Source organism: Haliotis rubra, unplaced genomic scaffold, assembly GCF_003918875.1.
Source record: "Haliotis rubra isolate DU_JTF1 unplaced genomic scaffold, ASM391887v1 Scf17, whole genome shotgun sequence".
Lineage (NCBI taxonomy): Eukaryota > Metazoa > Mollusca > Gastropoda > Lepetellida > Haliotidae > Haliotis > Haliotis rubra.
The window spans coordinates 2,227,905-2,372,083 of NW_025765669.1; the positions used below are offsets into that span (position 1 = coordinate 2,227,905).

The 144,179-nt window shown below is 40.0% G+C and overlaps 5 protein-coding genes across 5 annotated transcripts in view; 4 read left to right on the forward strand and 1 right to left on the reverse strand.

The window, feature by feature from the left end:
- The first annotated feature begins 1,922 nt into the window (after nucleotides 1-1,922).
- Nucleotides 1,923-16,680, forward strand: LOC124272407. The gene is made up of 8 exons (XM_046707575.1): nucleotides 1,923-1,977; nucleotides 2,836-3,004; nucleotides 3,711-3,903; nucleotides 9,181-9,267; nucleotides 11,146-11,217; nucleotides 12,780-12,910; nucleotides 15,051-15,117; nucleotides 15,373-16,680. The coding sequence occupies exons 1-8, from the start codon at nucleotides 1,923-1,925 to the stop codon at nucleotides 16,678-16,680; spliced, it is 2,082 nt and encodes a 693-aa protein (XP_046563531.1).
- Nucleotides 16,681-16,714: 34 nt separating this feature from the next.
- LOC124272470 lies at nucleotides 16,715-25,743 on the forward strand. The gene is made up of 6 exons (XM_046707648.1): nucleotides 16,715-16,883; nucleotides 17,642-17,699; nucleotides 19,099-19,296; nucleotides 20,588-20,755; nucleotides 23,748-23,873; nucleotides 25,438-25,743. Exons 1-6 carry the CDS (start codon nucleotides 16,860-16,862, stop codon nucleotides 25,623-25,625), a joined length of 762 nt encoding a protein of 253 aa, XP_046563604.1. The 5' UTR covers nucleotides 16,715-16,859; the 3' UTR covers nucleotides 25,626-25,743.
- Nucleotides 25,744-36,652: 10,909 nt separating this feature from the next.
- LOC124272408 (cyclic AMP-dependent transcription factor ATF-7-like) lies at nucleotides 36,653-62,402 on the forward strand. The gene is made up of 11 exons (XM_046707576.1): nucleotides 36,653-36,764; nucleotides 53,728-53,818; nucleotides 54,669-54,780; nucleotides 55,185-55,300; nucleotides 55,514-55,863; nucleotides 56,957-57,260; nucleotides 57,940-58,142; nucleotides 59,937-60,008; nucleotides 60,337-60,433; nucleotides 60,699-60,816; nucleotides 61,557-62,402. The coding sequence occupies exons 2-11, from the start codon at nucleotides 53,768-53,770 to the stop codon at nucleotides 61,727-61,729; spliced, it is 1,596 nt and encodes a 531-aa protein (XP_046563532.1). The 5' UTR covers nucleotides 36,653-36,764; nucleotides 53,728-53,767; the 3' UTR covers nucleotides 61,730-62,402.
- A 13,396-nt stretch (nucleotides 62,403-75,798) lies between these two features.
- Nucleotides 75,799-129,279, reverse strand: LOC124272409 (lymphocyte-specific helicase-like). Its single transcript, XM_046707577.1, has 22 exons — nucleotides 129,129-129,279; nucleotides 126,121-126,263; nucleotides 122,807-122,880; nucleotides 121,165-121,395; nucleotides 119,828-120,025; nucleotides 118,386-118,425; nucleotides 117,436-117,512; nucleotides 116,605-116,847; nucleotides 115,618-115,667; nucleotides 109,454-109,667; nucleotides 99,454-99,677; nucleotides 96,266-96,391; nucleotides 90,338-90,440; nucleotides 90,010-90,171; nucleotides 88,968-89,158; nucleotides 87,907-88,132; nucleotides 85,267-85,386; nucleotides 84,358-84,474; nucleotides 82,655-82,814; nucleotides 81,387-81,581; nucleotides 79,100-79,275; nucleotides 75,799-77,941 (listed from the first exon to the last, which is right to left on the reverse strand). Coding segments are annotated over exons 1-21 (3,060 nt in total). The 5' UTR covers nucleotides 129,131-129,279; the 3' UTR covers nucleotides 75,799-77,941; nucleotides 79,100-79,111.
- Nucleotides 129,280-143,078: 13,799 nt separating this feature from the next.
- Nucleotides 143,079-144,179, forward strand: part of LOC124272411 (bromodomain adjacent to zinc finger domain protein 2B-like) — a 113,325-nt gene continuing 112,224 nt past the window's right edge. Inside the window, 1 exon segment of the mRNA XM_046707579.1 lies at nucleotides 143,079-143,391. The gene's annotated coding sequence lies outside the window, so the exon portion shown is untranslated.

Sequence of the window (144,179 nt, forward strand, 5' to 3'; positions counted from 1 at the left end):
TCTACAAGTCGATTGAAACCCGATTTTGACCCTCAACTAAATGATCTTGAAACAAATGGGTGACAGTACGTCCGCACAAAACGTGGGTGTGGTCGAACCCTCTGCCCAAAATCATTATTCCTTCTGCTGTCACAGAAAAGTGAACATGTACACTGACCTGCTCTTGATTCTTTGCAAAGATGTCTGAGACTTTGGATACTGTATGTTATAGTGTTGGGAATTGGTTGAAATCTCACAATTGATGATTGGTTCAATACCAACGACCAATCATCGAAAAAAATTGGTTAGCGTCATTTTTAAGATTTTCCTATTCAGGTTGTAGTTGCAGATAAGTATAAAGAAAAAAACATTTGGTTCTCTGTTGTTGTTTTTTAGAAACTGCACAAATTACATTTGCAGATTTCACATCTAGTGTTAAATGATTCAGTTCTAGTGTAACATTAACTTCCCAGATTCTTCAAGAAATATTCAGTCATGACTTTTCAGAAAGTGAAGTGAGTTTTCTTAGAAATAAACACGTTTTCAGGCCCTGACAATGTCCTAGATATGTTCCATCATCAAGTATTTCAAACTCTATTACAGCAGTTCCCAAATCGTTTGTGTTCGATTATGAGAAAAGGTGATTGATTGCTTGGTCGTTTGGCCACAGCGACCAATCTTCGATTATTTCAATTAATCGGACCACCACTAGTATGTTAGAGCTGTGACGATATGCCGTAGTATCGATAATCGTGAAACTTTATCTGACGATAAATATATCGATACTTTTTTTCATATCGTGATATGTATCGTTGACTTTAACATTATTAATTTTCGATAGAAATTGACAGTTATGTCGAAATTTACACTATTACTTGCTTGCAAAATATACATTTTTAAAGAAAACGACTAAAGATAGCATATCGTGATATGCATCGAATCGAATTGTATCGTTCCAAGATATCGCGATACGTATCGCATCGTGAAATTTCTGTATCGTCACACCTCTACTGTATGTACATTGACCTTTTGGCTCTGATTGCCTGATAAGTTTATTTTCTTCTTTGTTCAATATTTTTATTGAAACATTGTCACAAACTGTCACAGGATATTTTCAGCAGCAGAAAAGGCATATATGAACCACAAGGAAGACTCTCTTCAAAGAATTGAAATCCTCTCAATTTTAAGCTGTAATTTTACTGTAATTTGTTTCATCCGTTGGGCCTTATATCAGTCTAAGTAAACTTAGGCTCAGTATTATTTGTTACACTGCTATACTGAGTCTAACAAACCCCACTAGAACTTTTTGAACTGACCAATCAGAACACAGCTTACCAAATCACGAAAGTTAACACTCGCACATAGCCTTTGAACTTTTACCTCGAAAATGTTTGTACTCGAATGTTTCAATTGCTTTTTTCTGCATGATCGCTTCCGAGTGATACACATGGAGGATGCCATTATTCACTCCAGTGAGTAAACAGTCGCTGAAAATACAGTTTTTGTCAATATTCCAGGATGTCATCATGAGGAAATATAAGCAAATAGTAACCAGAAACCTCTAAGCGTATATACTGCAGATCAAATATCTGCTTTTTATGCAGATTTTTGTTTGTTGAGAGATCTGTCAGTGACCGGGAAGTGAAAATCCTTTTTGTAAGTCCCGCCGAACCATAAATAGTAGCTGTTGTCTGATTAATTAAATCAGTTCGGCCGTCTCGCGTTTGATTGGACGGTCATAGGTCGCTCTAAGGTTAGCTGAAGCGACCTTTCTACTAGGGTTTGTTAGACTCAGTATATCAGAGTAACGAATAATACTGAGCCTAAGTTTACTTAGACTGGGCCTAATATCTGGATAGTTGATAATATGCATATCAACATGTCTGATGTCATTTGATTGTATTCAGCTGGAAGAGGTGGAATCTATAGCTAGGGGCTATATCATGGCAGAAATTGATCCTCCCTTCTGTGAAGTCAAACACGTCAACAGTAAGATTGGTAAGCCTTTCACTTCATACATAGTTTTACACTGCCATTAATCCAGCAAAATGTTATGGCTGGGACAATGGAAAAAGTTTTCACACATTGTACCCAAATGAAGAATCAAACTTGGACATCAGGTGGAACAAGCAAACACTTTCACCACAAGGCTACCCCTTTTCCATCTGACATACACATGAAATGGTACAGCCGGCGGGGTAGACTAGTGGTTAAAGCGTTGCTGCGTCATGACGAATATCTGTGTTCGATTCCTAACATGGATTCCTAACATATGGTGGCGATCTGTGAATAATTGAGTTTGGACCAGACAATCCAGTGATCAACAGTATGAGCATCAATCTACGCAACTGGGATAAGATGACATGTGTCAATCAAGTCAGCGAGCCTGACCACCCGATTCCATTAGAGAGCCCTTTACAAGGAGAACAGGTTTCTGAAGACCAATTCTAACCAGGATCTTCATGGGTGCATTATAGGACAGAGATCAGTTTGGGGTATAAAATCAACATTTAAGGAAGTTCATTATGAACAAGTATGAAGTTTTTCCTTAGACAAGCATGGGTTACTGAAGATCAATTTTAACCCGGATCTTCATGGGTCTTCTTAGTCATAATAAATGTACCGAATTGCATGTGATTCTCACAAACAAATAACTTAGAGTTCTTCTTCAATATATTTGTGCATAAATTAAATTATTTTATCATTCCTTAAAATGATAGGATAGGGGGGTTGAGGGTGCAATTACCTCGTTCCTACTCCTCTATCATCTATGTTGAGCTAAATGCTCAGACTGAAACAACACTGTATTCTTTTTTTACTTTTAAAATTACCTCATTCAAGTATATTTATTTACAGGTGATGGGGTATTTGCAACTCAGGACCTATCGGAGGGTGACTTTGTGCTGGAATACCATGGAGAACTCATTTCCATGAAAGAGGCCAATGTCCGGAATGAGAAGTATGAAAAAGACAAAGAAGGATCATTCCTTGTGTACTTCCAAGACAAGAAAGGAACACGACTTTGGTATGTAAATTCTAATCTTTACACTCTATGCGTGAGTGAGGGAGTTTAGTTTACACTGATTCTAATCTTTAGCACTCTATGGGGAGTGATGGGAGTTTAGAATCGAACCCGGTCTTTACAACGCTGATTTTACCACCCCATATTCCAGCATATAGTGGAATAACTTGACTCAGTAGTTGTGTTTCCATTGTGGGACATCCATGTTGAAATGGGACTTTTTCCAAGACAAGAACTTTTAGCACCTTACAATAAATGTTGAAACTATTGATGACTGACTTCAGATGTACCTTTCTGTTCACTGAAAATTGTATCATTTATTTTTGTGCTAATTTTCATTATTTTCAAACATTAATATAAAATTTTGCATGCAGTATGAATCAAACTATAAAACAAAGTTTGAAGTATAAAATTCTCACTTTTATATATTATTATGGACTTAGAATTGGTCTTCAGCAACCAATGCTTGTAGTAAAAGGCAACTGACGAGATTGTGTGGTCAAGCTTACTGACTTCATTAACACATCCCAATTGTGTCACCATATCCCAATTGCATAGATCAGTGCTCATGATGTCAATCACTGGATTGTCTGGTCCAAACTATATTATTTACAGACTGCTGTCATATAGCTGGGAAATGGCTAAGGGCGGCATTAAACAAACCAGCAAACAAGATTTTCTGTGGTAAACCTGGGCTTTCTGGTTTCAGTGTGGATGCTACACATTCAAAGGCAGTGGGACGATTCGTGAACGATGGCTGGAAGAAGCATGAAAAGAATTGTTTTCTAAGAATTGTGCAGTGTGAAAACAAGTCGTATATCTGCTTGTTTGCCAATAGAGATATCAAAAGGGGAGAAGAGTTTCGATTTGATTACGGTGTTCCAAAGTTACCTTGGAGAAAGGTAGATGCATTAGTCCTTCACTGTATCTACTATGGAGCATTTTGCACCATATGTTAGTCCCAAAATGATCAAATTATATTTATTCTTGCCACATTTTTAATCACGGGATATGTGTTCTTTTATTTATGGCTAGGTTTGTCTAAATTGCTAACAACTGAAGGGATGGTGTAAATCCAGCTAGGGTCCATGCAGGAAGCAAATGTACAGTAAGTCCTCATGGTCCCTAGCATGGTGATATGCCTTCAGGTGTTGGCAATTCATAGCATGCTTTTATATTGTATTGTCTTCTGTAGTGAGTACATTTTAGATTTACATGCTAGTTTTATATCCATAACTGTGATAATCTAGTTGTTTTTACTGTCCTTCGTTGACAGGCTTTTTATCCCCCGCAACGCGTTTTGCTGGGTGTATTAAAATGCGCTCCGTCCCTCCCAGCACTTTCATCTTTTCCGGACCAGAGCTTCTAAACCGTTCACTATTTCTTCACCAAACTTGGCACATAGATAGATCTGGTGGTGTACTGGTGCCTGGACACAAACCTATACCTTTTGTGACAGCCTATAATGTCATGAAAAACTGTTTCCTTTACAAAAGGTTAATATTTTTCAAAAATCAATTTTTAATGACATATTTACATGACTGTAATGACAATGCCAAATGACATATATTTCTCATCAAAAGTTTAGAGTCATTAGTGTAAATATAGCCACTTACTTCAGGCAATTGTTCTAAACTAAATTTTGCAAAATATTCCATACTTTTTATCCCCCCGGCATGTAATGCGGGGAGATATAGTCGACGGCTCATCGGTCTGTCTGTCCGTCTGTCCGTCCGTCTGTAATCATTTTGTTTCCGGAGCATAACTCAAAAACCGTTCAGTATTTTTCAACAAAAATTGGTAGATATATCAAACAAAACCTAAAGTGGTGCCTTTTGCTATTTACAGATTTTTGTCATTTTTATTTTTCTTGGTTTCCATGGAAACGATTTGAACTTAGTCTCAAAATGAGGGTGACCTTTGTTTCCGGAGCACAACTCGAAAACCGTTCAATATCTTTCTTCAAGACTTGGTAGATATATCAAACATAAGCTAAAGTGGTGCCTTTTGCTACTTGCAGATTTTTGGCATTATATTTTTCTTGGTTTCATTTCCGGAGCACAACTCGAAAACCGTTCAATATCTTTCAACAAAACGTGGTAGATCTATCAAACAGAACGTAAAGTGGTGTCTTTTGCTATTTGCAGGTTTTTGTCATTTTTATTTTTCTTGGTTTCCATGGAAACGTTTTGGACTTAGTCTCAAAAGGGAGGGGTGGGTTTCGTTTCCAGAGCACAACTCGAAAACCGTTCAATATCTTTCATCAAAACTTGGCAGATATGTGAGGCAGATCCCAAAGTGGTGCCTTTTGCTATCTACAGATTTTTGCCATTTTTATTTTTCCTGGTTGCCTTGGAAACGATTCAGACTTAAGTCTTGAAAACCATTTAATATCTTTCAACAGAACTTGGCAGATTTATGAGTCAGATCTTGAAGTGGTGCCTTTTGCTATTTACACATTTTTGGCATTTATAGTTTTCATGATTTCCATGGAAACGATTTGGACTTAGTCTAAAAAGACATCAAGCTGGACTTTAAGTAACTGTCAGATGATTTGTTCTTTCAAATATATGGGGGCCGGGGGATATGTCATCTTCTGATGACTCTTGTCTAAGGTACTGTTTACACATGAACTGATGTACCGGTATTGTAAAATAAATTCGGAACATTGAAAAGATTATTATCATGAGTTCTGTAAATGATAAAAATCAGTGAAAATTGGCAAATTCATTAACAAAAGTTTACACCTAAAAAACAGCTGTTCACATGCACAATATTTGCACATACTTTTCAGCAATTTGATGTATGATCCTCGTGCAATTCATCTGCATAAAGTTTGCAGTGGTTCCCCCAAGTTAGTGGAGAAATCAATCTTCTATATATAGACACACACACACACACACACACACACACACACACACACACACACACACATACATAACATATAGTGATTGTTTTAAGTGAGTCAAGTTTTGAAGAGAAGTATATTTCCATGACAATGCCAATATTACATATTTACAATACTATAATGGCAATACGTGTACAGTGTGAATAGTTCATACAATACAAGTGATTCGCTAATATTTATCAGTACCAGTTTGTTGGCCATTTTATAATAGATGGAACATTTGTATCAACAAACCTTTGGTGCATTGTATACTTAAGAGTGATAACTCTGCACTGGTGTTTTGGAAAACTGTTGATGTATACACTGGAACAGATATATTTAGGTCACCTAGACTGACAGGCCATGTGAGCTTTTGGCATCCATCTTGTCCACAAACATTGAACATTTTTAACTTCCTCAAACGGCCTGATGGATTCAGCTGAAATGAGTGTCTCAGTGAGGATGGTGTAACTAAGTTTTGAACAGTATTTGTGATATATCAAGTTAGGCGTTTATTGTCCCCCGCAACGGGGGACTATGTATTTAGCGGCGTCCATACGTCCCATTTCTTGTTAAAACGATATCTCATGAACTGTTGTACCCAATGTCTTCAAATTATTACCCAGACACCAGTTGATTTTCAAGGTCACCACGACACTTTGAGCACTTTTCAAACTCTTGTTAACACGATATATCTCATGAACTGTCGTACCCAATGTCTTCAAATTTGGTGACAGCCTACATTTGGGGATTACACAGACACCAAGTGATTTGGGTGACCTTGACCTTATCTTCAAGGTCACGGTGACACTTTGACCACTTTCTCTTGTTAACGCAATATCTCATGAACTGTTGTACCCAATATCTTCAAATTTGGTGACAGCCTACATTGTGGGATTACACAGACGCCAAGTGATTTTGGTGACCTTGACCTTATTTTCAAGGTCACCACGACACTTTGACCACTTTTCAAACTGTTGTTAATGCGATATCTCATGAACTGTTGTACCTAATGTCTTCAAATTTGGTGACAGCCTACATTGGGGGATTACCCAGACACCTGATTATTTGGGTGACCTTAACCTTATCTTCATGGTCACCGCGACACTTTGAATACTTTTCAAACTGTTGTTAACATAACATCACATGCACTGTTGTATCAACTTTTTAAACTTATGTAAACGCGATATCTCATAAAACATGGCACCCAGTGTCTTCAATTATGTCGACAGCCTACATTGGGTGATTATGCAGACACCTGTGATTTCAGTCATCTTGTATGTGAGCAAAAAATAAAAAGTAGTAAATATGTTATGGATATTCCATTTTTTAGCAAAAAAAGGTTGTTCCTTATGAGGTTTGAGTCAGTTCAAATTGCAGTTTCATCATGGTCATCAGATAGTTATCAGTATTTTGGATTGAAATATACAATTTTAAAAAGAAAAGTCAGAAATCTTAAACCTGGCCAGGAGCCATATTGGTAAATTTATATCTTATGCTTCTCTGAAAAAACTGTAGGAATTACGCTGAAACTTCATATGTTTGTTTAAATTGGTTTGGGAGGCTGAATCAGATTATCAGCAGAGTTACCACTTCAGCCACTTTGAGGGACGTGGAGTAGCCTTTTGTTTAAGTCATCATGCTGTTCAAAGATTCGGTTTCGATTTCCCAATGTGTGAAGCCTATATCTTGTGTCCTCCACCACAATACAGTCGAGCACCGTTGTGTCGAACTCTGATAACTCAGTATCTCAGTTGTCTTGATATAACATCTCAGTCCCGGCAAAATCCTTCATAATTTATCATTATTCAAGGTGTTTTAACTCAATATTTCTGATATCTCGAAATGATTTCATGGTCCCAACAAACAAAATTACCCTTTTAACTTGATATTTGCAAAGAATCTCAATATTCACCTGTTTTTCATGGGCAAGTATTCCTCTGAACAGAGGTTGTTCCCACACGTTTATGCACGGTGCGGCATGAACCAAAGGGATGCAGTAGTGAAAAATAATTACTGACACTTACTAAATACTTTCTGATAATTACTAAACACTTACTGATAACGGATTTTAGTTTCAAATCAAAACATACAGAGAATCCAATGATAGGTCGGATGTCTCAAAGTTCAGATAACTTGATATTTTTTCTTGGTCCCATGAAAATCGCGACAACGGTGCTCGACTGTATTTGTGATATTGTTAAAGGTGGTGTAAAACCATACTCACTGACTCAATCATTCAGCAACAAAAGCCTGTTTATGACATATTTCAGTAACATTTTAATGTTTATTTAGAATTGGAGCTCAACACATGTTTTAGTTTTGCAATATATTACAATTTTTAAAATGCAGAACTCTAAAACCGTTCACTATTTCTTCACCAAACTTGGCACATAGATAGATCTGGTGGTGTACTGGTGCCTTTTGGTAGTTTTGAAATTCTGAATAAAACATTTTTGCCATTTCCATGGCAAGAAGTTCGACTTAGAATGAAATTAGTGGTAGTGCTCTTTTCCGAAGCAGATCCAAAACCGTTCACTATTTCTTCACCAAACTTGGCACATAGATAGATCTTGTGGTGTACTGGTGCCTTTTGGTAATTTTGGAATTCTGAATAAACTATTTTTGGCGTTTCCGTGGCAACAAGTTTTGACTTAGCCTGAAATTGGTGCTAGTACACTTTTCCGGAACTGAACTCTAAAACCGTTAACTATTTCTCCACCAAACTTGGCACATAGATAGATCTGGTGGTGTACTGGTGCCTTTTGGTAGTTTTGGAATTCTGAATAAAATATTTTTGGCATTTCCATGGCAACAAGTTTTGACTTAGCCTGAAATTGGTGGTAGTGCTCTTTTCCGGAGCAGAACTCTAAAACCATTCAATGTTTCTTCACCAAACTTGGCACATACATAGATCTGGTGGTGTACTGGTGCCTTTTGGTGATTTCTGAATAAAATAATTTTGGCATTTCCATGGCAACAAGTTTGACATAGACTGAAACTGGTGAAAGTGCTCCTTTCTGGAGCAGAACTTTAAAACCCTTTTAATACTCTCCTTCCACTTTTCTATATACACACCTAAATATTTGACATAATCATAACTCGTAGACATAAACATGAAGAGTATTTTGCCATTGTGGGGATATTGATGACTTTGTCTTCTTGTTCCTACTGTCATACAATCATTAGGATTAGAGTGTTTAAGTTAAATATTCAAATAACAATGCTTAAAGCGACTTTTGTTAAGTAGCTATCTTTATTGATATTATTATTTAACCCATTTGTCCTCCAGAAGAGAAGAGGAAAACGAAGAGGAAAATGTGGAATCTGTCCAGGTTGTGTGAGAATTGATGATTGCCGAATGTGTAGAACTTGTAAGGTAAGAATGACTGCAGGCATCACTAGTGGTGTTCCAATTAATTGAAATAATCAAAGATTGGTTGCAGTGACCAAACGACCAAACAATCGATCACATTTTTATCATAATCGAACACAAACGATTTTGGAACTGCTGTTTTAGTGTGTGAAACACTTGACGATGGAACATATTTTTCAAAGTTTTCAGGGCCAAAAACGTGTTTACTTACTTCGAAAACTCCCTTCACTTCCTAAAAAGTCATGACTGAATATTTCTTGAAGTTCCAGGAAGTTTATGTTCATGATATATCATTTGTCATCACTTTAAAGTAGCAAGTTGCATCATTTTACATAGGATGTGAAATTTACAAATGCAATTTGAGCAGTTTCTAAATAAAACCAAAAAACAGCAACAGAGAACCACATATACTTATCTGCAATAACAACCTGAACAGGAAAATATTAAAAATAAACCATTTTTTTCGATGATTGCTCGTTGGTAATGAACCAATTATCAATTGTGAGATTTCAACCAATTCCCAACACTAGGCATGACATAACAGAACTAACTGCAGACCTTCACAATGCTTGTGGGAGCGGTGGGGTAGCCTTGTGGTTAAAGCAATCGCTTATCACGCTGAAGATCCGGGTTCAGTTCCCCACAAGGGTACAATGTGTGAAACCCATTTCTGGTATCCCCTGCTGTGATATTGCTGGAATATTGCTAAAAGCAGCGTAAAATTAAACTTACTCACAATGCTTGTGTGAGTCGGGGCCCACAAAGCAATATTCATGCAACCATTGTGCTATGCATGATGATTCTCTCATACTTCAACATAAGGTTTATGGTAGTCTTGACAATTAAATCATTTTGTGCAAATAGATTCAGGTGTTCTGATACTGTGTTCACTACAAGGGATGACGTTAAGGTAATACTTTCATATCACGTTGACAACCCATGATATAACTGAATTATTGTCATATCAGGATGTCAACCCATGATTTAACTGAAATACTCTCATATCAGGTTGACAAACCATGATTTAAATGAAATACTCTCATATCAGGATGACAACCCATGATTTAACTGAAATACTCTCATATCAGGATGTCAACCCATGATTTAACTGAAATACTCTCATATCAGGATGACAACTCATGATATAACTGAAATACTCTCATATCAGGATGTCAACCAATGAAATAATGGAAATACTCTCATATCATGTTGACAACCCATGTTTTAACTGAACTACTCTCATATCATGTTGACAACCCATGATATAACTGAAATACTCTCATATCATGTTGACAACCCATGATATAATGGAAATACTTTCATATCAGGATGTCAACCCTTGATATAATGGGAATGCTCTCATATCAGGATGACAACCCATGATTTAACTGAAACACTTTCATATCAGGATGTCAACCCATGATATTATGGAAATACTCTCATATCAGGAAGACAATCCATGATTTAAATGAAATACTCTAGATCTCATATCATGTTGACAACCCATGATATAATGGAAATACTTTCATATCAGGATGTCAACCCATGATATAATGGAAATACTTTCATTATAGGGTGACAACCCGTGATATAACTGAAATACTCTCATATCATGTTGACAACCCATGATTTAACTGAAATACTCTCATATCAGGTTGACAACCCATGATATAACTGACAAGCTATGCTTCACAAAACTTATATCCTCAATCATTGTTTTGAAAAACATCCTTTTTATGTCCTAATTAGTTGCTTCTAAAATATAACAATTTCTTAACTTCATCCTGTTTGAATCCTGAATTTACTAGTTAGTCATGGATGACTGCAAGTTTGCTTGCATTTTTGTAATGGCTTGATTTTGATAATCAAATTTACTTTCAGAACATGAAGAGGTTTGGTGGACCAGGCACAATGAAAAAGAAGTGCATGTTGAAACTGTGCCACAAAATGATGGTAGATGTATTAAGCTCTGATCTTCACATTGCCTTATTGTCCTTTTTCCATGTTTAAAGATCTTTTTTCATCAAATAAGGGACCGTTCATAATTTATGGCAGGGGTGTGTGATGATGACTTTCAGGGGTTGGGGGTCACCCATTTTGTTCTGGGGAGCTAGGGGGGTCAGCAATTTTGTACACAGGGGGAATTTTGTATGTTTAAAATTATACTTAGAAACTATGGGAAGGGGAGGGTCACTGATTTTGTCATGCAGGGGTCACTTATTTTGTACATAAATTTCAGGTGGGGTCATTTACATTGTACATGCTTCTCCATAAAAATCATCATCAAACACACACACACACACACACATCACACACACCCAGCCATAAATTATGAACGGTCCCTAACATTTATGGATGGAATATTCTCCACAGACTCAAGTCCATTTACTTTGATCCATACGATGATATTTCTGGTGTGATATTGCTGAAAGATTGCTGAATGGGTAAAAAGCAAAACTTCCCTGCTTTGCTGCAAGTTCATTTTCACGCAAGCATTATGATTTGTAGTGCAAATTCTGTCAGATATTCACAGTTCATATGTCCGTTTCCAGTTATCCGACCGACCCTATCCTAAAATCAAAATCATGAGTGGAGTGCATTTCAACTCATCATTTTCATCCAAATCGAGTATGATATTTTCGTGTTTTACAGTGTACGTAGGGCTAAAATGGATTGCATTGAATTGGCATAATGGGCTCTCACTGACAAAACCTGCAAATAAATAACATGAATAATGATTTGATATAGAAATTTGTCAATATTTCATCACATGGCATTGTAACAACATGATGTGGTATCCTTGAAGACATTCTCAGGTACCCACATGGTGCTACTAAAAACTTGTAAAAGATTTTTTTTAAAAGTTTAAATCGACCCGCCTACTCAATTTTTAAATAGCATGTAATAGGAAACGGACATATCTTTTTTTTGCCTAATGTCCTATAGCTACATACTGGGGATATACATTTGTCCAGACCAGGACACTTTTAGTAGAATTCTTTTTCTTAGTAAATCAAATATTGATATTATTTTGTTCAAGAATACTGTCTTCAGCGATGAAAAAAACTAAAGAACTAAAACATGTATGACTATGATTTGCTCTTAGAATGTCTGTGATTGTCCGTCTTTTTCTTTTTCATGACATTTATCATGCAGGGGTGGAAATAACCCATTGCCCGACGTCCGAGTCCAGTGTTTTTTTCTTTCGGGCTAGCAAATTTGTATGTCACGCTGTACTAGTGTCCAGTTGAATTTCCAATGTTAATTATGTTGTTTATTTAAAAAATCAACAAGAAAATCGGCCAGTATAGTGGGAAAATGATCAGGGCAAGTGATTTTACATGTGCCACTGTACCGGAGTACACTAGCAATTTTAAAGTTATTTCCCTCCCTGAGCATGTGAAACAACCAATTATTGGGGGTGGGGATATTAACACTTACACGTTTTCCCCCAAACAAGCCATGGCTACGTGTTTGTTGTTATCACAGCTGCATTGTTTCTGCTACTACCTCAGGATGCAAGTCCAGGCCAAAGCTTCACACCGCAAAACATGGTTACGAGCAGCCAGAAACTACCCACAACTGTAAAGAAGACAGATGAGAAGGCTGTCAACCCTTCCACGCAGCCAGTGACGAAATCTAAGAGGTTTGTACATGGTCATTAGAATGATAAACAGATCAGCGTACAGTTTTATATGTACAGAGTGTGGGTGAGTGGGTGCATGGGGTTTTGCACCACTTTTAGCAATATTCCATCAGGGTTTTACATGATGCCCACATGTGCTTCCAGTAAGCACAAATGTAGGTAATGGAGGCAGAAAAAAACATTCACTGTGTCCTGGCAGATGGACAATTTATTCATTGTACCAACAAAACATCTATGACTTTGTTTGGTTGTTTCTTTCAGAGCAGTTACGTCATCCACCAGTCCACTTGATCAATGATTCATTCCAGGCTCTTAAGAATTATCAAAATGTACAGTTCTCTATACCATTATTTCATAGGACTCTCACATTACCTGCAAGGACCCTTAAAACTAATAATTGGGGGCCCCCAGTACCCCCATGTATGTGAGTCGAAACCCCCTGATATTAAAGGCCAGAGATTAACCAGTCTTGATTTATGAGTGAGGAAGTGGGTATGTTTTTTATGGCGCTTTTCAGCAATATTCTAGTAATATCACAGCAGGGGAACAATGGAATTCGCACATTGGAATTGATTCCTTCATCACGCTGAAGACACAGGTTCGATTCCCCACATGGGCACATTGTGTGAAGACCATTTGTGGTGTACCCCGCCATGATATTGCTGGAATATTGCTTGAAGCGGGGTAAAATCCAACTCACTCACTCACTCACTCACTCACTCACTCACTCACTCACTCACTCACTCACTCACTCACTCACTCACTCACTCACTCACTCACTCACTCACTCACTCACTCACTCACTCACTCACTGAATTGCGGATCACAAATTATTGCAATACTGATTGAGGAATTGTGATTCAAACCACAACATACTGCTTGCAGTCCTTCACCTATGATAAGTTATGAACCTGAAAAAACGTACCCACACATTTTTGACAACATTGTGTTTTGTTTCAAGGTAGCTATGGTCACATCACATCCGATTAAGTATTCACTCATTATGTACAGGAAATTGGTCTCAAAGCATTCTGCTGATTTTTATAGGAAACTGTGGCTAATTTCATAATTTCAATTCTTCTTGAATAGAAATATTTATAAGTTTATCAATGAAGTGCCGGATTGTAAACCTCTTTCAGAGGTACAGATAAGCTGCGTATCTGCGTAAATTACGCAAATATTTATGTGAAAACTCAATTCCTATTAAGTCTGTTGCGTACAAGTACGCTTGAAGTTTTGTAAATACTCAATAACTGTGATCTAACATGCGTACACACACAAAAATGTCAAATCTTCACTTGCGTACTGGGTGGATAGATAAAATAACTGAGGTATATTGAGAGGTTCTATTTCAGGACATGAACTTGACAACTTGCAGTCTTTCTTATCGTTTCTCATATTATGTATCAAGTATGCAGGTATCAAATATAAATAACAAACACTAACATTTAAACTTTATTATATTTTAAAAATTAATGGAACATTTCAAAATGCCCAATTGAGTTTGAGTCAGGTGAGTACAATTTATTTGGTTACTCAAAAGAAACTTAGGTAGGATACCCAATTAAGATGAACACAAGCGAGTACTTAACTCAATGACCCAAAACGTTATCTGTAGCTCTGTTCTTTATTGCAATAGATACTATGTTTGTCAATCCATAAAAAATAGTCCGCCCGGAGAGGAAGGCTGCGGGTTCGATCCCCGACCGCGTCATACCAAAAGACGTTAAAATATGGTACTTGTTGGTCCCTGCCTGGCGTTCGGCATTAATGGTTACAACAAGGACTGGTCGGCTCGGAGTCAGTATAATGTGTCTGAGTGGGGTATTCATGCTTCACTGCAGGCATGGTATCTCAGTGGGCTAGCACTATAAAACCAGCTTAAGTCTGGGCTAGTACAAGCAGCCGCACATACACATACACACGCATGCACGTCGTCATATGACCGAAATATTCTCAAGCACGACGTAAAACCCAATTTCACCTCACCTCACCATAAAAATGTTCCTCTTCATCATACCAGCTTCTAAATGCCACTTAAAGAAGTTTTCCATTATGGTCAGTATATCTGTAAAACTATTTGGTTATAGCGCTTACAAAGGCAAGGTTGATGGTAATGATGTGCATTTTATATTTTCAGGACCGATCACGAATATGATGACTTTGTTTCACAACAGAGAAAGACTGCATCACAAGATAATAGAAAGGTCATTTGATGAGTCAGTATATTGAGTAACGGTACCTAGGATACATATTTCAAGATAGTATTATTGGTTATATGAAATAATATTGACAAGAATTCTGTAAATGTTCTTCATTGTTGGGGGAGGGATGCTCATGCTAATCTTTCTTGTGACCTCTATCTGGTCTGACACATGCTTAATAATGTCACTGGAATAATAAGGTATGCAACATCACTCACTCATTTACACAAATTCAAATTAATACTTGATATTTTTCAGAGAAAAAGTTGCCCAGTATCTCTGCCGCGAATCAAATTAAGTCGTCCAAAAACATCCAAAAAGTGCTTAAAATATTCAGCTGTGCCCTCCAGAAAGACGAGAGGAGTCGGTAATAGGAACCAAAGTACGATCTCGCCAAAAGATTCAGGAACATCAAACTTGATAAGTAAGAACACCAGGAGTAAGGTGTATGACTTTGATAACTTTGATGAAATTCAACCATTAGAGAGTGGAAGTCAAGAAGTGAGGAAGCAAACTCACAGTGAAGAACATACGTCTGCTCCAGGGCAAAGCAGACGCAAGGATAAAGAACATACGTCAACTCCAGGGCAAAGCAGACGCAAGGATATTGAACATACATCAACTCCAGGGCAAAGCAGACGCAAGGATATTGAACATACATCAACTCCAGGGCAAAGCAGACGCAAGGATAAAGAACATACGTCAACTCCAGGGCAAAGCAGCTGCAAGGATATTGAACATGTATCTGCTCCAGGGCAGGGCAGACGCAAGGATATTGAACATACATCAACTCCAGGGCAAAGCAGACGCAAGGATAAAGAACATACGTCTGCTCCAGGGCAAAGCAGACGCAAGGATAAAGACCATATGTCTGCTCCAGGGCAAAGCAGACGCAAGGATAAAGAACATACGTCAACTCCATGGCGAATCCGGTACAAGGATAAAGAACATATGTCTGCTCCAGGGCAAAGCAGCTGCAAGGATAAAGATACAGCCTGGTTTGAGGGCACTGAGTTAGCAGAGGAAGCTGAGCAGAATACAGAAGAGGAGAGTCAGAATGTAAGTAGTCAGAATGATATGACCTACCTCACTCAGAGGAAGTACAGCAGCACTACCAGACGGGCCAAGTTGGATGGCATTATTGCAAAGCTAAGGTCGAAATCTGATAGTTTTATGGCAGAACTGAGCAGTGATGATGTATTCCTAAAGGACAAGAACATATCAAAGAAGAGACGATGTAGGAGTGATATATTTGAAAAGGAGGACAGGCCATCTGGAGGACTTTTATCTAAAAGAGAAAGTTCTGAAGTTCAAGATAACAAACCAATCATGGAAAAGGAGAATGTACCATGTGGGAGACGTTTGTCTAAAAGAAAAAGTTCCGAAGTTAGTGAGAACCAACCAGTCATGGAAAAGGAGAATGTACCACGTGAGAGACGTTTGTCTAAAAGAAAAAGCTCCGAAGTTCAAGATAACCAACCAATCCTGGAAAAGGAGAATGTACAATGTGGGGGACGTTTGTCGAGAAGAGAAAGCTCCGAAGTTCAAGATAACCAACCAAGCTGAAAAGGAGAAATTCAAGAGATTGAGAAACAATTCAAGAGATTCAGAAACAATCTAAGCGGAAAGGAAGTCGTAGTGAAACAATTCCAGCTGAGGCTGATGATGCATCAGCCATAGAAACAGTCACAAGGAGTGCACCCTTTGATCTTAGTGTCATATCTCATGTTCCAGCTGAGACATGTATGTTTCCTTTCTTTGAGGACAGGGTGAGTATAAGTGATTATCAAGCTTTAGTGAGCAAGTTTCTAGCACATAAGGGCCAAATGACTATTTAAACGTTTCACGATGTGTTTTTGTTGGTCAGTATGGAGAAACACTTAAACAGATGAGCTATATTTAAGGAGAGTGCATGTATTAGTTTCATATTGGGCTTTGGGTTTGTCTACTAAATATTTTTATTTACAAATATGAATTGTGAAGTTTTTATTTTGACTCTGTATACATGGGGACAGTGGGGTAGCCTAGTGGTTAAAGTGTTCGCTTGTCACGCTGAAGACACGGGTTCGATTCCCCATATCGGTACAATGTGTGAAGCCCATTTCTGGATTCCCCCGCCGCGATATTGCTTGAATATTGCTAAAAGCAGCGTAAGACCATACTCACTAACTCAAAACATCAAAATTAACTACCTGTGGATGTTTTCACTGATGTTTACCTCAATTTACATTAATAACTTATCTTTGTTAACATTTAGGTAGTTGCATCATGTCTGCATAATGCATCTATTCATTAGGTTGTGTACCAGGTATTCAAAATACAAACTGTTATTATTTTCAAAACTCTTTTGAAACTTTTTTTAGCACTTTTCTCTTTGTTATTGGCCTGATTTCTGATCTATTTTGTAGGCATTTCAAAATGACTTCAGTAATTGTGCAAGAAAATTTGGTCATAAAATTAAAAAGAACTTAGTGCTGAGATCTCTTATTTTGCTTTAGGAATTATTTGCACACATGATTATTTTCAGACTCAAGATGCTTTTGAAGAAACAACTATCATTGAACCAGATGCAGAAAATCCCAAGGGTAATTTAGGTGTTTTTTTAGTAATTTGTGTATATAATAATGAAATGTATTTCAATATCATTGACAATAGTTTTCCTCCTTCATAGAAGGTAAGGGTTACTGATGGCCTATAATCTAAGCTGCCATGAATTGCTATTCAGAGTTGTATCCCTTATATGTGCAGGAAAAACTTTTCATAGGTTTGAACCACAGGCCCTCGTATCTTTGCGAGGATTAGAGATGTTAAAATAGTCTGTAACATTTGAGATGACCCCCCGACTGGAAATCCTTCACAGTACAATACGTAATGACAAGGCCGGACACTTGGGTACACCCTACCCGCCTGCTTTGCCATTTGCATGAGATGGTAGCGTAGCGATCGGCAAAGCAGGTCGGTGGGGTACACCGAAATGTCCTTGTCATAATGTTTTGTACTTTGTAGCATTTCGAGTCAGGGTTATCTCAAAAAAATATTTTTCTTAAAGAAATATATCACAAAGACATGAGGGCCTGTGGTTTGAACTTCTGTCTGACTTGTGGTGTGTGAGTTCCATACATGTGCTCATGGGTTTCACCAAAGTGGTATATGTGTGAGACCTCCATGGTATATGTGTGTATATGTGAGACCTCCATGGTATATGGGTGAGACCTCCATCACTTCAGGCATTTCTCTCACCCTCAAGACTGACTGAGTCCATGGTATTGTGTGAGGCTTTTATGCAATATTACAGAGACATCCATGGTATATGCGGGGGGACACCAGAAATATGTGTGGGCCTCCATGGTATAAGGTGTGTACCCATGTGTGGAGATTGGTATATGTGTGGACCTCCATGGTAGGTGCCCACCTCCATGGTATATGTGTGAGACCTCCATGGTATATGTGTGAGACCTCCTCATTCTCTCTCACATCAAGAGGGGTGGTGGGGTAGGCTAGTGGTTAAAGCGTTCGCTGATTCGTGCCCCAGATTCGTTCACAGATTCGTGCCCCCACGTGGGTACAATGTGTGAAGCCCATTTCTGGTGTCCCCTGCTGTGATATTGCTGGAATAAAGCGACATAAAACCCAACTCACTTATTCACTCTCACATCATGCAAAGGTACCGATATAACTGTAATTCTGTTCAAAGTGGCATTAAACCTAGCTCAGTCTCTCGCATGTATTTTCAGTCGCCATAACAAAACAGTTTTAATGATGCATTGATAGCTTCAGGTTTTTGTTTTTAATAAATTTAGGGGTTTTGAAGCATACATGCATAACAAAGTTTCCATATGAAATATGATTATTACAAAAATGAAGGTCTAAATGTGTCTTTATTTCTTGACTCATATAGTGTCAAAGGAGGAAATGGATTCCTCTTATTGCAAATAGTATTGAAAACCTCAAATCCAACTCACCCGCTCATTCACTTAATCACAGGAGCTGACACCAACTCTTCTGATGAAACACGATATAGTCTAGTCCAGAGCTACCAGGAGTGTCTGTCTGACATGGTGGAGTTCCTTGAGAAGAGAGCAGCTCACCTGGAGGAAGTTGGACCATCCAGTCGAAGAAAACTTGTGAAGAGACTGACTCGGAAAAAGGCTAGAATAGAAGACCTTTTGATTGAAGTATCTGGTAAAATGAAATTCCTGGTAAACGTTCATATATATTAAGATGGCATGCTAAAGTAATGATGCAAATCCAAAGATTGGTTTGGATTGGTAGGTGATAGAAAAATCTTATTTTTTTTATTAAATCCTTGACCTGATTTTAGTCCATAAATAATATCGCTATTTGACTTGTTCTGTTTTATAGCATTCCTTTGGATTATTATTATTATCCCCCGCCGCGCGTTTAGCGTGAAGCGGGGGGATATAGTATAAGGCTCCATCCTTCTATCCGTCCGACGTACGTACGTGCGTACAAATTGGAATATCTTAAGAACCGTTCACTAGATTCTTTTCATATTTGGTACCTAGGTTCATCACAGTATAAGAAAGGTCCAAGTCGGGTATGGTGACCTTGACCTTCATTTCAAGGTCACAAGGGGACTTAAACGTTTTACCTGCATGTTAAGCTATCTCAAGAACCGTTCCCTGGATTTTCTTCATATTCAATACCAAGCTTTATCTAGGGAAGGCACAGAGCCCAGTTGATTTTGGTGACCTTCACGTAATTTTCAAGGTCATGGCAACACTTTGAAGATTTCAGCATGTTAGCTATCTCAAGAACCGTTCCCTGGATTTTCTTCATATTGAACACCAAGCTTTAAGGTCACAGAGACACTTTGAAGATTATCAGCATGTTAAATTGCATGTAAAGATAGTCAGCAAGATATCGCAAAAAATATTCCCTGGATTTTCTTCATATTTGACTCAAACCTTCATCACATCATTTTTCAGGGTCACGACAACACTTTGAAGATTTCAGCATGTTAACCTGAATTGTCAGCAAGATATTTCAAGAACGGTTCACTGGATTTTCTTCATAGACTTTCAAGACTTCCCTTGAATGTTTTTCAAAAAGCAATTTCTTTAGTACTATTTTTGCATATTTCATACACTATGACATTCATGTCAAGGTCATTATGGGAAGCCAACTTCTGGTGTCTCAACATGGCTAAAATATTGCCAAAAGTAACATAAAACCCAGCTCACTCACACACACACTCACTCTGAATTTTCCATTCTTAAGTTGGCAGATCTGTAAACTAAGCAACAAATGTAAGGCCTTAGAAGGGTACAATTTGTGAAGCCCATTTCTGGTGTCCCCTGCCGTGATATTGCTGGAATATTGCTAAAGCAGCTTAAAGTCATACCCAGTCAGTCAGTCAGTCAGTCTGAAACAAAACATAGTCTACTAGTTCATAGTGCACAACTGACATTTGAGTCACTCATGATCCAGATTAATTTTGAATGTATTTTAGAGAAAAATGAGAAAAAAGATACCAGTGGGTCCAGCATGTTTCCAAGACGACGGAAGCTTGAGGGTCACGGAGCTTCCAGAATGTTGCAGAGGCTGTACAAGACTCTAATGATTCAGACTGCCGAGTGTGTCCAAGAGCGACTGGATGAGACAAGTTTTGAACTGCAAGGTAGCTCACTAAATCTTCATTCAGATGATTTGAAAAATGCTATGTATATTAACTGACTTTTTAAAAAAAGAAATAGTCAAAAACTGAAAATAATTATGAAGAGCATGCTTAAATGAAAATTTACATGTTCACTGCAAAACAGTGGTATGATTGGCTTATAGTATGCTTAACACTACAACATTCATATATTTGAGGACTAAAATGTAGACAAAGGATGGTTTTCTCTACTAATATTTGTTATGCCTTGTCTAAACTAAACAGATGACCACTTTCCTTCAGTGTTAAATGCCATAATAAGCAGGTGAGCTACAGAGCCTATGGGTTTGGGTTCCTGGTTGCAATGATCATCATGATTGTTTGGCAGTCTTCACTACTGTTACAGTTAAATCACAATGTAAGTGCAGGTTATTAGTTTTGGAACAGTTTGATGAGTGCTATGACTACTGCATGTTGAATTGCGAAGATTTCATTTTGGCAATATTTTGCGTGCATCTACACGATATCTAATTGGGATGAAAATTGATTTTAGTTCCCGACTATTGAATTATTTTATTTCTGAATTATCGCCCGGGCGGTTATATGGTCCATTTTTCCCCCCAAATTTTCCCCAAATTTCCATTTTACAGCCCTGGGTGGCTTTCCGGAAAATCCCGGTACATTTACCTTTCCACAATGTGTTCGAAAGTATAGGTTATCCATTTGTCTGAGGCACTGCTGTTTGCTGTGCCAAGTGGCATATCTATGATCATGGGTTTCATGTGATGTAAGGACTTCCAGGTTAACTGCAATGGTTGTTGGGGTGGTGGGGTAGCCTAGTGGTTTAGGTATTGGCTCGGCACACAGAAGACCTGGGTTTGATTCCCCAAATGGGCACAGTGTATGAACCCATTTCTGGTGTCCCAAGCTGTGATATTGCTGGAATATTGCTAAAAGCATCATAAAACTAAACTCACTCATTCACTCCAAGCATTGTTAAACCAAAATTACTAACTCACTCTTCTATCCAATTCCACCACACCTGGGGCGGTGGGGTAGCCTAATGGTTAAAGCGTTGGCTCGTCACGACGAAGACCCGGGTTCGAATCCCCACATGGGTACAATGTGTGAAGCCCATTTCTGGTGACCCCGCTGTGATGTTGCTGGAATATTGCTTAAAGCGGCGTTAAACCAAAACTCAGTCAGTCAGTCCACCACACCTTGACGCACCAGTCTGGAGTTGCATATATAACTACACATAATGAAATCATTCCAGAATCTGCAGAGCACTACAAGGGTTTTAGTGTAGTTGAGGTACAACTCTGATTATTGTCTGAGATATGTTTAGTAATGAGCTTTTGTAATGTGTTTTTGTAATAGATACCCATATGTTTCTCTGAAAGAAGATCAATTTTCAGTCAAAATGGCTGATACGGTATTTTTGTATTCTATTATGACTATTGAAACTATCAATGGCATGAATGCTAAATATGTACATTTGCAACAGCCCATGAAACAGGACAATATTTACATTAGTAACAGCCCATGAAACAGGACAGCTGTTGGATTGGATCAGCAATGCCGCTACAGGTGGTAGTAATGACTGCAGCTAAAAGATTTGTTACATATGGAATAATATTATATAGATATGGCATGGGGTGAATGGTTTCAGCACATCATAAACAGGTTGAGGTTATGAAACCTTGTGTTTAGGCCAGACCAATTTTATTTCTCGTTTTACGGATCTGCCGGTTGTATTTTTTCAAGAATAAAAAAAAATGTATAAAAATCTGCCCCGTTCAAAAAATAAAATCCTAATGTTAAGATATATGGGAGTGAGACTTCGACTATGCAAGGCAGTTTGTTGGACACTGAAACACCAGTATCTGTTCTCAGAGACTTTAAACTGAATTATCGAACATTATTTGTGTTAGAAATCAGTGCTTCGAGCATCTCAGCAAGTGTGAACGTGAAAAACAATGCCTTTGAAAAACTCATGTGGGTTTTTGCTTTGACTGGTGAATTTTTATGTATTTTTTTCCCCTCCTGCCTTTAGGTTTTCTGAGGTAAAAAATCTGTAAAACAAGAAATACAATTGGTCTGGCCTTGAGGAAATATAAAAGGATGTAATATTAAGCTTGATATACACCTTCTCTAATAACAGGCAGGGTGGTGGGGTAGTCTAGTGGTTAAAGCGTTCGCTTCTCATACCAAAGACTCGGGTTCAATATTACACATGGGTACACCCTGCATCCCATTTCTTGCTTATTGTCTGGACTAATATTTAAGGAATGGTACATACTTGAAAGAAAGACCTTGAAGAAATGGTGGTGGAGGGGCTGCTCATGTATACATTGATATCAGGCAAAAACATTTGCAATTTGTTGATATTTCTATCCTACCTCCTTAAACTAATATTAGAGATGCCATTATAAATTACAGTCAAATCCCGATGAGTCGAATGCCCGGTGTCTCGAATATTATGCATAACTCGAACTAGCTGTCGGTCCCGACCATTCCCTGTTATAGTTGTCATCATTTGAATACTGGTTACACGAATTCGTCTCATAAATACACACGATGACTCGAAAAGGTAAGTTGGTCCCATGAGATTCAGACAACAGCAATCTTGTATACATAAGCCGAAGTCAGTCAAGGAGAAGTTGATTTGTGTAGCAAACTGATCCAATTAACAAACTAGCGCGGCTCACACCTTTCCGCCATTGACGGGTGAGTTCAAAAGGCAGATTAGTGATTTTATGGAAATCACTGTCTGTGCTAATCAGACTGGAACTGATAAGGTGCCCCTATTAGTGATATGGAAATCTTTAGATAAACAAATGCTTAGGCGGAGGAATTAGGACTGGATCATCTTTTTTTCTACCCTCATAGACATACCTATGTCTCGAATACATGGATAAGTCGAATTTATTCCTTGGTCCCCAGCGATTCGACTCATCGGGATTTGACTGTAGCTGTATTTTCATAAAATGGAGACATGTTTGTTTGAATATAGTGACCTTCAAGCAGGACGAAGACGTCAACCAGGGTGAGGAACAAATGGATGTGCCTGACGAAGAGCTGGAGGGTGGAGAATCCAGTGATGATAAACCTGAGACATGGAAAGACATATCTGTTGTCGGTGAGAACATTTCTTTTAACTCACAACTGTAGAGATCTTAATTAACTGCAAATTTAAATATTTTCTTCATGTGTCCTTGTTAAATTTTACCCGTGAAGGACCAGGTTAGAATGTTGACCTTCAGTAACCCATGTAACCCATGCTTGTCGTAAGAGGCGACTAACAGGATCGGGTGGTCAGGCTCGCTGACTTGGTTGACACATGTCATCGGTTCCCCATTGCACAGATCGATGCTCATGCTGTTGATCACTGGATTGTCTGGTCCAGACTCGATTGTTTACAGACCGACCGCCATATAGCTGGAATATAGCTGGGTGCAGCATAAAACTAAACTCACTCACTCACTCACCTTGTTAAATTCTTCATTTCACAGTTTGTGTCGAGGAGAAACCTCCTAATAAAGAAGTCTGTGCTAGAAACCAGAGTCAATAATACATTTGTACCTATATCATGAGCATGTTAATGAATCACTATCATTTATGGACTCATTATGATAGGCAGAGTGGTGGGGTAGCCCAGTGGTTAAAACGTTCGCTCATCACACCAAAGACCCGGGTTGATTCCCCACATGAGTATAATGTGTGAAGCCCATTTCTTGTGTCCCCACTAGATATTGCTGGAATATTGCTAAAAGTGGAGTAAAACCCAACTCACTCACTTAGATTGGCACCCACTGAGTTTCAGCCATTGTGGTAAGGGCTATTGACCCACAATTATTCAAAGAAGGGTCTGTGTCTTGCAGTTGACTATTTAAAATATAAGAATTAATATACATTTAAAATATATTTTAAATAAGGTTAAAGTATCATCAAATTAGTAGAAATAGAATGGATTAGAATTGTTCATGATGTCAATCACTGGATTATCTGATTCGATAATTACGGACCATACTCATGTAGCTTGAATATTTCTGAGTGAAGCATTAACCAACAAACATCAAATTATTATTTCACATTCAGGTGAGCTACAGAGCCTTGTTGCTATATTTTCAGCTAATTTTAAAGATGCTTCTTTATTATCCTCCACCACAAAGTGTTATGGGATATAGGTTTGATGGGGACAGATTTTCGCAAAAATATTTCCTTATAGATAGGGAAACCGAATTTGATTTGGTATGTGTTTTCAGGACAAGAATGCCTTGATAGAGTTCAAAAACGGAAACTGTGTTGCAATTTGTTACAGAGTTATTGCCCTTGTCATGCATTTCTTGACTTAGTGCACATGATCCCCAATGGGATTTTCTCAGTAACTGTTATAGATAGGGAAACCAAATGTGATATGTGTTTTCAGGACATGAATGTCGTGGTGGAGTTAAAAAACAGGACCCAAATAGGAACAGAACACTGTGGTGGGGATATTGATGACCATGTCTTCTTGTTTTCATTTGAATTATATAATCAAAGTTACAATTATATAATATTTTTGGTTTAACCACAGACCAAAGTTTTGATAAAAGAAGTGTTTAAATAATATTAAATATTCTGCTCCACAAACTAACATCACAGACTGAACAGACGACTGATGTACAAGCTGATTGCTTGATTGTTTTCAATCTTTGTTTTAGTTAAGTACTCAGCAGAGACCCAGAGTGGCAAGGAGGAAGGAGACTTCAAGGTCAAGGAGCAGATATCCAGTATGGTACAGTTCCTGGATTCCAGGATCTCTCAGCTTCAAGGAGAAACCAGTGATGTCCACAGAATCCTTAAAAAGACAATCAAGAAAATCAAAAAGAAAATGCTGATATTATCATAAGTCTAGGGATCCAGTCTAAGTAAACTTAGACTCAGTATTATTCGTTACACTGCTGTACTGAGTCTAACAAAACCTTGTGGAAGGTCGCGTCAGATAACCTTTTCAATTGACCAATCAGAACACAGCTTACCAAATCGCTAAAGTTGACATTCACACATACCTTTTGAACTTTTACCTGCAAATGCTATTTTCCGTACGATCGGTTCCTAGTGAGGCACGCCATAGCAGTGAGTAAACAGTCGCTGAAAATAGCGTTTTGTCAGTATTCAAGCATGTCAGCTTGCTGAAATATTAGCTAATGATAGCCATGTCACCAGAAACCCCAAAGCGTATTCTGCGGTATATACTGCAGGGCAAATATCTGTGTTTTATGCAATTTTCATTTGTTGGGAGATCAGTGTTGGCGAACGGGGAAGAGAAAATCCATTTTGTAAGTCCTGGCGAACCCTAAATAGTAGCTGTTGTCTGATTGGTTAAATCCGTTCGGCCGTCTCGCGTTTGATTGGACAGTCATATGTTGCTTAAAGGTTACCTGACGGGACCTTCCACAAGGTTTTGTTAGACTCAGTATAGCAGTGTAAAGAATAATACTGAGCCTAAGTTTACTTAGACTGTCTAGGGATCCTAAAGATAATAAAGAAAATTCTCATCTTGCATGTTAAAGGATCACTTATAAGAATGATCAAGGTTAAAAGGGTGCTGATATTATTGAAGTCGGAGAATGCATATAAAGACAATCACAATCTATGGAAAATGCGAAAAAGTCTATAGTGAGTGAGTCAGTGATGTAACAGTTCAGTTTACGAGAGGATCCTTGTTTGTCATTCAGGGGGGAGGCAAATGACTAACTAGAGGAAATTGGTCTGAAAACCACCACTGAGAAATGTGTTCAAACCAAGACTTTACATCCTGCTTTTGACATAAGTTATCACATCATGTGGAGGGAAATACAGGGTTTTATCAGTCCCGGGTAATGTTGTATTCCCCGAGCCAGAGGCGAGGGGAATACAACCTTACGAGGGACTGATAAAACCCCGTATTTCCCTTGACACGATGTGATAACCATTTATCTAGCCGCATGTTTTTGCTAAATCAAACGTTTTGCTTCAATTTCATTCTCAGTTGTTGTGGCAAAACGTTTACCTTGCTGCCATGTTGACACCAGCTGATCGATTGACCTCAATGCAGCGCACGTCACTAAAGGCTTGGCGATGCATGCTTTTCTCACTTCGCGTGGTCACCGAGGCGTGGCTGGATAATATGACTTTTGTACTCCCTGCTCGCGGATCGTGATGGGTGTACATGGTATTTCATCAGAGTCACGTGAACCAATCAAAACTCGACATTCTTACATGAGGCTGGATAAAAATAAGTGTTACATTGCTATTTAAGTGTCCAAAGTCACACTCAGCTACATTGTACCGACAGACTTATGTGCTGGTTAGTTTGATGGTGAATAAGGTCACAATATGATACACAAAAAGCTCTACCCTTGATTTGTATTGGAGAGGTATTCAACCATATTCCATCATTAGGAAGAAATAGAGGCGGAACAAAGACATTTAGTAAATCTAAGTCAATTAGAAAAATAGAGGTTTGTGATCTCATATATATTTATTGGAAAGTTATATTTCACAATTACTTGTCTTTCCATTTAAAATGTTTTTATGCATTACTCAATTCATACCGACATATGACCTCGGATCATAGGAAAACATTATCATGGTGAACTGAAAGTTTGGGAAAAGGTTGTACTTCTTGTTACACAATTCTAAGCTATTCACTCACTCACCAACTGGCTCTATCTAACTCACTCATGCCCGACTATCCAATTTTTGTTTTCTCATACTCACATATTTTCAATCTCTCATCAAAGGATATATCTTCCTTCATATTTATTTGTGTCCCTGCCATGATATTGCTTAATATATGGGTGTGTAGGGTAGCCTAATTGTTAAAGTGTTTGCTTGTCATGGTGAAGAGCCAGGTTTGATTCCCTACATGGGTACAGTGTGTGAAGCCCATTTCTGATGTCCCCCACCATGATACTGCTAAAATATTGCTAAAATCAGCATGAACCTAAACTCACTCACTATTGCTGAATATTGCTAACAACAGCTTAAATTTAAACTCACTCACTCATATTCATGGGAGAGTTAATAAAACATTATCTCATACAATTTTATGTCATTCCAGAATCACTGGCACAATGCCTTGTTTGTGTTTGTAGATAGGATCCTGTTGGTATTTATGGTAGTCTCTTGTCAATTTATTGATCTTTAGGCCAGACCTATTTTATTTCTTGTTTCTCCGCCGGTCGTATTTTTTCAAGAATAAGAAAAAAAAATTAAATTAATTTTCCCTGCTCAAAAAATAAAATTTAAATATTTCTATTGGTCAAAAACGTAAATGTGCAAGAAAATGTTTTTAGACCCGGGTTCGATTCCCCACATGGGTACAATGTGTGAATCCCATTTCTGGTGTTCCCCGCCATGATATTGCTGGAATATTGGTCAAAGCAGGGTAAAACGAAACTCACTCACTCACACCGATGATGTCAGGATTTGTTCTAGAAGTTTGAATTCAATTTTCAAAATGGGTGCAATTGCAACATTATTAAAAATGTTATTTACTAGCATTCACTCTTTAGCTCAATCATCAGCTAATGTGGGGGGTGGTGGGGTAGCCTAGTGGTTAAAGCGTTCGCTCATCACGCCAAAGACCCAGGTTCGATTCCCCACATGGGTACAATGTGTGAAGCCCATTTCTGGTGTCCCCTGCTGTGATATTGCTGGAATATTGCTAAAAGCGGCGTAAAAGCATCCTCACTAACTCAGCTAATGTGGTTGTAAGTCTTTTATCAGCAGCATTATGTTGTCCATCTTGTTTTCAATATAAGAATATGTGTTTTACATTTTCAAATCTAAAATTCAGCTTAAAATTTTGTATGGATGTTTCTTGCACTTTAGGGCTTCAAGATTGTTCAAGGTATCAAAATTGGAATTTCAATATTGCTACCAGGTGTCCATCTTTAATAACAAAAACAAAAATTCAGATATTTATAAGGTTTAGTTTTATGATTTATGTGTGCATATTTATGTGTATATTGATAAGTGTACATTGGTATGTACCAGTAACATTGTAGCATTCTTTATTTTGCATATCAATGTGCCAGTCTGGTCTGTATGAGAGGCTAGTTCCTGTATGAAATATCAATCCATATAGATATACTTTCACTCATCATGCCAGGTTACGGCTTTTATTCCCTGGTCCATAGTCTGGAGTGATTTGATTGTTGAATGTGAATGTTTTGTGTTGGTTAAGATTCATCTACTTAACTTCAGTGTGTACTTGCATCTCAGTATAGCATAACTATACAATGTCATCAGTACATCTGAAACGAGGGGCTGTGGGGTAGCCTAGTGGTTAAAGCTTTCGCTCGTCACGCCGAAGACCCCGGTTCGATTCCTGCATGGGTACAATGTGTGAAGCCCATTTCTGGTGTCCCCCGCCATGATATTGCTGGAATATTGCTAAAAGCGGCGTAAAACTAAACTCACTCACATCCAAAACGATTTGAGCAAAAAAATTATTTTATTTTTTTTTTTAATTAATTCCTGTGTTCATGTATGACAAAACTAAGTTCAGTGTCATGTATGACAAAAATAAATCCATACTCATTTTTCCATACCCAAAGGTTATATTTGTAGTTTCATTTGGGGATGGGGATGTTTTTAAGATGTGTTTTGTTTGTTATATTTTGTCGTTGGATAGTAGACTGGACTGGCACTTCTCAAAGTCAACTCTGAATTGCTACGTCTTTTAGAAATCTTATTTGTTTGTGTAAATTCTACCATACTTTATAACAAAGTTTGATGTTAAATATTGTTTTGTCACTGAATCTGCTTGTGCTGCAAGTTGACAGGAAATACTTTGTGATGTCTCCTATTCGAAGACAGATCCAGTACCAGGATATATTACGACAGTTGTGATAATACTGTAATATGAGAGAAACACTTCGTTTACTTAAACATACATCTATTCATGTCATGATTTGTTACTTCATTACTTCAAACATTGTAATTTTATCATACTCTGTTAGACTGGGTCAAGTTGCCTTACTTATTTGCCACTCTGATCTGTAGATTAATTGTTTTATTTTATGAAGTTCTCATCATTTACTTTGATTTTTGTTTTAGCAACTTTGTTTTCATTGATTTTTTTGTTATGATTTTGAACTGTTTCACCAGTTATACTGTTGATGGATGTAGATATTTCGTACAGTTTTTATTTATTAAGGAATTAAATGTCAAGGCATATTGCAGTAATACTAGTCATATTTTTCCCAAACCAACGTGATAAGATATACATTTTAATGTAGACTTGAAAGTTCTGAGAGACTATGTTATCTTATCCATAAAAATGTATTGAGATGTGTTAGACACTGGTTCTTCAGTTCATTTTGAAGATATTGATGATAATGTTTCTAATACCAGTTGCTTTCTTCACTTGTCATTAAAACGTTCTCTTAAAGGGATGTTTTTGTCGTCTGTTGGATCACTGCTGTCCAAATAGCTTTGGGATAGGTGGGCCTCTCATTATATAATGTGCTTTGAATTGAAGATTTGCCCACATATTGTGTGGAACACTGCTGAAGGTAGTGAAAAACATAATATACTCATTCATGAACGTTTGTGGACTGAATTTCCATTGCAGTGTGTGAAGCCTATTTCTGGTCTCCCTCACCATGATATTGTTGGAATATTGCCAAAAGCAGCGTAAAACTAAACTCAGTCAGTCAGTCAGTCAGTCAGTCCATTGCAGTGACCTTCAGCTGGACATGGGCTTTAAACATGACAACAGTTGATAAAGGTCATCATTTACTGTGGATCTGCTGCTGTTGCTGTTGATCACAGGATTGTCTGGTCCAGACTTGATTATTTTCAGACCGCTTCCATATAGCTAGAATATTGCTGAGTGCAGTTTTAAACAACAAACCAACCAACCTTGAATCGGAAGGTGAAAATATGCACAAAAGATAGGTCTTTAAATATGTAAAATTTCATACCCGCTTTAAGGCCAAAATGGTAAAATGTAATTCTACCATGACTTAAGTAAATACTGGATTGTGATTGGTTAATTAAAGTCATTCAGAGGTATTTAACCACTTTATATACCTCTGATTTTCCAACACAGTATGTATCTTTTTAAAATCTTAATACCACGTAGAATGGAGATAAACATACTGTGTTGGTAAATCACGTATGTAACAAAATTATAATAGCTCTAAATTTTTCATGCTACGCGTTCGGTTTTAAATCAAATTTAGAGCTATATTATAATTTCGTTATACAGTACAACCAGAAATTATTGAGAATTAAAGATTGTAATTTTTTTAATTTTTTCACTCATTACTCACGTATTAAATGTGAATATTAGCAGAACATAACTCCAGATTCAAAGACAGGTGAACAGTTAGTATTTTGTCAAGTCACTATGGGCAGCAATGCAGGCTTCAATGTGGCGGGGCATACTACTGATCAAAGAAGTTAGAAAGTCGTGGTCCATTCTGTCCCAATATCGGACCACCACCTCTTTCATTTCAGCAATATTTGTCAGATTTTCTTATTGACACTTTCCTTCATTTGTCCCCAAACATTTTCTATTGGATTTAGGTCAGGGCTATAGCTTGGCCAATTTAATAATGTCATATTTTGGGTCCGAAACCAGGCTTGTGAATGCTTTGAACGATGTTTTGGATCGTTGTCCATCTGGAAAATCCACAAATTTCATAGAACACGTGAGCAGATGGAAGTAAATGTCCCTTGAGAATATCTGTGTACCGCTCACTGTTCATATTCCCTTCAAATACACAGAGGGGTGTTGCCCCTAACAGATATGCCACCCCACACGTTAGATTTCGAACTGTACTTTGGGCGCTGATACAAAGGTTTTTCAGTTTGTTTGGTCCAGAATTTCAGTGTATTAGGAAACAGCCACACAGAACTTTCATCTGAGAAAATCACATTGTCCCAGTTAAAATTTCTATGCTGTAAGCACCAGTTCAACCTTCGCTCCTTTTGTTCAGATTTCATGATCGATGATGGAATTCCTCGACTTTTCTGCCAACCCATTGCATGCAGATCAGTTCTAATTGTCTCTTTACAGACAGCCACAGTTCCTCTATCAACCATATCCGTCCTTAAGTTTTCTAAACTCCTTCGTTTGTTTTTAGAAACAAGAATACCAAGCCGCCTCCTGTCACCGACAGTCAATTTTCTGGGCCTACCTGCGCCTCCCTGGTGCTCAATGCCATATCCATTTGCAATATTTTTCAAAACACGATAAACAGTGGACAAAGGGATGCCTGTTCTACTTGAAATCACTTTAGCTGATCTGATGTCCTTGTTATAATACTCTAAAATCAACTTCCTCTTCTCTAAATCATCCATACTGAGGATCACTGAAAATGTCGTCTGCTAGCAAGTAAACAAAGGGGATAACTCTTCACAAACTAATGAAAACGGATTAACGGAGTTGTCTCTCTTGAATGAAACCAAGCACTTGATAGCTGGTCAAGGTTGTTTATACTAGAAATCCAATTAAACATATTCCTAAAATTCTCAATAATTTCTGGTCATACTATACATACATGTATATACCTCTGATTTTCCAACACAATATGTTTGTCTCCTAAATGATCTGCATTAGCTGTAAATTGGTTTGTTTACTTTGAGTGTGTGTTGTTTTGTCTCCTTGGTTTGGTTTGTTTGTGTGTTTGTGGGTTTTTTTGCTTTATTGGGGGCGGGGCTGACACATGATATAGCTGAAATACTCTAATACATAAGACCTGCTTAATCCAACATGCTCACTGAAGTCCCAAATATTTAAAAAAATTGAAACTTCCAAATGTCAAAAGCAACAGATTATGTAGCTATAATTATAGGGTTTCATGAAGAACCCATGAATAGTTTCTGTGGTTCACACAGAGTGAGTGAGTGAGTGAGTATGGTTTTACGCCGCTTTTAGCAATATTCCAGCAATATCACGGCGGGAGACACCAGAATGGGCTTCACACATTGTGCCCATGTGGGGAATCGAACCCGGGTCTTCGGCGTGACGAGCGAACGTCTTAACCACTAGGCTACCCCGCCGCCCCGGTTCACACAGACAAAAGTGGTGCATATGAGTCTATAAACACCTAAAACTGATCTACCTTTTGGCAGGAATATACCGGCCTGGAAATTTAGAAACACAGACATTATTTTTTTCTGAAAAAATGAAAATAAAATCTATGCCTTTTGTTCTTGAACACATTAAGCTTATTTTCTCCATTGTAATACCGAATATATGGAAAGAGTTTATGTTCATAATGTACTGCTTTTACTGTATTGCATAATTTATGAATATGTTTCATCTTGAAATATACCATAAGGGTTCTTGGTTCGAAATAACCTGTGATAGAATGCCAATGGCAATAAAAAAAACTGCATTATTGAAAAAAAAAACTGCTAGTGTGCCTTCAGAGCAGGTTCAAAGATAATTTTCAAAAACATTATCATTCAGTGATGTTTAATGTATTTAGCCAGTTATGAACATTTGTTTTCACTTGTGACTTTGTTAAAATCCAGTTAGATTCTTGAAATAACTGATGATGATGTGATTATTGATTACTATGCTTTGTTTGTTGTTTAACGCCACACTCAGCAATATCCCAGATATATGGCAGCAGTCTGTAAATATTTGGGGGCGGTGGGGTAGCCTAGTGGTTAAAGCATTGGCTCGTCACGCCGAAGACCCGGGTTCGAATCCCCACATTGGTACAATGTGTGAAGCCCATTTCTGGTGTCCCCCGCCGTGATGTTGCTGGAATATTGCTAAAAGCGGCGTAAAAACCAAAACTCAGTCTGTAAATATTTGAGTCTTTAACAGACAATCCAGTGATTAACATGAGCATCGGGATCTACGCATTTGGGATACGAGGGCGTGCATGAACCAAACCAACGCGTCTGACCACCGATCCCGTTAGTCGTCTTTACAAGCATGGAATGTTGAAGACCGCTCCTAATCCGGATCTTCACGGGAGCAATGCCATTAGAAGAGTATGAATTCCGTCAACTATCAGTCGCTGTGTTGCAAAAATGTTCGCAGACAGAACATTTATTGACTTAACATCTTTGGAAACATTTAGCGAAGACATTCTCTGTCACCTAAAGAGCAAATAAAAGGAGTCGAACTTATGTATAGAATGACTCGGCAAGTCTGCTCGAAATTGGGAATTGTTTTGGCGCCTTCTGGGTTATGTTTTTTTTGGGGGGATACTGCTTAATATCTGGGACTAAATGCAATAGTCTAATCCGAACTGAGTATTTTTCGGCCTGGGTATTTTTCCACAAAGCAGTCTCGGCGATAAGCCAAGTGTAACTCCAATAAGTTTACACAGAATTGCGACAATCGTAGTTCTCTAAGATCGCTTTGTGAAACGGGCCCAGGAACGTATATATGCTTATAATATCGGCTTCCCTGTCAGTCTCATTGTGTTCAGTAACTCATGCTTGTCGTAAGAGGCCACTATTAAGCGGGTGGTCAGGCCCGCTGACTTGGTTGACACATATCGTATCCCAATTGCGTAGATCGATGCTCATGCATGCTGTTGATCACTGGATTATCTGGTCCAGATTCTATTATTAATAGCTTGAATATTGCTGAGTGCGGCGTAAAACTAAACTCACTCACTCATTCGTCGCGTGATCAGTCATCATCTGAAGTTCTCCCTGGGCGACACAAAGCTGAAGACACGAAGACTTCAGTGATGATGTTAGACTATCTCACAGTCCCCGAACAGATTATTTCCCCTTCAGCCCAACACTGTCTGTTTTACAAGCGTCCTAAATCAAGCAATTGTAATGGAGTTAGTAGACTAAGCTTTAGTCCTTTGTGATGTAAACGTTTAATGTTTTGATGATGATCCCCGTCCATAGTTTCGCGAGTCTCTAACTACATTTGGAAAATGAATTATCATTTCATTAACATTATTAATCTTTGTCCATTTCTTCCGTAATGATGATCTCATACATCCAGTATGAACAGGCCGGAGGCGTACATAAAAGTAACATCCTGAGAAAATGGGTTACCCTTGATATCTGTAGTGAGAAGTGAGTTAATAAAAGTGTTACTAACAGCATTCCAAACTACTTTGGGCTAGACTGACAGTTAGTCTCCAAAATGAAGTGTTAAAATCTTAAAATACATATCTGCAAAGAAACATATGAAAACCAAAAAGGAGCTGGAATAATTCATGATATTAGACAAGAGTTTGAGGCAATCTGGACTTGCCCAGTCATTCTATACTTGAGTGGGGCCTTGTTTTATTTATTTATCCTCTGGGTCTGGAGGATAGACGAATGCATGGCAAGCGGGTTTCATTGTGTGTGTGTGTGTGTGTGTGTGTGCGTGTGCGTGTGTGCGTGTGTGTGTGTGTGTACGAATGCCTCTGTCGCTGGAATTCGCTGTACAAGGAGGTACTGTTCCATGCTCGTGCTGTCTCCATGGCTTCGAACACATTCGGGGGTGGGGGTGTAACCTAGTGGTTCGCTCGTCACGCTGAAGACCCGGGTTCGCTTCCCCACATGGCCATTTCTGGTGTCCCCGCCGTGATATTGCTGGACTATTGCTAAAAGCGGGGTAAAACCCAACTCACTCACTCACTCGAACACCACCGACTCTGATAATGATCCATTCTTTGTCAACATCATACCCGTGCTCGTTGATTTCAAGTGGGAAACTTTTAAAGGAGCATTCGAAGCTTGCTGTGCCGTGAGTTAACTGAAATATAGCAGGGTTTACCCACAATGATTACGTCATTATGGCGTCATTTAAATAGATGTTGTACTCGACAGTGCAAGAAAAGGAACTGCAAGGTGAGTGAGTGAGTAAGTTTAGTTTTACACCGCACTCAGCAATATTCTACCTATATGGCAGCACTTGCAAGGAAGGTCAGAGTATAAGGCCACTTCCATAGCGTTCACTTCGCAGCTTAGTGTTCGATTTTCTCTCCATCTGCCATAGTTTTGTCGACATTGTCAGCACATTGTATGTGAATATATCATCAGCTGACTCGTGAGGCGCCCGCTCAGTCACGCTCCAGAGCTGAACATATGGATACAGTAGTGGGCCATCTTTACGTTACTGTGCAAATAAACCGTGACCTCATATATGACCAAAATTGCAACGTGGACGGCTCCATCGTCAGCCAAATAACAGTGGCACGCACTTAGTCTAATAACGTGTGCGAAATCATAACAAATTGAATTTTTTTTTTTATAAATAAATTTAAAAAAACACCCGCTTGAATATACAATATATTTACCGATACGGACATATAGGAAGGATTAGCAGGATTCGTGTGATGTTACATACTAAATCTTGATACATAAGTATCCTACATAAGACTGCATCTTGCTCTCGGGGTGATCATTTGTCTATAGAATATCTTGGTTATTTGTCTAGAACACATTCTCTCTGACGTTATTTGTATATATATTTTGGGGGAGGATGGGCGTTGTTTTGTAGAAAGTAGATAGCAACACAATATCTGCATGAAGGGGTATATGGTGGTTTCATGTGTTTGTGGATGGACATAGTGGAAAACAATTACGAAAGACTTTATTAATTTCCAGATCCGATTTGAAACATTTTTTAACTATTTAGTCAGTGCACTTGTAAACCTAAACAATTTCTCTCGAGGAAAATAGAGATGGAAGAAATGGGTGTGTTTGATCAATGAAACCAGTCAGAAACGTCCTCAGATTTGTCATTTGTTACCTCTGTGATCCCTTCCATGTCCTTACACTGGCACGTACATGAACTAAAAAGCATATATCTTTGCACAAACAAGCTGTAATAACAGCACAAATTAGGTTAAATGCTTTTCCTGTCACGTTCTTGATCATGAAACAATTTGCCAAAACTCGCAGGGAAAAACCCGGAAGTTGACTAGCAGCGCCCCCTAGGAACACATGCGCCATGGAAGCTGTCAAGCTGGCGAAGCGATACTGAAGATAGTCTCAAATTGTAGGTCCCATTGAGGAGCAGAGGAGGAGGATACTACCTTGCTTTGAGCCCTTAACGAAACATCTGGTAAATGTTTGTCGGACTTATTTCATTAGAATGCAATTACTTATCTAGATCTGTTGTATGACGAGTCGTAATATGTAAACAGTGGGCACGAAAAAGTGAAATAAGAAGGAAGTACCCTTTGCAACCAGTGAGAGCGATAGCTTTTGCCGGCAACAGAACTCATCAGTATCTACGGTCTTCTTGTTAACGTGCAATGGTTTTAAGATTATTGGTCTATTCTCCTATATGTGGCGAAAGTGTCAAAATAATCTGCGTTTCATGCCGGTTGTCAGTTTGGGGTTAGGAAGGATAGTGTGGGTGAACGGAAATGCTGGTTATATTGTCTGCTGTTCACTCAGTTGTCCTATCATCAACTGATCTTAAATATCCATTGTGAACAAAAAGTGTTATTTTTTATATTGTGTAAAATCCAGGGGTCAAAACAGATTATTTCATAAGTAGAGCATCCTTTTCTGTAGTTGATGTATGAAGCACAGCATGCTGTAAGAGGCTGCTAATGCTTTTCCCTGATCAGCTGATGTGGGATGTTGTCTTGCATTCTTGTATTGGTTAGATTTAGGGGGATGGACATATTTATGCACTCTGATGTTACTTTAAAAAATCTAGAAAGTAATCATTTTACAGAATTAATCAGTCTTATCCATATATAGGTTATAGGTTAGGCTTGACATTCCATGGAGCTCATATTCATGTGATCAAATATTAAGCAGTATTTTACATTATAGTTCAGATGACTCACATGAGTAAGGATTTTCTTATTTATTTATATAAAGCTAATCTTCACCGCCAACTCTCAAGTCTCAGACAAAATATTTCCCGAATGGATTTGTGCTCAAGTCAATGTTAGCTCAGTTGTCAAATTGTCATCAGTATGAATGATCATGTATTAATTGTGTGAAGTTATGTGTCATGTTTATACCAATAACTTGGATTTACAACCTTTCCATCCAAGTAATAACAACAATAAATGATTTCTTAAGTGCCTAATATCCATCGACATGTGCTCACTGGCGCTGTGACAAAGTTAAAAGCAAGTCAGTGCATATATACACAAACTTTCATGAAACTGAAAGTCTAGTGACATACTGAGTAGAAGAGGGGAGTGTTGAGGAGAGACTTGAATGAGATTTAGTGTGTTTAGTAGTTCAGAAGGTGGAGGTTTCCATAACTGGGGATTGCAAACTGAAAAGGTACAATCAGATCACAGAAGTAGACAGAAGGTTGTCAACTAGGGCTCCACAGAGGATCAAAGTACAAATATAAAGAAAGTATTGACCCATGTATTCTATTCTTTTGTTACAGGTAAACTCAGTTTAGTATGTTTTAATCATGTTAACCATGGCATGTTGAACAATTAAATGATTTTTAGCATATTTAAAAAAAAATAAAACATCCCCGTGTAAATATGTTTAAAGTTGATAAATGATCAACTATATTTTCTTATTTGACTGTTACAGGAATCATATAAAAGTTCCAGATCCTGTGTACGTGATTCTTGCAGTCATTAACACTGTTACCAATCACAACCAATCAGGACAATAAACAATGCTCGTTAGCTTAAATAAGAGCAATTAACTCTTTATGACTAATTAAACATATTAAAAGCAATTTCTGTTGAATGATATAAGAATAAAAAATGATCATCTGCAATCATAATGGCAGTTCTGTAATGGATTGAACACGATTGGTGTTATAAGACCCCACCCTGAAATAATGATGTGTCGGCAGTCTGGCAGACAAACTTTTCCCATGCACACCAAATGTTTGTGGAAACCAATACTGATGTTTCCACACAACGCTATGATTCTCTTCTCTTTAGCCTTACAATTTGGAGATACTTGTCAGGGAACATCCATCCTAAACATTTGTGTTAACAGTTTTAGCTGCTAAAGGAAACATATGACTTTATGGATAACAATTTGTTTATTGTATTTTGTTATGTAGATTTTTACACTGTTATCAAGGGGAAATGGCTACGACAAACAATGAGTATCAAGAGAGGTATATCAGTGTAGGAAAGATAGCTCGTCCCAACGTCCGAGACGGGTGAATTTTGTGGAGGACGGGTTAAAAAAATATCTAGTCCGTCCTCATGTCGGGTCAATTTTAGCAAACCAATGACATATATATAATGATTATAACCTTTTTGAATATTTACAGCCGAAGGTGTTTTATTTATATTTGGAGGACAGGCTAGATTTTGGCAGGACTGGTAAAAATTTGACCTGCCAGTCCTGTGGACAGGCTAGATTTTCTACATCTTTCCTACACTGGGTATATGTATGTTTCCTTATTCACTGACCTAATTCTAGATTGACAAACAAACAATTATTACTTCTTGTTGCCCTGTCTGATGTTTGGTATTAATGTGATAAAATAAGGACTGGTTGGTTCAGAGAGTCAGTATGGCAGAGCTACAGATAACTTTTTGGGTCATTGAGTTATGTACTCGATTGTGTTCATCTCAAGTTCATGTGTTGATTTAGAACCTCTCAATATACCTCAGTTATTTTATCTATCCACTGGTATGCAGGCTAAGATTGACACTTTTGTGTGTACGCATGCAAGATCATTTTCTTGAGTATTTACACAAATTCAAGCGTACTTGTATGCAATAGACCTAATATGAATTGAGTTTTCACATAAATATTTGCGTAATTTACTCAGATACTAAGCTTATGTGTACCTTTGGTATAGTATGTCTCAGCAGGCTGGACTACTATAAGCAGTATATACATATTGGTATATGAGAGGAATTTTGATCATGACATAAAGCCCCATGTTACCTCACCTCTTTGTGGTAGTGTCAGAAGGGAGGGATTATAGATTTTGAAACTCTGTTAATCAAGGGATCATCACTCAGTGCTTGTCCTAAACTCCCAATATGGGACTACCTGTGAAGATCCTGATAAGATTTGGTCTTCAGCAGCCTATGCTTGTCATAATAGGTGACTGACAGGGTCGGGTGGTCAGGCTCTCTGGCTTGGTTGACATATCCCAATTGTGTAGATTGATGCTCATGATGTTGATCACTGGGTTATCTGGTCCAAACTCAATTAATTACAGACTGCCACCATATAGCTGGAATATACCTGAGTGCAGCATTAGAACCATCCAACCCAACCCAATATTGGAATATTCTTGACTCCTTGCTCGTCAAGGGGGTCATGCACATGAAAAAGTCCTTTAAAAACAACAACAGTGTATATGAGGAAATTTATTTTCTGATTCAGAAGCAGTTAATTATCAATCATACCATGTCAGTATGTGATACTGCACTAACTTACAGATTACTAATATACATGCATAATTCTTAAAGTAAGCACATAGTTTTCTCTTAACATAGTCTGATTGGTTTACAGAAAACTGACAGCCAATCAGAATAAACATGACTGACATGTTACTCTACTGCTACTCTATGTTTTAAGGACAGGTTTCCAAACGAAACAAAAAGTGATGACTCAGCAAGATTGGAGGACTGAATGTATTTAACAGGAAATATATTGACACAAATGTATTGGTATTCAAGAGTCAGTACATTATGTTTATGTTACCTATCAATCTGTTCACCTGTCGTTTTTAGCAAAACAACCCAGCAGCAAAATGTACCTGAGTATTTTCAACACAGATTGCATCCAATATACAAGATTTGTCGGGGCAATCCCTGATCACTTAGTTGGTCCCCTTCCAGCCACACATGGCCGGAAGTAGTCTGTCTCACAGTCCCTGAACTGTATTATTTTCCTTTCTGCCCAGCCCTTTCTGCAATACTGAACCCTAAAATGAAGCAAGTCTTGATTTCCTCAGGTTCACGTCACTGGGGCTCCCTTTCAATCTGGGGAGGTGGGGTAGCCTAGTGGTTAGAGTGTTCGCTCGTCACGCTGAACACCTGGTTCGATTCTCCACATGGATACAATGTGTGAAGCCCATTTCTGTTGTCTCCCGCCGTGATATTGCTGGAATATTGCTAACAGCGGCATAAAACTAAACTCAATCACTCACTCACAACCTTTCAATTTAAAAGGAATTATTTGTTTCTCTCAAGCTGTACATATTCAGAGACTAAGCCTTAGTCTAGTCAAGGGACCTATATTGCAGAGATAAGGAGGGTCATTTTTTTCAAGGACACTGACTCATCAGCCCACTGTACACAGAAGCACCGTTACAAACACAAGATAAGATGTCAGGTTAGAGCTGACTGAAAAATTGTTCATCGTAAATACTGTTGATAGGAGAATTATTAACGATTATCAATATGAAATTAGTGGGGCTGTTGGGTAGCCTAGTGGTTAAAGCGTTGGCTCATCACGCCGAAGACCCGGGTTCGATTTCCCACATGGGTACAATGTGTGAAGCCCATTTCTGGTGTCCACTCTCATGATATTGCTGGAATATTGCTAAAAGCAGCGTTATAAATCACTTACTCACTCACTCGATATGATAAGTGTCATGAGTAATATATGATGTACACTCCTGGGAGAAAATAAGGGTAATTTACAAACCCAGTGTTCACGAATAGCGTCTGACCGTCTGACAAATGCGGCAGATTCGCCAACGGTCAGACAGAAGTCTACAACCCGCCGGCCCCAGTGTCTGACTGTATATTTCACAATGACTTTGACTGAAGTTGTTTTATGTGACATGTGACACTTGTTTGCTGTTTATAAATCTTATGTTTGTTAATAATTTCAATGTCAATTATAAGAAATATTAAATCTGAAATGTGTGTTTAATTTTATTCCATGGGTCCTGTGCATTTTCAATTGGTCAGACAGACATCTGAAACTTACAGGACCCAATGTCCTGTGACTTTGAAACACCATTTGTGAACACTGCACACCCAATACATGAAGTTTACTTCATTGGTCATGGGCCGCTTCTAAATTTTGTTCTTAATGTTGCTTTTATTAGTAGGCCATACATAAATGTGTTTCCACTCACCAGTGGCATGGAATATGTTGATATTATTTTCAATTTACCATATTTTGCACAAAGTTTCTTCTCCAATATTTAGTGATAATTGATTTATATTTAGTTCGTGATTATCAATCTCTATTGATAGGCAGCCCTAATCAGGGTATCTTAGTTAGACCTTACACATTTATAAAAAATAGATATATCCTATAAGAATCCACAACAGCTCAAGTTCACGTTTTTTCATAGATTGGTATATCAATATTCAATGTGATTAAGATGATTATAAGGGGTGGTGAGGTAAGTGAGTGCTGAAAGTGTTTGCTCATCACTCTGAAGACCCGGGTTCAATTCCCTTCATGGGTACATCAAGTGAAGCCTATTTCTTATGCCCCCTATCATGATATTGCTGGAGTCTGTACATGCATTATGGATCAGCTGAATCTAATACTTACACTGTGTATACCTTTATTTTGCCCACGACCTAAAAAGATCCATCCATCTGTTTTTCCAAAGATATTTTTTTCAACCAATAACTTGTTAACTATTGGTTGGATTGTCTTCACATTTGGGGACACCCATCTTTGTCTAACTGAAGTTGCAGTGGACATTTTGATTCTGATATTTTAAATTTTTCAAGAATTACAGGAATGTAGAAATTTGAACATAGAATGGTTCAACCACTAACTTGAAAAATATTGGTCAAAATGTTTTGAAATACATGTATATAAAACAGGTTCTTTATCTAAACGAGAGGCACAGTGTAAAGTTTGGTTCAAATTTTCACTTTCACTTGTGACAAAGAAGGCCTGGAGATATAATTGCTGACTTGTATTGGTCGATGAATGCCATCTTGTCCCAGATCTATGCTGAATATGTCAATCATCCATTGGATCATCCGGCCCAGACTTGGTTATTTGCTGAATGCCATTAAATTACTGGAAAATAACTGAGTGTGGCGTTAAACAAATATATCGAAATACAACTTGCTCACAACACACACCAGTTACTTGATTATTTTCAGACCCTACTTATATCGTTGGATTAGGCTGAGTGTGGTGTTAAGCAACAAAAACGTCCCAGAGAAAACATGACTGTTATTAGGCTTAATTAGAAAAAGAATTCGTGATTTCAGTAATCTCAAATGTATTTTTCAAATAGTTTTCTGTGTTGGTAATTATGTTGGAGTTTGGCAATGACATTAAACATTGTTAAAATGTTAACTCTATGAATGTCCGGATGAAGGTAAAAGTCTGTGTTAATGCATGATTAATGTATTGTTGTCTTAATTGCAGGTATATTGGATGCCTTGATATACTAAAATGTTCAGAGTTGAATAATGAAATTTTAAATTTTCCTAACTTTTAGTTACATTGAAGTGATACCCTCGCTCAATTTTTGAATGTGACAGCTTGAATGAAAAATGAGAAAGCTAGTTGAATATGATTCATGTTACGATAACGTACAAAGTTACAATTTTTCCGCAAACTGAAGTTTTAGTATGAAGAAATAGAACTTTTATGGACACTATTGTCTTTATTGTTTGGATCGATATTGCACAGGTAGTCTGCACAGGTAGTCTGTGCCCCTTGATTTGGAGAAAATCATGGTAATCAGTCATTCTGAATTTTTGGAAATGGCTTTCCTGAACACCTGTAACTTAGTGTAAGACCCATTCATAAACCTACAACTTGTCCTCACAGGTATTTTACTGATTCAGGATGTTATGTGACTATGGCAGATTACTCTGTGAATAAAGGGGGAACATATTGTAGGTTTTGTCATTTCTGATTGGTTGCTCAAACAAACAGAGAACTAAATTGGGTATTTGTTCATTCATACCTTGATTTATGCATTTTCTTCCTCTTAGTGTAATGTTTTTACACGGAAATGCGTGTCCAGTCCAGTCTAAAAATGTATTGCCATGATAGAAGGGACGCAAACAGGAACATAGCTTGCATCCACTGGGATTCATGATAATATTCATTATACCCAATTGTTTGCAAGGAATACAAAGGTCCTGTATTTAGGAAAAACATTTAATCATATTATACGTTATAATACACTTTTCCATTACTTTACAACATCTTATGTTTCCTGTAAGAATTGTTATTAAAGTTAATTATCAGCAAGCTCAGTACACCTAGATTTATTTATCATGTAAAGAAGTTTAATTGGTAGAGTTATGTAGTTTTGTTCTCAGCTTCTTTCTTTTTCACAATATTTTGATTTTATCTCAAGGGTTGTCAGCACCATATTCATGCTTGTGGTTTTCACCAAAGCAGTTAACATCCAGGAACAGAGGTACACATAAGCTGCGTATCTGAGTAATTTACGCAAATAATTATGTCAAAACTCTATTCCTATTAAGTCTATGGGGCAGTGGGGTAGTTTGGTGGTTAATGCGTTTGCTCTTCACACCGAAGACCCGGGGTCGATTCCCCACATGGGCTCATTGTGTGAAGCCCATGCGTACACGCAATAATAGATGAAATAACCTGAGGTATATTGAGAGGCTCTATTTCAGCACATGAACTTGGGGTCTTTGCAGTCTTTCTTATCGTTTCTCATATTACAGATCAATCATAAATAACAAACACATAAACCAACATTTAAACGTTATCATATTTTTACAATTAATGGAAAATGGCAAAATACCCAATTAAGTTTTAGTGAGGTTTGTACAATTTGTTTGGTTACTCACAGGAAAATTCGGATACCCACTTAAGATGACCGATGAAAACGTACCGATGAATTTCACTTAAACAAAAAAGTAAATCAAATAAAGTGAAATTAAGATTGCGAATCCTCATAATTTTACCTTGCCAATTGAACATTTGAATCTCAGAATTGTATTCATCTTAGGATAAAAGTTGTTTAACAAACAATCATAGATTCAAGTCGCTATTATTCATTTATTATATTGGTTTGTATTACAAGGGGTTAAGCGCAGTAGTTGGAACACTGAAACAAATGCATGTGCGGTATGTGATGAGCGTTAACTTAGACCAAGCCTACTTGTTCTCGGTGTTTCATTTAATGTGCATACACCCTTGTAATACAAACCAATAATAACGATTTGAAACTGATCGATTGTTAAACAACTTTTATCCTAAGTTAAATAAAATTCTGAGATTTAAATGTTCAGTTGGCAAAGTAAAATTATGAGGATTCGCAATCTTAATTTCACTTTATTCAATTTACTTTCTTGTTTAAAGTGAAATTCATCGGTACGTTTTCACTGCAAACAGACTATAGTTCACCCTGATAATGCTTCACTGCAAACAGACTATAGTTCACCCTAAAATGCTTCACTGCAAACAGACTATAGTTCACCCTGATAATGCTTCTTGGTTCATCAGCACCAAACTAGTCAAGTGAGACTTCCGTCCCTTCAGGCTTTTTCCACATTAAACTGTGACGCGATATAACTGTTATACTGCTCAAAGTGGCATTAAACCAAACTCACTCTCTCGCAATAATGTGTTCTGGTTCAATGGCATGGCTGTTCGTGAAAGCTCCTGACATTGGATAAGCCTGTTGGAGAGTCAAGTGATGCAGAACTGAAATTGTATACCTATGTACAGAGTTACAACCGATTGAGTCGGACATTACAGCATGGACACGCATCTACGTTCATGTAATATTTTCCTAAGGACTCATGCAATCTCCTTATTGTCTGTTGGTTATAAGTTGTTCCATAAGCAAGTGTGAATATTCTCCTATTTCATTGAGCTTGACAGAGTTGTGTTAATGCGCCTCAAATAAACAGTGTGTACTTCAGGCAATACTCTGTAGGCTAGTGGATAGAGGTTTTGCCAGAAGTGTGGTAATTTAGTTGATCTGTCCATAGTTGCATCACACCAAAAGACATGATTTAAAATAAGATGATAAAGCAAGTCTTGCAAGTCAGTATGGATGTCACGTAATCATGTCTGAGACTTAGTGAGAGGGTATCTCAGTATGCATAGTGGTCCAGCCCATGAGTTTGTTTGTTGTTTAGCATTGCACACAACAATATTCCAACTAGTAGTCTTTAAATAATCGAGTTTGGACCAGACAGTCCAGTGATCAACATCATGAGCATTGATCTATGCAACTGCGATACGATGACATGTGTCAACCAAGTCATTGAGCCTGATCACCCGATCCCGTTAGTCACATCTTACGACAAGCTTCGAGTTGCTGAAGACCAATTCTAGCCCAGATCTTTGTATGTCCCAGGTCCATGAGACTGGCATTACTCTCGACTAGTCCAGGAAGCAACACCCACACACATGCAGGAATGTTGCTGTGTATGTTCAATAATCATAAAGTGACATCTCATCACTCGAGACGAAGAACTTTATATAAATGATTTCATCGCAGTCATATCTTGGTCCATGTAGAAATATTTTGATTGTTTACTAAATGTACCTCATGACCTTTGACCCTGGTATGCCTTCAGCATTTTGGTTGAACCCACCTGATATATTTTAGTAACTAATATCATCCTTTTTAAGTTGTATTAAGTATGGTTGTAAGTCGAACAATATCATTATTAAAAAATGTATTCCCAGATTCCAGTGTGATTGTGGTCATGCCTGTAAGTGTAACAGCGTCTATATTAAAAATGTATTTATTTGGCCATTATTCAGCTGTTTGTGCATGTATTAATATACTGCTGTACAATAGAACAAGTTTTATATGTATGTGAAATGAACCATTTCCTGAATATTGACCCAGTTGTGACCTCTGTCAATTAAACCACTTTTAATCTGACGCTTCCATGTTTTCATCCATTTGTAATTGATGTCCACAGTTAATATGATAATAGTGCTTAAATTGATAATTAGATGTTAAACAGATGAAGGAGCTTTTTGCTTTTTCCAATTGTAGAGTGGACCTGCACGGACATGCATGGACAACTCACCGTCAAGGTCACTGCCTCTTGTTTCAAGCAGCAGAATGGCCTGTAGATTTAGCATTTATAAATTATTTACTGTAACCATGGTAACAAGCTCTACTAGAGAAATGCTAATTATGACCTAGACATTTTGTCATGTTTATGTAGGTATGGTCTAAGTGGTTGATGGAATGTTTGCAATAGAGATGGGGGAAAGCTTTGTGGAATTGTTAATAACTGGTGTTAGTGATTTAAGGTGACAAATGCTGGCAATCTGACTGCTTGACATTGTAACAGAAGGGTGCACGGTCATGCACCACACACCACACACCACACACCACACCATGCCTGGAGAGATGCGCATGCATGCACACAGAGAGACCCCCCAACCACCTTTCCCCAATTAACTTTCACCACCACTATACATTCAATAGCTAATAGTGACGTTCAAATTGATTTAAGCCTTTGTGATTCCTATGTGCTTAGATTTTCGAAATGATCTTAGCTAAGATTAATCTTATCAACTTCTGCTAAAAACCCAGGAGGTGAAGTAGTTTATTGTTTATTGTTTACTCTGTAATGAATTGAAAGTGTGAATTTAAGTGATTTTGATTGGTTCTTTAGCGTTTTGTTAATATGTCAGAGGAGGAAAATGTGTATTTTATCCTGTCCTTTGATAAGAATGCATGAGAAGTTTTTGTTTACATTTAGAGCAAGCTGGGGAAATTCTAGCTCTTCCTCTTAGTGACAAAACAATGATTGTGTGAGGATCGAAGTAGTGCCGAACTTGGGCACCATGGCTTGGTAGATGTTGAAATATATGCATGGATGAAATGTGTTGAGTGTGCCTTGGCAGCACAACATGATTCTTTTAATGAAAAATGCGATAAATTTGACCAACTAAAATCATTCAAGAGCTATTTTTGCACCCCATCAAACTGTTTATCGGTGGCACCCTCAATCTCACAGCGTAACATGGGCGTGGCTATTTTTACTGTTGTAATGGACCAGTCACGAGGTCGACATGTGAGTGAAGCTGTGGTACATCCGTGCGTCTAAAGTTTGAGAAAATCATGGTAATCAGTCATTCTGAATTTTTGGAAATGGCTTTCCTGAACACCTGTAACTTAGTGTAAGACCCATTCATAACCTACAACATGTCCTCACAGGTATTTTACTGATTCAGGATGGTATGTGACTATGGCAGATTACTCTGTGAATAAAGGGGGGACATATTTTAGGTTTTGTCATTTCTGATTGGTTGCTCAAACAAACAGAGAACTAAATTGGGTATTTGTTCATTCATACCTTGATTTATGCATTTTCTTCCTCTTAATGTAATGTTTTTACACGGAAATGCGTGTCCAGTCCAGTCTAAAAATGTATTGCCATGATAGAAGGGACGCAAACAGGAACATAGCTTGCATCCACTGGGATTCATGATAATATTCATTATACCCAATTGTTTGCAAGGAATACAAAGGTCCTGTATTTAGGAAAAACATTTAATCATATTATACGTTATAGTACACTTTTCGTTTACTTTACAACATCTTATGTTTCCTGTAAGAATTGTTATTAAAGTTAATTATCAGCAACCTCAGTACACCTAGTTTTATTTATCATGTAATGAAGTTTAATTGGTAGAGTTATGTAGTTTTGTTCTCAGCTTCTCTCTTTTTCACAATATTTTGATTTTATCTCAAGGGTTGCCAGCACCATATTCATGCTTGTGGTTTTCACCAAAGCAGTTAACATGCAGGAACAGAGGTACACATAAGCTGCGTATCTGAGTAATTTACGCTAATAATTATGTCAAAACTCTATTCCTATTAAGTCTATGGGGCAGTGGAGTAGTTTGGTGGTTAATGCGTTTGCTCGTCACGCCAAAGACCTGGGGTCGATTCCCCACATGGGCACATTGTGTGAAGCCCATGCGTACACGCGTACACGCAATAATAGATAAAATAACTGAGGTATATTGAGAGGCTCTATTTCAGCACAAGAACTTGGAGTCTTTGCAGTCTTTCTTATCGTTTCTCATATTACAGATCAATCATAAATAACAAACACATAAACCAACATTTAAACGTCATCATATTTTTACAATTAATGGAAAATGGCAAAATACCCAATTAAGTTTGAGTGAGGTGGGTACAATTTATTTGGTTACTCAAAGGAGAATTCGGATACCCACTTAAGATGACCATAAGTGGGTACCGGTACATAACTCAATGACCCCAAAAGTTATCTGTAGCTCTGCAAGAAGTCTGTCCCTTAGGCGCTTTAAACATTAAGCTGACCTGCTGTGATATAACTAGGATACTGTTCGAAGTGACATTATTAAAACCTAGCTCGCTCAGGATGACTATTTAATACTATTTATTTATAGTCGTTTGCAGTGAAAACGTACCGATGAATTTCACTTTAAACAAAAAAGTAAATCAAATAAAGTGAAATTAAGATTGCGAATCCTCATAATTTTACCTTGCCAATTGAACATTTGAATCTCAGAATTGTATTCATCTTAGGATTAAAGTTGTTTAACAAACAATCATAGATTCAAATCGCTATTATTCATTTATTATATTGGTTTGTATTACAAGGGGGTAAGCGCAGTAGTTGGAATACTGAAACAAATGAATGTGCGGTTTGTGATGAGCGTTAACTTAGACCAAGCCTACTTGTTCTCGGTGTTTCATTTAATGTGCATACCCCCTTGTAATACAAACCAATAATAACGATTTGAAACTGATCGTTTGTTAAACAACTTTTATCCTAAGTTTAATAAAATTTTGATATTTAAATGTTCAGTTGGCAAAGTAAAATTATGAGGATTCGCAATCTTAATTTCACTTTATTTGATTTACTTTCTTGTTTAAAGTGAAATTCAGCGGAACGTTTTCACTGCAAACAGACTATAGTTCACCCTGATAATGCATCTTGGTTCATCAGCACCAAACTAGTGAAGTGAGACTTCCGTCCCTTCAGGCTTTTTCCACATTAAACTGTGATGCGATATAACTTTTATACTGCTCAAAGTGGCATTAAACCAAACTCACTCTCTCGCAATAATGTGTTCTGGTTCAATGGCATGGCTGTTCGTGAAAGGTCCTGACATTGGATAAGCCTGTTGGAGAGTCAAGTGATGCAGAACTGAAATTGTATACCTATGTACAGAGTTACAACCGATTGAGTCGGACATTACAGCATGGACACGCATCTACGTTCATGTAATATTTTCCTTAGGACTCATGCAATCTCCTTATTGTCTGTTGATTATAAGTTGTTCCATACGCAAGTGTGAATATTTTCCTATTTCATTGAGCTTGACAGAGTTGTGTTAATGCGCCTCAAATAAACAGTGTGTACTTCAGGCAATACTCTGTAGGCTAGTGGATAGAGGTTTTGCCAGAAGTGTGGTAGTTTGGTTGATCTGTCCCTAGTTGCATCACACCAAAAGACATGATTTAAAATAAGGTGCTAAAGCAAGTCTTGGTCAGTATAGATGTCACGTAATCATGTCTGAGACTTAGTGAGAGGGTATCTCAGTATGCATAGCGGTCCAGCTCTATGAGTTTGTTTGTTGTTTAGCGTTGCACACAACAATATTCCAACTAGCAGTCTGTAAATAATCGAGTTTGGACCAGACAGTCCAGTGATCAACATCATGAGCATTGATCTATGCAACTCGATACGATGACATGTGTCAACCAAGTCAATGAGCCTGATCACCCGATCCCGTTAGTCACATCTTACGACAAGCTTGAGTTGCTGAAGACCAATTCTAGCCCAGATCTTTGTATGTCCCAGGTCCGTGAGACTGGCATTACTCTCGACTAGTCCAGGAAGCAACACCCACACACATCAGGAATGTTGCTGTGTATGTTCAATAATCTTAAAGTGACATCTCATCACTCGAGACGAAGAACTTTATATCAATAATTTCATCGCAGTCATATCTTGGTCCATGTAGAAATATTTTGATTGATTACTAAATGTACCTCATGACCTTTGACCCTGGTATGCCTTCAGCATTTTGGTTGAACCCACCTGATATATTTTAGTAACTAATATCATCCATTTTAAGTTGTATTGAGCATGGTTATAAGTCGAACAATATCATTATTAAAAAATGTATTCCCAGATTCCAGTGTGATTGTGGTCATGCCTGTAAGTGTAACAGCGTCTATATTAAAAATGTATTTATTTGGCCATTATTCAGCTGTTTGTGCATGTATTAATATACTGCTGTACAATAGAACAAGTTTTATATGTATGTGAAATGAACCATTTCCTGAATATTGACCCAGTTGTGACCTCTGTCAATTAAACCACTTTTAATCTGACGCTTCCATGTTTTCATCCATTTGTAATTGATGTCCACAGTTAATATGATAATAGTGCTTAAATTGATAATTAGATGTTAAACAGATGAAGGAGCTTTTTGCTTTTTCCAATTGTAGAGTGGACCTGCACGGACATGCATGGACAACTCACCGTCAAGGTCACTGCCTCTTGTTTCAAGCAGCAGAATGGCCTGTAGATTTAGCATTTATAAATTATTTACTGTAACCATGGTAACAAGCTCTACTAGAGAAATGCTAATTATGACCTAGACATTTTGTCATGTTTATGTAGGTATGGTCTAAGTGGTTGATGGAATGTTTGCAATAGAGATGGGGGAAAGCTTTGTGGAATTGTTAATAACTGGTGTTAGTGATTTAAGGTGACACATGCTGGCAATCTGACTGCTTGACATTGTAACAGAAGGGTGCACGGTCATGCCCCACACACCACACACCACACACCACACACCTCACCATGCCTGGAGACATGCACATGCATGCACACAGAGAGACCCCCCAACCACCCTTCCCCAATTAACCTTCACCACCACTACATTCAATAGCTAATAGTGACGTTCAAATTGATTTAAGCCTTTGTGATTCCTATGTGCTTAGATTTTCGAAATGATCTTAGCTAAGATTAATCTTATCAACTTCTGCTAAAAACCCAGGAGGTGAAGTAGTTTATTGTTTATTGTTTACTCTGTAATGAATTGAAAGTGTGAATTTAAGTGATTTTGATTGGTTCTTTAGCGTTTTGTTAATATGTCAGAGGAGGAAAATGTGTATTTTATCCTGTCCTTTGATAAGAATGCATGAGAAGTTTTTGTTTACATTTAGAGCAAGCTGGGGAAATTCTAGCTCTTCCTCTTAGTGACAAAACAATGATTGTGTGAGGATCGAAGTAGTGCCGAACTTGGGCACCATGGCTTGGTAGATGTTGAAATATATGCATGGATGAAATGTGTTGAGTGTGCCTTGGCAGCACAACATGATTCTTTTAATGAAAAATGCGATAAATTTGACCAACTAAAATCATTCAAGAGCTATTTTTGCACCCCATCAAACTGTTTATCGGTGGCACCCTCAATCTCACAGCGTAACATGGGCGTGGCTATTTTGAATGCCAGTGCGCACAGGAAGAGGAAATCATGTTTTGAATGATAATATGGTTTGAGAGTTAGTTTATGGGTCCAGGACAAATGAAGCTGAATTATAATTGCAGTCATGATTGTGTTTATGAAATCCAGCTCATATGATGTTAACTGATTTATTGAGCAATAAATTGAAATGACGAGATTGTTGTGATGTTTATTTGGATCAATAATAGGTAAGAGCACAGTTATTTTGACCGAGGCACACCTAAATTATCCGTCTGGTGCCCTATGACGCCTTTAGAAAAAAACTCCATTTCATGGATGATCATGCCAAAGAAAGGAGGATTTAAAACAAAAAGATTAATTTGAACATAAACCTTTAAGTATTGCTAAGCAAAAATTTTTCAAAAGATAATATCAGTTAAACCATGTCAGTGACACAGAAGACAACCATATTGAGCTCTTTTGTCAGCCAGTTGCGGTGAAAAATAAAAATAAATCACCTGATGTTACTCACAACACACAACATAATCAAACGAAATTGAAACTAAAGTCCGATAGGCTTAGCGTAAGTGATCCCAACCCGAATATAGACACATGTGCACATGGTATTTTCAAAGTGGCAGCTCAAACGTGACTGGAGCTAAACAGTATAATACTTCACAGTTTGTAAACATTGTCGGCAGGGACCAAATCACTTTGTTACTGGGTTAAGTGATTCAGGTACTTGTAAACTGGAAATACATGTGGAAAGTGATGAACACTTGGTTGTTCTTGGTACTTAAAATTGTTATGACGGGTCCGTGGGGTAGCCTAATGGTTAAAGCGTTGGCTTGTCACGCCGAAGACCCGGGTTCGAATCCCCACATGGGTACAATGTGTGAAGCCCATTTCTGGTGTCCCCCGCCATGATGTTGCTGGAATATTGCTAAAAGTGGCGTAAAACCAAACTCAGTCAGTCAGTTAAAGTTTAACTGTATCATCAAAAGGTATACTATAAGCACACTTATTACACAAAGGCATGATCTGCCTAGTGCCCTATGGCACCTTCGAAAAACATGCATTTCTATCCCTGCTTTTAGTATTGCTGTATGTCTCGTCACGATATGGCTGAAATATTGCCGATGTGACGTTAAATATTAACTCACTCACTCAGTATTGCTGTACAGAAAGTGTTCATGTTGGTGGGGACAATTGTTAGCCGTCACGTAAGTTTGAAGTTAATATGAGTTCCGTGGTACTGGAATCTTAGGATCCCCTAAATCGTTAACATTTTTTGGGTGGTTATGACAAGAACCTTTTGACTTGCTCAATTTCAGATAATTATAGTTATGAAATATTGAAGCAGTGATATTTATGTTCTAAGTGTCACCAGTTGCATTGTGCATGCCAAGTAAATATTTTTGTACAAGCATGCTCAGGTCACGGTCATTTCCACAGGTGCTATGTGTATGAAAAGGCTCATATTAGGATTGGTCTTCAGCAACCCATTCTTGTCGTAAGACGCCGCTGGAGCCTGAGCGGATGGTGAGGCTTGAAGACTTGTCGACACATGTCATCGTATCCCTGTTGCCCAGATTAGTCTCATGAGTGTGGCAATAAAAATCAAACAAACATGATGAGTTAGTTTCAACAAGTTAGTGATTGGTTCATGAGGACAACAGTGGGTAGTGTTATCTAGATATGTAACCATGGTAACCATCTGTATTTTGTTTCAGAGGCAGGAGAGTTGGTTGTCCACAGTGGAAACCAGCGGGAATGAGTGATGATGATAAACCCTTTGCTTGCTCGGCTCTGGGATGTGGGATGGTGAGTGACCATGCTAACAATTCCATGTGCATGATAGACAGTGACCAGAATTAGTGAAGTGAAATGATATATGAAAACAAATACCTTGTGACTGTGTTAAATGTGCAAATGACAAAACTATGTTCATGCATGTAAATTGCAACATGTGATAAAGAATCAAATTTTAATGAAACTTTTTTTTCCCTCATTCAGGGATGGCAATTTTCCATGGATTTTATTTCAAATTGTTCAATTGTGAATCGTCTAAATTTTCCTGTTGCCATCCCTGTCTCATTGAGAAGTATTCTTGTTTGAGGGTTAGGAGAGGCCTGACATCCATTTGCTGAGCAGAGTTGTCTCCCCTGGGCATGGGATAAACATTTGATTGTGGAGGTTAACAGAGGCCTGACACCCAATTGCTGAGCAGAGTTGTCTCCCCTGGGCATGGGATACACACTTGTGACTGTGGGGGTTAGGAAAGGCCAGGTATCCAATTGCTGAGCAGAGTTGTCTCCCTATTGCATGGGATAAACCTGTGATAATGGGGATTGGGAGAGGCCAGGCATCCAATTGCTGAGCAGAGTTGTCTGTCCTGGACATGGGAAAAACTTATCACTGTGGGAGTTAGAAGAGGCCAGGCATGCAATTGCTAAGCAGAGTTGTCTCCCCTGGGCATGGGATAAACTTGTGATTGTGTAATCAGCAAATTGCTTAGTGTGGTGTTAACCAACAAACAAAAAAACAAACAGAACTCACTCACTCACACACCCTAATTACTCACCATGTTATGAGTATCACACTTTACAAGCAGCAACCATTTTGATGTATTATTGTTGATGTAACACTGCTGATTGATATTTTGCTGTTTCAGCGGTTTTCAACTGAGGACCATCTGAATGTACACATACGGAAACATGAAATGTCACTGGCCTTGAACCTTGGGGGAGGGGGTCTAATCGCCTCCCCCAGCAACCCATTCTTAGGTGAGAAGTGATGGAAGGATGCAGTAGTTTTGGTTATTGCAATTTTCACTGATCCGCAGATTTCTTTAGATTTTGTTTCAAATTGATCAATTCTGTGAATTGTGTAAATCCGCAATGCCCCCGTGAACACCCCATTCGATGACATAATATTAGGTTTTCAGCTAAAAATAGATATTCCTGTTGCCATCCCTGTAGCTTATATCTCATCAGCGACCGCTGACACAAAATACTGTTTATGTCTCTATCTTGGTAATGAAGAAATCGTTGATTCTTTGAAATAAGAGACATTTGACTGAAATGTTTGTCTGAAGATTATGAATATGCTCCGTCAGTAGAGATTAAACAATGATAAATATTACCATGATCTCAGTAATCTCAGTTTGTGATATGTTTGGGATTTTCAGACCAGACGCCAACACCAACCAAGTTCCTGAGAAACTGTGAAGAGATAGGCCTGTTCCAGGAACTGAGTAAAAACCCATTTGAAGAGGCATTCAAGAAGGCTGCTGATCTGCCTGAGGTAGGGATTTCTGTTTGGGACGAAATACAGTTTGTCAAATCCATCAGTTCATTATGAGCGTGTTTGTTTTAAACATACTTTACTGTACTTAGAATGGGAAACAGAAGTTAATGGTCAGCTTCCTTCAAAATATGTATAGTTCACTTCAGAACAAGTGTTGCTTGTTACGAGTCAGTTTTGATTCAATAAACGAACCTTTCCTGCTGTTTTCAGGGAGTGCCGCTACCAGGTCCCCACTCCAATGATCTCAACACTCCTGTTCCGCCTGACCCATCACGCCTCGACTCGGTGATCGAGGTACCCAAGTTGTCCTCCTCGTTGTCGATCAAAGAGGAAGTGGAGAAGGAAAGTGGGGTCATTGTCATTGAAGAAACCGAAGCTCTGGACCTGTCTGGAAGGCGACAAGATTCCAAACAAGCCATCCCTCAACCATCGTCCACAACCTCAGATGAAGATGTCAATGTCCGCTCCACATCCCAAGCGGCAGACAGCACCATGTCCCCAGCCAAACCTGTGGTGTCAAGCTCCAGTTCAGAGACAGTATCACCAGCTCCCGTCAACATGTAAGTTGAAGCAGTAATGGACCCAGTTCCTCATTCGTAACGATGTGCTGTTCTCAATTAAGATATTATCACTAGCTCCAGACAACATGTAAGTCGAAGCAGTAATACCTTTTCAAGGCCATGTTCCACAATATTGGGACGTTGTAGCTTTGCACTGCATCCAGTTAAGACATTATCACCATCTAGTCAAAATGTGATGTCAAAGGTTTGATGCCCTTTCAGGGCCCTGTTGCTTAAAGCTGCAACGTTGTAGCGATGTACTATTCACAGTTCAGATACATTGTCACCAGTTCCAACCCACATGTAAGTTGAGGCAGCAATGCCTTTTCTGGGCTCTGATCCACAAAGTACCAGAATTGTAGCGACTTGCGTCTCCCCGTTCTACTACCCTGGCTCCCCTTAGTGATGTCCGGGCAGAATGGATATCCACAACCTTTGTTAGTTATAAGAGGCAACCAAATTGATCAGCCAGTCAGTCTTGGTAATTGGGGGCAGTTGTGTAGCCTAATGGTTAAAGCATCCGCTCATCACGCTGAAGAACTGGGTTCGATTCCCCACATGGATAGTGTGTCAAGCCCATTTCTGGTGTCCCCGTTATATTGCTGGAATATTGCTTACAGCGGCATAAAACCATACTCACCCATCACTCGTCTTGGTAGTTAGGTTGAAAGCATGTTTTCATACCTGGCAATCACTGGACTGTTAAACAGTACAACACTGGAACAAATGATTGTTTCTTTGGTTGATGCTTGGAGACAATGCACTCTGTGTATTTTGGGTAGGTGCAGTGATATAAGATCTAGTTAAATATCAAACATATTGAGTGGTCAAAGTCCAGATAAGTTTAACTGTTGTGATCTATGTACCTGTTGTTGGTCGTACCTTAAGACGGTCGCTTGTGGACACAAATGCTGGCGTCCATTTTGTACGTTGCAGTGGTGTAGTCAGCAGGTGAACACGAATGCTGACGTTATATGTCCATGTTGTAGGTCGAATGTTGGTTGGTGCAGTCCGGGGTTGGGTTGCCGACCACCTCAGCCAGCACTGCCCAGCAGGTGAACACGAATGCTGACGTTATATGTCCATGTTGTAGGTCGAATGTTGCGGTGGTGCAGTCCGGGGCCGGGTTGCCGACCACCTCAGCCAGCACTGCCCAGCAGGTGTACACCATGCAGGTCTACCTCCAGCTTCCCTCAGGGCAGACTGTGCCCGTCAACATCCCTGCCACCATTGGCCCGGTGGGACAGCAGCAACAGCAACAGCAACAACAACAGCAGCAGCAACCAAGGCGTCACCACAGGGCATCGTCATACAACAGAAGGTGCCGAGTGCAGGGACGTTACCAACTACACCCGTCACTACAGCGCCAGTCACCACTCCTACGTCATCCATGGTGCTGAAACAGGTCAGGGCAGGATGGTTTTACATGTTGTAATATAAAGGAGACAGTAGTTTACAGATTTGTTTTCCTTTCAGTTCGATGTTTCAGAACATACACAGGTACCTTTAACTCCTGAGGCCAAAGAAGAAGATATGTCCGTTTCTGGTCACCCGACCGACCCTATCCTAACCCCCACAACCCTAGATCTTTCTTTAACCAAGTCAAAATCATGATTGGAGTGCATTTCAACTCAACATATTCATCGAAATCGAGTATGATATTTTCATGTTTTTCGGTGTACGTAGGGCTAAAATGGATTGCATTGAATTTGCATAATGGGCTGTCACTGACAAAACCTGAAAATAAATAGCATGAATAATGATTTGATATAAAAAAATTCATGTTTCATCACAAGGCATTGTCACAACATGATACGGCATCCTTGAAGACATTCTCAGGTACACACCTTGTGCTGCTAAAAAATAAAAATATAAATTAACAAACAGAAGATAAAATCGTCCCACCTACCCTATTCTTAAAAAGCGTGTCATAGGAAATGGACATTTATTTTTGTTGGCCTGAAGATCGGGGTAACAATTGGTGTTCAGTAACATGTGTCTGTCATAAGAGATGACTCATCTGTCTGTTTAGTTTATGAACACATTTCACTTTACCAAATCATTTTTCTATTCCAGCGTTTGAAACAGACAATTCAGCAAAACACCCCATCACTGGCTGTGATTAAGACGGAGCCAGCCCCCATGCCAACGCTCCACACGTCTGTCAGCCCTTCCCAACCTTCCACATCCCTCTATATACCGGACACTGTGTCGGGCTCCCAGTCAGACTCCCCGGTCGGCTCACCAGATGGAGAATTCTCCGAGTCAGGCTTCAACATGTAGGTGTACAGCATACAATAACTACTGTAAACGTACTTATTTTCGCGTGGTGCAATTTTCGCGGAATTGACAGTTTAGACTACATCGCGCGGTCAATTATTCGCGCAATCAGTAATTGCCGGAACTGCCAGCTGTTGGCTGCCACTAATAGCAGTGAAAACAAACAGAGTGGCTTAACCTGTCAGGCGGCGTTTATTACTTACTCACAGGAAATCCCTATCTGTGCGATATACTAGTACACAGTAACCCGTTTACTCCCGGAAGAGATGAAAAAACACATCAGTATTTTCCGAATTCGGACAATCTGACTAATTAACTTATCCTGTATATGAAGCTCTTTGTGATTTCAAACAAGCCGGGTTGTTGTGAATGAGATGATTGAGTGTTAGTGACTATTAGCTTCATGATGATACGTTTGTATCTAAATGAATAAATAAAATACTGCTGTATTATTTCTTTCCGAGTCGTTTCATGGTAATCTGTTTTGCATCAAACCATCTGTCATGTGACCAATTTCCATGGCGGCCACAACACACATTGCTGTTTTCGCTAATTCGGCGATGGGATTTGGCTCATTATGTAATTATGTTTTTGGAAATCCATTACAGCGACAGTTAAGTTTGATTCTTTATGCTACTATCAGTCGTCATTTTAAGATTCCCGTAGATTTCTGTCTCAAACGTGATGTGTTATGGTAACAGCTCAGGGCGAGCGTGGCTAGACTGAATGAATGACAGGTTTATTCGCGGTGTATAAATTTTCGCGCTAAAATGTTTGCTCGAAAAGCGCGAAAATAAAACCTGCGCGAAATATACTACGTTTACAGTATGTATTATCCTACTGTATATCACCATGTATTAGCAACCTTATGTATAAGACGGCCCCCGCATTAAAACCTTTGATATCAATGCTAATTTATATACCCCATCTTTAAAGTGATCCTGTCTGAAGCACATCACCTTAGCATACACAATCCCCTTATTTGTAATATAAACATGTTTGTTTTCCGTTGTTTTTTAATGTGATGCTCCAGCAAATGATGATGACACAGTGCGACACCAAATTTGTAATGGCGAAAAAATCCATTTGTTTCGACGAAGAGAGTCTATTTCCTATAATTTAATCGCTAGTAAAATTAAAATGTTAAGTCAATTGTATTCGAAAATTTGAGATGATCCCGCTCATGCTTACTTCTGTGTCTCCTATGGTTGAGACTGCCTGGCTAGGCAATCGTAATAGAGGCGAGGCTTATTTAAACTATATTTGCAGAATATGTATAGTATGAACAAGGAATTTGGATACAAGGTAAGCTCATATTCCAAATAGTTCTTGGAATATTTATTTCAAACGAAATGCAAAGTTTTACTGTCAAACAATATCAATTAGGTCTCCATTCTCGATGACATATGCACCATGAATAAAACGCGTTTTAAATATGCACTCGTTACCCTTGCGTAGTGTTTTGACACTACGCGCAGTGAACCGGCTCTCAGAAGTGGTTATTGAAATTTTTTCACTTCTAATCTTTTAGTAACAGCCAATCAAAAACGAACATACTTAAATGTCATGGTAGAATGGCTATCGGACACCAGTTGACATTGCCAGTCCAAAACAAATAAAAAAATGTGAGATCTACCCCATTCAAACCCTTCTAATTCCAGGTACAAAAATGTTACCTTCTACATGGCGATATACGGTACTCAAATGAACTTAAACAACATCAAAGTTTTCATTTATTTACAGTTAATCTGTCATGTTATATTAAGTAAATCACTCGCATGCTTCTGTTCCAGAAAAAGGTCCAAAAGAACCAGTGTGGATGATGATGCGGATGAGAGAAGAAGGAAGTTTTTAGAGAGAAACCGGTAAATATCTGCTCTGTATGAAGGACAAACATTCAGTGGAGTTCTAAATTAATAATGATGAAGACCCCATGTCAAGGGAGAGGTGGTGTCATAATGGTTTCGAGATTGGCACCAACCAGCTGTTGCCATGGTGATGTATGTGTTTCCTAAGGCAACAGCTGCAGGGTTTTGTCATGTTTGTGTTTTCTAGGGTGGCAGCAGCCAGCTGTTGTCATGGTGATGTATGTAGTTCCAAGGGTGGCAGCAGCCAGCTGTTGTCATGGTGATGTATGTAGTTTCACGGGTGGCAACAGCCAGCTGTTGTCATGGTGATGTATGTGTTTTCCAGGGCTGCAGCAGCCAGATGTCGACAAAAACGGAAACACTGGATCAACAACCTAGAGAAGAAAGCTGATGAGCTACAAAACACAAACTCTCGATTACAGGTAACCACAAATTATATCAAGCATCCACCTTGTTACAGACATAAACTCATGATGACAGATAACTGATAATACCAGGAACAAACTTGTTTTAAGTCAAATGTTATTGAACTGATTGAGTTTATATACCTCTGCTTACTTCTCTACGTCTCTGTCCATCTGTTTGTCTGTCTACCTGTATACATCTCTACACACCTGTAAACCTCTACACCTGTATATCTCCACACACCTGTATATTTGTACACACCTGTATGCCGTGTGTTGCCAGAGTGAGGTGAGCCTGCTACGTGGGGAGGTGGCCCAGCTCAAGACCCTGCTCCTGGCCCACAAAGACTGCCCCATCACCCTCCAGCAGAAGTCTCAAGGTCACCTCGCCTTAACTACAAGTAGGTCACTCCTATGTCCTTTTACAGAAGTTTCGTAAGTTGTTTTTTTAAATTTCATCATGAAAGAGGCATAAACTCCACAAACACTTACTATGTATGTACATTGTGCCTCAGAAAATAAGCAGTTCTAACTCTTTGTCCGAAGTGGTACCAAGAAACTGGTGCTTCTTGTCTGGTTGTTTGGAGTTGGTAGAGTGTGTTCGAGTGGGACATCCATGGTAGACTGTAGCATGTTATGTCAGTTCAATAGGATTATAAAACCAGCATTAGTTCAGACGATTACAACCTTTTGGTATTGTTGTACAGCGCCACATTTGTCGATATTCCAGCTATATGACGTCGGGACAAACATTCACACGCAGGCACAAGCACGCACGTACAGACACACACACACACACACACACACACACAGACAGACAGACATACACACACACGCACAGACACACACACACGCACAGACACACGCACAAGCATGCATGCACAGACACACACACGCACAAGCATGCACAGACACAAGCATGCACGCACACACATGCACAAGCACGCACACACACACAGAGGACATACAAGCTTCAACACGATCATATTCATATAAACACAAACGCACTCGCTCGAGAATGTGCATGCACTCACACAAGCTTCAATAGCCTTCACCACGAAGTTAAACACCATTTCACTTCACCTCATCTTAGTTTTGACTTGACCTTTTGTCACCAAAATGGTTTTTTATCCAATTTCAGTAAACCTAGTGGAGTCTGGAGCTTCTGCTAGTATACCCACCATCACCTCATCTGAAGTATCAGCCTCCCAAGTTGCTGGAGCAACGGAGGCCATCACCATGGCATCAGGCATCACCGTCATTCCAGTCTCTGCAGAGCACATCGTAGCATCACAAGAAGTGGGCAAGAAGTGACACCATTAGTCCAACAGGAAAGACTGTCAAAGACTTTATTCATCTAGATATGTGTTTGAATTACAGGAACAGCAACCTATACATGTGATACGTTGTGTCAAAGAGTGCTTGTGCCATCGTCTTGATCTCACGTCTTCTCCACCAAAGCTTGTGTTAGCCCAAGGATAGGGTCAGTCACAGCCTTGTGTCGGCCTAGGGATGGGATTGTGTTTGTCCTGGGATGGGCCAGCCACAGGCATCTTGTGTTAGGGATGGGTTTAGACATGGTCAAAGCCCCAAGAACAGTGTACTGGGTAGGATCTGACCTCTGGTGTGTAGTTGAAAACCTTGACCTAAGAATTTTAAGTTTAATCTTTCTAAGTCAGGCCTGAACATGTTCACTTTGAGATACAGACCTAGTCCGAAGTATATCAACTGTTTTGAAACTACACAAGCCTCAGCCCAAGGATCTTATCCAGATACACACATCTAGGCCCATGGATGCTATCCAGATACACACATCTAGGCCCATGGATGCTATCCAGATACACACATCTAGGCCCATGGATGCTATCCAGATACACACATCTAGGCCCATGGATGCTATCCAGATACACAAATCTAGGCCCATGGATGCTATCCAGATACACACATCTAGGCCCATGGATGCTATCCAGATACACAGATCTAACACACATCTAGGCCCATGGATGCTATCCAGATACACAAATCTAGGCCCATGGATGCTATCCAGATACACACATCTAGGCCCATGGATGCTATCCAGATACACAGATCTAGGCCCATGGATGCTATCCAGATACAGATACACAAATCTAGGCCCATGGATGCTATCCAGATACACATCATCTAGGCCCATGGATGCTATCCAGATACACACATCTAGGCCCATGGATGCTATCCAGATACACACATCTAGGCCCATGGATGCTATCCAGATACACACATCTAGGCCCATGGATGCTATCCAGATCCAGCCCATGGATGCTATCCAGATACACACATCTAGGCCCATGGATGCTATCCAGATACACACATCTAGGCCCATGGATGCTATCCAGATACACACATCTAGGCCCATGGATGCTATCCAGATACACACATCTAGGCCCATGGATGCTATCCAGATACACACATCTAGGCCCATGGATGCTATCCAGATACACACACATCTAGGCCCATGGATGCTATCCAGATACACACATCTAGGCCCATGGATGCTATCCAGATACACACATCTAGGCCCATGGATGCTATCCAGATGCACACATCTAGGCCCATGGATGCTATCCAGATACACACATCTAGGCCCATGGATGTTATCCAGATACACACTTCTAGGCCCATGGATGCTACCCAGATACACAAATCTAGGCCTATGGATGCTATCCAGATACACACATCTAGGCCCATGGCCAAGTCAATACCTAGGCATGTGGACATGTTGGATAACAGTAAATATATAGGCTGTGTTGTGTGTAAGTCCCAGGACATTCAGAAAAGGAGACGGCATGGACACAGTGGAGGGATAGGACTGAGAGCAGGGACACAGTTGAAAGCCTCTGTTGACCACAACAGAATGGTTGGTTCCGGAGTTACAGGAAGTGCCAAACTGGCATACATTACCTCTATGATAACTTTGTTTGGTGTACTATTTCCCTTGCTGTGTATTGCACTGGTAGGAGGTGTACTTGGTGTCAAACCAGGCCATGTGATGTCATGTGTGTCTCTGTTATGTCACACCAGGTTGTGTGATGTCATGTGTGTCTTTGTGATGTCACACCATGCTCTGTGATGTCACACCAGGTTGTGTGATGTCATGTGTGTCTCTGTGATGTCACACAAGGCTCTGTGATGTCATATGGGTCTCTGTGATGTCACACCAGATTGTGTAAGGTCATATGGGACTCTGTGATGTCACACCAGATTGTGTAATGTCATATGGGACTCTGTGATGTCACACCAGATTGTGTAATGTCATATGTGTCTCTGTGATGTCACACCAGATTGTGTAATGTCATATGGGACTCTGTGATGTCACACCAGATTGTGTAATGTCATATGTGTCTCTGTGATGTCACACCAGATTGTGTAATGTCATATGGGTCTCTGTGATGTCACACTGGGTTGTGTGATGTCACATAAGTATCTATGATGTAACACCAGGCCCATAATGACTCACCACTCCTTGTGATGTCACGCCTGGCCCTGTAATGTCACATCAGGCCCATGATGTCACACCAGGCCCATGATGTCACAGCAGACCCATGATGTCACACCAGGCCCGTGATGTTACACCAGACCCATGACGTCACACCAGGCCCCGTGATGTCAGACCAGGCCCAGTGATGTCATGTGAGTCTCCGTGATGTGACACCAGGCCCGTGATGTCACATCAGGCCAGGTGTTGTCTGTTTATTCACCATTGCCACATTAAGAACAATTTTTCTCACTGTGGTTAAAACATAGCAAGGAGCCATCATTCAGAAATAGATATATTACATCTTGATTTTTTTACTGTCAAATATTGAAACGTTTCATTGTACTTCAAGTGTTTCATATCACTGTCATAATCATGGCAATTTTCATAGAAAATGAAAAAAAAATGGTGTGGTCATTTCCAAGCATTCTCATGTTTGATGTACATTTTTAGCCTATTTTTGTGACCTTGTGGTCATGTGACTGGTCATGTGACAATGTCAGCTGATTGATGTGTGTAATAGAAAACTGCATATTTGATTGGCTGTTGAACAGCTGTCTGTCTAGTGCTGTGATACTTGTAATGTAAATCTGTTGATTTCATTAACAAACCAGATATCGTGCTATTTACATTAGAGGGAGAATCTACTGCTAACTCCAACCCAAACTATCGGAGCACAGAGACTGGGACATTAACCAGATTGGATACATATGCTTGAGTAGGGCTGGTCATAAAACACTACATGTTTGAATACTGTGTTTTCTAAATTCTGTATTTTTGTTTATCTACTTGTTATTGCAGAGAGTGAATTGTTTACCTTTTTGTGTGAAATCTGTTTGTGTTCTTGAGATACTTATATCTGAGTGAAAAAATTATTTGTTTGACAATTGGAACCTGTCTGGCTTCGGTGAAGAAAAATTGAATGGCAGTGACAACAATATATCTGTTTATTCAGTGGAAGTTTTCATTAATAAGTCTTACATGAAAACTTCTGCAATATTTAAAAACCTTTGGTCATGCTGGTTAGCCTGTGCTTCTTAAGAAAATTTATTTATAAATTTCCAGAACCTAAAAAATTAAAATTGAAAGGAAGAACATGTACTGACCTTGGTAAATTGGTAATATTGGAAGTGCACCTCAGGAAAATTGTTCAAGATCTATCAAGCTTTTCGATCCATATATGAAAGCTAGGTTACTGTCATTAAGCATTGCCTGACACTCATAGAAGTTCTTGCTCATCAATATCATCAAGATTTACAAAAAAAGAAAATTTGGCAAAATGTTCAGATATTTATTTGTAAAACAGGAAAAATCAATTATATCTTTTTTCCCCAACACATTTTTCTCATAGCATAACCATGAATAAATTGTCACTAAACCAAGAATACAAACCATTTGATGTTACTGGTCAAAAATCAAGTAAATTTGTCTTATTGTCGGATCATGAAAACATTGTTGAATGAGTTCCACAATCAAAAATTCTATGATTAATTCCTTAGTCATTCTGCCTTCCTGGTGAATATGAGTCCATGTTCATCACTGATGCAAGTCAGTGGATGGTGTATAACTATATTATGCGATGGGAGGGACCCTTTGCTTCGTCCCTGTTCCATACTGTCATTTAGCGATGTATGTCTTCTGTCAAGTGAGTGTGTGTATGTTTGTTGATTTTGAAGTTAATCTCTTTGTTATTGTTGCATATTAATTGAGATTTAGAGAAAAACTATGTTGTGTTGATTGTTGAATTTGAGAAATTTGAGTAAACTACTTAAGCTCATTTGAAACTTTGATTTTGTAAGGGTTTCCTACATGTCTTGAACGGTAGTGGTTTTGTTCGAAGTTGATGTACGTGAGTGTGGCACTGTATTTGCAAGTTTGGTTCAGATAGTAAGGTAAAAAATGCTATGACAAATTGTCAAGGTTTTTGCTCAGGAGGTTTTCTTCATAGATTCTTCAAGAGGCCATAACTGGATCAAATGTATTGAACTGTGTGTGATGTTGGGCCATCTGTGCAACTGTACACAGGGGAGACAACCTGTTCACAAGGGAGACAATTTGTTCCCTGGGTTGGCAACTTGTTCCCAAGGGAGACAATTTGTTCAGGTATGGCATAGTAAGCTGGTATGGTGTCTATATTCCAAATAGGGTTAGCTTCATTTCTACCTCTGGTAACCATTGTGAATACATAACAACTTCCTGTGTCTAATACTCCCATTTTATTCAAAATTATATTTTCATATTTTTGTTTCATTTCAAAGTGGTTTAGTAGTTTTGTACATACAATCTTGAAGGGAAAATGATTATGATGGATAGAATATCTTTATCAATGTAATAGTTGTCTACTATTCAAAGCTTCATCATGTGCTTTGTAGTCAGCTGTGTCATATGGTGTCAGCATCTATAATGTCATATCATTTTGTCAAAAATGTGAGTTTCGTATTCATCGGTACATCAGTTTCAGATGTGTGAATATTAGGACTAAATTTGGTCTTTGAATTTCATGAACTAAGGTTGTGATTAGAGATTGCTTTTCTTGTCCTTGCTCATGGGTTGATAACTGTTGTGTTGTTATGCACTTGGAGACTTGCCAGGCGTAGAAACTGTCGGTAGGTATAGGACACAAATGCTAAAGACTGTAGCTTTTTGTGCAGCCTTGTACAGCTTATTCAAACTAAGTCATCACAGTTATAGAGCCTGGAGATCAGGCCCTGTCCTTCAAACCAATCTTCATGTTAAGGTGATCGTAACTCTCCTGCTTTAGCACAGACTCAATCGTATTGTTATTTTTTATCATGAAAACATTTGTGAATTAGTTCCACGATCAAAACAATTCTGTGATTATTTCCTCAGCCATTCTGCCTGCCTGGTGAATATTGGTTTTATTGTTTTGGTTGCCTCGTACTACGCACCCTGCTTGATAACTCTAATGCTTGACAGGATGCTTGATAACTGATTAGTGGTTAAACAGGGTGGTAAATACAGGATATGTTGTGATACATTGTCATGTTCCACTGGATACTGTGAGGAAGGTGTCAGGTTACAGTAACTACTGGGAGACACTGGTGTAATTCACATATGTAACTGTCATGATGTGTTACATATTGGAATACAATTGTCTTGGTACAGTACGTGTGATACAATTGTCATAGTACAGTACAGTTGAAACAATTGTCATAGTATGATACATGGGATACAATTGTCACAATATGGTACATATGATACAAATGTCATGTTAAGGTACAGGAGATACAATTGTCATGATATGGTACATGGGATGCAATTGTCATGGTACAGCATGTAATTCAATTGTCATGATATGATACATAGGATACAATTGTCATGATAAGGTACATGGGATACAACTGTCATGGTACAGTACATGTAATACAATTGTCATGGTTCGGTACATTTCATACAATTATCATGATATACGACATATGGTACAAGGGGGACAACTGTAATGATATACATGCTATACAATTGTCATATCGCACATTGTTATACAATTGTCATAAGATGGTGCATTTATACAATTGTCACAATATGGGATATATGATACAATTGTCATAATACATGTATTGTATATACATTTGTCATGATAGAGTACTCATTGTAAGTTACCATGACACACGTTATATATTGAAACATTTTGAAAACTCACAATCACCTTCAAATCAGAAACGATGTACTAGTATTTTGATCACCTAACAAGATCAAACCCGCACAACATTGATGTGATAATGATCTCATGGTCAAATATCAAGAACAACTTCATTTGATTATTTGTGGACTTTTTATGAAATGTTACTAAAAAAATTGTACATGCGTTTTCAAAGTGATTCAGTTCAAAATTGTTAGGAAAATTTACACATGATACAATATCATGTACAGTACCTATTTTGTCAGTGATCCTGAAACAGTTCAAACTATCACAGTACTCTAGACATCATAATACACCCAGCTGGCATGACTAGTGGTTTGTTGCATTAAATTCAAATTCATAGTCTATTCAACATAAAAAATTGTTTGATCCTGAACATTGGAATTGTGATAGACTAACGAACTTTGTTCAACTTATAAGATTTCCCAGACCTGACAGTATTGGCATTTCATTATAGATATTAAGCTTTCTGTAGGATTATGTTCTCTTGGCCCATTGGTCTATAGTCCAAAACACAGACATACAGAGCCCAGAGTTGTGCAGAGTTGCATCCCTTAGCTTGTCAGGATGTGCTGTTGAACAGTTCAAAGCCAGATATATGATCCTTTGTCTTTTGGAACCAAACCTGTGCTCAATAATTTTACCTCTTGACTGATTACTTTTGATTGAATGCCCAAACGACACTGTTCAAAGTGCACAAAACCTAACTAATTTTGCATTGACACTATGCAAATAAGGTTGAGTCATGTGTGTAAAGATACACAGTAATGGATGTTATTCAGCCAGATGTGTTGCTGTTACTCTGATACGTAGGACATGCACATTGTCAGTTTTCACAAGTTTGTATACACTTCATTCCTCCACTGGGGCGATGGGGTAGCCTAGTGGTTAAAGCGTTCGCTAGTCTCGCTAGAGACCCGGGTTCAATTAGAGTTGCCTCCCTTTGGATGCCAGAAATTTCTGATCATGAGTTCGATTCCCTGCTCTCCCTAACTATGGTTCTAGGTTTCTCAGTACTATACCCATGCTTGAAGGTTCCAATACCCATGAAGATCCGGGTTACAACTGGTCTTCTGTATCCCATGCTTGTCATAACAGGCGACTAACTGGATCGGGTGGTCAGGTTCGCTTGGTTGACACAAGTCATCGTATCCCTATTGCGTAGATTGATGCTCATGCTGTTGATCACTGGATTGTCTGGTCCAGATTTGATTATTTACAGACCGCCGCCATGTAGCTGGAATATTGCTGAGTGCGGCATCAAACTTAACTCACTCACTCATTGTAGGTTCCACTAAATTTGTAGACGCCTGAGGCAGACTGTGCCAATTCATGCCTTCCTCCGGGCGGTGGGGTAGCCTAGTGGTTAAAGCGTTGGCTCGTCACGCCGAAGACCCGGGTTCGATTCCCCACATGGGCACAATGTGTTAAGCCCATTTCTGGTGTCCCCCGCCGTGATGTTGCTGGAATATTGCTAAAAAGCGGCGTAAAACCAAACTCAGTCAGTCAGTCAGTCATGCCTTCCTCCAAAATACAACTGAAACACCATGATACAACTACTGTGAGCAACATTTAAATCCAACTCCCTCACTGACAACAGAAACCAGCCCTGTTAAGGCCAGACCAATTATATTTCTTGTTTTACGGATTTTTGTCCTCAGAAAACCTAAAGGCAGGGGGGAAAAAAATAAAAATAAAAATCACCATCCAAGTAATATTACTTATAAATCCTAAAACTGTTTTACTTTTGGCAATTTATGTAGTGTATATGAGGCAAAAATCAATCAAAAAATTATTTTTTTTGTAAGTTTATATTTTTGGCCAATAAAAACATTTGGATTTTATTTTTTGAGAGGGGAAAATTAAATTATTTTTTTTCTTATTCTTGAAAAAATATGATGGGCTGATCCGTAAAACAAGAAATAAAATTGGTCTGGCCTAATGAGCACTGGAGGAATGTCGTGTATACAATACCTTGAGGCACTGTCATTGAACATGAGACACCTGTGTCTCCAGTCATGTGTACAAACTAAAAAACGTGTCATCTCTGCAGTCATTATTTTGGATAATTCTAAGAATTATCAGCGAAGATGTATGTGAAACAAAACCAGGTTATCCTTCAGTGGGCCATGTCTATGTGTATGCTATTTCATATCTATGCCTTGTCATGCAAATTTATGCTTCTTCAAACTGTATAATACAATTGTATATTGTACATATTTATTGGAGCTGTCTACTAGATGATGACTATCATTGTATTTGTGTCTCATGGTGTTAAGAGAGACTTCATACATACATATATATATTTTACCCCGTGTGTATATTTAGGAGAATCTGATGTATAAACCGTATCCTTTTGGTGCTTCATAGTTGGAGAATAATTATCAATGCACTACCGAATCAAATGTAAATTTGCCTTTTTATGTGAAAAAAATGTGAATATATAGCTAAGAGATTTAATGAGAACAGAATTATTGAATTCCTCAATGTTGATGATTTAATATTAAGCAGTGGCCTGCTTCTGTGGTGAGATAAATATTTACTATTACTATGTTTCTATCTCTCCATACAATTCTCTGTGATATCGCTGCAACGCGTGTTCGGTATAAGGCAGCTATTTTAAATAGCGAGGAGATAGGGAGGGACCTATTAAGTGTTGTGGTAATGGAACTTGTGTTAGGGGAGCTGTACTATGTTCACTATCCCATGAGGGGCGGTGGGGTAGCATCGCTCATCACGCCGAAGACCCGGGTTCGATTCCCCACATGGGCACAATGTGTGAAGCCCATTTTTGGTGTCCCCCCACCGTGATATTGCTGGAATATTGCTAAAAGCGGCGTAAAACCATACTCACTCACTCACTCACTACCCCGTGAAGATCTGGGTAAGAATTGGTCTTCAGTAACCCATGCTTGTTGTAAGAGGCAACTAACAGGATCGGGTGGTCAGGCTTGCTGACTTATTGACACATCATCATATCCCAATTGCGTAGATTGATGCTCATGCTGTTGATCACAGGATTGCCTGGTCCACACTTGATTATTTACAGACCACCGCCATACAGTTGGAATATTGCTGGGTGTGGCGTTAAACAACAAACCATGCAGGACATTGATAACATAGCTGATAAAACATACTACTCAAAAGAAAATTAGTGCCATGACAGGTTAACTATTGTAACTGAATTGGGCGTTCCTTAACTTCATCGAGTGACATATATCCACATTTAATATTTCCAACCTTAATAAAGGAATATATTTTTGAATTTAGATATACTGGTAAATGTTTTTATTTCTCTGTCATGTGAATTTGAACTTATTTAGAATGCTGATTCAACCAGCGACGGGTGGTAGAGGGGCCCAATGGTTAAAGTGTTGACACGTCATGACAACAGCCTGGGTTCTATTCCCTTGAAGGGTGGGTGCTTTCTGTCCCCCCTGCCATGATACTGCTGGAATATTGCTTTTAGCAGCATAATACACTCGCTTTGATCATTGACAGCATCTCAAGAACATATGTTGAATATTGTTTTGAGCGATATTCTGATTTTGATCGAAAAGAATGTAAGTCTTTATGATCGCTGAGTCATCTTGCAGCAATATTACAGAGAATGTACTGTGAGCGATCGTCTGTGTGTAGCGCTTGTGTCTCCTTTGCTTGTCCTGTGGAAAGCTGGCATTCTAAGCTCACTTAATGGTTCTTATCCTGATCCATATTTTAATGACCAGAATAAATGAGATAATAATGATATGCAAGTGTTTGTGTAACCATTGAGTTTGAGTATCAAAGCTGATGTGAATGTAGAGTTGTGTTTTAATGGTTTCAAATGTGTTCCCCTTCTTGGAAATTGTTTTTAATTTATTCCATTTATTAATTCCAGTTGCAGGTATAAATTATGGTTTGATCCTGACGAAAATGAGTAGAAGATTATCAGTGTTAAATGCCAGCTATACAAATCTTGACTAACTCAACATCGATGTAACCTTAGTCACTATATGAAATATGACATGTTTTAGATAACTTGATTCAAGTCTAAATTATCAGCTTCTGTAAATGTACTTTTAATCACTATGAAAAAGAATTCTTTCTTTGATGCTATGTATTGCAGCAATGTTTCTCTCAAATCGTGATATATTAACAAAATCTATTTTAGCGATAAATTAATGTATCCTGACAGTTGTTAACTGTATTGAGAAGAAAAAGGTGTTCTTGTGTTGGAGATATTTAGTAGAAAGTGACACCATTCTTCATTGGGGGCAATGGGGTAGCCTCGTGGTTAAAGCGTTCACTTGTCATGCTGAAGACCCGGGTTCGATTCCCCACATGGTACAATGTGTGAAGCCCATTTCTGGTGTCCCCTGCCGTTATATTGCTGAAATATTGCTAAAAGCGGTTTAAAACTAAACTCACTCATTCAAGTTTAAGATGGTTTAAACAGTCCCTTGCAGTAAGCATGTTTTCAGTCATGTTCTCTCAGGTGTGTCACATGATTAAATTGTTTGTATTCTGTGAATGTCCTTATATTTGTGTGCAACAATGTTCGAAATATATACAGAAATGTGAGAATAGTTGATCCAAGTTTTTATGTCAACTGATTCCTTTTTGTAGACATTTTTATTTTCAACAGTTCAAATACATACACATGAAGTTTGACTCATGGAATTGTTTTCTCTGTTTGGATAAACCATGTATTTCTGTTCATAGTGTTTTGAACTTCGGTCATCTGTCAATTTTCTTAAGGAATTCTATATTTTCATCTAATTTGCCCAATGGAAGATTGAAATAACTTGCTCTGTTTTTAGTGAAGTTTTTATCCCTAATGAATTTGAAGTTTGAAATAACTGGTGTTTATTCAATTATTGTTTGTTTGCGTTATTTTAGGTGATTTACTTGATGCAAGGATTGTAATGTGCAATAACTGTATCTTCTTCATAGTCCAGAATAGACAAATCGGACATAGACATCCATGCTTTCTCAAACTTCTCGGGATAAATATTTGTCACATGAAGTATGTGTATGACAACCCAAATCTTCTCATACAGAAAGAGATGGGGTTTAACTGTCATTTAGTAGTGTTTCAATTCAGTTCATGGGTATAAATTCAATGTTTATTGTTAATAGATTGCCTGATTTGACAAGATGAATAGCCTCCAGCAAATAGAAATTAGAGTTTTTGGTCTCGTAAAGGTTTGCACCTATATGGGATTGTGACAACCATGTCTGCTCTTTTAAAACTTCATCAAAAGATGAAAAGTCGGTATATATTTTAGTTAAATTGCTTGTTGCAGAGTTGCTTCCCTTGGATGCAGTCAACTGGTCTGGTACCAGTTGGGTTGTGTAAGTTGTAAATCAGTGTCACCTTGAACCTTGAGTTGACCTTGACCTTGATCTTAGAGGTGGTGATACAACCACAGGAATCAGATGTTCTCTTTCTGGGTAACTTGTAGTTTCATTTTCACATTAGAATTTGGAATTCCTGATATGACTGAAATATTGAAAAGTAGAACTAATCTCTGACCTTGACCATTGTTGAGTTGTCCTTGAACTTGACATGCAAGGTGAATCACAGGAATCCAAGTTCTCTTCCTGTGTAGCCTTCTGTTGTATAATGGTGAAAAGGCAGACAGTTTTGTTGCTACATTAGAATTAAGGAACTCCTGAGATATGACTGAAATGTTGGAAAGCAGAACTCATACAAAAATTTCCTCTCAGTTCTTGATTCTAAGCACTGATCTGGTACTTGGGTCACAAGGGGGAAGAGACTTGGTGTGAATGCATTACATTTGGAAAAACCATTTGAATATAACAGTCATCAAATGCTGATTGTTGCATAAGTTATTTGCAATCATCAAGTGACATCTTCATTGCATTCATCATGGGAAAGCTGTGTGCTTTCTTGGATCTTGATGCAGACATTGAAGAGTTTGTGAAAGACGAATTTTAAGAGAGCAGACATGTTAGATTTACTGCATTGATATACATTGTCATTTTATTGAATTGTGGTTGTATGATAAGTCATTTGTTTTACTCGTCTTATCGCCAGCCATTATACTAGTTACACTTACCAACCGTGTTCTGTTGTTATTCGTGGTTCTGCTGATGAAACTTTATCAGTGTAGAGAGGAACAACCCACCCCATCAGCGTACAACCATACACGATCAACTGACTTCACAGTCACAGGAGTAACTTCATACAACAAGGATAGGTTGCTCGGGGACCAATTCAATCTGCAATGCCCAATGGGGTGCCAGTTAATAGTGTTTGCTTGTACCATATTTCCTCTAATAAGCACCTTGGCGCTTATATTTTTCAACGGACTTCCAGACCCGGTGTAGCAGGCCACGTCTTTCCCAGTCTAAACTTCTCCCGGGGAAAGTTTGGGCTAGGCTAAAAGTCTCCCACCTGTTTAAACTAGGATATTTTGTTCTGTTTTCTATGAAAAGGGGGGAGATTCTGGCCTTGTTAGGCTACCCTTGCTCTTATATCAAAATGGAGGAGAATAAGTAATTACAAACATCAAACCCTTGTCTTTATATCAAGTGGTTTGGTAATTACACATCAAACCGATTTTGCCAAATAGTACACATTTTTGCCTAGTCCATTCTTGGATGTAGTGATTTGAATGCTTACATGTTTGAACGGCATATATCTCTAAATCCATCCTGCTCCTGCCGACATTCCTATAAAGACACATTGCATTAGTTCTTTATCTGTCCAAATCATGTCACCATAAGATGTAAACATTCAATTGCACATTTGATGGGTAAATAAGATGTAACATACACAGGTTGCTTGCTCTCTTATCATGCTGTTTATTATCCAAAATTTGTTGTATTTATGTATAAATGTAATGGAACATAAGCTCGTTTATTATTTGAGTGAAATATGTTTCAGATATCCATGGGCCAAGTACACCCCTTATCAAACCTTGTCTTTTGAATTTAGATTAAGGCAATATAGTGGAATGATAGATGATACAGCATTTGAGTTGGGTTGTTGTTATTGTTATGTTGATGTTTACGTCTGCTTCCAACGGTCAAGTTGATGTCGCCGACGTGGATGTCATGAGGGAGGGAATAAAATTTTGATGGATACGGACATCCAAGTGAAAACTGGGTGTTTAGTTAAAGTTTCTAATATAGTAATGATTTTGAGATAAGCCAATTTGGAATAAATAGGGATAATTAAATTATTGAAATATAAAAATAAGTAAATGATAATATGAAACAATAGTATTGATATTATATATAATAAAGCAAAGATAAATTTTGTAATATTAAATTATCTTTAATAATTTGGAATTAGGTAATTGTGTTGGGTCAAACATGATTATTTTTACCAGTGGTTTTTAATATTTTAGTACTGTCACAGAGATACATATTCATACAAAATTATTTTCTTTTATTTCCTGTTTAGCTAAAGGGTCTACAACATATATGTTGATGTTTCACCCTTAATTGTTTGGTATTGAATTGAAAGAAATCATATATTTTTCTCACTCTTATTCCTTAAATATATTTCCAGATTTAGTTTCCCATTAATACAGTATTGGCCATCTCCAATGGCAGTATGTGTTAAGCCCATTTCTGGTGTCCCCCGCCGTGATATTGCTGGAATATTGCTAAAAGCGGCGTAAAACTAAACTCAGTCAGTCAGTCCAATGGCAGTTTTTATCTATTTTTCTGGTTGTTATGTGTGAAGATGGTGACCTGTAAATTGTTAATGGAACTTAACATCAACATGAATATCTCATCAGTGTTCACATGAATAGCTATGTCTTGTTTTCGTTTCTGACTTTTCCAAGACGAAAATAAATGTGAAAACAAGGTTGGGGAAGAAATAGCCTATTTAGGCCAGAATCTCCCTTTTGATAAAAGAACAAGGGTTGGAAAGAAGTAGCCTTTAAGTTTGATTCAAGGGTGGGGAAAGAACCGTAATTATTTGTTAGTGAGCGTTACTTCAAGGTTTGGGACCATTCCTTAATAAATCTTTTTTGGGAGGATCAAGGGAGAATACATTAATTAACGTACCTTGCGATTACTAGAGGCCTGTTGCCGATTTTGCTTATTTCTTAAACCACTGCTTTACCCCTGGCGCTTATTAGAGGAAATATGGTAAGTTATGCAACACCTCACATGATCAGCTCCTCCAGTTGGTAAATGAAAAGAATGATAAGCAACATTTTTCAACAACAAAAACAATAAACATTTTGTTTTGGGTTGTTTATTTTGCCTTTGTTATACAAACTTCAAATACTTGTGCCATAACTTCTCAATGTATGTTGACACTGGCATGGACAACTATCAGCAAAGTCATCTTCTCAACAACATCCCCAACTGTTGGTTAACATATGATAGAGTTTAACAACTACACTCGGTGATAACACCGTTAACAGCTTAACAAATACATATTACTTTTAATTTACACTATTCACAATCTATAGCTCGCACTTCTGCCAAAAAAAACCCCAAAGGGGTGCAAATCCTGAAAGTTTACACAAACTGACATGCTGACAGCCTAGAAACATTCTAGGTGTACAAGGATTCGAACCCAAGATTGAAGGTTTCTGGTGTGCACAAGTAATACACAGCAAATTGCAACCCTTTGAACAACTAGGTGCTACAACATATTGAATAAGTTTTAGGCTTGCCTAAGGTGTACCTCTGCACCTAATAGCAGAAAATTAAGTTGAAAGACTTGCTTTTAAGAAAATATATTTGGCTGAAACATTTTCTAGACTCGCCAAGAAAGAATAAGGAAAACAACATTTTCAAGCATTTTTATATAAAAAGAAAGAAAACATTTTCATTTAGACATTTTCCATAGTTTCTGACTATAGAGCACTAACCTTTCTTGGTCTAACTATCTTGATCATGAAAAAGAATCTACTATAGCAGTGTTTAAAACTCCCAAAATTCCAAGCCAGGCAGCCGGACTGGTAACTTTAAAAAATTACCAGTCCGGATACAAACCTGCCTGTCTGGTTTCAACAATAAAAACCTGTGACTGCCATTTCCAACTCGTGCAAGCTCCATTCACTGTTTGTAGATATCACAATGAACTACATAGCACTAACAGGCAATGCACTGAGTTTAGATAAACTGAAAGTACATGAGTTGTGATTGGATATCTTAACATGAACTGTACAATCGTTTGTAGTTTAACATAATTTTCATAATACCTTAAACACCTCAAACTGAAGACACGAGAACCTGTCTGATATGAAATATTTACTCCTTGGGGTAAAAATATCTACCAGACCACCGGACTACTTTTGAGATTTGACCGTCCGAGATGAAAATAGACCGTTCCGGACGGTCGGGCAGGTGGGAATTTTAAACGCTGACTATAGGTCAAATGACAACAAAATGTGAATCAAGGAATCAAAGTAGAGTATTTATAAGTTTAACCATTTTCTGATGCCAAATATGTTTTAAGGCATCAACAGCACTTATACGACTGTGGTATCCATAATTAACAGCACAGACAATTTTCACAGTCAGTTCACATGATTTTGCTGAACTTAACTGAAACAATATTAACATTTTGAACACAATTAATAGAACCGAGTACAAACAGAAGTCCACAAACATCTGGGATTAACGTGTGTGTTTCAGTCAAGACTTGTTGACATATTTCTGGTGTTACCTGCTCATGGAACTGTCCCTGGGGGCACACACCATCAAAACTCACCATGCATGCAGTACATTCACTCACAACACAACTGCACTTTAAACAAAAATGACTTAATTCGCACCAAATGAACATTTGATTACAGGGATGGGGTGTAACGTCCAGTATTGATCATCTGAACAGCTTGGCAAAAGAAAACATACACTTGAAAAATGAATGGAAATTTCAAAAAAAGAAATTGCTGGGATACTAAGATGAAAACGATTGCTGAACACTATAAATATCATTTCCAAAACTAGGATGCCTGTGTAAATAGTAATTACCTCATCTCCTTTATTTCATGTTTTGACACCATCAAAAAGGATGAATACTTTCTTTTGCCTGGCAGTTAAGTTACTGTTGGTGTCGACGTCCTTACAGAAACTGCTATATCATATAATGTTACTTCATTGACTCAGACGTCCACACTGCAGTCACAAGGACATTATTCGTCACTAACAGGAACCATGCAGTGTTGATATTATTTCCAGTTTGTCATTACACTGTTGAAGATGTAACGATGAAAGCAGGTTCCGACACAACCACTTGTCTGCTAGTCCTGGTGACAACCTGTAAACCCTATTTTCCACTCAAAATCTACTTCTGTAACGCGGCCACTTGACTATCCCTGGCTTGCCTTGACTTCCCATCTTGTCAGTCACACATACACACATGCACCTGCAACAGAACATATATGTGTAACTGTTTGGCCACGAGGCAGTTGAGTATGATGGTGGTTACTGCTGCGCTGCTCAGACTTCATCCATCAAGCTCAATACTGAGCCTAGGCAGAGATGCCAAGCCTGAATCTAAGCAAAACAGAGTCATGAGTGGCTGAAAGCCAGACCTGAGCACCAAAGGTGCGAGTTGGGGGTAAGCGAGTGGTCGGCTCTGCCATTTTGTTTCACTTTCATATGGACTATGAAATGCATTCGGAAAAACTTTGTGAAACTTCATCGTCAATAACATGCAATATGCACACTTGACACCAAAGGGACCACACGCTAAGCTTCTGAATGCTTTTACCAGTGTTCACTCAAATACATCACCAGTGACTTACGAAATTGTATGCCGTAAAAATGAATTCAGAATTTTTTCTAAAAAATCAGAGTTTTTTAAACAAATTGGAGAGCAGATTTTGTATTTGAAAATCGGAGTAACTCCACCAAAATCGGAGTGGTTGGCATCTCTGCCTAGAACAGGCACACCAGTAGCCATGTGACAGTTTCACACGACGGAAACGTTGATCAGGTCATCCGGTGTAAAACACCACCAAGCAAAGGTACACCTACACACATTCAAGCATGTCACTTGACTCTGTCTCTCCAACCTCTTGTCTCTCCTGCTCTCCAACATAGTTATACACAAATGGTAAGACAGCGCCACACTATGTATCACGTCTCTCCACTCTCGTCTCTCTTGCTCTCCAACTGATTTATAAACAAATAGTAGGACAGCACCACACTATGTATCACGTCTCTCCACTCTCGTCTCTCTTGCTCTCCAACTGATTTATAAACAAATAGTAGGACAGCGCCACACTATGTATCACGTCTCTTCACTCTCGAACCTCATCTCTCTTGCTCTCAACTTTTATATACACAAATGGTAAGGCCACCACACTGTGTCTCGCGTCTCTCAAATCTTGTCTCTCCAACTTGGTATACAAAATGGTTTGACACACAGTCTGTCTTTCCATTCTCAAAATTCAAGTCTCTCCCGCTCCAGGTATACAAAAATAAAAAGACATAGACACACAATGCCTCGTGTCCCTCCTCTCCAACATCATGTCTCTCAGCTTTCAAACACGTGTACACACAATGCTACAACACTTACACGCAATCAAGATCATGTCTGTACAATCTCTGATTCAGTCAGTTGTGATGACGTCTCCTCTTCTGCCTGGTTTGTGAAGCCACCTTCATGTGTCTCCAACACTTTGAACGTCTTGCTTTCTATCACAGGATCTTTAGCCTTGGATTTCCTTCTCTTTGTATCAGTTGTTTTATTGCCTGAAAACAATACATCAGTATACCGTTGTAATGGAAACTTATGACTTAAAAACCGAAGAAAGTGTCTTGCGGATAGAGACACCACAAAGGCTACATCTGACTGACTGACTGAGTTTGGTTTTACGCCGCTTTTAGCAATATTCCAGCAACATCACGGCGGGGGACACCAGAAATGGGCTTCACACATTGTACCCATGTGGGGATTCGAACCTGGGTCTTCAGCGTGACGAGCCAACTCTTAACCACTAGGCTACCCCACCAACCCCTACATCTGCTGACTAACGATCCATCCAGTCGTTGTATAATGACCCATACGATCCATCCAGTCAGTGTATAATGACCCATACCATCCATCCAGTCAGTGTATACTGACCCATACCATCCATCCAGTCAGTGTATAATGACCATACGATCCATCCAGTCAGTGTATAATGACCCATACGATCCATCCAGTCAGTGTATAATGACCCTTAAACCATCCAGTCAGTGTATAATGACCCATACCATCCATCCAGTCAGTGTATAATGACCCATACCATCCATCCAGTCAGTGTATAATGACCCATACCATCCATCCAGTCAGTCAGTGTATAATGACCCATACCATCCATCCAGTCAGTGTTTAATGACACATACCATCCATCCAGTCAGTGTATAATGACCCATACCATCCATCCAGTCAGTGTATAATGACCCATACCATCCATCCAGTCAGTGTATAATGACCCATACCATCCATCCAGTCAGTGTATAATGACTCATACCATCCATCCAGTCAGTGTATAATGACCCATACCATCCATCCAGTCAGTGTATAATGACCCATACCATCCATCCAGTCAGTGTATAATGACTCATACCATCCATCCAGTCAGTGTATAATGACCCATACCATCCATCCAGTCAGCGTATAATGACCCATACCATCCATCCAGTCAGTGTATAATGACCATACGATCCATCCAGTCAGTGTATAATGACCCATACTATCCATCCAGTCAGTGTATAATGACCCATAATGAGCCTGGACACACATTGTGTCCACCCGCATTGGAGTGCTTGGGACAGGTACCATTGAGTCAGCTATTACACTGTTAACAGCCTGTGAACAACGGAGTCTGGACCAGACAATCCAGTGAGTGAGTGAGTGAGTTCGGTTTTACGCCGCTTTTAGCAATATTCCAGCAATATCACGGCAGGGGACACCAGAAATGGGCTTCACACATTGTACCCATATGGGGAATCGAACCCGGGTCTTCAGAGTGACGAGCCAACCCTTTAACCACTAGGATACCCCATCGCCCCAGACAATCCAGTGATAGCAACTACTATTCACACCATCAAGAACAATGCATATTATGATACCCTTCATGATGTCACCAAGCGTGTCTACTTCATCCTCATGATCATCATCGGACTGACTGACTGAGTTTGGTTTTACGCCGCTTTTAGCAATATTCCAGCAACATCACGGCGTGGGACACCAGAAATGGGCTTCACACATTGTACCCATGTGGGGATTCGAACCCGGGTCTTCGGCGTGACGAGCCACTAGGCTACCCCACCGTCCCATCGTCATCGGATGCTGGGGATAACATCACACTCAGCAATATTCAAGCTATATGGCATCAGTCAGTACATAATCAAATCTGGACCAGACAATTCAGTGATCAACATCATGAGCATTGACCTATGCAATTGGGATATACATCAACAAGTCAGCGAGCCTGACCACCCAATCCCCTTGGTTGCCTCTTACGACAAGCATGGATTGCTGAAGACCAATTCTAACCCGGATCTTCCGTGAAACATGAGAAACAGAATTCCTACATTGGGTCCTACAGGGGTATTAGGGATCAATTCTGACCAAGACTGACTGACTGACTGACTGAGTTTGGTTTTTATGCCGCTTTTAGCAAGATTTCAGCAACATCACGGCGGGGGACACCAGAAATGGGCTTCACACATTGTACCCATGTGGGGATTCGAACCCGGGTCTTCGGCATGACGAGACAACGCTTTAACCATTTGGCTACCCCACCGCCCCATTTTGACCAAGAATGCAGACAGGAACGTATCATGATATGCACACTGACATGCCAGCTGCTCACCCTTCATTTTCTCCAGCTTCTGGTAGAGATCTGATCTGTCCAGCAGATTGTCCAGATCTTTATTAGATATGACGTTCTTCTCACTGCCCTGTATCACCGCTTCATGATCTCGTGACCTCAACAGCTCCAGCAGCTCAGGGGCACTGATTGGCTTCAAGCTTGTGCTGAACTCATTCATACCTGTCTTGAACTTCCCTGTAGAGAGGGAAAAGGTATAAGAACATTGTGTACATTAACATAATAATAAACTAGAGAAAATGTGTTGATGTTGAGAGTTGGGAATTGGTCTGTGATTTGTCACAGCAGTCCGCATTGTCCCAGTATCTTATAATCAAACAACAAGGTGTAAATTGTTTGCCCTACAACTGTAATATATTGATATGGATTAAAATTTCATTAAATATGTTACAGGAAACAGTTTTAACAGTCAAACTTCAAACTTGATGTGTGTTGATCAGTGAGGATTACAACTTCAGATTTAGATTAATTCCCTTTAGTTGAGTAACTACAGGGGGGGGGGAAGAAGAAGAAGAAGAGGAAATGGCAGACTCTGACATTACTTTATTTCTATTACAGATTAAAATGATAATCAAATCATGAAACTTAAACCTTTATCATCCAAAACTGTGTTCCACAGGAGATATCGCTTGTGTGAGATCAAACGATATCTCCTAGGAGATATCGTTTTGACAGTAGATTTTGTACAATGCCCAGACAATGCTATGACGTCATGTACTTGATGACGTCACAATGCTATGACATCGCTGAACTGCAAGTCTAATGACAGTACCATTCAGAGATGTACATTTTTCATTGAAAATTAATGAAGAGTGATTTTGATGATAATAGAATCTCACCCTGGTCTTCTGATATCAATATATATCAACACTCGCTGATAAAGTAAAAATATCCTCGGCAAGCCTCGGATATTTGTAACTTTATCAACTCGTGTTGATATAATTGATATCAGAAGACACTTGGGTGAGATTCTCTATTTATCCAATAATCTTTAATCTAGTTTGTTCAACAGATCTATCATCTACCATGGGTTGAACATGTTGGGCCTTTCCATGTGGCCCTCCCTCACAGGTTAATGTGCAGATGTGGCCACCATCATTGATCAGCAGATCTATCATCCACCATAGGTTGAACATGCTGGATCACTCCGAGCCATACGCCAAGTGCAAACAGACTTTACTGATTTACTGATGCCAATTTACAGCTAATTTACAAATACAAATTTGATAATTCCCTTTGTGAGTTCCTACCCTTGTGTATGATGAGTTTCTCCAGCTTCCTCTTGGCTGCCGCTCGCTCTACAATCCTCTGGTCGATGGTGTTGGCCGTCACGAACCTGTACACTAACACCGGCTTGGTCTGACCGATGCGATGGCACCTGTCCTGGGCTTGCAGGTCACACTGGGGGTTCTGGGGGAGGATTAACACGATGTTGACAGTCAGGCGGTGAGGTGAGGAGAAATTGGGTTTTACGTCGTACTTGAGAATATTTCGCTCATATGACGACGTGCATGCGTGTGTGTGTGTGTATGTGCGGCTGCTTGTACTAGCCCAGACTTAAGCTGGTGTTATAGTGCTAGCCCACGGAGATACCATGCCACAGTGAAGCATGAATACCCTACTCAGACACATTATACTGACTCCCGAGCCGACCAGTCCTTGTTGTACCAGTTAATGCCGAGTGCCAGGCAGGGACCAACAAGTACCATATTTTAACGTCTTTTGGTAAGACGCGGTCGGGTACCGAACCCGCGACCTTCCGCTCTCCGGGCGGACGCTCTAACCACTACACCACGGAGGCGGTTTTGACAGTCAGGAATCAGGGACATGAGCAACACCAATATTTTATCAAAATGAAAAACAAGCTTGTTTTGATAGTAAAACAGTAATTGCAGAATCGCATTCTGACCCTGCATAGCTGTTACAACTGTAACCCATCTGACCAGGCTAACAATCTTATCATTGACTATTCAAGCTGAAGTGAATGAATGTTGTTGTAACACTAGTTCCAGCAATATTATTGTCTGCACTGCTGTTAACTTTCCCAAATTACAATTATGTAATTTTTTAAGGAAAATTGATATGTTATACTTATCCTGACTCATTATCTTTGCTTATCTCCCTTTCCCTTTCGAATGGTAGTGGAACACTTGAATCCCTTGAAGTTCCACTACCATTCGAAAGGGAAAGGGGAGATAAGCAAAGATCATGAGTCAGGATAAGGAAAAATAGTATTTTCTACAGTTCAGTACACCAAGTTGACTCCAGTTGACTCCAGAAGTCAGTTGATAATTTTATCACCTAGTTTCTATTTTGATTCCATTAACTTCCGATACAAGGAGTGAAGTGTCTCAGTTGGACAAACCCCATAAGAGACCTTATACTAGTTCCACTCCCACTAAGGTCATTGACCTCTCTTTACTAATGTCAAAGAAAAATTAGTCCTTGTGGATTTGCATATTTGTATGAATTGAGGTGAGGTGAGGTGAAATTGGGTTTAACGTCGTGCTTGAGAATATTTCGCTCATATGACGACGTGCGGCTGCTTGTACTAGCCCAGACTTAAGCTGGTTTTATAGTGCTAGCCCACTGAGATACCATGCCGCAGTGAAGCATGACTACCCCACTCAGACACATTATACTGACTCTGAGCCGACCAGTCCTTGTTGTACCCATAAATGCCGCTCTAACCACTACACCATGGAGGCGGTCTTATATGAATTGAAGAAGAATCATAGTTTAATTGCAAATTCATAAATAAAACTATTTGGGAAAATTGGCAGCAATATGCCTTCAAGTAATCAAGTCTGTACTGAATGACCATGGATTGAAAGCTAAATCATCAGGGTTGACTTACAATCCGTCACCGAGCCAGACATTGTTCGAAGCTATTCTGACCAAGAATTCCCACAGATGTTCAAGGTAAAACACAAACAATGATCACACAACTGACCCAGTCACTGTCGTAGATGATGACCGTGTCGGCTGCTGTCAGGTTGATACCAAGGCCGCCGGCTCGCGTGCTCACCAGGAACAGGAACATATTGGCATCCTCATTGAAGCTCTCGATCTGAAAACAGACACATCATGAAACAACATGTGTAAACATGTCATAAAAACATACATCTTGCACTCTCTTGCCAAGCTTCTATAATTATGCAGCAATATCATAATTCTCAAAACCAATATAGCTGCCTTGTCTTCGTTTCAACAAATTACTGATCTTGAATGTGTTCAAGCAATGTCAGATGAACAAGATTATCTTGGGAACACATATGAAAAAGCTTTCTGGGGAAAATGAGCAATGATTAAAGTACCATGATGCAGACTTAAACTTCAACATTTTCTTCATGTCTTGATGCAAGTGAAACCCCGGGCCCATGCTCCACACCCAATTGTGAGTGAGTGAGTGAGTGAGTGAGTGAGGGAGTGAGTGAGTGAGTGAGTGAGTGAGTGAGTGAGTGAGGAGGAGTGAGGTGAGTGAGTGGTGAGTGAGTGGTGAGTGAGTGAGTGAGTGAGTGAGGAGTGAGTGAGTGAGTGAGTGAGTGAGTGAGTGAGTGAGTGAGTGAGTGAGGGAGTGAGTGAGTGAGTGAGTGAGTGAGTGAGTGAGTGAGTGAGTGAGTGAGTGAGTGAGTGAGTGAGTGAGTGAGTGGGTTTAGTTTAGTATTATGCCACTTTTAGCAATATTCGAGCAATATCACAACAGGGGGACTCCAGAAATGGGCTTCACATATTGTACCCATGTAGGAAATCGAACCTGGGTGTTTGGCACGACGAGCAAACGCTTTAACCACAAGGCTATCCCACAACCCATGCCCCCTCGGCACCCAACACCCAAGCACAGCATGGAGTCAGCCATTACCTGTTCTCCTCGGTTCTCTACCGACCGCGACCCATCAAGTCGACAGTACTTATAGTTCCGTATCTCACAGTAGCTCTCCAGTATGTTCAACATCTTTGTCATCTGACTGAATATCAACACCTAGAGGAACAAACAAATCTTTTAAAAATCCACAAAATCCCAGTGCACTGTCTGTTTGGTAGATGCATCCCTATTTTGTAACCAACAAAAAAAGTTGAAACATATGAACATCAAACTATCAACAGCTAGTCATATCACCATAAAGATAAAATGTTTGCATGGAATTCAATCACAGGCTTGTTTTATATGTTGTCTAGCTGCACTCAGGAAGAAGACACATGACAGTAGCCTGTCGTGAAAGTGAGTTAGTTGGTTTTTTGCCGCTTTTAGCAATATTCCAGCAATATCACGGCTGGGGACACCAGAAATGGGCTTAACTTCTTTGAGTGGCATTTTAGAAGTTGGGAAGTACAATATAGAACAAACTTTATGGATAACAACTTCTTTTTATTCGGGAGTGCGACATTTCGATACAGATTCTTGTACCGTTGTAGCAAAATGAAAATGGGCTTCACATATTGTACTCGTGTGGAATCAAACCAGGGTCTTTTAGCTACATAAGCCAGTCATAAGAGTTTGGAAAAGAGAACAATATTTTGAGTAACAACTTTGTGTACAAGGTTGCACAATCAACAAGCTCACCAAGCAACCTGACCCATTTGGCAGCCTGTTTCTACCAGGGACCTGTTCCAGAAAGTGATTGTAGCACTAAGACGATCAAGTTATACCCCTAGTTCATTTTCTGGAACTCGGCCAATCATTGGATGCTTAGGACTCATTCTAACCCTGAATACAAACTGGGTTCGTTCAGTACAACCAGCCTAGGTTGCTGGGGACCCATTTATTACTTAGAATACCCACTGGGATGACCCCGTGGAACCAGACTAGGTTGCTGTGGACCTATCCTAACCAAGTAACACTCTACCTTATGTCCCCTCTTCTTCAACTCAGGCAGGGACCTATCCTAACCAAGTAACACTTTACCTTATGTCCCCTCTTCTTCAACTCAGGCAGGGACCTGTCCTAACCTAGTAACACTCTACCTTATGTCCCCTCTTCTTCAACTCAGGCAGGGACCTATCCTAACCTAGTAACACTCTACCTTATGTCCCCTCTTCTTCAACTCAGGCAGGGACCTATCCTAACCTAGTAACACTCTACCTTATGTCCCCTCTTCTTCAACTCAGGCAGGGACCTATCCTAACCTAGTAACACTCTACCTTGTGTCCCTCTTCTTCAACTCAGGCTTCAACTCAGGCAGGAGCCTATCCTAACCAAGTAACACTCTACCTTATGTCCCCTCTTCTTCAACTCAGGCAGGGACCTATCCTAACCTAGTAACACTCTACCTTGTGTCCCCTCTTCTTCAACTCAGGCAGGGACCTATCCTAACCAAGTAACACTTTACCTTGTGTCCCCTCTTCTTCAACTCAGGCAGGGACCTATCCTAACCTAGTAACACTCTACCTTGTGTCCCCTCTTCTTCAACTCAGGCAGGGACCTATCCTAACCAAGTAACACTGACCTGATGTCCCCTCTTCTTCAACTCAGGCAGGGACCTATCCTAACCTAGTAACACTCTACCTTGTGTCCCCTCTTCTTCAACACAGGCAGGAGCCTATCCTAACCTAACAACACTCTACCTTGTGTCCCCTCTTCTTCAACTCAGGCAGGGACCTATCCTAACCTAACAACACTCTACCTTATGTCCCCTCTTCTTCAACTCAGGCAGGGACCTATCCTAACCAAGTAACACTGACCTGATGTCCCCTCTTCTTCAACTCAGGCAGGGACCTATCCTAACCTAGTAACACTCTACCTTGTGTCCCCTCTTCTTCAACACAGGCAGGAGCCTATCCTAACCAAGTAACACTCTACCTTATGTCCCCTCTTCTTCAACTCAGGCAGGGACCTATCCTAGCCAAGTAACACTCTACCTTGTGTCCCCTCTTCTTCAACTCAGGCAGGAGCCTATCCTAACCAAGTAACACTCTACCTTATGTCCCCTCTTCTTCAACTCAGACAGGGACCTATCCTAACCTTACAACACTCTACCTTGAGTCCCCTCTTCTTCAACTCAGGCAGGGACCTATCCTAGCCTAGTAACACTCTACCTTGTGTCCCCTCTTCTTCAACTCAGGCAGGAGCCTATCCTAACCAAGTAACACTCTACCTTGTGTCCCCTCTTCTTCAACTCAGGCAGGATCCTATCCTAACCTAACAGGACCTATCCTAACCTAGTAACACTCTACCTTGTGTCCCCTCTTCTTCAACTGTAACACTCTACCTTGTGTCCCTCTTCTTCAACTCAGGCAGGGACCTATCCTAACCTAACAACACTCTACCTTATGTCCCTCTTCTTCAACTCAGGCAGGAGCCTATCCTAACCAAGTAACACTCTACCTTGTGTCCCCTCTTCTTCAACTCAGGCAGGGACCTATCCTAACCTAACAACACTCTACCTTGTGTCCCCTCTTCTTCAACTCAGGCAGGGACCTATCCTAACCTAGTAACACTCTACCTTGTGTCCCCTCTTCTTCAACTCAGGCAGGGACCTATCCTAACCTAACAACACTCTACCTTGTGTCCCCTCTTCTTCAACTCAGGCAGGAGCCTATCCAGCATGAGCATCTTGCCAGAGTTTTTCACCAAGGTTTCGTCAGCTATCAAGTGCCCGGAGTCTGCATCTATGGGGTGTTCCAGGAGATACGGGTGGCTGCAGCACTTGCGAAGCTGCATCATTGAGTTCTGCATCTTGATGGTGATCTGCGCCTTCTTATCCTTAACTTCCTTCTTGTTTACAGCACTGGAACACACATCCACAGATAACATAAATCTCATTCAAATCAGATCTCAGTACACACTACCGAAACACAAAGATCTGAGCACATCTCATTAAGGGGATGTCAAAATGACCTCTCATCTGAACAATCATAGAGTTGCTTCCAAGATCATTGTGTCCAATGTGTTTTCTAATAACAAATCCAGGACAAGGGTAGCCTAGTGGTTAAAGCATTCACTTATCACGTTGAAGACCCGGGTTTGATTTCCCACATGGGTACAGTGTGTGAAGCCCATTTCTGGTGTTCCGCGACGTGATATTGGTGCTATATTGTTATGAGCAGCATAAAACTCAGGGGTTCAAAATTATTTTAAAAAGCCACTTGCCACAGGGCAAGTGACTTTAAGAAAGTAACTTGTCCTGACCAGTTTTCCACTTGCCCTGATTGACATAATCATGATGATGTAATTATGAAAGAATAAATCAACATGGTATTTGATGTTAATGTTTACTGGACTATTTATTGAAAAGTAATAAATAGCAAAGAAAGATAACTCTACTTTATCATCATTGCGAAATTTAATAGCTCCATTTTGAGCAGATATGAAATTAAATCCAAGTTTATTTGCAGTTTGAAACCATAAGTGGAAATTATCTATTAGCCCACGGACAAGTAGGATACCATTATTTGATTGCCCGAAATGAAAACGGACTTGTCCCGGGCGTCGAGCGATGGGATTTTTGAACTCCTGTAAAACTAAACTCACTCACTCACTCACTAATCATGCATCCAGGTTAACATGTAGCTGCAAACATTATGGTGCAACCAAGTAGGCAACAAACGAAGACGAACACACACCTTCTCTCCTCCTCAGCCTCGATCATGGTTTGGACCCACGCCTCCAGATCCTCCTCATACGCAGCCTTCTTGTTCTTCTTGGGAGCCTCGTCTTTAGGGTCCTCCACCATCAGCCTATAATTGATCTTATTCTTCGTTGACCGCCTCTTTGGCCGACCTTTTGCATCCGACTCCACTGGAGCTTCATCTTCCTGTCAGGAATTTGAAAAGATTTGTTTACTTCCCAGCAAATACTTTCGCGGCAAAATGTTGCCCCGATTTCTCGAAACAAACTTAAGTCTGAGTTTTGACTTAAGTTCAAATTTTTACTCAAATTTGAGAAAACGCATTTCCCATTGTTGAACCGAAATCGATATCAAACTCAAACATAGTAGACAATTTGAGTTCGGTGAATAGAATACTTAAGTTGTTTGGGCTTTTTTATTTTAAAAATGCAGCTGCTTCAAATTGTCAAACTCAGTTTGATATTTGAGTACAAACTTAAGTTTGTTTCGAGAAATCGGGGCCAGATATTGCTTTCCACATGTGTTAGTCCTTATCCAGCAGCAAACATCTTTGGGCAGGATGTAGTTTAAGGCGTTTGACAAAGACCCTTATTGAATACTGTTATCACAATTCTCCCCAAGTCACAACACTGAAATATCACTGGTTCCTTAATCTTAACCAACTCCCTGGTATCATAATGCTATTTGTACAAATTGTACAAATTCTGTGTTCTGCCATGATTTCTGCTTACACGTTTTCTGATAATGCCAAAGATGCAGAAAATTGACAAAAACTGCAACAAAGACAGGTTTGTTGTTGTTTCAACACTTCAAAGCTATATGGTGGCCTGTAATTATTAATTAGATATCATGAACACCGACATATACGATCGGAAATGCATCAACCAAGTAAGCAAGCCGCACCACCCGATCCCGTTAACATGTTGCTGAAGACCAGTTATCACGGGTCAGTTGTCAGTTTGTGTCTGAGTGCGGTATCTCAGTTTTCAGTGGAACTCTCAAGGTTACTACATGAATTCAAACAGAGAAAGACCTACATATTTCTTCTGTATCTTGTCCATGATGGTTTTGTCCACAATGCTGGAGTAGTAATCCTTCTGCATGCTGGTGAGTGGCGCCATCACCATCACCTCCCTCTTCGGGGGGATAAGCAGCTCAACGTCGGACTTGAGACGACGCAACATGAAAGGCGTCAAAATCTGCCAAGTAATAGATAATTTCATTGACATAGTTTATCAAGTGAAATGAACTATTTTCAGAAGTATTGGGTTCATTGGGGGAGTGGAGGTGGGTTTTAAAATTGAAAGGTGTTTTCCTAGTTTGATACCGCTCAGTTATGCCCTCTAGGTTTTGGTTGCAGCTTACCTGATGCAGCATGGAAATGATGTTTCCTCTCTGTTCCTCTGCCACGATTCTCTCATCGGCAGCATCTCCCTCAATACCCGTGACATCAAACCAGGCCTCGAAACTGTCAACGAGAAATATCTGCTGTCAACATGTTTTTATCAACATTTTGAAGTTTTTCAGTCTAAATAAAACGCAACATGATTTCTCTAGCCTTAGTTTGGAAGAATTAGGTCCTGAGATTGTTTCTAAATACTGCACACGGCAATACGAAAGCAGTCTGTAAAAAATCTAGTCTGCACCACACAATCCAGTGATCAACACTGAGCAATTATCCACAGAGCACGAGTACGTTTCTACACAACTTTAAGCGATATTTATACAAACCTGTAGAGGTTATGAATTCTTTGAAGAAAGTCCTCCTTGGGGTACATATAAGCATTAAAATGTCCATTTTAAATCCTACGACAGTTGTAACTATATATTTAATAAAATATTTACAAAACAAAAAACTCGTTTTGTCTTGTGAGACCACCCCTACAGGGCCCCACCGGACCAACACAGCCAAGAGCAGGTAACTCTCGCCGTCTACCTCGCACCTCACTTTTCATGCTGAACGTGTCAGACAGAATGAGGGGAGGCGGTGGCCAGACCCCAAGGAGGACTTTCTTCAAAGAATTCATAACCTCTACAGGTTTGTATAATTCTTTTCAGAAGAAGTCCTCCTTGGGGTACATATAAGCATATGACAGACTCCCAAAGATATTTGAGACGGAGTGGCATTCTGTCTGGCAACAACTAAACCCGTGGTGGAGTGAAATCTACAACCGATAATGGAAACAGAAAACACCGAGCCACCTGACCGCTGATGTCAATCAGGCGGGCGTGAACTAGAGAGCCCAAGCTTATATGTCAATTGGCTCAAATCAATTATGACATAAAACCCGCCCCAACCATTACAATGGAAGGAATGTATGGGGACATGTCGAACAACTCCCAACCCTAATATAGCCCCAGCCAGACAAGCGTGGCGCAGAGGTATAAGGGTAGGGAAAGCGCATACAAAATTTAAACGCTACAAAGCCAATAACCCAGGAGTCGAGCTAATAAGTACTGCAAACTAATCGCTCGAATGCACCCTCCTGTTTGGAAGAGGGCTTATGGGACCTCGATAAAACCCAGAGAAATTATTAGCCTCGCTAAAACTTTCTGAGGAAATCGAACGAGTACAAACGCCATGCATTGTATGAAAGTGAAAACACCCCCACCAAACACTCTCCGTGAGGAGGGTAAGTGTAGGCCACCATCCCACAAAGCTGATTAACACAGACTCCCAAATACCACCGGAGGCTCGGGAAGAGGGAAAATCTGTAAGCGCACAAAAATCCCTGAATAGCTTAAAAGCGAGCCGAACATGTGTTGGCTCACCATTACACTAACCTGGTCACGTGACATGCGGCTCGAAGAGAGGCATACCAAACAGTGCCCCGTCGGGGGTTCGTACCCAATTCCGTCGCAAGACAGGTTAATAGCATATGACTGGTTAAAGCGTTCAAAATGGACCCTGCCCTCTTGAAGAGGACGTAAGGGACGTATGTACACCCAAACCCGACCCAACCCTAAAGGATGGTAAGGCTAATACGATGTAGTGATATGAAATATATCGACATTGAACACAGAACCGATACCAATGACCAGTTACTAACTTGGTCGGGGTGGCAGGTCACTCTCCACTGGAGAGAACCGAAAGACCGAACCGAGCACGATCCTTAGAATGCGTGTCAAGTTGGTAATGGCGAATGAAGGTGTTCTGCCGGCTACAAAGACCGACAGAACCGATCTCTTCATTGAGCAGTGCCGCTGTGTATTGCCAACAAAGCGGCATCTGCCCTACCCAGTCTGTCTTCAACCCCTCGGGGGGAGGTAAACCTTATCATTGTAACCGAACAATTACGGAAACAAGCCAACGAGATAAAGTGCGCTTGCTAGCAGACTCCCCAGCCTTCCCCGCCACCAAACAGAACACATGGGTACCCGTCACGGATCCCTTTTGTTCGATTCGTTAAATGACAGTCACGGGTGAGCAATCGAAAGATTGGTCCCCAGTGCGGAAGGCTGGGTAAGAGGGTGGAAGTCGCGATATGAGCAGTCACGTGGAAAGCAATATCACACTGAGAGTGGTAGGTATCCGGAGGCAATCACGGACATGATCAGTATAAAATACTGTCAGTGTCGGGTCAGTGGGAATCGCATGGATGTTCCCCGACCCTTCTACCAGAGTTCACCACAACAAGTAAAGTCGCCTTCCACGCCAACAAGTGAAGTGAGAGAGCGATATACTTGAAAAATTAGGCCAGACAGCCAATTGAGAATAAGTGGCAATTTTAAGGTGGGCTGAGTCGCCGCCCGGCGGTCGAACCCTGTTCATGCCAGCTACACGCCGATGTAATGCGAGGATGCTGCCTAGGCAGAGCACCATCGAACAAGGTGTGAAGCGTGGAAATAGCCATGGAGTACCCGGCAGTGGTGGAGGTCATAAGGCTCTAAACCAAAACGAGGTTATAGTAACTCCAATATCCGAACTAAATCCCGCAGAATAGGGATTACGAAATCCCCTATCTGCACACCAGTAGCCCCCACCTATCAACACACTGAACGGGTGTCGAATCCCGCCTCGAAGCCAGAATTGTGTCTGCAACGGTTGCAGGAATTCCATGTGTTATACCCGACAGAGGCCAAGCCACCCAGTGAATCCGAGGATTCGGGTGTGGCGCCCCGTTCAGAGTGAGAATGTCTGGCCGAAGAGGTAATTCGAATCCCGGCGTGCGGGATCGAACACCAACCTGACTGCTGTCAATTCCAGCACATTGATGTGCAGGTTGTGACTTCGTCGTCAAGAGGCTGCAGGTCACCCAGAACATCGCCCTAACCCGGTAGGGATGTATCTGGCTGGACTGAGAGCGACGGTGTCTCCAGGGGTGGGGACCCTCAGAGAGACGCCTGACGTCTGTCCATCTGACTGCGTGAGGTTGACAATTCCGCCCAGTTTCGTAAGAGTGACCAACACTGATCGAGAGGTCCCCAGACTCAAAGTTATTCTGAAACCACGATGAGCCAGTCGCCTAGGTACGGGTGACAACACCGGCACTGCGATCTGGCTATCTGAGCTGTAATAAACCTCAATTTGGTGAACACCCTTGGCACCGTAATGTAACCTAAGGAGAGCACATGAAACTGGTAGCACGTCCCGTCAAACAAGAAACCGAAGGTAAATCTTGAAATCAGGGTGCAATGAGAGATGCGCCGAGTGGAGCATACAGCGTTGAGCTGTGAAGGGGAAAGAACGGCAGACTTACGGGAGAGTGTGAGGCCTTGTCCCGGATGCCGTGCTGGAAGCAGGCTTCCTCCGGGAGGCGAACTCCAACGGTTCGGGTATTCGACGTGGACAACACCTGAGGCAACACCGCCGTGATTCTATCTTGCACTTGCCTCAGGGACGAACCTACTCAGTGGTAAGTTCAAAGTAGCGAAATGAGCCGAAGCTCAAATCGACTTGTCCACTGTACGAGCCTGAACCCCGATTCCAAGGCACATGCGAGAAACCTGATAAATCAAGGTTTCACAAGCACTCAGACAGACCTCGGAGCGTCGAGGTGACCGTCACACCCGGCACACTCGATGGCACCAAGACGTAGATAGACATCAGGCCGAGACCTGAACTACCGGAGCCGGGAATCTGCGCCCTACCAGTGCCGAAGCCTGGGTCGGTGCTACCCATGGGGTTCAGAGAATCCGCGGAGCCGAAGCTCAGCGGTTCTCTGTATATATATACAGATATATATATATATACGTAAGTGCTCGTGGTCGGCGGTTCGAGTTCGAACCCCGATCCCAAAACACATTGGAGTAGCCTGACCATGCAGGGTTCCCCTGGTGTACACGGGTGGACCTCCGCGCGTCAAGGTGATCGGCAGCTCGTCACACTCAACGGCCTCTTGGCCAGGGCATCGATAGACATCATGCCGAGACCTGAGCTAACAGCGCCGGGGATCTGCTCCGTACCGGGGCCGAAGCCCTGGTCAGTGCTAGTCTGATCTGCAGTCCCGAGACACAAGGGAGTAGCCTGGCAATGCAGGTTTCCCCTGGTGGACACAGGTAGACCTAGGAGCGCCGAAGTGATCGGCAGCTCAGTGGAACCCAGACCGGGGTGCCGAGAGGAACCTGCCGATAAAGGTTTCCCGGGCAACCCCGACTGACCACTTGGCGCAGAGGTGTCCCCGAGCTGGTCGGCGTCTAGGCGACCGCCAGTCAGGGCACCAGGCGAAGACAGGCTGAAACCTGCATCGCCGGCGCCAGGCACCTGTGGCGAACCTGAGCCCGAAGCTAGGTCGCCACAAGGTGCCGAGGCCACACCATCACCTGAGCCGAAGCCAGGATCAAGCTGCCTGGGAGGAGGCGCGTTCTCCGAGCCAGAGCTCGGGCCGCAGCCAACCCCCTCCACATGCGTCCGATCCACCCCCGACGACAGGCGTGCTGAGCTCCTTGCGGAACCCAGACAGCGCCGTGTCAATCAGGGATTTCCCCACAGACGACACCTGGTTCACTTATCATCGAGATCAACAGGTTGCGAGCAGACTCCTGACGGAGCTCGGACATCGCGCTATCAATCATCGACTTGACATTATGTTGAAGAATATGTTGCTGCAATAGTGAAGCAATTGAGTCAATATTTAAGTCAGCAACATTGTTTGCGGGGGAACGATAAAGGGATTTCCTTAGAAACCTTTCATCAAATATTATCCCCCGCCTGAAGCAGATTAGTGAAAAACATAAAATCTGTGTGTCTGAAAGAATGCGTGTGAGGCGCAGAAACCCAGACAAAAAACACAACCTCGGCCTATGAGCCACGTTGTGTGTAAACGTATGAAATATGTATCATAACACAACATAATGTAACAGGAATATTGACGCAAGGGCGTTTATTATGAGCATCCTTGATCGTCTTGAGCGTCCTCGGCTAAACACCGGAGGCACACTTTATGACCATCCTGTGGCGGTAGTGTGCACGGCACAACGCACAGGGCTTAAACTGCAACAAACAGAACCACGCCAGTGTTACTAGCAGGAACTGTGAAGCAGCATACACATAAACACAAGTAAATAACAAGAATAACCCGCACGGGCGATATTTAAATGCTACAAGCTACAGCCATTTAAATACTAAACATACAATGCAAAGCAGAAAAAGACTAGCCAAACCTGCGTGTACATACTAGTGATAGAGTAAAGTTGAGTGATATGAAACGAACACTGTCAAAATTACTCAACAACGACTTACCACAAATTCGCTGAAAAGAAAGAATGTAGGCAAGCCTATCCATATAATATGCAAACATAATATATGAACTCCCTACTACAAGCTACCAAGAACATATAGCAAGGAAACCACGATCGCGCGGTCCGCCATTTTGCCTGCCACATGGCTGGAAAACAGAGAACCCACGGCAAAGTTACAACAAAAGATGAATGAAAATATCAACATATGACGTCCATCTAACGCCCGTGCGTAGAGAAAGGAACCAAACATACAGATTGAGCTCTTTTACACTCATCGTATCGGTAGGAGAGCAAACTCGAAACGAACACCACGCACGTCTATTCAACAGAACGACAGCATGAAAAGTGAGGTACGAGGTCGACGGCGAGAGTTACCTGCTCTTGGCTGTGTTGGTCCGGTGGGGCCCTGTAGGGGTGGTCTCACAAGACAAAACGAGTTTTTTGTTTTGTAAATATTTTATTAAAAATATAGTTACAACTGTCGTAGGATTTAAAATGGACATTTTAATGCTTATATGTACCCCAAGGAGGACTTCTTCTGAAAAAGAATCCAACATTGTTTTCATTAACAAGCACTGCCTTTCGGTGAACTCTGTAAATTGATTTCCTCACCTTCCTAAATCATCGAATATTTCCGGCAACAGGAAGTTGAGCAGTGACCAGAGTTCTGCCAGGTTGTTTTGCAATGGTGTACCTGTCAGCAACAGTCGATGTGTAGTTTTGTATAAACGCAGTTCCCTGAAAAGCACAAAACAACAAACCCTGAGAAAACATTCAAGACACTATAATTTGTTTGATATTGTCACACTTGGCAATAATCTATCGCTATGATCTTGGTCATTGACATTCCACTCTCAAAATAGACACGCCATCAATAAAGGCGTGCCAACCTTGTTAACATGCATACATTCACTGACAGTCGTCATATGGCTGGAAAATTGTCAAGTAAGGTGTAATTAACAGACATTATCATGCATACATTCACTGACAGTCGTCATGTGTAACATGTTATATTTGGGTTTACACTTTCTTAGTAAAATACAGATTCTAAAGTACTGTCGGAAATAGAAAAAAAACTTTTAAGGCTGTTACTCTGTATCCCTAAAATTTACACAATTGCAAATAGCATATGTCAAAATAACCCACTTTGGTGTTCAGTGGGATGCGTAATACGATATCCAGAAAAGCATGTTTACTCCTAAAATCGGGCATAACTTAGAAAAAATACGAATAGCTGCTGTAAACAATAGATCAGACTATAGATGGCAATTAGGTCGCTCAGCCAGGTATGACGACGGACCGTTGATTCACCGGGCATGAAATGCACGTGCTGCCTACAGGCACGAGGGGTCATCTCAAAGATATTTTGTGCTTTTTCATGTGTGTTGACTATGTCTCATCTATTGATTAACATCTTAGGTGTCTTTCTTTCATAAAGTTTATGTTGAGATATGTAAAAGAGTATGATACCCGAAAACCATAGAAACGCATCGTAGTACATAGGTGGCATGACCACCCGAAGATAGACAGGACTGGATATTTTTTGTAAATTGTTATGACGTGCCGTGTACCTCCCCAGTATAATTGCCCTAAAGGATTATCTTATCTTAGCTGATTTCTCTATCCCCCAGCCCGAACCAAGGTTTTGCTCTTGAGACAACCCCTCCTATCTGTTTCTTTTTATAGTGACAGTGAGACTCCATGGTAGTTACATCCTTAAAAGTTTCAGCATAAAAGTTTTTTATTTTTACGTCAGCTATCGTTTATAATGAATCTACGTCTAATTTCAAATTGGGCATTTCAAAAGTGTCCTTTGTAATACAATATCGTCGCATACTAATTTGCATAAAGCCATGGTCTGTTCCAAATAAGTCTTTTTGGACTAATTTCCCCTCAGTAAAGTCCTTTTTCTCCATTTCATATGTCCCTACCACTGAGACTTAGTTTAACAGATATTTCACACTTTCCTATATCAACTACATAAATTGTAGATATAAATGAGAAAATACAGTTTTTTTCTATTTCCGACAGTACTTTAGTACTTTTTGGGTGGAGTTCCATCCGGGATTCGAACCCACACCCTCAGAGTCAGGAACCTAATCGCCAGCACACAAAGTCAGAATCCTAAATATAACATTTGTTACATTTCACTACTTTCTAAATGGCATTGTGTATTTCATAGCTTTCGGCCGTGGGAGCCGTGCCAATTAACACTTATCAGAGGGGTACACAAAGTCTGCAGTCTAGACTACCAGTTGTCCGACTTCCATTTTAGTGGAAGCCGCGGTGGCTGAGTGGTCTAGGCGTCTGACTTTGTGTGCTGGGGATTAGGTGCCTGACTCTGAGGGTGTGGGTTCAAAACCCGGATGGGACTCAACCCCAAAAGTACTAGAATCTGTACTTTACTAAGAAAGTGTAATCTCAAATAAAACATATGTTAGATTTGACCACTTTCTAAAATGGCATTGTGTATTTCATAGTCGTCATATGGCTCCAAAATTGTCGAGTAAGGTGTTAATTAACAGACGAAAACAACAAACACCCCCCCACCAATAATTCTTTTAAAAAAAAATAATAATAATAAATAAAATAAAACCAGGTAAACTTTCATGCCTATAGAGGTAACCTTGCCCCAGCAATTGCAAATATTTGTGTTTGAATGCCACTCGGCAATATTTACGTTTTATGATGGCAGCCAGGTAGAATCTGGACCAGACAAACCAGTGATAGAGTGAGCAACAACAAAAACAAAGTACAAAGACACACTACCAACAAAGTCACACTACCAACAAAGTCACACTAGCAACGAAGTCACTACCAACAAAGTCACACTACCAACAAAGACACAACCAACAAAGACACAACCAACAAAGTCACACTACCAACAAAGACACACTACCAACAAACTAACACTACCAACAAACTCACACTACCAACAAACTCACACTACCAACAAAGTCACACTACCAACAAAGACACACTACCAACAAAGTCACTACCAACAAACTCACACTACCAACAAAGACACACTACCAACAAACTAACACTACCAACAAACTCACACTACCAACAAACTCACACTACCAACAAAGACACACGATCAACAAAGTCACATTACCAACAAAGACACAACCAACAAACTCGCACTACCAACAAACTCACACTACCAACAAGACACACTACCAACAAAAACACACGATCAACAAAGTCACACTACCAACAAAGACACAACCAACAAAGCCACACTACCAACAAAGCCACACTACCAACAAAGTCACACTACCAACAAAGACACACGATCAACAAAGTCACACTACCAACAAAGACACACTACCAACAAAGTCACACTACCAACGAAGTCACTACCAACGAAGTCACTACCAACAAAGACACAACCAACAAACTCGCACTACCAACAAACTCACACTACCAACAAGACACACTACCAACAAAAACACACGATCAACAAAGTCACACTACCAACAAAGACACAACCAACAAAGCCACACTACCAACAAAGCCACACTACCAACAAAGTCACACTACCAACAAAGACACACGATCAACAAAGTCACACTACCAACAAAGACACACTACCAACAAAGTCACACTACCAACAAAGTCACAACCAACAAACTCACACTATCAACAAAGACACACTACCAACAAAGTCACACTACCAACAAAGACACACTACCAACAAAGTCACTTAGCACAACCATCCCCAGTTGCTGGGCACCAATTCGAATCCTTGAGGGTCTTCAGACTCATGCTCCAGAGGCCATACCATAGTTCCTCACCTAATAAGTCGACAATGTGAGTTCTTTAAGCGATGACCTTCATCTACAATGAGGTACTTCCAATCAAAGTGCTGCATGTATGTCCGATCATTCATGGCAATCTCGTATGACGTGATGATGACTGGTTGGACCTCCACATTCTTCTTGATCTGATGCTTCACTCGCATCTTATTCCGCAGATTCCGCCTTTCGTCTTTGGAGCCATGATACAATATGACCGGAACCTGAAAGACAAAAATGTAATTTTTTGAGTAAAATTGATATTTTATACTTATCCTGACTCATGCTCTTTTGCTTGTCCCCTTCCTCTTGCGAACATAGTGGAACACTTGTATCTCCTTAATTGAAGCTCCCTTCAATGTAAAATCACTAATTGGTACTCACCCATGAGTTGCCTCCCCTGCCGCAAGCGCGGGAACAGGTGTCGCCACCCTCTGGCCTCATGCTTCACTCTCTCCTGATTTTGCGAGCCCAACACTTGAATTTACAGGGAAATCCAAAGTGTTATGTGGGGAGGATGGGAGGGCTAACCTCATGAGTCAAGATAAGTATAAAATATCAATTTTACTCAAAAAATTACATAATTTTCCTTATCCTGACTCATGCTCTTTTGCTTGTAGAATCCACTGGAGTGGTGGTGGGCATAAACAGAATTCTTTGGATTAATAATTAGTGATTTAAATAACTTATACTGTAATAACCCCTGCGGGAACTTCATAAAGGCATTGACTTAGGATATTTCCTTTATAATAAGCCATAGGTTATATATACCATAACTGGGGTATTACATTACTAATAGACTGATATACCAAATTATAGATATAATAAGCTACTCTGATAGAGAAGCTGTACAACTGAACATAAAACTCAGTATGAGCTTAAGGTTGAATAACCTAAGCTAAATATATACATAGCCCTAGAACTCCGTGGAGTTATAAGCTAAATAATGTATGTATAATATACATAATAATCTTCGTGGGGGTGAATATTAACGCCTCGAGGGACTGTCAGTTGTTGAGCAAGGACCAAAGGACCCGAAATGGTGAATGCCAGAGACGCGTCCTCGGTGGTGATATCTCTCAGATAGTGATTAGCAAACACCATGTTAGATTTCCAGAAGCATCCTTCCATAATTGTATTCAATGAACAGTTACCGTGGAAGGCTGAGGGTGGAGGCCAATGCCCTGATTTCATGTGGATTTGATGCTGTTGGAGGGTCCAGTCCTGCTGCCTTGTAAGCTAGAATGACAGTTCTTATCCATATAGATATGGTGAATACGAGAGACTTCTGTCTGATTAGTAGGCGATAACGGGATGAACAATCTTCTGAGGCGATCTTCGCCCTTGTTTTGGACCCGGCGTAAATAGATTTTGAGAGCTCGTACTGGGCATAGAGATAAGTCCAATGTATCTTGAGATCGAGAATCGAGGATAAGCGCGAGGGACGTGAAATAACCTGTCTGGTTGTCCTGGTAGTTGATTTTTGGCGATGAAATCCCATCTTAATCCCAGGTGTGCTGTGTTTTGATTGTCATCAAACTGTATCCTCTCATAATCTAGAGCGTGAATTTCAGATATTCTGGCTGCGTGGCTAGCGATAACAGGAAAATTGTTTTCTGTGAGAGAAATTCAAAGGTTGTCGATTCCAATGGTTCATAATCCTCACTTGTGAGGTGTTGTAGCACTACATTCAGATCCCAAGCTTAGCGTGGAACTTCCGCTTTGGTCCTCAATCGAAAGCACGTAGTAAGGCCAGTAACTCTGGTGTTTTTGTCAATTTAACACCCGTTCTCATAGAAATCACAGAACTAAAGCTGCAAGATATGTTGACAATGTCGAAGCCTTTTAAATGTTTGTTTTGCCGTAAGTAACACAAATAGTCTGCCACTTGAGGATGCGTAGCATCTCTTGCTGTAAAACCCTTGTTTGCTGCATAATTTTCAAACTAGGCCACTTGTCAGCCGTACAAGTTCACGCGCTGAGTATCGTAATAAGAAAAGCGTGACCGCTTTTGCAGCCCTGGTAGAATATCCTCTCTTGTTTAAACACATTTTAATACAGTCCATACGCGTGAAGTTTGAATACTTCTGGGTTTCTGTGCACCTGTTTGGTGTGTGGATGTATTAACAGCTTTGAGCGCTTGGGTAGCTCTAGTGCCGGTTGACCCGATTTCTTGTATTAGATGCGGAAACCATGTTCTGGCCAGCCAGTAGGTAGCGACCAAAATGAGTTGTAGGCTCTGTGTTTGGCTGATGTTCTGTAATACTTGAGGTATTATTGCTGGGGCGGAAGCAGCGTACGCATTGAGGCCTTCCATGATATGCTTAGGCGTCCGTTGCCCATGCTTGTGGGTCTGGAACTGGTGACACGAATGTCGGTAGTTGATTGTAGAATCTTGTGGCGAATAGATCTACTAGCGGCTCCTATTTGCTTGATTATCTGTGCAAATATCTCTGTATTGAGCATCCATTCTGTCGGCAGCGGTAGATGTGGCGAGAGTGCGTCTGCTAGTATATTCCTGGCTCGGAATGTGGCATGCTTTGACATGTAGATTTAGATCTTGGATTAATTGAACAGTTGAAAGGTTAAAATCAAAAGGTTCGGCGATCTCGTTGAGCCTTGCCTGTTCACATAGAAGCGCCACTGTCGAGTTGTCGGTATGTATCATCAGGTGCGCATTCTGTAGAATGTTGCTCCAATGTCTTATGGCGTTGATTACAGCTTTCATCTCTAATGAGTTTATGTGGAGCTTGCTTTCTAGCTGATTCCATAACCCTGATGCTGTCTGTTTGGTGAGATGAGCTCCCCAACCTTGGGCGGCAGCGTCTACATATAGATGGGTTTTGAATTCCTGCTCTGCTAAACAGATCCCTTCGCAGACATTCGATTTCTTGGTCCACCATAGTAGATGAGGTCTGAGATGTTTGGTGTAGACTGAATGGTTGTAGGTCGTCGAGATGTGTGTTGATGAAGACCTGTAAGGGGCGTAACTGTAATCTGCCTATGACTGTCAAGTCTTGGGCTGATGTTAGAAGACCTAGTAAACTCTGCCATTGTCGAAGTGGTAGCGGAGAGAGTAGGGCTGGAGGAATGATCTGTTGGATCTTGAGCCAACGGTCTTCTGGTACGACTATACAGTTGAGATTGGTGATAAATCGAATGCCTAGGAATTGCAGATCTTGCGATGGTACTAGGTCCGACTTGTGTAAGTTTACTAACCATCCCAGCTGTGTTAGTAGCTTTATGATGTAGTTTAACTGTAGTTTGATATGCTGTGGATCTTGATCTACTTGTATCCCGTCGTCGAGGAAGAAGCGACTGCGTAGCCCTTGACGATGTAGATAGGTGACAATCGGTTTCGTTATCCTCGTGAATAACCATGGGGCTGATGTTATTCCGAATGGGAGTACTTTCCACTGGTAATGTAACCCGTCTAGAGTAAACCGTAGGTATTTCCTGGATTCGGGATGTATAGGGATGTGCAGATAGGCATCTTGTAGATCTATACTGCCCATGTAGTCCATGGGACGAATCATGCCGTAATCGGTAGATGTATCATGTGGAACCGGTGGTCTCGTAGATAAGTCTTGTAGAAGAAGCTCATGTTGTAAATGAGTCTGTATTTCTCCTTGGAGTTTTTCTTGGGTACTAGGAAAACTGGGGAGTAGAAACCTGGTTCGATGTTTCCTTGATCTATTACTTCTATGGCCTGCTTGGTTAGGAGTAATGTAACAGCCTCTCTTAACTTTAGTGGTTGCTGTGCCTGTACCTCGAACTTGGGAGGGTTGACTGTTAGTGGAGGCTTGGCCTGTAGTGGGATCTGAAATCAGCGTTGAAGAATGTTGGAGACATAGGTGTCTTGAAGTATTCCCCAGTTTTCCCAGTGTAGTTGGAGGCGTCCACCCACTTGTGACGGTTGTACTGGAGCGGCTGGGGTGGAAGACTCCAGTCGTTCGAACCTGTCTTTCAGCGTTTATAGTTTGCGGGAACCTCTGGGTGTCCTGCCTCTTCCTGACCCTCCTCTATAGTTGCCATATGGGCGTAAAAGAATCTCTTCCCCTGGAACTGGCTATCTTCCTGTCTCTTGCTCTTTGTAGGCCCGTGAATTTAGATCTCCCTGAGTATCTTTGTGAAGTCTGTCGAATGACACTGGCTAGCGTGTCCATCGATTTAATCATCAGGACTTCTCTGGAATCCTTGGTGACTTCCTTGGAGACTTTGTCTATTCCTCCGTCAAAGATGGATGGGGAAGACCACGGGGCTGTATATAGTGGAGCTGTAAAGTTCTCACCCCAGTTGCAGGAAGCGAGGAGGCCTTGACGACGAGCTAAGGTCAGTGCTGCTGAGACAGGCGTGAGATGATCTGTTAAGAACTGCTGGTCCTTCTTTTTGCATCATTAGTGCCGAGTAAATCATTCTATCATCTTCAGAGGTCGTGTTACGAAATCTGGTGATAAGTGTCTCATTTATTGTTCTAGATCTATTTAGACCAAAGAACATACGCCTCGTCATGGTTTCTATCTGAACCAATTTTCGATCATCAATCTTGTAGTACTTGTTCTTGGCATCGGAGATCAGCTTGTAGTTCTCATCGATGTCTATGCCTTGAAGAAGGGTCCATATTATCGTGGAGAACTTCTTGGCGTGAAAGTTTGGCAGATGTGGTGTTTGAACCTTCGTGGCTTTGTTGAATGCTGTATCTAGGTTCTGTGGTACCGCAATGTCGGGTTAGATTGGGGGTAGTGTAATAGCATCTGCATCGTCTTCTTTCATCAGATAAGTCTGCGCCGAATTGCCACTCTTGGAAGGTGATGAGAGATCTAGATTATTGACCATCCAATATCTTATCTCTGCATCTGAGAAAATAATTCCTCCATCATCTTCCATTCCATCATCATAAATGAGAGGTTGTTGCTCTTCTGATGTAGGACTGTGTGGCTCTATCTCTATATCGTTTGACGCTTGTGGAGATCTAGTTGTAGGCTTATGTGCAGACCTGTGAGGTGATCGACGTGGTGATGTATGTGGAGATCGGCGTGGTGATCTACATCGATAGGTTGATCTTCTTGGCGACCTATGAGGGGACTGTTGGTAGCTTCGCGAAGCTCTTGTGTAGTCCCTCGATGTCCTTTTAGATGATGATGACGATCTGGGTTCAGGTGTCCTTCGCGAACGCCTTCGCGAAGCTTCCTCTGCGTCCGGTCCTGGGGAACGGTGATATGACCTTCGCGAAGGCTTCCGTGAGGTCTGATGATCAGATTCTGTATCTGAGTATGACGCCGAAGAGGGTGATGATCTTTCCCGCCTTCGCGAAGGCTGTACATCTGGGGCCTTCGTGGAGGTGGTCTGTGACTTCCTTCGCGAAGGCGGCATCGTCGTGGCTGCTACGTTGACTGGGGGTGCCTCTGGGGTGCTGTCTCACGTTGGAGCCTTCGCTGGAAGGCTCGGACCCTGGGATGGCTGCTTCTCCAGTCTGTAGTGGCCTTCCATCATGATCATGATCTGCTTCATTAGATCGTCTGGGATGATCTCGGGCGTAGTAGATGGTGCCCTCTCTGCGTTGATAGCGGTGGGGCCCTCCAGCGATCTCGTCTGACATCAGTGTAGAGGCATCAGGCTGCATGGTGATCTCTGCTGAAGTCACTGTCGCTGTCACTGGTAAAGCTTCTTGTGGCGTATGTCGGGTATGATGATTGGTTGATCATCGTAGAGGCCCAATTCTGCTGCTGGAGCGATCTCTGCTGAGAAAGTTCTCGATGACTTCGTAGATTTCCCTTTGGAGGATGGCGCTGCCCTGGGGTACGAAGTCTGCGCGTTGAGAAGACGTTGAGGCCCTCTTGGACTTTATCTGCGATGACGGGATGTCTGGGGAGGCCGGTCGCTTCTTAGAGGTGACAGACTGCATCCCACGTCCCTCTTCCGATGGGGTCTCAAGCAGAACACCAGACGGGAGGGGATCGCTCGACAGCAGCTGACTGGATGGGAAATCCGATGTATCGGCCATGTCTACACCTAGTTTGCGTGACCTATCTGCAACACGTCTCAAGACGCAAAGATGGTATTTATTAAAGGCAGAATTGGTTAAATTAATGCAGTAACTGCAACGTGAATCAAACGCACAAGGCGTAGTACAACTAGGGCATACTACATGCGGATCCATGAGCGGAAAACGTAATCTACAAATAGTACAGTTTTTCATCAACGTAATACTAGCTGAACAATCACGAACTCATGTGAATAAACAGTAGAAATACGATTAATTATCAATGCAAATTAATGAAGGATACTAGCTATACCTTTATAGTAAACTATAAGAGGTAACTAACTAAGAAAACCAAAGGATATAGTGTGTAAGGAGACATAGGCGCTCTCACATCCTGCTCACTGGGCGAAGAAGGAGAGAGTGAAGCATGAGGTCAGAGGGTGGCGACACCTGTTCCCGCGCTTGCGGCAGGGGAGGCAACTCTTGGGTGAGTACCAATTAGTGATTTTACATTGAAGGGAGCTTCAATTAAGGAGATACAAGTGTTCCACTATGTTCGCAAGAGGAAGGGGACAAGCAAAAGAGTCAGGATAAGGAAAAATGTGATATTTTGACAATCCAGAAAATCTGACAAGCTTAAAATGCCATAATGAGTGCAGTCTGTGCCCAAAAGTCAACTGCGAGCCAGAAGTGCCTCCTCCAGATTTTAAGGCTGTCAAAAGCCTGACTTACTGGGGCCCCTTTTTACAAAGTTACTGTATCACTACAACAGCCAACATCTCATCGCCACCTACAAATCGCTTTGAGACATGGTTCACTAACAAACAAAAACAATGCTTAAAGGTCACATAAACCCTAGGGGGTAAAAATACATAAATCACTAACTGGCATCGTTATAAATGAAACCCCGTCATTAAAACTACTCATTTCGACCTTTAATTGACTTAAATCGACCTTTTTGACAACAGTGCACAATTCTCACCCGCGAACGAAATTTCAACCAATCAGAGCGGCGCGACTCTGTGACGTCATATGAGGAATAGCTTTGAGGGCCGATGCAGAATTCATCTACATTTGAGGGGTAAATTATCTTGTTTACAGGCTTGTATAAACCTGAAATCGTGACAATTGTTGTGGAAAATGAAAGCTATATGTTCTCACAATCTACTGGCATTTAATTTTGTCTCCTGCTTTGCCTAGTTTCCGAGTTACAACTTGTTTTCATAGGCGCTTCTGTCACAATTGATTGGTGTCGTTAGGCCCTATTTGTATAATGACTGATCCAAATTGATCCCATTTCTGTGTTTTTTACCTCGATATTTAATCATGTCATGTAAAAAATCTGTTTGTATTCTCAAAACAGTGTCGGCCCATAAGTTTTCACATGCAATACAGCAATTAATACTCCCTTGTTGTAACCCGTGTTAGGTGGTATAAACCTACACATGTTATTTGTCATCATTCACTTGATGGTCAGTTAATGAATTTATAACAGGTATAATTAGTGGTAACACACTTAGATTACCCGACAAAGGTTCCCATTTGGCATTTCTTGTGTCTGGAATAAATATTCAACATTATAAACATCGATCAAAGGATTAACCGATAACACGCTGATTGATTAATTACTTTTATCTTACACAGCGGAATTGTCAAAAGGTAGTGTTTATGTATGTAGATTTACTAATCTATACTGAATACACTCTGCCGTGTCGGTGTCTCGTAAAAGCGTCCTTCTTTCAAAGGATTAACCGGCAATACATTGATTGATTGCCCATTATTGGCTAACTAAATTACTGTTTTTAATGAAAGGCGGACATTATGCAATTAGTTGCCAGGTGTGCTATCTTGGGTGACCAATGAGACTATACACCAATACCTGAAAAGATTTATCACTTTTTCGTATAATAAACTGTTAAAAGACACATCATTTGGAACAGTTTTGTGGATATTGATGGATACATTCCTCAAACAAGGTAATGGCCTGATATTGTTCCTATAACTTTAATCTGTTTTAATTTTAATATTTGCATTTTGTTGTTTATTAATTTGTCGTAGCATTCAACAGAATCATTGTTTTCGCCGTGAAGTGTAACGAGACAGACAACATGCACTAGGGTGTGTGTGCGAATTATGATTCACATTGGCAAACTATAAAATGTCTAGATATTACAGTCCTGTTATAAATGCACAATAAGTATCAGCAGATCGTCTGCTTTTTACTTAGTTTCAAAATGCATACAAGTATGATAATAAACTGATTAGGATTATAAGACCAAAAATAAAGATGCACATTGACTAGTATCTACATACTGGTGAGTGGACGTTAACCATGTGAATGTAGCAAGAAATTTATCGCGCAGTATTGTGACTTCGACCCCCACCTCGCTTCCGTGGAAGAAATCGTTATGTTATAAGTTGTGTCATGCAAAATCCTTTTGGTTATGATTCCAATACATATTTAACTACGAGTAGAAAGCAGTTTTGATTTTCTAACTTGATGAAAACAAACCATAATCTCATTAATTCTAACAGACTTTACGATTTTCAAAATGGCTAGCCCTCTGTCGGGAACATCCGCAAGTCTGTGGATAAATGCTATTTAGGTTTGTTTTCACCGAAGTTACAAAATCAAAACTACTTTTACTGGTAGTAAAATATGTATTTTATTGATGGCCAATAGGATTTTGCATGACATAGCGATATAACATAACAATTTCTCTAATGGCATGAGGTGGGTGTCAATATAATACTACTTACAATATTATTGTTACTTCGACCACAACCTCACTTCCGAGGAAGAAATCGTTATGTTACAAGTTGTGTTATGGAAAATCTTTATGGTCATCAATCATATACATATTTTACTATAACTAGTAAGTAGTTTTGATTCTTTAACTTCCGTGAAGCGATCTGAACACAAGAAAGATATCGTTTCAGGCTTCCACAGCGCTAAACCGCACTCACAAACATAACCCATTTAGCACGAACTGCGGGGTCCTGTGGAAATCTGTGCATGGTGACACCATCACCCGACCCCTAGAGCAATTGGCGACAAAGCAACAATTCGGCATGTCGTCGTTCATGTCAGAAATCATCAAAATGATGAGCGTGCTACACACTTTCTATACAATTAACTGAAAATCGTTCCTCATATGACGTCACTGCAGTGCTCTGGCGACAGAGTTACGTAACCTGTCTGTGGTCGTTGGTGGGCGAGAGGGAAGCAGGCGACTTTTTGGCTACTTTTAATCGCTCGGTATTAATTAACCACAAGTTTTTAGAGAATAAATTTGGTGTTCCGCATAAGACTAACCACAAATCTTTCATATGTAATGGTTAAAAGAGTAACAAAAAACAAAGTTTAGTGGTTCTGTAACTCTTGAATAAGTTTTCTCATTTTGTTACAATAATTACCTGCCAATCAGTTTGCAGGCCACAAAATGGTCCTTACTGTCTATCTCAGAAAATTTGTGATTCTCGACGAGAATTCAATACAAGGTTCATTTCTACACCCTAATTGCCATTAAGACAAATACTATGTCTACCATGCTTGTTTAATGTTATTTAATGCCACAGACAGCAATATTCCAGGTGTGTGATGGCAGCCTGCAAGTCAAGACAAGTCTGTATGAGCAAGAGACTGACTGAGTTTAGTTTTACGCCGCTTTTAGCAATATTCCAGCAATATCACGGCGGGGGACACCAGAAATGGGCTTAACACATTGTGCCCATGTGGGGAATCGAACCCGGGTCTTCGGCGTTGACGAGCCAACGCTTTAACCACTAGGCTACCCCACCGCCGTATGAGCAAGAGAGATATGGTTGGGTATAAAGACACACCATCAACCAAGACACCCAGCCAGACTTTGGATCAATTTGGTTGCCTCTCACAATCATCATGAGCTGCTGCAGACCTATGTTCTTGTTCCGCTTTCACACTGGTCTTGTACCTGAAAGAACAATGCTATGTGTTGGCCAGGCCAGAATGTTTCTGAACTGTCTTATGCCTCTTACCTTTGGTGTGAATCTCTTGAATTCGTTATACCAATTGGGTACAGTTGATAGAGGGCCCACGACGAGGAAGGGGCCTGACACCCCCATGGCGACCAGGTGAGCTAAGAGAGCAATGCACTGCACTGTCTTGCCTAGTCCCATTTCGTCAGCCAGGATACCGTTTACACCATTCTCAAATAAAACCTGCAAGGACAATAGGTCATTAAAACATGCTCTTCATCTTCATAAGGAATTAAACAGAAATAAAAACAGTTTTTCACTTATAATGAAAAACCACTTTGTGAAACTAGGGCTGTCTCGAGTGAGTCAGTGAGTATACATGGTTTTACATACACACTTTAGCAATATTCCAGCAACATCACGGCAAGGGACATCAGAAATGGGTTTCACAAATTGTACCCTTGTGGGGAATAGAACCCAGGTATACGGGTGACAATGCAACACTTTAATCACTAGGCTACCCCACCCCCAGTGTTGTCTCGAAGTCAAAGCTTGGTCAATACATATGTATTTTTAGCAATCACTTTGTGGTTGTGTTGAAAAGGGACGCATTCAATTTCCCCAAAACTTGACCAATCGGCCCACTGATATCGGAGAGCAATATTCCAGCCCTGTGATGGCGATCTGTAAATAATCAACTCTGGACCAGACAATCCAGAGATCAACAGCATGAGCATTGTGTAATTTTCTGAGTAAAATTGATATTTTATACTTATCCTGACTCATGCTCTTTTGCTTGTCCCCTTCCTCTTGCGAACATAGTGGAACACTTGTATCTCCTTAATTGAAGCTCCCTTCAATGTAAAATCACTAATTGGTACTCACCCACGAGTTACCTCCCCTGCCGTGGCGGGAACAGGTGTCGCCACCCTCTGGCCTCATGCTTCACTCTCTCCTGATTTTTTTGAGCCCAACACTTGAATTTACAGGAAATCCAAAGTGTTATGTGGGGAGGATGGGAGGGCTAACCTCATGAGTCAGGATAAGTATAAAATATCAATTTTACTCAGAAAATTACATATTTTTCCTTATCCTGACTCATGCTCTTCTTGTAGAATCCACGGGAGGTGGTGGGTAAACAGAATACTTTGGATTAATTAGTGATTTAAGTAAGTGATATTGTAATAACCCCTCTTGGGGAACTTCATAAGGCATTGAGACTTAGGATATTTCCTTATAATAAGCCATAGATATATACACTATAAGTGGGGTATTACCTTACTAATATACTGATATATCAATATATATATATAAACTGCTACTCTAGCGTAGCTGTACACTGAATATAACTCAGTATGAGCTTAAGGTTGAATAACCTAAGCTAAATATGTACATAGCCCTAGAACTCCATGGAGTTATAAGCTAGTGAATATATGTATCATATATCTAATAATCTCGTGGGGGTGAATATTAAGCCTCTCGAGGGACTGTCAATTGCTGGCGAGGACCAAAGGACCCGAAATGATGAATGCCAGAGGCGTCCTCGGTGGTGATATCTCTGAGATAGTGATTAGCAAACACCATGTTAGATTTCCAAAGCATCCTTCCATAATTGTATTCAATGAACAGTTACCATGAAGAGGGTGGATGCCAATGCCCTGATTTCATGGGGATTTGATGCTGTTGGAGGGTCAGTCCTGCTGCCTTATAGGCGTAAAATGACAGTTCTTATCCATATTGATATGGTGAGTGCGAGACTTCTGTCTGATTTGTGGCGATACTTGGGATGAACAATCTTCTGGCGATCTTAGCCTTGTTTTGGAAACGGCGTAAATAGATTATGAGAGCTCGTACTGGGCATAGAGATAAGTCCAATGTATCTTGAGATCAAGAATTGAGGATAAGCGCGGGGATGTGAAATAACCTGTCTGGTTGACCTGGTAGTTGATTTTTAGCGATGAAATCCCATCTTAATCCCAGGTCGCTGTCTTTTGATTTTCATCAAACTGTATCCTCTCATAATCTAGAGCATGAATTTCAGATATTCTGGCTGCGTGGCTAGCGATAACAGGAAGACTGTTTTCTGTGAGAGAAATTCAAGCGTTATCGATTCAATGGTTAAGTAATCCTCACTTGTGAGGTGTCGTAAAACTACATTCAGATCCCAAGCTGGAAGTGGAATTTCGCTTTTGGTCCTCAATCGGAAGCGCGTAGTAAGGCCAGTAACTCTGGTGTTCTTGTTAATTTAACACCCGTTCTCATAGAAATCCACAGAACTAAAAAGCGGCAAGATATGTTGACAATGTCGAGAGCCTTTTAAATGTTTGTTTTGCGTAAGTAACACAAATAGTCTGCCACTTGAGGATCGTAGCATCTCTGGCTATAAAACCCTTGTTTGTTGCATAATTTTGAAACTTTGCCACTTGTCATCATTACAAGTTCTGGCGTTGAGTATCGTAAAGGCAAAGCGTGACGCTTTTGCGCCCTGGTAGAATATCCTCTCTTGTTTAAACACATTTTAATACAGTCCATGCGTGAAGTTTGAATACTTCTGGGTTTCTGTGCACCTGTTTGGTGTGAGGATGTATTAACAGGTTTTGGCGCGGCAGGTAGTTCTAGTGCGGTTGACCCGATATCTTGTATTAAAGGCGGAAACCACGTTCTGGCCGACCAATAGAGCGACCAAAGTGAGTTGTAGGCTCTGCGTTTGGTTGATTTTCTGTAATACTAGAGGTATTATTGCTGAAGGGAAGCAGCGTGCGCATTGAGGCCTTCCATGAAATGCTTAGGCGTCTGTTGCCCATGCTTGTGGGTCTGGCACTGGTGACCACGAATGTCGGTAGTTGATTGTTGAACCTTGTGGCGAATAGATCTACTAGCTAGCGGCTCCTATTTGCTTGATTATCTGTGCAAATATCTCTGTATTGAGCATCCATTCTGTCGTGACGGTAGATGTGGCGAGAGAGTCGTCTGCTAGTATATTCCTGGCTCGGGAATGTGGCATGCTTTGACATGTAGATTTAGATCTTGGATTAATTGAACAGTTGAAAGGTTAAATTCAAAAGGTTCGGCGATCTCGTTGAGCCTTGTCTGTTCACATAAAGCGCCACTGTCGAGTTGTCGGTATGTATCATCAGGTGCGCATTCTGTAGAATGTTGCTCCAATGTCTTATGGCGTTGATTACAGCTTTCATCTCTAATGCGTTTATGTGGAGTTTGCTTTCTAGCTGAGTCCATAACCCTGATGCCGTCGGTTGGAGAGATGAGCTCCCCAACCTTGGAAGCGGCAGCGTCTACATATAGATGGGTCTTGAATTCCTGCTCTGCTAAACAAATCCCTTCGCAGACATTCGATTTCTTTGTCCACCATAATAGATGAGGTCTGAGATGTATCGGTAGACTGAATGGTTGTAGGTCGTCGAGATGTGTATTGGCGAAGACCTGTAGCGGGCGTAACTGTAATCTGCCTATGACTGTCAAGTCTTGGGCTGATGTTAGAAGACCTAGTAAGCTCTGCCATTGTCGAAGTGGTAGCGGTGACAGTAGAGCTGGTGGAATGATCTGTTGGATCTTGAGCCAGCGGTCTTCTAAATACGACTATCACGGTTGAGATTGGTGATAAATCAGTTCCTAGGAATTGCAGATCTTGCGATGGTACTAGGTCCGACTTGTGTAAGTTTACTAACCATCCCAGCTGTGTTAGTAGCTTTATGATGTAGTTTAACTGTAGTTTGAGATGCTGTGGATCTTGATCTACTTGTATCCCGTCGTCGAGGAAGAGCACTGCGTAGCCCTTGGCGATGTAGATAGATAACAATCGGTTTTCGTTATCCTCGTGAATAACCATGGGGCTGATGCTATTCGAATGGGAGTACTTTCCACTGGTAATGTAACCCGTCTAAGCGTAAAACCGAAGGTATTTCCTGGATTAGGGATGTATTGGGATGTGCAGATAAGCATCTTGTAGATCTATACTGCCCATGTAGTCCATGGGGCGAATCATCTGCGTAGCTGCGGTAGATGTATCATAGTGAACCTGGGTGGTTTGTTTAAGTAAGTCTTGTTGAAGAAGCTCATGTTGTAAATGAGTCTGTATTTCTCCTTGGAGTTCTTCTTGGGTACTAGGAAAACTGGGGAGTAGAAACCTGGTTCGATGTTTCCTTGCTCTATTACTTCTATGGCCTGCTTGGTTAGGAGTAATGTAACCGCCTCTCTTAACTTTAGTAGTTGTTGTGCCTCTACCTCGAACTTGTGAGGGTTGACTGTTAGTGGAGGCTTGGCCTGTAGTGGGATCTGAAATCAGCGTTGAAGAATGTTGGAGACATAGGTGTCTTGAAGTATTCCCCAGTTTTCCCAGTGTAGTTGAAGGCGTCCACCCACTTGTGGCGGTTGTACTGGAGCGGCTGGGGTGGAAGACTCCAGTCGTTCCGAACCTGTCTTTCAGCGTTTATAGTTGCGGGAACCTCTGGGTGTCCTGCCTCGTCCTGACCCTCCTCTATAGTTGCCATATGGGCGACGAAAAGAATCTCTTCCCCTGGAACTGGCAATCTTCCTGTCTCTAGCTCTTTGTAGGCCCGTGAATTTAGATCTCCTGAGTATCTTTGTGAAGTCTGTCGAATGACACTGGCTAAGCGTGTCCATCGATTTAATCATCAGGACTTCTCTAGAATCCTTGGTGACTTCTTTGGAGACTGTGTCTATTCCTCCGTCAAATATGGATGGGGAAGACCACGGGGCTGTATATAGTGGAGCTGTAAAGTTCTCACCCCAGTTGCAGGAAGCTAGGAGGCCTTGACTGACGAGCTAAGGTCAGTGCTGCTGAGACAGGCGTCAGATGATCTGTTAAAACTGCTGGTCCTTCTTTTGCATCAGTAGGGCCGAGTAAATCATTCTGTCATCTTCAGAGGTAGGTGTTCGAAATCTGGAGATAAGTGTCTCATTTATTGTTCTAGATCTATTTTAGACCGAAGAACATGCGCCTCGTCATGGTTTCTATCTGAACCAATTTCCGATCATCAATCTTGTAGTACTTGTTCTTGGGCGCCGGAGATCAGCTTATAGTTCTCATCGATGTCTTGCGCTTTGAAGAAGGGTTCCATATTATCGTGGAGAACTTCTTGGCTGAAATTTGGCAGATGTGGCGTCTGAACCTTTGTGGCTTTGTTAAATGCTGTATCTAGGTTCTGAGGTACGCCCATGTCGAATTCGATTGGGGGTAGTGTAATAGCATCTCGTCATCTTCTTTCATCAGATAAGTCTAAGCCTTATTGCCACTCTTGGAAGGTGATGAGAGATCTAGATTATTGACCATCAATATCTTATCTCTGCATCTGAAAATAATTCCTCCATCATCTTCCATTCCATCATCATAGATAAGAGGTTGTTGCTCTTCTGATGTAGGGCTGTGTGGCTCTATCTCTATATCGTTTGGGCTTGTGGAGATCTAGTTGTAGGCTTATGTGCAGACCTGTGAGGTGTCGGCGTGGTGATCGGTGAGGTGATCGTCTTGGTGATCTATATCGATAGGTTGACCTTCTTGGCGATCTATGGGGGACTGATAAGCCAGCGAAGCTCTTGTGTAGTCCCTTGCTGATCTTTTAGATGAAGGCGATCTGGGTTCAGGTGTCGTCCTTGTGAGCGCCAGCGAAGCCATTATCGTCGGTCCTGGGGAGCGATGATATGACCCAGCGAAGGCTTGCGTGTGGTCTGGTGATCAGATTCCATATCTGAGTATGGCGCCCGAAGAAGGTGATGATTCTTCCGCCGCCAGCGAAGGCCTTAGCGAAGAGCTGTACATCTGGGTCGCCGTCGAGGTGGTCTGTGACTTCGCCAGCGAAGGCTGCATTGTCGTGGCTGCTCGTTGACAGATGGTGCCCTGGGGTGCTGTCACGTTGGAGCCTTCCAGCGAGCTTCGGACCCTGGGATGGCTGCTTCTCCAGTCTATAGTGGCCTTCCATCATAATCATGATCTGTTTCATAAGATCGTTTGGGATGATCTGCGGCGTAGTAGATGGTGCCCTTTCTGCTGTGTTAGCGGTGGGGCCCTCAGCGATCTCGTCTGACATCAGTGTAGAGGCATCAGGCTGCTTGTTGATCTCTGCTGGCGTCACTGTCGCTGTCACTGGTAAGCTTCTTGTGGCGTATGTCGGGTATGATGATCGGCTGGTCATCGTAGAGGCCCAATTCTGCTGCTGGAGCGATCTCGTCTGAGAAAGTTCGATGACCGTAGATTTCCCTTTGGAGGAAGGAGCGCTGCCCTGGGGAAGTGCGAAGTCTGCGTTGAAGAGCGTTGAGGCCCTCTTGGACTTTGTCTGCGATGACTGGATGTCTGGAGAGGCGGTAAGCTTCTTAGAGGTGGCCGGACTGCATCCCGTCCCTCTTCGATGGGGTCTCAAGCAGAACACCAGGCGGGAGGGATCACTTTCGACAGCAGTTGACTGGATGGGCAATCCGGCGTATCGGCCATGTCTACACCTAGTTTGCGTGACCTATCTGCAACCGTCTCAAGGCATAAAGATGGTATTTATCAAAGGCAGAATTGGTTAAATTTATGCAGTAACTGCAGCGTGAGTCAAGCGCACAAGGCGTAGTACAACTAGGGCATACCACATGCGGATCCATGGCGGAAAAGCGTAATCTACAAATAGTACAGTTTTTCATCAATGTAAAACTAGCTGAACAATCCGCGAACTCCGTGAATAAACAGTAGAAATACGATTAATTATTATGCAAATAACTGAAGGATACTAGCTATACCTTTATAGTAAACTATAAAGGTAACTAACTAAGAAAAACCAAAGGATATAGTGTGTAAGGAGACACAGGCTCTCACATCCTGCTCACTGGAAGAAGAAGAAGGAGAGTGAAGCATGAGGCCAGAGGGTGGCGACACCTGTTCAGCTTACGGCGGGGAGGTAACTTCGTGGGTGAGTACCAATTAGTGATTTTACATTGAAGGGGCTTCAATTAAGGAGATACAAGTGTTCCACTATGTTTAGCAAGAGGAAGGGACAAGCAAAAGAGCATGAGTCAGGATAAGGAAAAATAAGTGGCCTAAAGTGACTATGATGTAAGATAATTCTCAGATTTCAGCGGATCCATGGAAAATTCTCCTACCTGTACATGATTTCCTAATTTTCTGCCCATCCTCATATATGGCTTTATGCATATATATATATATATATATCTATATATATGACATCTTTTCTTACCGCCTCCTCTTCTCCAAGTTCCTCAGTGGTTGCACTTCCGGGTTCTGCCTTCTCTGTGGTATCGTCTGTGGTTGCCATCGTGGTCCGATCACTTGTGTCTGTTGTCTTCTGTCCTGTGTTGCCAGAGGCTTCTCCTTGAGTGTTATCACTTGTGGCTTCGTTTTCCTTGTCTTCACTTGGTGCTGCAGTTGTCTGCTCCGTCTGCTTTGTCTTCGCACTTTTCTTGGATCGTTTCCCAGGAGTCTGGGAAAGATACAACAGAATTCATCACCCGGTTTTCTACATGACACATGTATACATGTGCATCTTGTATGCACAAAAGCATAGTGAGTGAGTGAGTGAGTGAGTGAGTGCTTCGTATATTGTAACCATGTGGGGAATCGAACCAGGTTCTTCAGCGTGACGGACCCCTTTAACCACTGGGCAAACCCACCATCCCCACAAACGCATAGAATGACTGCACGATAAAAATTTTCATATCAATTCTTGACAAGAAACAGAAAGATTTTGTTATTAAAGTAATTATCAAATTTTACAGATCAATACACTGCACTATTTCATTACTTTACTTGACACTCATATTTCCAAAAAGGATCTCTGTAAGTTATAACTGAGGTCCCTGGACACCTAGGTTTGTAGGTCAAGGTTAAACCCTCAATCACCTTTATCTCAATGGAAGTCAGTCATCAAACCTACATTAGTGTTTAAACATAAATACATGACAAGTTGTTTTATGAAGTAGTTTCTCCAAACTGATGCAATAAAATAAAGAATAACAAATGGTGATGTTGTTCCGAGTAACTAATTATCATCTAAATAAACAATTCATACTTTTGGTGTGTTGACAGCTTCTGGAGACATCAGGTCTGATTTCCTTTTTCTTGACTTCCTGGTAGATGTCTCTGAAACTAATATGGAAGCATGGTCACTTGGCTGGCTGGCTGGGTATGGTTTTACGCCGTTTTTAGCAATATTCCAGCAATATCACGGCGGGGGACACCAGAAATGGGCTTCACAAGTTGTACCCATGTGGGGAATCGAACCCGGGCCTTTGGCGTGACGAGCGGACGCTTTAACCACTGGGCTACCCCACCGCCCCTGGTCACTTGGAGTGCAACAATTTATTTGTCATATTGTCCTGTCAACATACTGCAGTTAATCAGTGAGTGAGTGAGTGAGTGAGTTTTACGCCACTTTTGGCAATGTTCCAGCAATATCACGGCGGGGGACACCAGAAATGGGCTTCACAAGTTGTACCCATGTGGGGAATCGAACCCGGGCCTTCAGCGAGACGAGCGGACGCTTTAACCACTGGGCTACCCCACCGCCCCTGGTCACTTGGAGTGCAACAATTTATTTGTCATATTGTCCTGTCAACATACTGCAGTTAATCAGTGAGTGAGTGAGTGAGTTTTACGCCACTTTTGGCAATGTTCCAGCAATATCACGGCGGGGGACACCAGAAATGGGCTTCACACATAGTACCCATGTGGGGAATCGAACCCGGGTCTTCGGGGTGACGAGCGAACGCTTTAACCACAAGGCCATCCCACCACCTGCAGTGAATCAGATTATGGTAACATGCAATGAGTCAAGAAACTGCATCAGTTGCTTACATCTTGATTAACAAGCATAACAATAAGAAACACATACTTCCTAAAGTTCAATTTGATCTTCCATTTATAATGAATATTGATGTCTTTTGTGCCCATCGACCAATGACCGATTATTTAAGCAAATGCTCCAGCAGTGTCTGACAAATGAGGCATTCATAAACTTACCATCACTAGACTGACTGCTTGATTCAACCACTTCCTGTTCCTGTAACAAAATACAGAAGAGACTCAGAAAAACACAAATATTGATTTGAACAAAACCAAACAAGAGTCATCAGAAGATGACATATCCCCCCGGCCCCCACATCTTTGAAAGAACAAATCATCTGACAGTTACTTAAAGTCCAGCTTGATTTTAGACTAGTGCAAATCGTTCCATGGAAATCATGGAAAAAATAAATGACAAATATCTGCAAATAGCAAAAGGCACCACTTTGGGATCTGCCTCACATATCTGCCAAGTTTTGCTGAAAAATATTAAGAAGTTTTTGAGTTGTGCTCCGGAAACGAAACCCACCCCTCCTTTTAGGACTAAGTCCGAATCATTTCCATGGAAACCGGGAAAAATAAAAATGCCAAAAATCTGCAAATAGCAAAAGGCACCACTTAAGGTTCTGTTTTATAAATCTACCAAGTTTTGTTGAAAAATATTGAACGGTTCTTGAGTTATGCTTCGGAAACGAAGCCCACCCCTCCCTTTCCGAATCATTTCCATGGAAACCGGGAAAAATAAAAATGCCAAAAATCTGCAAATAGCAAAAGGCACCACTTAAGGTTCTGTTTGATATATCTACCAAGTTTTGTTGAAAAATATTGAACGGTTCTTGAGTTATGCTCCGGAAACGAAGCCCACCCCTCACTTTTGGGAATAAGTCTGAATCGTTTCCATGGAAACCGGGAAAAATAAAAATGCCCAAAATCAGCAAATAGCAAAAGGCACCACTTAAGGTTCTGTTTGATATATCTACCATGTTTTGTTGAAAAATATTGAACGGTTCTTGAGTTATGCTCCAGAAACGAAGCCCTCCCCTCACTTTTGGGACTAAGTCCGAATCGTTTCCATGGAAACCGGGAAAAATAAAAATGCCCAAAATCTGCAAATAGCAAAAGGCACCACTTAAGGTTCTGTTTGATATATCTACCAAGTTTTGTTGAAAAATATTGAACGGTTCTTGCGTTATGCTCCGGAAACAAAGCCCACCCTTCTTTAAGACTAGGTCCAAAACGTTTCCATGGAAACCGAGAAAAATAAAAATGACAATCTGTAAATAGCAAAAGGCACCACCTTAGGTTATGTTTGACATATCTACCAATTTTTGTTGAAAAATATAGAACGGTCTTTGAGTTATGCTCCGGAAACAAAATGATTACGGACGGACGGACGGACGAGGCAACGACTATATCCCACGGCATTACATGCCGATGGGATAAAAATGTACACCATTCTTCGTAGTTCATAGTCTGTCATGTGTTGGAATTTAACTTAAGCAAAATAGTACCTGTGTAAACATGTCTACATGCACTTCCCGCAAGCAAAATTACAAAAGTTAACTTCAAGTTAACGAAATCAGGATACTGATCAAGGTAGACATCTAATGGACACCAACCTTTGCCTGTTGTTCTTTGAGCTTGTCTTCCTTTTTCTTCAGCCTCTTCTGCTGTCTTTCCCTTTTCTTCTTCTCTTCCTCCGTCTGTCTATCCATACGATCAATCAGGTACTGTGTGTACATGTTGCTCTTGCTCAACAAGAACTTTAGACGTTGGTAGCGCTGGTTACGATCTTCATCTGTCATTTGTTTCCACAGCTGATGACCAAACATTGTATGTATTTACTCAGACAATACATAGTTAGGTCTTCATTCATGGCCTGCTTCTAATTATGTTTAAGGTGGTCGTTTGTTAGTAATCCAACCCGTAAGGCTTAACATGTCACCAATCCACAGTGATGCGAAATATTTTGACTGCTCCAAATTTATTCTCCGACAGTTATCAAAAATCGAATGCCATTTGGTTCCCCTAGCAGGCAAACACTCATAGACTCTGCGTCAGTCCTAAAGAAGACTTATTTCTCAGAGAAAGAAATTTCCCACCAGACCACAGGACCAGTGAGTGGACAATAATTAATGGTCCTGTCTGTACTTCACTGGTCCAAAATAACATTCATAGATTTACTTAACTATCAATACAAAATTCACTGGCCACCAGGACCACTGCAAACTTATCATTTAGTGGTCCTGATGAATTTTAACTAGCCAGGGGCCACAGGACCAACATATATTTCGCACACTGATTTCTGTAATCCTCTATCTGTTTATTATTTGTTGTTAAACACAATAATATAACAGCTTTATATGATGGTCACCTGTAAATTTGGACGAGACAAACTGCTCATCAATATTGGGATCAACTGGGATCACCAAGCCCGAACATCCGTTCCATTTGATGCGTCTTACAAACCACATGGGCTGCTGATGGCCATGTCTCGTGGGATGCCACGATACATCGATACATAGACACTTTTTCTAAGACGAAACAATTATCGATACATTCAAAACTGTATCGATATTTAGTTTTGAAACCATCGGTTTAAATATGTTTATGTATCGTTTACATTTTGCAGTTGTATCATGTTTTTTGATGTTATGAGAGTTACAAATGCTTATTTTTCATGCACAAAGATGGGAAATTAGAACTTTCTAATCTCTGAGAATAAAAAATGTTCATCTTTTCATGGACTATTATAAAATATGAAATATCAATGTTCAAAATGTAACTAAAATAGGTACTGTGACACGTATCGAATCGTGACATGGGTACCGTGATAAGTATCGATTCATGAAACTTATGTATCATGACATCCCAAATGCATACCCAGACCCCCAAGGGGTTTCATTTTCAGGACTTACTCGAAACAGTGGTCAATATAAATTGTCTTCTGTCCTACCTTTTCCTGATCTTCTGCCAGTTTCTTCTCTTTCTCCATCGCCTGTTCCTGGAGCTCTTGCTCCTCCTTGACCATCACCTCCGTCACAACACCTTCCAAAACCTCCGGCTTGATCGACAGTGTCTCGGTCACATCTCCCGGCTTGATCGACAGTGCCTCGGTCACATCTTCCGGCTTGATCGACAGTGCCTCCGTCACATCTTCCGGTTTGATTGACAGTTCTTCAGTTTTCTTTGAATGGATTTGGAGGGATGGGTTTCAGTCATTCAAAAATGACTACACATTATATATTTATCTAGTACTTCAAACAAAGTACTCCTGGCAAATGGTTGCAATATAGAATTATCCACAATATCCTCCCAACAAATCAACTACTTTATAAAATGGGATACACATCCTCACCAATATGTCCATTTTGTGAACAAGAAAGAGAAACTATCAACCATATGTTATGGGAATGTGAATTTGTTTTTAAATTATGGAAAGAAATAGAATCATGGTTGAACTCGGTACAGTTACAACTGGAACTTACAAATAAAATCGTTATATTGGGAATGAAAGGAAAAAAACAATATTCCGATTAATGAAATCATTTCAGTTGTCAAACATTATATCTACAGATGCAGCATAAATGGTTTCAAACCAAAGTTAGAATATTTAAAAAATGAAATTGTCCGTCACTATGATATGTCAAGATATGTTTACTTATTTGCGGGAACTGAACAATTGTTTCTTCAATATTGGTCATCATTACATCTATTACTTGGAAGATAATCCAGCCAATTATACTTTTTCAGCCAACTGTACATTTTCACACATGTATACATATACCATTGTATTATTATGAAACTTATCTATAGATGTTTGCTTGTACATGAAATATGGAGGAAAAAAAAAAAAAAAAGAAAAAAAAAAAAAAAAAGAGACATGAAACTTTCAGGGATTTCATTTTCAGGACTTACTCGAAACACTGGACAATATAAATTGTCTCCCAGCAGGGGGGGGAAAAACATAATTTCAATTATTATTTGGACTTGGCTTTATAATATTCATAAATAATGTGGGTTTTTTCCTAACATTTCATGTAATGCAAAAATGCAAAACTGTACATGTACATGTACCCTCTTCACATTTATCTGATCACTGGATTGTCAGGTCCAGACTCGATTATTTAAAGACTGCCGCCAAATAGCTGAAATATTGCTGAATGCGGCTATAAAACAACAAACCAAAAATATTCATATTCATATATTCAGACTTTTTATTAAAATGATGCAATAACGTTACCTACTACTACTACGATAATTTGGCAATATCTTAATCCAGTCTGGGAATTTTCACAGACCACTTCACACCTTGGGCTGAAAATCAACCTCGCCACAGGTGTACATATATTTCTGCCAGGCCTTTACACTGTGAATTGGTTAGAATCTTTCAACCAACACCAACCAACCAGCCAGGTCAAGTTTTAAAAATAGCAAGAGAAACGCTTGTGAAGATAGCTGCAAAATCAATATGGGGCTACATTAAACATTTACGTGATTCACAAACAGGTGCCCAGGAATCAAGTAGCTGTGCATGTCACTATCTGGCAACTAACTAGGGATTCTAGTCCCTACCAAGATTCAATCATTTCACCTACCACATTGGATTCTTCTCCACTTTCAGACATATCAGTCTTTGGTTCCGTCTTTATAGGAATCTTTGTGACCTCCTCTGGCAAACAAACAGAAAAGATCAAACTTCCCATACATTCAATGCGTATAATGGTCTGCCAATTGGCCTGAATAGTGTTTATCACTGGTTAGTTTAGGATTTGTTTCCAATGAAGATAGTCAGAATAGAATCTAGTTTATTTTCAACATACACATTTGCTCATATTTAATGCAAACCAAATTCCTAGGTTGCATTAATTTGGAAGTACGATTGTGAAATGATATCAAAAGATAACTGATTTGGTTTTTAGTTGTAAAAAAGAAGATATTATGTGCTTTATTTCTTATGATCATTGTGCAGGGCTCCAGATATACTGGAAAACCTTAAGAGTACTGAATGGAATTTACTGGAGTTTCAGTAATATTGTGTTTCGTTTCATATATGCACCACAACATTGCTACTATTGTGTAAACAGGTCAATAAACAATAAAACAATAATTGTTCAGATAAATACGTCTGTAAATGATTCCAACACCGTACACCATTGCTGTGGTGCGTATCTGCTACGTTTTCAAAATTATTTCCTACCGTATCGTGCATATTTTCTATCCGTACATACGCCGATACGGCCCTTATCTGGAGCCCTGATTGTGGATGTTCAAATAAACTAACAGAAAAACAGCCACATAATTTTATTTTGTCAAAAGACATTTTAGTTTAGATAAGGTTAATTTTTCGTCCAACAACCCTTGAATTTATCAGGAGGTGCAGCTCGGTGGTGACATGCATCAAAGAGGTTGTCAAAAAACATCTGTATGTAGTATGTATGGTGCTATCTTACGTTCTTTGATTTTGTTTGTGTATATGTGTTTTCTAAAGCCAAGGTTTGCCTTCATCTTCAACTTTGCTGTTTCTTCAACACTTGTTGCCTGTACACACAAGCGATACCCTGGGAACAAACCCATATCATTTTATTACTTGTATGTTGTAAGAGGCGACTAACAGGATCGGGTGGTAAGGCTTGCTGACTTGGTTGACACATGTCATCGTATCCTAATTGCGTAGATCGATGCTCATGGTGTTGATCACTGGATTGTCTGGTCCCGACTTGATTATTTACAGACAGCTGCCATATTGCTGAGTGCGGCGTAAAACTAAACTAAACTCACTCACTCTCTCATTACTGGTACTTAAAATAATTCCAGGACCTTTGTTTACTGTGTAACATCAATTATTTAAAGATATATAATAACACAGGCAGCTATTGCTCTTAGGGGAGTCATATACAAGATTTACAATAATAAGTGTCTGTGAAGAAAGGAAATGAATTGTGAAAGACTAATAAAAACTTGTCACCCATCCAGACCAAATTGTTAAAAGTTCGTCATTGGACAGTAGATCAACTACAGTCCGTTTGAGTCAGAAACAGACCGATGAATTGCAAATTTTATCATTGTACAAAATTGCCACATAAATATAAATAGTACACATGTTTATCATTTACTAATACCCAACAGCTTTCTTATATTTGAAAATGTCCGGACTCTACCCAAAAAGTTGTTTAAGAAACTATCATCATTGAAAACGCAAAAGTTGTTATCTGTCGCGGCGGGGTGAAACCGCAGAAACGGAACAGCCAGTCATGGCGGGGGACATCTCAAAATCTATTCCGGGAGACCTGTCGTTTCCTCGTCTGTCGTAGTGTCATAGTCACGACTTAAAGGGATGACAAGTGGTGCCACAGTTGCCTATTGTAAGCCATCCCGAGACCAGTAACCTTGTTCAATGACGTTAGCTACCTTGTTGACACAGTTTTGCCAAGTTTCAGTCGTGATTTTGTTAACGGATTCCTTAACCAAAACCTCAATGTCACGTAATCTAAAAGTTGTGTTTGATCTGGCAACATCTCCTTTGACAATACCCCATATCATTTCAATGGGGTTAAGGTCACAGTGATAAGGTGGAAGTCGCAGAATATCGTGACCCTTACTGTTTATGTAACTGTCAACTTTGTAGAAAGGTTCACCTTTGTGGGTTTTTATGATCTCATATAGCTGAGGCTTCGTTGCCTTTGAAGGCCGTGTGATCTGAAATTTGTCGAGCCATGATATCATATCACCTTTTCGACTGTTCGATATTGGGGCTTTACTGTCGGGGTCCTGCACGCTGTGGTATGGGGCATTGTCCATTACGATAAAAGACTTCTCTGGTAGAGCTGGTACCAACTTGTTTTTAACCAAATCGAGGAAAACCGCACCATTCATCTCGGAATGGTAGTCTCTGTTATCTGTGGACTTTGCCCTGAATACCAAGTCGCAGCCTGGAAGAAAGCCTTTGCTGGAGCAACCAGCATGGAGAATGATTAGTCTCTCTCCTTTCCCTAGAGGCAGCTTTCTACGTGATCCCTTATCAACCCCATCGGGTACCCACTGACTGCTGGCAGTTTGAGAGGCATTGACCCAGGTCTCGTCCAAGTACACTGGCTCGAACCCTTCCTCGCGTTTCTTCTTTATAACCCTGAGAAAATTATTTCTCAAGAACGAACGATATCAGGGCGTTCAGAGTACTGACCTATTCTCCCCGAAATTTTCTTATAACAATACCCGAAAGAGTGTAAGAGTCGCCAGAGTGTGTACTTTGATACTCTGAGGTTGTGTTCTTGCTTCAAATGCTATTTTAAAATTTTCAGTTTTACATGTATTTGTTTTCAGAATAGAGCTTGTTGATAGACTGCCTTACAAGGTTCTTTTGAAAGTTGTCCAAATGTTTTAATTTGTGTGATTTTGACACTACCCCTACCTGCTTCTCAAGATCACCCACACAATGTTTGTGTTCCAGAACATTTGTCAGTACCCCTTGCTGATACTCCTAAAGCTTTTGCTGCCCGCCACGGAATTTATTAATGGCATAAAATGGTTTGCCCCTTTCGGCTTCAGCATGGAAAAAATCGTACACTTTAAGCATCAACTGTTTCACGTCAGCATTCAACTTCATTTTTCATCAGGCATGTGTATCCCGTGCACGACGAGATAGTGGCTGTTCCGTTTCTGCGGTTTCACCAAGCCGCGACTGATAACAACTTTTGCGTTTTCAATGATGATAGTTTCTTAAACAACTTTTTTGGTGGAGTCCGGAAAATATAAGAAAGCTGTTGGGTATTAGTAAATGATAAACATGTGTACTATCTATATTTATGTGGAAATTTTGTACAATGATTAAATTTGCAATTCATAGGTCCGTTTCTGACTCAAATGGACTGTAACTTCAACAGTGATTGCTCTAACTTATGCGTAAACATACCCTGTACATTAGGCAGGGGGTCCTCAGTCTCCATGGCAGCGTCTCGACCTTCATTAGCCTCCTCCAATGGTACATTTGCAGAATCTTTAGGTTTAGCAGGAGACTCGCTACGTCCTGTATTCTGCAGAATCTCAACAGCTGACCTAAGTAAATTACAGCTAAATGAATATATGCCCAAATCTATTTAACATCCAGTCTTCTTGTGGCTCATTCAAATCCTGGCCTTAAGAATATGTCCATTTTTGCCATTGCTGTTTTGACCCAGATTTGAATAGAATGACACAAAATTCAGATCTATACATTACACTAGATTCACAGGGGCTTGTAACGCTAAAAACTGCCATCAAGGTATATACTGTCACTGACGGGGTCTTAGTACTATATAAAAGGAAAGGGATGTAACGAGGTCAACATACCAGGTTCATACTGTATGTCTCATTTTGTAGGTACATCTATTGGCTTAAAATGTGTGCATATTTTAAATTGGATAAATACAGTGAGCAATGTTGAATTCGCCCTGAAACAAACCTGGTATGTTGACAATAGATGTACCTACAAAATGAGACATACAGCACAAAAATCGAAGCAGTACTTTGGGAGCTAGGGTCTTCGGAAGCTCGAAAAATCTTAATGTCTCGATTCCGAGCCAAAATCCCTGCTCAGAATTTGTAGCGGTAACTCACCCATTTTCTTGTTTATTTCACAGTATACACAAACATGCACCAAAACATGTTGAACTGATGGCGCCTGTCAGCGCGCTAGTCGCCATTCTTTCGGAGACACTTACATCTCACTGTCATAATGAGTTTACGTGCATTTATTCATCGCAAACTGAATTGTGAAGACCCTAGCTCCCAAAGTACTGCTTCGATTTTTGTGCTGTATGTCTCATTTTGTAGGTACATCTATTGGCTTAAAATGTGTGCATATTTTAAATTGGATAAATACAGTGAGCATTGTTGAATTCGCCCTGAAACGAACCTGGTGTGTTGACCTCGTCACATCCCTTTCCTTTTACATAGTACTAAGACCCTGTCAGTGACAGTATATACCTTGACAGGGGCGGAAATAACCCATTGCCCGACGCCCGAGTCCAGTGTTTTTTCTGTCGGGCAAGCAAATTTGTATATCACACTGTACCGGTGTCCAGTTGACTTTCCAGTGTTAATTATGTTGTTTATTTTAAAAAATCAACAAGAAAATCGGCCAGTATAGTGGAAAAATTATCAGGGCAAGTGATTTTACTTGTGCCACTGTACCTGAGTACACTAGCAATTTTAAAGTTATTTCCAGCAGTTTGATGGCAGTTTTTAGCGTTACAAGCCCCTGTGACTAGATTATTAGTTTTCCTCTCATGACTGGACCTCCTCCGTGGTGTAGTGGTTAGCACGTCTGCCCAGAGAGCGGAAGGTCGCGGGTTCGATCTCCGATCACGTCATACCAAAAGACGTTAAAATATGGTACTTGTTGGTCCCTGCCTGACGCTCAGCATTAATGGGTACAACAAGGACTGGTCGGCTTGGAGTCAGTATAATTTGTCTGAGTGGGGTATTCATGCTTCACTGCGGCATGGTATCTCAGTGAGCTAGCACTATAAAACCAGCTAAAGTCTGGGCTAGTACAAGCAGCCACACATACAGATACACACGCATGCACGTCGTCATATGAGCGAAATATTCTCAAGCACAACGTTAAACCCAATTTCACCTCACCTCACCTCCTCTCATAACTGCTAATTAAAAACAGTCGCAAAAGTTGGTGAATGCTATGATGAATCATTCTCTTCCCACAGAGGTTACTCCTGTCATATCTTCCTACGTAACCTCTGTTCTAATACGGCCCTTTCATGGTGTGAGCGTTCAAGACTCGTGATTGGAGGCAATCAGATTTAGTTGTGCAATCAGCGACTTTGTTTCAAAAGTGATCACTCGCAAGGCCTCGGTAATTTCCGTATGCTTCGAGAAAACTAAACTTCGTCCCCTGCGCGATGCGTAAACGTTTCTTCTAGACTGAACTCAGTCATGTTATGGCGGATCAGTGGCGTCTCCATCGCCCTCGTTGACAACGGACAAGCTAGCCATTAAACGTCTTGTGTGTAACATCAACACAAGTCCCCGGCAGATGGGGGATATTTGTGGCCCCACATTTGCTTGTGTTAGTCAACTTGAATCTAAGTCGATGTAACACGTGTTCTGATTGGATAGAAAGAAGGGAGATAATTCGTGTTGCGATCTTTTGCGGCTAGGGGATTTTACGAGAACCGGGAAATATGGCCGTATTAGAACAGAAGTTCGTAGGAAGATATGACAAGTAACCTCTGTGGGAAGAGAATGATGATGAATATACTTTCAAAACAAGGTTTTATCAAATATAACAGATTGGACATTCAGCTAGTCCACAATCTAGAGTGGGTGGTGAGAAACTGGCTTATGGCCCTTGAAACAAGTAGATGTGGCCTAAATGATAAAATGGTACTTTGGGAATTCTGACCCTACCTTCCTAAAATGCAACTATTACTTGGCCATTGCCTAGTTTCATAAAATTCTTATGACTAAATCATAGGCGGATCCAAGGGGGTGTGGGGTGGGGGTGCGCACCTCCCCTTTTGTCCAGAAAGTTTGTTAAATGACCATTGAAACTCGGGTGGAAATGAAGTGTGCACCCACCCACCCTTTTCTCAAAAGTGTGCACCCCCCCTTTCTCAAAAAGCTGTATCCGCCCCTGACTAAATAGATATTTTAAAGATATCCCAACAATACATGCCACTATTTATCTAATATTTTCAAGTTGACAGCAATAATTAACTCCCATAACGAAAACATTATCCAAGAGAAAAAGAATATGTGTTATATATTACACACTATGTTTTGAAAATAGTTACAATGCCTCACTAGCAGTGAATGTCATAGCACAGGTTATTTTTCAGTTTGGGTATCAAAACCTATCGTCCCATCACCAATGTTACAGGTGTATTGCAGACACAAAATATTTAAAAACACCATACTTACATGTTTCAAAAGAAAAAGTTTCAACGAGTCTTGGTAAGCTCACAGTTTGTAATGTTTGTTGGTTTATATACCGCTAACACAACCATGCAACACACTTTCAGTGCGTTGTCTGCAGAAACTGTTAGGATGCCGAGTTGTGTAAGACATTCATTCCCGCCAAACAGATGGCGCTGCTAAAGGTCAAGGTGGTCATATGTCAAAGTTCAAATATATATTGCGTTTGAGCGATCTGATTTCAGTGATTTGTTTCCTGTCGTTCGAGGGTGAGTGGTGAAGTCATTTATGTCTTCACGGGGCACCAGTTATTTGGCAGCTATACGCTGTTTCATCTTACTATGTTTCGCAAGACAGGCAAATCACGATGAGACACATATCGAGAGGCATGACAAGTGAACGGGGAACCCTTGGCGAGCGTCAAAATGGAGATGTATATTCACTATTCCAGAGACCATATACCGATACCTTAAACCACGTGTTACACTTTCACAATACATACTGCAATACGCCAACACATATCACAATATATCGCAATACGAAAATTTTGGCAATTTCCAACCCTAACACTCACGAATGATAACGTCACTGTTACTATCATGTGTCGCCAGAGGTAAGCATAATGCAATATTTCATTCCTGATATCATTAATATATTTACAAAATCGGAAACATGCCCAGCTAATAATCCCCATATATGTCTCTCCACAAATCTGCATGACAAGAGTGTTGACTTTAACCTTCCAGGCGCGAGGCAAGCCAATTTTTTCGTGTAAGCCTGATAGGTTGCCAAACTTTATATTTAGATAGTATTGAGGGCTTGCCCAACCTTTATACCACAATCAAAAGCCCGGGCTTTTTTGTACAATGGCAGCTACGTCCCTGCTGTCCCTTTATGTCGAGTAATATCCCAGCAGCTCCTGGAGGTATAGTCGAGCACACTCTTTTGACCGTAATATAAAAAAGTATCATTCGACTCTTGCTCAGGAGGTCAAGGTCACAACATCCAAGGCATCAGTGAAGCTTTCAAAAAGCTTTATGGTACACATGCGAAGAACATTTCAAAATTTCATGCACCAGTGACAGAAAGGATGTCCGTTGCAATTCCTTATTTTGACTTGTACTATATACGGTCCCAAATCTTTTGAGATGAACAAGTGACTAGCCTTTGCGTGTGTTTATGACAGGTACCCCGATGGTGCAGGAAACGCATCTGGTATCATCACTATTGGACATTGATTCCTAAACACCTGCTCGTAATATGGGCGGAATTGAATTATCGACTCGAGCAGGTTTAAGTATACAAAAGTACAGTATACAAATGAAACTAGCATTGGATACACCTGCGCGGAACCAGTTTAGATACTGGGTTCTTCTCACCACAGTCACGTTATCCAAACTCGTGATAATCATTACGCTGATACGGATTTAAATCCACTTAAAACAGTAAAGTTGAGACACAACTAAGATTCTTTTGTTTTTGTTGAGAACAGTTCAGAGATAAAATAATCAGATCGCCCAAACGCAACCGCGTGTAAACAGTCCCACATGAATGAAATCTTTCCTGACGCGCGAAACGATGACATTCCAACAACTTCCTGTGTCGTTGTTTGTAAAGAAATGCTGATACGGAACAGCTAAACGATGTGCATTTTTCACAATACACTTTGCTGGATATTTGTTCGTATGAATAAGGGTATAGTAGCTATATTACACGGTCACGACAACACAGTTATTCATCCCGTGGGAGCTTTTTAAGTGTCAGTTTTCACGATTTAACAGAAGCATCTTACATTTCAAATCATCCTACACATTACCTTTTGATTGTGTGTGTGGGTGTGGGTGTATGTTGATTTTTATGGAGAAGCAATCTGGAGCATGTACAATGTGAATAACGCAGCCCCCCCCCCCTTGCTATATATATATACATATATATCGACTTATACATATCTCTATATAAATAAGTAAATAAAAAAGACATTCAAATAAAAATATAAAATAAATAAAACAAAAAAACCCATACAAATTCAAATATAAAATAATTTATTTTTTTTAAAAACAAATAAATAAATTTCTGTACGAAGTAGGTGACCATTGGTCATGATGCTCGTGTGTCGGCTCGGTCGCTTGGTTGCTCATAATGTCGATCACTAGATTGTCTGGATTTGTTATTATAGTTACAGTCCGACGACATGTTTAGCTTGAACATTCCTGTAATTAGAAAACCCCACCTATTTTACATATTTAAATTTTCACTTGAGGGGTAATAGGTTAATTGATGATTGCATGCGCCCTAGGTAATTTTCAGCTAACAGACACAGATTGTTGACGTTTCAGTGACGTTTCAGTATTCGGTGACCTCACAGAATATAGTGACGTCACATGCTAACATTGATGACGACACACGGACAATGACATAATATTATCTTCTTTGAACATAATATTATTCTCCAGTTGGTAGATATAAAGAGGATAGCTGCTGTGCCACTCGTGAACATATTAACTTGGTCATACCACTCTATGAAATATACCTGTTATTTGACAACATTAACAAAATATTCTATTTATTATATTTTGATCATTGTTTATAAATGATCGAGACATCGATCATTTCGTTAATGGCAAAACGTATTTCATGGCATTTCGTTAATGGCATTTCGTAGTTCCAGGCAAAAATGATATTCTACTCAGTGAAATTATTGTTATTTTTCCCAATATTTACAGTAATTCACCCTTAAGAATATAATAACTTCTGTCTTTTACGGACACTGTTTCGTCTCTAAAAGAATTCAATTAACATGGATCATGAATAGATTACTCGGATTATGAAATCACATATTTTGTACCACCTGAAGAGTGAGTGAGTGAGTTTATTTTTTTAGGCCTCTTTTAGTAACATTCCAGCAATATCACGTCGGGGGACACCAGAAATGGGCCTCATATGTTGTACCCATGTGGGGAATCGAACCCGGGTCTTCGGCATGACAAGTGAACTCTTTAAAAAGCAGGTTATCCCACCGCCTCGCCACACGATGGTCAAAGTTTTATACTAGTATTCATTTACATTTACTTTACATTTAGATGATAACCATTGACCTACTAGCTAGGGCTGCGCAATATAACCGGTTTACCGTTATTTACCGGTTCAGACATGAAAACGATACGTATTGCGATACGCTGATCGAAAACCGGTATTTTGACTTGCATTCGGAAATCTTCGTAACACTCGGAAATCTTCGGATATTTCCTTTTTTCATTTGTGCCAAATATTAATCACATTTTTATTTTTAATCATGAATAAAAGTTGTTATTAGAGCTTAATCAAGCATAGTGATTTTGCTGTGTATTTGCCCTATAAATCAAGCATTACCTCGATTATAAGTAGTTTTTTGTGTAAAATTACTTCACGCAATAAATTGCAATACATATTGCAAAACATGCTTTCGCATCGCAATATATCGCAATTTGAAAATTCTCTGCAATACCCACCTCTACTACTAGCATGTACGGATTATCTTGTCCCGAGTGAAAAAATGACGTGTTTTGTTTTTTACTTCCATGTCGAGGTACTCAGCCATATTCCAGGTATATGATGGCGGTCTGTAAATATATGAGTCTGGACCAGAAAATCCAGAGCATCATGGCGATACGATGACATGCATCAACCCAGTCAATGAGCCTGACCATTCACCCGATTCCGTTAGTCGCCATTTATGACAACCATGTGGCTGCTGAAGATCGGTTTGAACCCGAATTGTCACACATCAAATGTTGTAAGTCTCCAGTCACTGGACACTTTAAAAGTGCATACTGACACTTTAACAGATAAAATTAGGAATGTCGTATGGAATACCAACCCTGCAGAGAAACTTCTTTGACGGCACCGCATTGTGCAGGTGACGTCGTGTTATAGAGTTGCAACGTCATTGGATAACGTCATTTATTACCCACGTGGTCAACGTATGGGTAGTTGCATATTAATCTCGTACGTCACACGAGTGTCGTATCGCGTTGACCTGTGTCGTAACGACTTGACCTGAAATTCTAACGATTTGATTGGATAACCGATGACCTCTCAATTAGGTCACATTCTGACGTAACTATTTTTTCATTCATAACAAACACGTGAATTCATTCATTCTACAACTTAAATGCATTGTGGGGAATGTAAACATTGCGAACGTTGCCGTGTCGCTGTTTAATTGTGAGTCGAACTGAGACATTATATCTGTCGAAAAACATAAACGCAATGTTTCCACCAGTGATGTTAGCCGAATGAAGCAACTGGAAACCAAGAAACGAGGTGCAACGGAGTAGTTTACTGTAGGAGGCTGTACGAGGCGATGACAACTGACATGTATCGCGACGTCGGTTACCATGGCAGTGACGTCATTAGTGTGACGTCATGCAAATATTGTACTACAGTACAAAACTCTTCCGCAACCTCTTTATGAAACCGGTTTCGGTTTGAAACCAAAAACAACAAAAATACGCTATTTTGTCAATTTAAATGCATGTAAGACGTGGGTAATAAATAAAATACCACATTCGGTCTCATTACATACGAATTATGCGAAACTCGTGACCTTCCTATGTTATCTGACCTCGCTTTCGCTCGGTCAGATACCATAGGAAGGACACTCGTTTCGTATAATTCGTATGTAATGAGACCTCGTGTAGTATTCTCTATATCTTACAACAGCACACTGTGACGTATATTGGCTTCAACTGACCAATCGACTTTGTGGTTCGTTGACATTCACATGCGCAAATATCGGAAAGACATTACATGCGATTATTGTGTATCACATCTGGTCGGCAAAAACAGTGCCAGTGAAAAAGAATATAATTAATCATTTAAATGGTTTTAGCTTTATCTGAAGTAAAAACTTTCCCCGACAAAATCCACTTCAACGACATTTAGTGAATTCCTTATTCTTGTCCAATTAAACGGATCAAACGATCTGTCCCATCTCTTAAGCCCAGCAAGACAACTGCGCAGTGTCCTCGACGCGTGGTGGAGATGCATGCTTTCTGCACGCTCTTAAAAAACTGTATCCGCGAAGTAAGGTGTTTCTGTACAAATGTGCAAACCGTTTGCAAAAACTGCAACGAAAAGGACAGACCTGTACTGTACTTTAGATGACAACTAAAATCATAAGAAGAAAGTTACACTAACCGGAAGTGCAGTAAGCTGCTTTTAGCGGGCAACTCCGTTGTTTACACACACATTTACGAATATTGAATGATATTATTCTGTTTTCACCAAATCTAAAAGCGACTATTCCAGCTGCAGGGGTATAACATTAACACCCTTTTAAAGTAAATTACTGGATAGGTGTAAACTTGAAAGGACATAGAACTTGCAATGTTAAATTTCCCAATGATATTTAATTTGGATTTAGAAAAGGCCCAGAAGCTGAATTGCAGTCTTTCCCTAATGAAAAGCCTTGTCTACTATATAATGAGAAAGATACACCTGTATACACCGGATTCCTGGATAATGAGAAAGCGATGATCGGGTATGGCCTGACGGACTCTTTTACAAGTAACATTAATCTGGAATTCGTGGTAAATTATGCAGAATTGTGCGTTTATCATACAACTCCATGGAATCACGTGTTACTTATGCTGCCTTTATGTCTGACATATTTTATGTAAAAAAAAAGGCGTGGGACAAGGCCGTGTCATATCTGCATGGCTCTTTACGCTCTGTAATAGTGATCTACTGTTTGAACAACTCTATTTATGGACCTAATCTTCCATGGGTAGAGGGGCGTATGGGTAGCCTAGTGGTTAAAGCGTTCGCTCGTCACGCCGAAGACCCGGGTTCTATTCCCCACATGCGTACAATGTGTGAAGCCCATTTCTGGTGTCCCCCGCCATGATATGGCTGGAATATTGCTAAAAGCAGCGTAAAACCACAATCACTCACTCACTCACTCACTCACTCACTGTAATGTATGGGCATAAATAGAAAGAATATGAAATGTTAGAAACAATACAACGATACTTCTGTAGAAATTTCAAAGGTTCCCTAAACACATGTAATTGCTCGAGATATGATTGGCCTTATATCTCTTCAAAGATATATGGATCAGTGTGCACTTTGGGGAAAACTCATCCATACAAAATAAAGTTTTATCTTCAAACAGCTACTCATAACCAGGTTGGCACAGTATAAATATAAAGTAACAGTCATCGAAAAGCGGGAAATGGATATGAAATCACCAATTTTTAACAATTTATAGCTTACCGCAAAATTTAAGCTTTGCTATGAAATAGACAACTATGTACATACTTTTCGTTTTACTTATAAGACATATTGGATCCAATTAGTCAAGCAGCGTGTACGCCACCATGACACACTGGCGAACTGCAGACCAGATAATCACTATCAAGATACAACTGCATCAGATCCGGTAGTGCACAGACGTTATGTGGTAACAGGTAAAAACCATCCTGAAAGAGCTCCATTATACCCTGATTTACTGAATTTCTGCCGATTTGTTGGCATAGGATGATTACTAGATCAGTTTATCATTGCATACCAACACAGTGCGAAACAAGGTTAGATTTCATTTATGGTCACGATTCTCACTATAATATATGTGGAACACTACGAAAGTTCGCTGTTATAAGAATGTATGTATATATATCCTGTTGAGTCCAGTCTCCTTTTGATCACATAATTTGTGATTTACTGAATTTCAACCTTCTATTTGTTGAAGCATAGGATGATTAAGATGATCAATTGGGATTCATACATCGTACCCATGTGGGGAATCGAACCTGGATATTCAGCGTGACGAGCGAACGCTTTAACCACTAGGCTACACCACCGCCTGATGTCATGGAGAAAATATAGAAACTGTATCCATCCAATCATCCACCGTTGTATCAGTCCAGCGTTTGTAGTACAGTGAGTGAGTGAGTCATATATATGTAAAGGTAATCAACAGATTGTCTGTTCCAGACTCCGATATCTACAGACCGACGTCATAAAGCTTCAATGTTGCTGAGTGCAGCGTAACATAGCAAACACACACACATATATATAGTCCGTGGCGAATCTTGCTTTCACTAAATATTAAGTATAGTAGTATACGGCGTTGGAAGATGATAGAACGCGTTATATAGGGTGTGCGACGGGACTTCCTGCCACGCTATAGCAATGCGGCGTTATAGAGGGTTGATTGTCACAGCCAACCTTAATGGTCCGCCTTAATCTCGTGTCACCTACAATACACTCCTATTCTGACGAGCTTTCAGTTTGAATAATTAGAAACGATGTGTGACTCGGAGTATAATGACTATCCAGGGTGCCACAGCCGGCCTCTGAACCCCAACCCCCGCGCTACAAATGTTACCTTGTAATTAGGGCTCACCGTCGTGGGCTATAACTACAGACAAGAGTGGCGGTCTCATTGTGTTCTGTAAAGAAGCAGATAAACGCTGGGATAATTTGGGATATTTAGGGCGGAAGTACAGAAGAACAAAGTTAACTCTAAGAGAAAATTTACATAGCTGCACCAACGTGAGTTACTTCATATACAAGTATATGTTTACTGTGCATTTTGGAAAAGAACAATAAAAACGAAGAGATATTTTTCTTTAATACTCACTTTGAATTTCATGGTATGAGTGAAGTCGTGATCAATAGGTATTCCACAGAAACTACAAAAAAATCTCTAATGTTCTTGGTGTATCATATTGGGACGGTGGGGTAGCCTTGTGGTTACAGCCTTCGCTCGTCACGCCGAAGATCCGGGTTCGATTCCCCACATGAGTACCATGTGAAAATGATGAATCTGACGAGATGCATGTGTTGTTTGACGCTAAGATTACTTTGAGGTTACGGCAGCAGTGGATAGACGCCACAGCAACAAGGCGCCTGGTGTTGATGGTATCCCTAGTGAGTGCCTTAAGTCACAAAGTGTTATCAAGGCATTACATCATATTTTCAATGTGTGTTTTAATACAGGGAAAATTCCTGCTGCCTGGGCTACAGGCATCATTAATCCAATACCCAAGTGTTCAACTTTAGATCCTATGGATCCTATGTCATATCGGGGTTTGACCATTACCAACTCTATGTACAAACTGTATTGTAATGTTCTGAATAGTCGTTTACAGTCCTGGGCTGACTCTACTGGCGTTTTGAGTGATATACAAAACGGATTTCGGAAGAAGAGAGCCACTTCTGATCATATTCACAGTGTTTGTTCGTTTATTGAAAATAGAAAATGTAATAAAAAGGATACTTTTACTGCTTTTATTGATTTTAAGAAAGCGTATGACTGTATTGATAGAAGAGTGTTGTGGGAGAAAGTAAGTGATATTGGCGTGAAAGGGAAAATGTTTTTAGCTCTTCAATCAATATATGATAAGGTAAAATGTAGTGTCCGTATTAATGGTATGTTAACATCGTGGTTTAATGTTAATCAAGGCTTAAAGCAAGGCTGTCTACTTTCTCCAATACTGTTTAATTTTTTCATTAATGATTTGCTTAACACACTGGAAGAGAGTGGTATTGGTATTTCTGTTAATGGTACTACTATTGCCGCCTTAGCCTATGCTGATGATCTTATCCTGCTTGCAGAATCATCAGAGGACTTAAATAATATGTTGTACATTTTAAACAAGTGGTGTGTGGATAATGGTATATGCATTAATAATGATAAATCTAAGATTGTACATTTTAGACATATTAGTGCACAAAGAACAAGTGCGGTTTTTACTGTTGGTAACTCCGTTTTAGAAATTGTTAATAGTTATAGCTATTTAGGCCTACTGCTCACAGAACATCTTGACTATAATGATATAGCTAAGGCAGCAGCAAAGTCTGCTAACAGAGCTTTAGGCCTTCTTATTTGTAAATATAAGGCACTTGGAAGAATCGAATCCACAACTTATACAAAGTTATATGATACGATGGTGTGGTCAGTTTTAAGTTATGGGGCATCTATATGGGGACATCGGGAGGTATCCGCAATAAATGCTGTCCACCATCGTGCTTTGAGATTTTTCTTGGGGGTGGGTAAATATGCTCCTAACGTTGCAGTGAATGGAGACATGGGATGGATCCCTCCAATTGTTAGACAATGGATATGTATTGTTAGACAATACTGTCGTTTTAGAAAAATGTCTTTTAGAATAAATAAGTATGTATTTATACGGTCGGAGAGTTGTGCGAGTGGATGTGTGAGAAATTGGAATTTCCGAGTAAAAGCAAGGTTAAATGAATGGGGCCTTAGTGTGGAAGCTGATGTTAATGTTAAACGGGTATGCGAGAAGGTGCGAGATATTTGTATGCAGAAGTATGTGAATGATTGGTATGAGTTATTACACAAGCCAAGCGGTAGAACGGGAGGTAATAAATTACGAACGCATCGAATGTTTAAGGATGTGTATGGCTGTGAAAGTTATGTGAGTATGAGTATGCCCCGTTCTTAAAGCTCTGCCTTCTCCAAATTCAGATCAGGTACTGCTCCTCTGCATTTGGAAACCGGCAGATATACAAATGTGAATGTGAATGTGAATGAGAGGGTATGTTTCCAGTGTAGTGAGAGTGTTGAGGATGAAAGACACGTTCTGTTGTATTGCCCCGTGTATGATGATTTGCGTGAAAGTTTATATGAAAATGTCTGTTTTAGCTATCCCAACTTCTTAGATCTTTGTGATGATGATAAATTAGTTTTACTTTTTAAACACCATGTATATTTCAGTGCCAAAACCTGCTTTTATATCTTGCAAAGAAGAAAACATATTTTATACGGATAGATTTTACACTGTTTTATACCTATATAATTATTTATTATTTAGTATTTATAATGTTTTAATACATTAGTCTCTCATAACCCTTAAAGGGTGGCTCACTTATATGCTATATTTTATAAATATATTTATATACAGTATGTATTTTATGTGAGGTGAGACTGAAATAAAATATCTGTCTGTCTGTCTGTCTGTCTGTGTGAAATCCATTTCTGATGTCCCCCGTCGTGATATTGCTTGAATATTGCGAAAAGCGGCGTAAAACTAAACTCACTCACTCATTGTGTATTATTGTAGAGAATTTTTTTTATGATAAGATGGTTTTCATTACCGTGTGTTTACACTTAGACGTGAATACACTGCAACACCATGGAGCGCCTCGTCTAGTTAGAAGGACGGTAACATATCGTGAAATTATAGATTTACAGATGTAAATGACATAATACTAAAACACGTTTCTTGTTTATCATAAAAAAAACTTTTTGACGAAACAGCACCGAAAAGATATCTTGCTTTCGGGACAATTTAAAAGAAGAAATTTTAAGCATCGGTGATTTTGTATCACAAATCTTTAAAAAATGACGAGCATCTTACATTTTCACTTTGGTTCAACATTTTAGACTTACTGTTTGCCGCGACCCTGTACTTTCCTGCACTTCAAGGTAATATGTAAATTAGAATCATACATACATGCGTGATATATATGGCATCTGAGTTTTACTAGCGTTAATTAGCGAGTAGTGTGTTAGTTGTTGTGAAAACATCTAACAGGTGCTGATCAGATGTAAAATACCATGTTCATGCATGTCCAGGGCTTTTTGATACCCCAGGCGGAAGTCTGTGTTGAGTAACGGGTATTTCTTTATAAGAGATGAAAGGAAAGAACAACAGGGGTAGGAAACACAAGTATATGACAGCCTTGATTTGGACACGGCAAATACAGCATCTTTGAGCAGCGTGTGAGTCTGTACAATCCTCGTGAGGCAGAGAAACATGTATGTCGCGAGAAGCAATCTTGTGATTTGGTTGAAAGGTATGGATTAGGCCTAAAATAGTCGTATGTGAGGGAGTGAGTATGGTTTTACGCCGCTTTTGCAATATCACGGCGGGGGACACCAGTCTCATGTGTAACAGCCCAAGATACGCCATGATAGCTCTCATTTTATGTCAAATGAGTGAAACGGGCATTAGACATAATCACTGATTAAACTTGTCTCCAGTAACATATATATATATATAATGTTCTTGGTGTATTATATATATATGTATGTATGTATATATATATATATATATATATATATATATATATATATAGTGTGAGAGAGAGAGAGAGAGAGAGAGAGAGAGAGAGAGAGAGAGAGAGAGAGAGAGAGAGAGAGAGAGAGAGAGAATCTATGCGCGCGCCCGCACGTACACACACGATGTTTAAAAAACGATATAGTGCGTGGAGTGATTGGGTTGTGTTTAACGAACCCTTATGTCACTATTATACAGAGCGCCATTTTCATATGGGAGAAAGGTGTCGGGTCCATGTTGACCTGTTAACATGTGTCACAGAACACCGATTTAATGTGAATTATGAAATATGTAACTCATAAACACGACCGAGTGAACAGCTCGCAATACTGAAGCTAGTGATCAAACGAAACGTCATCGTTGTTGATACAGAGCAACCACGCCTTCACCTGAATGAACATAAAAAGCAAATATTATACTGGTTAAATCATACAATTGTACAATACTTCTTATACGGACACAGTATACAGCACCTTAGACATACCAACACTGAATGGATGCTGGTATGGAAACGAATACCGAGACATTAGCATGTAAATATTCGGTTGAAATATGCAAATTCGTTTGAGGGCATTTCGTGTACATATCGTGCAAAGCGTTTCAGTGAAACCTGTTGAAGAGGACATAAAATATCAATCTGCCATTACCGCTCGACCAGCGCACGCTCGGAAACATGTCTCTTGTGTTTAAAAAGGTTTATATTGACAAAATCTTCCAGTATTTTACGACATGAGGCTTAGTCTTGGTACTCACAAGTTCGCGGTCAATCTGAGCAAAAATGCATAGGATCAATCATTACCTAAAACAATATCTGCTAATTATGCAAAATAAAGCAGCAATATATTCAGATGGAATGAATATTTGAGAAAACAAAAAAACTCATAACACTATATACAGGTTTGTATAAATATGCAGGATAAAACATCACAAAAGGATCCACTTGTTGAAACGCTAATTAGTACCCACAGTTATTCGTGACAGAAGTGTGGCCCACATCGCGCTAACTACTGGTCATTGTCCCGGGGGTGACAAACACGAGATGCCATCGGTCTGCGAAAGTCTCTTTGTTTGGAGTAATACAAACTTGCACAAGTCTCTAAGATAAAGATTAATAATTTAAATGATAATTTCTAAAAATATAATAAATAACAGACTGGGGTCCGCTTATCTAAACTTGCCTCTTCAAAGGATAGAGTTACTATACATCCATGGGCTCAGCATTCAGTACAGCCTTGGAGCAAGGCTAGAAGTAGTAGTATTTGCCTACAAAGTATTAATGTAAGATTGCCTATTCATGAGATGTTCATGAGTTTACTGAAACTAGTGTATTCATGTCTAACATAATTACTTACACGAGGAATATTTCTACTAGGATAACATTTAATATTATATCATTATATTCTATATTGTATAAATATTCTTATTGAAAAAATGTTTATTCAAAGTTATTTCTTCTGACTTTTTTTCTAAATGTAAATTCCATAACACAGCCATTCTAGACATTTTCGATTTAATCAACTGTACTAAACAGGACTAAAAATAAAAAAATTAAAAAATTTAAAAGGTAGATAGTCTATGGTCATGGGCCATTTGTGTAGAAGTACTTCAACGTCCACAAGCTGAAAAGGTCATGCGTGGTGTATTTTCATCATCAATTCATTTGTTTTGTTCCTGTTGATTATTTCCTTCATTCGTGTTCTACGACGGAATAAATATGTTCCAAGCACATGTTTTCTTCGAACGACACAATACATTGATGACGCCATCGTTACTTGTGACGTCATACGCCACTTATAAATCACGCACTTGTCGCTGATTCTCGAAATACCCCAGAACAGACAAGAACTGACTATCTGCCAGAACCGAAATAGACATTTGCGACCTTGATCTTAATTCCGATGTATGAATGTTGCATGTAGTCATTAAATAAACCAAACGCTAAATATATAAACATTGTGCCATAAAATGCCTACGAACTAACAGACAAGGACATTGTTATGAAGATGGAGACACAGGAATCATTTGACGTAAATACATTTTCACTCATTAGAAATATCACATAAAACATTCCTTCAAAGATATATTGGGTTTGAAAGCGATTAATGTAAGGTAAAAATATTGTTTAAGTATATATGTATGAATTATTTAGAAAAGAACTCATATCTATATGACCAAAAAAAACAACAACAAAATATAATCAACAAAGAATATATATAGATCTATATAAATGTTAACGCATTCGGGTTATATCGTTTTGTAAAAATATACATTTCTCGTGCATCAATACCATCACGAGCTTAAAATAAACTGAGTATTTTAAAATATGTTGCTTGAAAGCCTCCAATATGTACAGGAGTGTTTCGACTGTAGTTATATAGATTGCGGGATTAGATTATGACAATTTATGTTAATGCAGATGAGGGTGACAGGTCGCAACAACTCGTCACATATCAGTTTAATCTTAACAGGAATGAAATATTAATACCACTGGGTTAACGAAACTTGCTTGGTTTAAGTTTCTGTCAAGTGTGTAACGCACGAATGATTTCACTTTTCTCAACAAAGGGAAAACGAATTAACAATAAACAACCCGACCCCCCTTCAATTTCAACATAGACCGGTCCCGCACTATGAACTGCAAGCTTGTACGACATGCGGCCTAATTTTCCGTGGAGTCCTAGTATCAGATACTTCTATGTGTGATCTCGCTTACTCGGTGAAAAATACACTGTAGTCTTTGTCGGAATGGCTAGCCCGGCCTAGCTTGCCATCGCAAGTGTAGGGTGGCTCTAGAAAGCTGAAATATCGTAGAAATAGCAGTAAAAACCGCAAATCAAATAATCGTCAAATAAACTAGCACTAAGGTGAGAATCATATCATGTCTCACAATCACTGCTGAAAGAAATACATTCTCTGAACAAAGAAATGTCAAACGCCTGTCCATAATTTCAAAATCCTGGCAGTAGATCCTCACATTAATGACAACAAATGTTCAGGAATGATGTCAGATACCAGAGAAGCAACAGTGATATTTTCGAGAATGTCTAAATGATCATCTATATCTTCTCGTCTCACAGTAACATTGTTTGCTATGGCTGATGACGTCACGAACTCTGCCTGCCACATGCGCTCAACCTGAAAACCTGTCTCAATCTACTCCATTTTCCTCGGAAAAGAAGAAGCGGAACTCTAATCAGGTTTTTTGGCTTATTTTCTCAGATTTTCGTCTTATATGCCAGTGTGAATGTCACTATAATCTCCAGTAGCCTCTAGGGCCAGTGAGTGTTCAGTTGCCGGTGTTTTGATGCGTTGTTCAATCATATAAATAGCGTTATCCTCCGCGATTTACTTTGTTCCTCAACCTATGGATCTGCAAGATTCGCTTCGACAGCATTTGGACGCAAAAAACGGTATCATATTTAACTCGCACTTTGGAAATATTGTCATAGAAGTGTTCCTTAGTTTCCAAGCTTTCATTTGGTGTGTATATTGTGGTATTTGAAGGCTATTTCCATCGTATTTTTGAAGAAAACTTCCATCGACGCTTGTCATCTTTCTTGTGTGAATGTTCGTAGTTATTGACCATTATATTTCTTCTCGACAACAGCCATTTTATCTCTCTCGACATATTCATTTCGCGTTGAGTTAGCTGACAGTGACTTTCACTCGCATTTTCTCTCTTATTTCGTACGTTTGCCGGTTGTAAACAATCATACCACGTGGTAATGTTTTCATTCCGTTGTTTGGTGTTGTGTATTTTGAAAATTCTCAAACGTTTTTAAAACATTTAGTGGGTTTTTTCGCTGTCCTCACTGGGGGATGTCCAAGCTGGATCGGTTGTAATGGTGGGTTGAGTAAGTCACAATTTCGCCGCTAAGGATATATTTGCATGTTTTAGGTCATATTTTTTTCGTGTGTTTTGTTTCCATCTCGTGACATTACTTACTGATTGCAGCATTGTCAACTCAGGTTTTTATGTTGCCTC

Bases quoted from the DNA above. Each gene is read 5' to 3' on its own strand.
- LOC124272407 (XM_046707575.1), top strand. From the start codon at position 1,923: ATGGCAGAAATTGATCCTCCCTTCTGTGAAGTCAAACACGTCAACAGT. The intron at 11,218-12,779 runs GTAGATGTATTA...CTACTACCTCAG, and splicing joins AACTGTGCCACAAAATGATG to GATGCAAGTCCAGGCCAAAG. The intron at 15,118-15,372 runs GTCATTTGATGA...GATATTTTTCAG, and splicing joins CATCACAAGATAATAGAAAG to AGAAAAAGTTGCCCAGTATC.
- LOC124272470 (XM_046707648.1), top strand. From the start codon at position 16,860: ATGTTTCCTTTCTTTGAGGACAGG. The intron at 17,700-19,098 runs GTAATTTAGGTG...ACTTAATCACAG, and splicing joins AGATGCAGAAAATCCCAAGG to GAGCTGACACCAACTCTTCT. The intron at 23,874-25,437 runs GTGAGAACATTT...TCTTTGTTTTAG, and splicing joins GAAAGACATATCTGTTGTCG to TTAAGTACTCAGCAGAGACC.
- LOC124272408 (XM_046707576.1), top strand. From the start codon at position 53,768: ATGAGTGATGATGATAAACCCTTTGCTTGCTCGGCTCTGGGATGTGGG. The intron at 53,819-54,668 runs GTGAGTGACCAT...TTGCTGTTTCAG, and splicing joins CGGCTCTGGGATGTGGGATG to CGGTTTTCAACTGAGGACCA. The intron at 57,261-57,939 runs TGAAACAGGTCA...TTTCTATTCCAG, and splicing joins TCCTACGTCATCCATGGTGC to CGTTTGAAACAGACAATTCA.
- LOC124272409 (XM_046707577.1), bottom strand. The intron at 121,396-122,806 runs GTAGGTGAAATG...ATCCATTCAAAG, and splicing joins GTGGAGAAGAATCCAATGTG to AAAACTGAAGAACTGTCAAT. The intron at 116,848-117,435 runs GTATGAATTGTT...TATCTTTCCCAG, and splicing joins AAGCTGTCAACACACCAAAA to ACTCCTGGGAAACGATCCAA.